The 139,973-nt window shown below is 40.6% G+C and overlaps 3 protein-coding genes across 4 annotated transcripts; all 3 read right to left on the bottom strand.

The window, feature by feature from the left end:
• Positions 1-19,530: 19,530 nt before the first annotated feature.
• Positions 19,531-58,395, bottom strand: slc6a2 (solute carrier family 6 member 2). Of its 2 annotated transcripts, none has more exons than XM_074610471.1 (15): positions 58,259-58,395; positions 52,811-53,202; positions 42,791-42,922; positions 41,114-41,351; positions 34,318-34,456; positions 33,781-33,915; positions 33,074-33,177; positions 30,245-30,369; positions 29,921-30,033; positions 27,669-27,797; positions 26,723-26,822; positions 25,536-25,636; positions 24,098-24,265; positions 22,448-22,519; positions 19,531-21,523 (listed from the first exon to the last, which is right to left on the bottom strand). In XM_074610471.1, exons 2-15 carry the CDS (start codon positions 53,085-53,087, stop codon positions 21,500-21,502), a joined length of 1,857 nt encoding a protein of 618 aa, XP_074466572.1. In that variant the 5' UTR covers positions 53,088-53,202; positions 58,259-58,395; the 3' UTR covers positions 19,531-21,499. The 2 variants fall into 2 exon arrangements, with proteins under 2 accessions (XP_074466572.1, XP_074466563.1); XM_074610462.1 differs by lacking the exon at positions 58,259-58,395 and adding an exon at positions 53,592-53,728.
• A 4,543-nt stretch (positions 58,396-62,938) lies between these two features.
• Positions 62,939-75,620, bottom strand: lpcat2 (lysophosphatidylcholine acyltransferase 2). Its single transcript, XM_074610451.1, has 14 exons — positions 75,306-75,620; positions 74,839-74,981; positions 71,667-71,884; positions 71,317-71,429; positions 70,535-70,595; positions 70,069-70,127; positions 69,632-69,666; positions 69,375-69,429; positions 68,917-68,999; positions 67,978-68,103; positions 67,688-67,841; positions 66,896-66,994; positions 65,452-65,593; positions 62,939-65,272 (listed from the first exon to the last, which is right to left on the bottom strand). The coding sequence occupies exons 1-14, from the start codon at positions 75,414-75,416 to the stop codon at positions 65,094-65,096; spliced, it is 1,578 nt and encodes a 525-aa protein (XP_074466552.1). The 5' UTR covers positions 75,417-75,620; the 3' UTR covers positions 62,939-65,093.
• A 935-nt stretch (positions 75,621-76,555) lies between these two features.
• On the bottom strand, positions 76,556-93,732 carry mmp2 (matrix metallopeptidase 2). The gene is made up of 13 exons (XM_074610439.1): positions 93,338-93,732; positions 92,888-93,114; positions 91,711-91,859; positions 90,679-90,807; positions 89,732-89,905; positions 88,853-89,026; positions 86,980-87,153; positions 86,592-86,747; positions 86,325-86,451; positions 82,000-82,136; positions 81,241-81,400; positions 80,851-80,960; positions 76,556-77,727 (listed from the first exon to the last, which is right to left on the bottom strand). The coding sequence occupies exons 1-13, from the start codon at positions 93,491-93,493 to the stop codon at positions 77,624-77,626; spliced, it is 1,977 nt and encodes a 658-aa protein (XP_074466540.1). The 5' UTR covers positions 93,494-93,732; the 3' UTR covers positions 76,556-77,623.
• Between the last annotated feature and the right edge of the window lie 46,241 nt (positions 93,733-139,973).

Raw genomic sequence — 139,973 nt, 5'->3', positions numbered from 1 at the left:
GACGGTCTCCAGCTGTTGAAGCTGTGTGGAAAGGCTCAGCAGTGAATTACGGTGACATCACTAACAGAGGGTAAAGTTTACTCTCCTCTCTCCGAGAATAGTAGCTACTCAAACCATAAAAGCAGCACATCAAAGAGTCTCTAGTAAGGCTGTTATTAGAGGTCCTGTTTAAAAGGCACTTTAAGATCTTGCTTCTGCTCCATTTGGATCGCAAAGGCTTTGTAGACTGTTAGTGTGTCGTGGGTGTTTTTCCACTTTGATTTAGAAACAACTATCCTCCATTGGAAGAAAAGAGACTGTGGAAAATAATCTGCAAAAAAGCTAAAGTGTAATTCAGTCTGAGGTGCTGGAGGTACAATCACAATCCTCTCTCCAGACAGATGTAAAAGAAGTGATTCCTTTCCCTGACTGACTTGGCAAAGTAATACACATGCGCTGTCATCAACCATATAAGGTTATTTCCTAGATTGACTAACTCATGCAGTGCTCTATACAAGTTGAGGTCAGTGAACAGCAGGCAGGCAGGCAGGCAGGGTCTGACGCTCTCTTTTCTTTCACCACGATTACTCAGCCGTGTGGAAAGACATGTGAGCAGGAGGGACAGGTCCCAGGAAACGTGAGGCCCAACAGGGTCAGCCTGTTTACAGAACAGGAAAAGACAGAGAATGAGGATCTGGTGATGGTACTGAGGTGAGAAAGTACTACAATAGGAGCTGCTCACATTTGTCCTGGGCTGGTCCTGGATTCCTCCTGAGCCTATATGCTCAAAGGTCACTTGAGGTCAGGCCATGTCTTTCACTCCACTTGGCTGTAGAAATGACCCTCTACATTTCTGAAAGACCAAAACAACATAATTAACTGAGGTTAAAGATGGCAGGCGTGTATGTGGGCAACTTGTTTCCCACTATTTAAAATACGCTCAAAAAAAGTTTCTATCAAATCTTTCTGCTTGTGAATACAACAAACTGCCATTGGCTTTTCCTGGCCCCGTGCACTTTCTTCTAATGTGTCAACGTGGCACTTGAACAGCTGTGATGCCACAAGATGAGGATTCATTTACCAGAATGAGGTGTTATCACTTGGTGTTACCAGTTGCAGTGCATAACTCTATGACTTGTGATTATGGATATTACCCACTAGATGGCAGCCTTAGAGTACCTCAAACACTCTGCAAATGCATTTGGTCTTTTCAGCCTCTAGATAACAATATAAGTGATCTCCCTCTAGGTGTCAGGCTTTTCACAATTTATACACATAGCAGATTTACATATATTCCAAAATAACCTCCTAATATTTAATTCGGCATTTATTAATAGTCAATCTCACAACAGATGTCAGAAAGAGGACATAGTCCTAAAAACACTTTTTCTCTTAAAGGCACCATATGAATAACATAATATTCACAAACAGAAATCAAGAGTCAATATACTTGTATGCTTCTTATCTGATTTGAAAACACAAGCCTGCTTTACTCCGGTGTTTAGGAACACGAGTGATGTAAACAAACCTTTATCAGTATCAGAAAATGTTAACATAGATTCAGCCATTTTCTGGCGTTAGTCCATGTATGTATTTCTAAAGAGGAGTTGGATTTAAGACAAATAGTCCAAACTAGCATATAGTGAAAGGCATGGTGAATGTCTTCTGCTTACAACACAAAAGTTATTCTTAGTATGTAGAGAAAGACTTATGTAATCTAATTTTTCTAATTGTGTTTGTGGAAAACTTTGCTGTAAAAGAATCACCTTTAAGTGTATTATTTCCCAGATTGGGGATATCACAGCCATCTTTTCCCACAGTCACCCTGTCTCGTTCCTGAAATGTCATGAGATAAAGAACAACTTTAAAGACCATTGTCTGAAAGAGGGGATTTCTCTCTGTTGTGAATGAATGGTATTTAGCTGCATGGCTAAATCTAATTGGTTGGGAAAGCTAAGCAGTCCTTGTCTTTCCACATTGATTAGGATTTTCTAATACTGTGCCTGAGGGGTCTTAAGTCGATCCAATTACCTTTGGCTGCCATCATTAGCTTGACGTGGCCCTGGGGGCCCTTCCACTTTGTCTCTAGCACTGAAGATCTGCGTCTGTGGACAATGAATGCCATGCAACCTGGCAGCAATGGTGACTGAAAGGTTGGCCGTGGTATTATATTGTCTCCAAAGCAGCTTTAGCAGGCTTTGCGGCTATAGACTGAGAGCAACTTCAGCTGGTTTCAGTCTGTGGGTCACACAAGGTGATAACAGTAACATCAGTATTACATACTGTAAAGAGATATTTAGTTTGCTAATGGGGAATAACTCACCTTTCAAATTATAGCTTTACAAACTGCCTTTAGACTTGACAAGGTATTATACACCCCTATTTAATATTGAGTTGCACTTTGTTTTGTTTAACTGTATTGCTTGTCTCCAGGCATAATCACCTAACCTATCACCTCTTGAATTTCCCTCGGGTTCAATAAAGTTACTATCTATCTATCTATTACATCTGCTGTATATCCTCTTTGTAAGTTTGATGGTTATAGGCCTTTAACCTGATTAGCTGAGGTCACGTGGGTGTGTTTCATAGTAAGAACATTTTCCACTAATGTAGCCTATATTATTTATCTCCTCAAAACTCATCCTCAAAATAGCAGTTACAGATGATTTCATTCATTTGTTGGGAAGGGGCAGTTGTAGAAGCAGTGTCTCATATATTCTGCATCATATTATTATCATAGTACAGCTTTACCTCAAGGTAGAGAGGTGTGTTTCTTAAGTAGAAGACTGGTTGCTTTAGGCAGATTTCACGTTCGATCCAAGTTTTTTTAAATCTATTTATTTTACTCGGGACATATCCTTAAGACTAACTGGTCGTTCAAGGTATAAATGTAACCTAATTCATATTAAAGAAAATGTGTTTTCTCTGTGAGTATTCCTGGATAAAGACACAGATATTATTGGAAAGCTAATAAACAAGGTTATCCACAAATTCAATACTTTTGGTCCAAAATAAATAAATATGCAAATGAGGGGATTTTTTATCCTTAAATCTTAATTTGCAAAAAGTCACTAACATGTTTTAATGAGCTATGTTATAGAGTAGACACTTCTTTACATCTGAAGCTTTCATGTTGAGCGTGCTATCAGTTGAGCAACAGTAGAATTCTGAGTATATGAGGGGTAGGTCAGTCTGTGAACCTTTAATGATGCCTATGATGTTCTGAAAAGAAAATTTTCAAATTGAAAAGGGAGAGGTCAGAAAGTGATTGATTTGGTTTGCAGCTGATATATAAGGCTCTAGATTGTTTTCACCACTGTCCTCAAAAAAATGTCAACGTACCGAAGTCAGTGTAAACCGTCAAAAATCATAAAGGGTATCCTTTTACTTTGTTAATGTCATCTATAGTAGGCTATTTATTTGTGATAAAAACACACAATTCAAATGATTGTATTTTTATTTAAATATTTGCTTTGATTAAAAAAAAAAATCTTGGCATTAGTCGTTTTAATTATGTATTACAAAACTGTTTATAGCTATAGCTTAGTGTTAGGAAGTTAAACAGGTCATAATTCCCTCTCTAATATCTATTATATGTTGCTGTGAAAACATCTCCTTCAAACTGTAGGCTATTTATTCAAGTTTCTCGCCTGGCTTGAACAGCATCATAATGTAAATCAACATAAACTGTTGGCTTTTGTTATTTAGCCAAACAGCCTGTGCTGCCCATCAGCATGCTTTGTTTTGTTTTAGTAACTTATTACATACCTGAAGAACCACATGTGCAGCTCCAGGCCAGTGAATGAGGTGGGAGACGGGACTGCTTGGGAAAACCATACAAATTTAGCAACATCATTCAAAAGAAAAGAAACCAGGAGAGTTTGCTTCTAAGTTTATGTTTTCTTTGTTTTTTGTCATGTATTCTTAGTTTCCTGTTTTATTTTGTTACTCACCTCTCCTCTCCAGATCACTTCACTTCCTGCCTTTGTATGTTTTCCCGCCTGTTTTGATTGTCTGCCCCGCCCTGATTAGTTCCACCTGTCCCTCATTAGTCCTGCAGTCACCTCCTGCTCACCTGGTCTCACTTCCCCAATCAGTCTCTCACTATTTATACCAGCCCAGTTCCTTTGTTTTTGTTCGACATGTAGTGTTCTGTTGCCTGTTTTCCTGTCACCTGTTTGCCTGTAACACGCCTGTCTCCTCTGTCTGTTTTAAATCCAATCTCTGTTCAAGTATTCCCTGTGACAGCCAGTGAAATTGCAGTACTACTTAGCTAGCAGCAACTGGAGGTGGATGTCTGGATTTCTGGAACTGTACAAAATGATTGACTGAGAAGAAACTGATGGTACTCACGGTCTCTGAAACTGGACGTACACCCCAGTGGACTCTGTGGTGGGAGAACTCAAGTCCACTGGGAAATGATATGGTTATTGAAGATTTTGCCACCATGAAGGACCGTGGTCTTCTCCCAGTTAGTGACCAACTTTTCTCTGCTCACTCTTTCTCTTCACTGAAAAAAAATGGCCGCCGTGCCTGCAAAGAGTATAGAAGCAATGAGGTGAAACTCCAGTGCTTTTTTGACAACAGCCGATAGATGACACTGTGGTTGTGCTGCCGCCATTTTGGACTGAAATCGTCAATGACTCCATGGCCATGGATGCATTAAAGAGACGTCTGTAAATCCGATATATCCGGTTCTGCAAGCTTCCTGCTAGCTGTATGCAGCTGTAATAATGGATATATTGGTTGTAATTCATCGCTTTTACTATCTTATAATACACCTATGGACTGTATGCTGTGAGACTGTACCATGGTGGATGTAATAACGTCTCTGTTCCCAAACAATCGGCTATCGGCCAGTAGCTAGTAGTGCTAGTAGCATGATATAAACAGAATTTAATGTAGTTGTAGGCTATTTACTAACACGCAGGGCAAAAGCACATGAGACAACCTCTCATACATCCATGGTCTGTGGTCTATTGAACATCTATTTTGGAGGTCTTTGACATGAAAACGTTTGAGGAAAATCTGTTTGCTGGATTTTTCTAACTTCCATTTATGTCCATCGCTCACTTCATGCTCCTCTGGGAAGCTGCCGGGCAAAAAAGTTTAATAAATGAATAAGTAAATAGTTATAATAGTATGCATATTTATAACATTTTAATTGTTCAACAAGGCACAATACGGCACTTTGTACTGTAGGCGGAAGTTTTACTGACTTTCAGTCCAAAACGGAGGAAGTGTAGCTCTGCTAATGGGCGCTGATGTTGCAATGGAACAAACAATTGACTTTCACTTCTTAGCAATATACGTTATTTGGTGCCTATGGAAGACATTTTGACATGTCAATGTTGGAAAAACCACAGCTTTAAATAATGAAATGAATAATGGCTGAATTCCATTTGGCTGCTTTGGTCTTAGGGTCCCATATTGCGTATATTGACTCACTGTCACACTGTCCTTGCTTGCTGAGGCACTTGAGTGGAACGGCGCCAATCATTAATATTATTTGTAACACGTGTGATTTTCCTGCTATGACAACTCAAAACGTTTGCTGTGCAAAAGGCCCACTGTTGATGTGGTCATATTAATTGCAATTAGCAAAATGCAATGTATCGTCTTTGACTGGACGTAGCTGTGGGCACTGTGTTGTCCACCCACTTACCCTCAGCACCATGGACAGGGCCTGCTGGAGCTTTGAACTCATTTATTAGTTGCCAAGTCATTCTTTTGACTGTACGTGATTTGCGATTGTTTGTACACTATGCAGAGGTCTGGTGGCCACTTTTTGGAATGTCTAGTTTTGTTATCATCCTAGTTTTGGTTTTAACACATTTGTTTAAGTTGTGACACATTTGTTTAAGTTGTGACACATTTGTTATTAATTTTCCATAAATAACGCAATTGCTAAATACTGCATGAATTCTATATCTCTATCTATGCATCACTATATTGGAGGGGTGAGTAAGTCATGTATTTGATACATGCATTTATACATTTAAATGTGATTCATTATAGTGAACTCAAGCCATAGCCAAAATTTGTCCCAAAGGTTTTTGCAGTCTTATATTCCACCATTATCATCTACTTTATATTCATGTAAATCTATTTGCAAGATCTATAAGATGTTTGCCATCTTTTCTGTTGTTGAAAACATAAATCTTTTGTCTTGTGTTTGATTGAAAAATGTGTTTTGTGTGTATGACAGTACTGGGAAAGACTTCAGACGTCAAACTGCTTTTCCCAGTCCGCCCTGCATCGGGATGAAGATGCACTACTACAAAGAGAAGAAGCGTTGAAGCTTTGTTTTATTTTTGATGGATTTTCTTTGGCTGGCATTGATTATTGTAGGGTTTTAACGTGTGACTAATCATTACTAAACACTTGGCCACCTCGCCACCCCAGCAGCAAGTGGTGTCTCAGAGGACCATAGACACAATACCTTTATTTACTCACTGCTGGAATTATTCAGTGAAAGATTCAATGTCCACTCTGTAAATGCAATATACACTAAGGCTGCTAAAACCACTTCACAGATCAATCAAAACCAAATTGTAAGACTGCACGTCATGTGTTTGTTTTCTTTCACAGTATGTCCTGCAGACTGGGGACTTGGGACCAGATGTGAAGGTGGAATGATTTGGCTAGGCTTAAGACACCAATGTTTTCTTGGTATTGTAACTTATTCAATCTGGCAAACTGACTACAACAACAGTTTTTCAGATCTTCGCCACAACAAAGTGCACATTATACTCTTTCCAAACACCTACAGCTCCACGTGACTAGAAGAAAGTTGTAGTTGGGTGATTCTGGTCAAGCCGGAATTACAATATAACAGGGCTGAACAATTATGGCCACAATTATTTTGATCAATATTGAGATCACGATTATTTATCACGATTAATCAGAGATTTTAGGGACAAAATATTTTTATTGCAATTTCACATTTAAATTAACAGAGCGCTGCTTTCACTTCCATGTTGTGCTACATTTCAACCGTCAAAAACTTCATATATTACCGTTTTAATTTATTTTCATCTATAGTGGTTATTTGCATAAAAACACGCAATTCAAATTATTATGAAATACATTATTGTATTTTTATTTAAATATTTGCTTTGATTTAAAAATGTTGGCATTAGTAGTTCTAATTATATATTAGAAGCTGTTTAGTGCTAGTGTTAGGAAGTTAAACAGGTCATATTTCGCTCTATAATATCTATTTTATATTGCTATGAAAACATATCGTTCAAATAACAGGATTTATTCAAGTTTCTCACCAAAAACTAAATTTTACTAGAATACATCATGATAGTGTTATAATTTACCATCGCCCTGAACTCATTTGTACTGAGTAGAGCTTAAACGCAGCATAATGTAAGTGTTGGATTAAGTTAGTTGTTCCAAATGTTTTTAAGGTTGTGCCTCCACAGCTTATTTTGGACTTGCAGTTGTGACAAATTACAGCTTTATGTTTTCTTCACTCACACTGAAGTACTTCCACACCGACGACATGTTGTGTGGGTGGGTGAGTGAGTGTGTGTGACGCTACTGATTGTGCCACTGTGTGTGCCTACATAAAACCATCATGTAGCGGCTGCACATGTGTGTGTGTGTGTGTGTGTGTGTGACCAAAAAATCTGAAATATGAGACTGCTGAATACCATCCGGCTTTGATCGGCTGCTGATTGACGGTGCATCTCTAACTGTTAGTTTAGGAAGCAGTCAATTTATGCAGCAGAGTTTTCTATGAGCGCAGCACGCATTTCAAGTGTCAATATCGCAGTCGATCATGTTCATTTAATTGTGGGAAGCCAAAATCGTGATCGCGATTAATATTTGATTAATTGTGCATTGTGCAGCCCTATAAAATTGAAGTCAGTGGGCTTTAACATAAAAGCATCTCAATCTCAAATCATACGTAACTCAGATTCTTACGTGGTTTGTGATCCATACGCACCATGTACCCCTCAGTGATACTCTATCACCAGTGTTACCACGTTGTAGTTGTTGCAGTTGGAATTGTTTTTGTCTATAATCACATGGATTAGATTTAAAAGTAGGTCAGTCTTTTAGGTCTTGAACAAATTGTGCTATTATAACCATTTTTTTGGCTGAATATATTTTTCAACGCCATGCAATCCTTTATTGGCATTTTGGGAGGCTTTGGCACGTCTGATCAACTAAATTTTTTACAAAGTCCAGCCTTGCACAAAGTCCAACAATTTCATTTTAGACATCTGACATGGCAAACACTGGGATTTAATGCCATATTTGTCTCAATAAATGTAATAGATGTCAAAATATTCATGTGGTCATAGAAAAAGGTTTGTCAACTTGCAGACTTTGATTTCAATGACCAATATGTAATATATTTACTGTAATAAATCATAAAATGACCATGGTGTGTCATCAGAGATCAAGGAAACATGTTAAATTGAAATACTGGCTTCTCCGACAACAATGCTACAGCCAGTATATTGTCCTTTGAAATTTCCATTCCGGTCCGGGACGTCTGTTTTTCTTTTTGATCTGTGTGATCCCGTCCACCGCCCATTTCAACACCCGATTGCCACATATGAAACAAATTGGCATACAGCCTTCTGCAGCCTTGGAAGTAAACAGACGAACTGGATGAGCAGAGATAACATTATATTCTACCCAACCTGTAAAGCCTCGGCACATCTCTCTGTGGTCCGTGTGCAACTGGGTTATCAAGGCAGCGAGTATTTGAGCCACACAGCCGTTGAAGTGATTCCGACTACTGCTGGCCAGAGGCTCGTATGGTCATGTCTAGAAGGTAACCCTCAAATTGCATAAATGTGCGTTAACTGCTATCAGTCACACCAGAGGAGTGCACGGCCACGGCTCAAATGTTACGCATTTTTAACGCTACATGTCAGTGCTAAATATTGTTCCTTTTAATCAGAAAATGAATTTTCTAATTATATCAGAAACTGTAGTCTTCAGCAGGCGGATATCAGTACAACATTGATCAGATGTGATCAAGACTTAACATGACTTGACAGATGAACCCAGTGTAGGTGGAGTAGGTGGAGTGAAAAGGGCATTTTCCACTTTATTATGAACCATCCTGTCTAAAACCTGATTTACATCCTCCAGGTGTTCTGTAATTCCCTCTGTATGTCACTAAATTCCTCTTTAACTTATTGAACCTCACCTCAGCTCTTACACCAGATGGCCTGGCGGAGACTATACATTTGTCTGATAAGAAAACAGCTCAGATAACATAGCCCTATGTCTCTTCTCACACACACTTAATGCACATGGTGTGTCTTATCACAGAGATATGGTGGCAGAGCAGGATAACTCAATGATGTGGAATACACGGCATATGTAATCACATAAAATCTGTTCCGAAAGTACAATCGTATTAATAATAAATGTGCTTATTACCGTTTTTTGTTTGTTTTTTATTTTGTTATCTATAATGGGGGTTATTATTCCACTACTTTACATGATAAATTACATGCTTTATTAAGAAAGTGTCATTCAAAATCTGCTACAACAACTTTCTTTCTTCTTTTGTGAGTCACACATGCACACGCCCACCCACACACACACACACAATCCTCAGGAAATCTACTGCTTGATGGACATGATAACATCAGGACCATACTCATCTGTGACAGATTGCAGACTAGGAACAGGCTCAAACAGGATTACAAATGAGAGCAAGAGAAACAGAGAGGAGGAGGAAGGTAAAAACAGAGAAAATTAGAGTGCGGAAGGGAGATGAAGAAAGCTGAGAGGAAGCCAAGGACCAGACATCACAAGAGGTAGAGACAATAATCCAGGGTTAGTTGAAAACAAACATTCTCCTTTCACTCACCACAGGACATGTTTGTGTTTTCCCTATCCTGCTCTGCTTTATCTTTGTAGATAGCCATTGCACATCATCTACCCTCTGTACTTTTCAGCATTGCGTAACGATAAACAAAAACATTGGCCAACAATATGTAAACACATAACTTCTCCAGCAGTGGGTAGGTTCAACATGTGTTCTTTAGAAACTACAGCGACTAACTGGGCTTGACCTCAGTCTTGTTTGCCTGCAAATTGACAAGTGATGTTGACTAGCTGCCGGAATTCATTGAACATGTTGGAGCTGACCTATAGACTGCATATAAAAAGTTGATGTAGTCACCATGACGTCACCCAGACGTCTTGGTTTTTAGCTGGATGCCATCTTGTTTTTTTGCAACCAGAAGTGACACAAGAGGTTGGAGCCAAGTACAACCGCCCACTGAATAAGACATTTTTAGGTGACCAAAATGTTACAATTAACTTTCATGAACTGAAAACACACTGTGAAAGGGTTAAACTTGTAAGACTGTAACACAGACAACTCCCAAACTGGACAACGCGGTGGTAGCGACCTGTCAATCACAAGGTAGCCACGCCCTAAAGCATACCCTGCTTTATGGTCTATTTGACTCTAAATGGGACCATAGTTTACTAAATTAACATCATGCTACTTTACTGAGGTAGTAAATCAAGTGAGAAGTAGGGTCATTTACTTCTATACAATCTGACCTCTTTTTGCAACCAGAGGAGTCGCCCCCTGCTGGCCGTTAGAAAGAATGCAAGTTTAAGGCACTTCCGCATTTGCTTCACTTTTCAGAACTGGAGATTGCCCACTAAGCTGACCATAATTGACTTGGGAAGTCATTAATCATAGGAACAGGTAACATATGCAGTAGTAAGCAAATGTATTCATATAGGCCTCAATATATGGAGTTCATTGGTCCATTATACTGTACATGTTTATTCCGGTGTTGGTATGTCCAATCACCAATAAGAAGGCAGGAACCCATACAGTATGTGAAGAGTTTAGTACCATTATTTATTTTACAGAAATTTATGGGTAAAGTTTTCCTTTTCTGAGAGTATTTCTAACAGACACTACCTGTGGTCCATCAGAACTAAGCTTGTTTAGACTAATTTAAGAAATTTCTATCTCAGTTTACAAAACACTGCAGATTATTCATGACTATGGAAAAAACAAAAATGAACTATAAAAGGAAAGTCTAATGTCCTGCTAGTTGGAAATCCTTTCCTTAAATAGCATTTTTCGGAACACTCCCCATGGAAATGGATAGAAAGTGTACCACAAATTTAAGCCGCAGGCATACAGTGACTTGGGACTTCTACATCAGCTACATCCATCATCCGCTTATCTGTCATTCACTTCCCTCTCTTTCCAGCACATCCCCCTAGGAACAAACTCTAATGCTTTGTTCTGGTTCAACTTACTGAGATGTTACGAAACCGTTCACCGCTCCATTAGAAGTAGCCTCGCCCACCACGAGAGATCATCAACATTTTGTTTTCCAAAAAGATGCATTGAACTATTTTTGGGCACTAGAAGGCAATTGCTTAAACTTAAAACAAATACAGTCAGCTACCATATATCGGCTGATCAAGTAGATATTGCCAACACTTACACATCCAGCTGGCATAGAACAACGTGCTTCAACAACATCCATTAGAGGTGTTTTTGGCCACCTGGCAAATATAAATCCATTTGGTACACCAACATTGGTCTTTAGTTTGCTAGATGCTTGATTTTTTACGCAAACCACTGCTGTTTGGTGCTGGGCAGGTACCATAGACTCAGCTTGTCTGAGCTGGAATTGACCTTCAGTTTTGATAAGGGTGGTGAGAGTCAAACATACATTCTGTGTGGGCACGACAACCAAAACAATGATCAAAAAATGACTAAAAAACTAAATAAATGACCAAAAAATAACTAAAAACTGCACAGAGTATAATAAGTACTATAATTTACACTTTTATTGACAAATAAGTACAGCCGGGCAGATGACAAAGTGTGAGAAAGTTTTTACGGGGTAAAAAGTGTATTTTTTTCTTTCTTTCTTTCTTTATTTGTTCAATTGTTACCCTAATTCAGAAAATGAGGAAGGGCGCCCACTGGCATTTAAAAAAATATATTATTATTAATATTTTTTAGAGGGCGACCAGTGCCCCCAAGAAGGTGCCGCCCTAGGCGACCGCCTATATGTCATATGTCTTAAGCCGGCCCAGACTCTCATGAAAATAACAAAACCAACAATTAAAGTCAAATCCCCAGAGTTCTGGCTTCTCTCTCTCTTTCTGTAGATGCTCAATGGCTTTATTGATGGGAAAATTTCACACCGTGACTTGAAATATCAGTTGAAATGTGATGTTGTTACATTGCTTGAGGCTGCATAGTGAAACCTGCATATTAGCAGAGCAAGAGCAGCAGCTTCAGTCCTCCGTCAAAGGATGGGAGAGTACCGCTGTGTATATCGCACATGTTTTGGCAGTGCTCGGAGTCCAATACACAATCACTAATAACACATGTAAAATGGAGGAAAATAGACTTGAAGCATAACACATGATGTAGTTATTCAGGTAAATCGTGAGTAAAATGCGAGCCTGTGTAAATGGCGGCATTGTGTCAGACTTTACTCATTTTTAGAGGACCTCACTTGGCTTCCTTACTATTTCCTTCTCATCCCAAGCCATCGCTTTAATGAACACTCAGTTCATCACTTAGTTTCAGGGTTAATTTAACAGGCCCTTCTAAAAGAACAACTGGGCCCAGTCTGGCACATCATCTAGTATAAATAGGCCAGAACGTCCACTGATTATCTCTGGTGTGAAAGTTTAATAAGACCCACCAAATTTAAACCATATTACACTAACTCTAAATAAAGAAGGAATTATTGTTCGGCACAAATACATGCACGCACACGCACACACACACATACACACCCAGATGCTTAAATTAATACACATGTGTACTCCTGGTTCAAAAACTTTAAAAGTAAATACACATACATAAATAAATAGTCCATACATGCACAGGAAGTATTGTAGCCGCTTTGAGGAGGGAGACCTGAGACAAAATAATATAAAGCATTTTATTTTTTCATGAAATTGGAAAAAAGTCACTGCGTTTTATTTTTAAATATGCTTCCACTCTGCACTTTGTCGTACAAGTCTCATTGGATCTGGTTCTGATTTGATTGATTTTCATTCCTATGGCAGATCTAGAACTACAGAGCTGTTCCTGATGATTCAGAGATAAGCATGGGCATGAACTGAAACGTATGGTCAACATAACTCAATCTCACTGATCTGTTCTTGTTTTTATTTAATTTTTTAATAATTGAATGAACACAAATGTGCTCAGTATCAATGGTAAACAATTTGTTCAGACTGAGATATCCATCATGCTTACAAGTGCAGACCGCACATAGAACCACAGACGTCTTATCCTCGCTGTAAATTGCCAAATCAACTTGATATTACCCCTGGAAATGTAATTAATAAGGCTGTCAATCGATTAAAATATTTAATCGCGATAAAATCGCATGATTGCCCATAGTTAATGGCAATGATCACAAATTAATCACACATTTTCTTATCTGTTCAAAATTGACCTTAAAGCGAGATTTTTCTAGTATTTAACACTCTTATCAACATGGGAGTGGGCAAATATACTTTCTTTATGCAAATGTATGTATATATTTATTATTGGAAATCAATTAACACAAAACAATGACAAATATTGTCCAGAAACCTTCACAGGTACTGCATTTAGCATAAAAAATATGCTCAAATCATAACATGGCAAATTCAAGCCCAACAGCTGTCAGTGTGCTTACTTGACTATGACTTGCCCCAAACTGCATGTGATTATCATAAAGTGGGCATGTCTGTAAAGGGGCGACTCGTGGGTACCCATAGAATCCATTTTCATTCACATATCTTGAGGTCAGAGGTCAAGGGACCCCTTTGAAAATGGCCATACCAGTTTTTCCTTGCCAAAATTTTGTCTAAGTGTGGAGTGTTATTTATCCTCCTTTGCGACAGGCTAGTATGACATGGTTGGAACCAGTGGATTCCTTAGATTTTGTAGTTTCATATGATGCCAGTATCTTCTAGCTTTAAAACTGAGCCGGCTACAACCTCCAAAAGACCCGTCGGATTTTTAAGAGGTTAATTAAAAATTGGTGCGTTAATGCATTAAAGAAATTAGTGGCATTAAATTGAATTTGCGTTAATGTGTTATCACATTTAGCTTTGACAGCCCCAGTAATTAAATACATAAATATTGGAAAAATATCTAGATTGTGATAATGAATGGACAGACTCACTGTCTGTGTGTGCAGACTGGTATTTCAACATGTGAAATTAATGGGGAATTTGTAGAGTGCCTCTGTCTATTTTTAAACATCAACCTCTCAGTAACCCTGTCAGATAAGATTTTTGTGGTCTGCAAAGGAAGTATGTGCATGTGTGTGTACAAAGTATGTGTGTGTGCACCAGTGGTCTTGCAAAAGTATGCACACATGCGTGTAATGTTCTTACACATGCTATGGACCTTTCACACATAAATTCGGCAGCTTTAAGAGTAAGATTTTAATATAAAGTGTCACAGTGAGGCAAAAAAACAAAACGTATTGACTGTGGAAAGACCCGAATCATAAATAATAAACATTTAGAGTTTTTCATTTTGTGTTTTCCGGGACATGAACTCATTAAAGCTTCAGTGTCCAGGTTAAATTCATGACCTGAGGTCAGATATGTTTTGCAGGAGTTCTGAGAAGCTGTGTTCATATGTAACCATATCTTATGTGGGAATCAAAATTGGACGTTTATTAGATTTATGTCTGTTTTCGCTTAGGAAACAGGAAACAGGCTTTGCTATTGTGGACAAATAAGGATGGGATTAAACCATTTACAGTTCTCTGATTCTCGTGAAGATTATTTGGACTTAGTCCAGGTTCTCTGTGGTATTCACAGTTTCAGGGGTGACCCAAGAAGTAAACAGGAAATGCATCATCCACAGAGTGTGCCCATGGGAGAAGGAGTTTCCTGCCTGTAGAGAATGCTGGTGCCCACGCTGCTCTGTGGTTGTCCAAGTTACCCATGTGGTTACAAACTGCCAAGCCTTCAGAGACTCCATTTGGAAAAGGAGTTGTGACCAATAAATCCCTCACCCCTTAACTGTAGGAAACATTAGAAGTGCTACATAGAAGAAAACAGCAGCAAAATCAAATAAATGCAATGATTAAATTTGGCATTCAGAAATGGAAAATACCTTTTGGGGCATGCCATTCATCAAAATAGCCACATGCTAATTAAAGTACCAGCAAATATTTTGTTAAACCTCAAGCATTGAAAGATTGTTGTTGTCACAATTGGACATCGTGGTGGAAAAGCTCATCGCTCATTGAGTTTTCTTCACATTTCGAAGAACAACATATTTACCACTCTAGTCAACAACGAATCGGCAATGATGTATAAATCTCAAGCTCTATACATCACAGATGTGCAAACAAAGAAGATCAAAGAAGATCGCATTGCAGTACTGTATAAACAGTAGACAGACCTCAGCGGGCACTTCAGATAGTTTCCACGAACAACTAATCCTTACAAATTAGAGTAGATCTGAAATCTGACTCACTGCTGAATCTGTACTCATAACAATTGCATTTTGTAACAACTTTGTAAGCCTACAGTAAATCAGTCTTCCTTTTAACATTTTCCACAGAGGTTCTTATACCTAACCTTTCCACAACATCACCTTCACCGATCTCCTTGTGTCAGGGTCCTCTCCATGAAGTGCCCCTACCAACCACAGAGGGATTTTACTTCTCAGACACAGGGATTATTCTCTGGCAATTGGATTATGAGTATAGAACAAGTCCTCAGTCTAAAGAGGCGCATTAAAAAATGGCTCTCCTTTGCCCCAATCACATTAGCGCTGCACAGAGCTGCCAATTAAGAACCAGTTTGTTGTGGCCAGGCTTGACTTTTATTGGCTAAAACAAATTCAATGAAAGTTTGTGGTTTTGACCTTTTTGCTGCACTGAGGTAGAATGGAGGCATTGAGAAGCAGGGCTGAGATGAAATAAGATGGAAAAGGCAGACAATTCAAACCCTACTTCAAAACAACAGATCAAAGGCAGAAAGACTTAGATCAATTATCAGATAGTGTTCATTATCAAACTAGGTGGGTCTAAATGAGAAAACAACATTTCACTGGGTCATTTCCATCCATCACACCAGTAAGTTTCTAGTCCAGGGGTTCCTGGAGACACGCAATGCTGTGTTTTCTACCTTTTATTAACCCTGACCTGCTCCACTGTGCTGAAATGACAGATGCATTCAAGGCCCGGCAAAGTAATCAAACAAGCACAGCCTTGTTATTTTTTACACATCCTGCTAAAAATGTTGCAGCAGAGCCAATGTGAACATTGTTACACTGTAGAGCCCAGTATGTCATGTAACAAAAGACCTTAACTAAATAAGCAATAAATGGTTGGTGTAATTGTGTTTCAGAAGTAAGCTGTTCCTGAATCTTCACTATACTTCACTATATTGTAAATTGAAAACGGTAAACTACAGAACTTTGGATTCATTTATTGATTTTAAAGAGTCCTGAAATTTTAGTTTCACTTCTCACTTTGCTGCTGGGCTGTTTAAGGCCCTGTCCAGACCTGGTATCAACATGCGTCCTGAGTATGAACGCACTCAAGACGCAATCAGGAAGCATTGAGATCCGATCGCTCAGACCACATTCAGAGGTGGTCTGGCCTGCATATGGCAACATTCTTTTAGCAGTGTGTACCCAAATGTGTCCTGGGCCACATTAAAGATCACCTCCTCAACTGATGTACCGCTGGGATCAGCGGAGACTCACTGCGCTCAACATGCGAATAGACAGACGCTAGCGCTTGTCTGCCTCGCAGCATGGAAACGGCCTCTGTGCTCTACTGTGTTCTGTCGGTACAACAGTATTTTATCAAAATATATCTTATCTATAGGCTACATATCTACAGACTATCAGACTCGACACAGGAAGTGCATTATTAGCCTACCATACTGTCGGATCATGGAATATTACACCACAACGCCTGCTGTATTGGCCATGTGTTTACTATGTGTTTATTTGCATATAGAGCGGGGAAGTGAGATCCGATCATAAGTGGTCACTCAAGACGCATGTGGAGACGCATTCTAATGCCAGGTGTGAACAGATGTACTTAGAGTTGTCCACTTGTGATCCGATCACTGAAGACGTATGCCAGATCTGAACAGGGCCAAAGTGTACTCCAGGGTGTGTCGGTACTTGGTGACTTCACTTTTGGGCTTGGTTACTGGTGCAACAGAGCCCATTTCTAATCACAAGTTGAAACAGACTTGAAACTTTCAAACCGAGACCAGTGAAGAACTAACAACTCTTTTGTAGTTGTAAGTATTATCACTCTTTAGTACTTGCGTTTGTATCACTCTTTAGTACTTGTGTTTGTAGTGTTGTAGCCTCCCGAAAATTGCCCTGGGCTTGCTTTTTCTGATTACATAACTGAAAAAAACACATATTTTTGGGGACTCTCTCCAGCTGTTAGCGTTTGCTACATGTAATCCACAATCCATTTAGCATTTGTTACAGTCTGCAGTCACTAACAGCCCACCTGCTGTTGTGCTCAGGTCAGTTTGCGCTGGTTTTTTCCCCCCTTTTTGAACTTATCTCTTTCTTTTTCTGTCTTGGCCATTGGTTTCGCCAATATTAGTCTTAAGTCTCCTTAGAGCTTTGCCAAAAACAAAGTTGTTGTTTTTTTTGGCCCAGCCTGCCTTCTGCTTCTGTTTGTGCCTTGACATGATATTGCAAACTGCTTTAACAGATAAAAAGGTTTCACTTGACTCTAATGTCATCATTAATGACTTGCATGACTAGATGCACATTACAGATATCCAAAATTCGATTCATCCATTCATCCATCGCTTATCAGGTCATAAGTCATGGCAGCAGGTTAAGCAAGGTAGGCTTTCTTCTCCCAGCCTTATCCTCCAGGTCCTCTTGGTGGATCCCAAGATGATCCCAGGCCAGATGGGATATGAAATTCATCCTTATTAGAAGACAAAAAAATGTCAACCACCATCCTATCTGTGGTATACGGGCACTGTCCCCAAAGTCAATGTGACATCGAAGAGCAAAAGGCGTGTTGCCCGAGACAGCCAAAACATTCAGCATCTCACGATGAACCTCATCCACCCCTGTGGCATTGTCACTATGGTGACTACCACCATCCATTCATTATCTATTCCTGTTTATCCTTTGCAGGTTTGCATGGAGCCTATCGGACAACCATTTACACCTATAGGCAATATAGAGTTATCCAGAGTCAGAGTCTCTGGTTCAAACCCAAGAGCTTCTTGCTGTGAAGCGACAATGCTAACCTCTCAGCGTATCTGCAACGGTTCGTATGATATCTTCCGAAAAGTTATTTCTCATTTTTTGTACGTTTTCCTATGAATGTTCAGCAACGTGTCAATTTCCGCTTGTTTCACGCATATAGTCTTTTCAAAATAAACTTCCATCCTCACAGGAAACAACTTGGTTAGGTTTAGGGAACAAAACTACTTAGGCTTTGGAAAAAGGATAAAATAACTCCAGAAGTGGCGTAGCTTAAGTACGGAAGTTGTGTGACAATAAATCAATGTTGACTTCTGGTTTTATACAGGATTAAAACAGCGGTCTCCTGAGTGAAAGTCCAGTGTTCTTTGACCCATAAATCCACCCTTACCTCCTCCCTATGTGGCGTTTGTCGCTTTATACTCCCTGGTTCACGATTACGTGGATTACATACGAATTGATTTTGTGGGATATATACAAATTACAGTGGATTACTTTTCGTAGGTATAATATACAGACGGTGTATGAGAACAGCCTGAACCACTGCGCCACCATGCCAGCACTCAGCTGGGTGAAGTTAGAGAGAACTGAACTTGACTGACTGAGATGGGACCTTAGACTTCTCAGCCCTACCTTATGTACAGTTGATGGAGTGCTTGTTGGGTGGTGAAATGGTTAGAGTGGCATCTACAAAAGAATTCCATTGGCTTAAAATAGTTCTGGGTAATCTCTGGCTTTTCCCCTAAGTTTTGTTGGGTAAGATCCAGGTTATTCACGACTCTGCACAGAGGCCAAAGCCAGGTCATGTCCCCCAATAACTTGGTACAAATGCTCTGACTTCAGACAGCTTAAAAGCTTCCTGGTCAATGTACAGTATGTGCCAACAATATCTCTGAAATAATTTCTTGACGTAGTATTACATTAAAACATTTTGTGTGTCCCAGTTGCCCCTACTTATGCTTGCAAGTGAACTTTTTGATTAGTTTTCTCTCCGGATAAGTGTTGTCAAAACAGACGTGTGTTGCATATCATTACTAGAATAATGTACAGTATCTGCAGTATTGCTTTTTGGAAATCGTTTCTTCAAGAGTAATTGATGTGTGTGGAAACCTGGCTCATGAACAATAGTAGCTTAGCCAGCAAAGGCTCAACGAATGGACAATGAAGTGACATTGAGTGGTACAGCAGGCTAACAAAGGGAGAGTGAGTGGAAAGGCACAGTCAGCCACTATGGGAAGCCCTCAGTCAGCAGTAAAACCAAACAGAGTTGGACAAGAGAGACCCATACCTGAAAGTAACTGATGCTAAATCAGAGCACATGGTCTTCAAGTGTGTGTAGATGAAATTCTTTATTATCATAGTGTGAACACTTCAGACTTCTTCATAGATAGTTGTCACTCACTCACGTTCAACAGGACATTGGTATTGTACACAGTATTTTTGTAAACATAGTCCAGGAAAGCCATGGTTTTTTTTTATTCACATTCCCATGTGAAAAAGTAGCCCAGGGTTACACTGAAGAACATTTTTTTCTAAATAGTTCATTTTAGCTATACATCAAACAACATGTTATGACTGTGGACATTTACGCTTAAAATACTTTACATTCACGTTTTGTTATAAACAATTTGATAAATACAAGATTATACATAACAAAAGAATATATTTATATATTTTTTTATATCTTCTTATATATTCCACATGTATTTGATTTTTTTCCTTTGTGGCTTCATTCCTTTCAGAAAGGCTCTGTTATGATTCATGGTTAAAACTCAATTTAATTCCAATAAATAAACTAGAAGGCAAAGGCCAATCCGTTCCAAAATTTAATGGGTTCTTTTTTGGCCCGTGCTACACCCTTTCACCAAGTTTCATGAAAATCAAGCAAGTAGTTTTTCTGTAATCCTGCTGACAAACAGACAAACAAACCAACAAACCGAACCGAAAACAAAACCTCCTTGGCGGAGGTAAAAAGAGAAACTGATTACGATAGTCAAAAACATTCCTAAAGGAACATATTGGCACTTCTATGGTGATGAAAATTTGGAACATCACAAGATATGTGTCAAATGAAAACATTAGTCATCATAGATTTAAGTTAATATACAGTGCAGTGAAAGAGGCATCTGGCAAATGTCATCCCTCCATGTACTTTACACTAACAGCATACCGTATGGTTGGCAACAAAATCCCATTACACACACACACACATTCTCTCTCTATGTCTCTTTGGAGGAAAAGCCACATATATTCCTCAGAAGAACTGAACAGACAACATTTTGTAAAGTAAAAGTCTCACAACAATATTACAAAACTATTTGCAACAGTTACGCCATTTGTTTTGCTGAATTTTTCACCTTCAGTAAGCAGCCAGGCACTGACCAGGTTCAGACTTAGTTTTTCTTTGAGATTAAGGCCTGGTTGGGAGTCTGGCCTTTCAAAGAATAAGAGGTGAACAAAGCCTGCCTCAGTTCTTTAAAGCTTTGGAGTGATGTATCCATTATTCCCTTTTCTGTAACAGAATGTGACATGAAAGCATTATATCAGGCCTAAAATCCTCATTAAGGAGGTTGACTTTGACGCACTGTTGACCACCAGCTGTTTGACTTGAGTGTCAAAGGACTGGGTCAAATCGAGAGATTGACATCCACAAACTGTGGCTTGATTTGGTGGGTTCCTGAGTCAACACAGTTTACTTCATTTCTTCTTGTACGGAGTGTAAGAAACATGGAGTGTCTCGCTTGATAAGGCACTGAAACAGATAAGCCATTATACCAACAGAACGGCAAGAACAGAGCCTTTTTTCCAATATCAATGTAATAATAAATAATCATATGTCTAAAAAAAAGTTTAAAAATTTCAATATTTGGGTCCCCTGTACAGTAATACACAGGATAATGGGATTGTTTTGGTTTTGATTTTAGTTTCTGTCCCTTCCAGGAGATAATAGTCACATCACAAACTATATAAAACCATAACTAAAGTTATGATTGATTAATGTAGTATATAAAAAACATAACAATGTCAAAGGGCAAATAACAGTACATTGCCCCCATGGGGTGCCCCTCCCTTATGAGTTGAAGCTGTTGAATGGTTTCAAGATGTTAACAGGCATTACTCTGAAATCAAAGTGCTTGACGCTACTGTTGACAACAAAGGCGTTGGGTGATAAATGTACGGGGAGAAGAGGCAGGTTGCTGAGAGAGGTTGGAGCCTGTTGCTCTCCTTGTCTGTCCGACCACTGGTGGCACACAGGAACTCCAAACACCAGATGTGAGGATGGATGAGGGAATTCTGGGTACATCAGATGGCCAACCAATGCTTGAGCTGAAAAACAAAAGAAAGTCTTGGGTCTGTTTTGCGACTCAATGTCCAATGTATTTTATTCCATTTTAAATGCATTGGTTGACATTTCTGTTCTTGCTTACTCACTGATGCCGGCATTTCTGCTTGCTAATAATGTCATTTACAGTAATCGTTATACCTCATTTGTTGTTTTTGTAAGCCACTCAATCCTACCAAGAAGTCCCGGCAGACGTGTACGTATACTTTTTGTCATATCTCACAAGTGCTTTATTCTATCATTCCAATTTCTCATGACTTTGTCAATCAATTTGTTTTCTAATGACTTCATATAACTGTTTACTTTAGTGCTTTTTAAAAAAATACCAATGTATTGGGATCCCCTAGTCAAAAGCACCCAATTCATCCTATGTAATTTTAATAGATTGAACTATTTATTGAGTTAATGTTTACCATGGATCCTAATTTAAAGTATCACACCCTATCAGGGGGGTAGGGGCACTCTGTCATTTTGAAGGAGACAGACACAGATGCAGCAGACACAAATTCCCTCATGTGCTCTGTCTATTTTTATTTTACAAAATATACAAATTAACTGTAACCTTCCCAAAATAATAAAAATGTCAATTTTTTCTTCAGATGACATTAATTACATTACTAATGAAGTGAGAAGAAATAAGTTAACAGTAGTTAATTCTTGGGTCTTCAGGGATCCCAGTCGGTAGTCCTTGTATGTTAAATGTGTTGGTAGGATGAGGGTTAAAGAGCCTACACCCCAAAGTCTCATCCATATTTTTTGCCTACTTTTCAAAATGTTAATTTTGATACATTAGCAATGGTCAGTGCACAAGTCAATTCACAAACAATTCAATGGGTTCAAATCCAGATTAATTGTAGCCATTTAGCCAGTTCAAATTAACACTGTTAATGAAAAGCATTTGCCCTTACTGTGAACTGCCGTATATTTCCCTCAGCCACCAAATGATGTTCATGTTCTGGAGTGATGCAATAGGCTATCCTCTGCAAGAAAAAGCAATTACAACACATCATTCTCAGCACTTCTAACAAAACAGGTGTATCCTCTTTGAGGCATACACAAACCACACTTGCCACACACATCTTCTACCCTCTGCATATTCTTGGAGGAGCCAAAGTGTCCATGTACTACTTGAGATTAAAGAAGGAATGCAATTGAATCTAACATCAGACATTAGTAACAGTCATAATGGAAGTTATCTCTGACAAAATATGCCAATTCTTTTTGGAACCTGTGAGGTACCCTTATCAAGAACTTCAGAGATGTTTATTCTGGTTATTATGAGGAGGAGAAAGCCAAAACTTGATACGCGGTGACAGGAGTTATCGGAAAGAACGTGTGTCCTGAGAACCTGCGAAGAATCTTAAACCCTGAGTACCAATGGGAAATGCCAATGGGATGTGATAATTGTTACAGAAGAGTGAAGCTGACACTGGTTGACTGCTGAGGGATGAAAATAGCTCTCCGGTGCTTTGATGATTGTTATCATAAACTCTCGATGCTTTGAAGCAATCATTTCATCCAACAGTGTTCTCACGGAGCCACCGTCATCAAGTTGAGAGCGGAAAGTTCATTACTAAATCAGATTATTTTCAAGTTTTGTTTCAAAGAAGAACATATGTATGCCCTTTAGTCACAATTGTACTGTTTATCAGTACACTGCGTGTGAGATCCCATCTTGTTTGAACTATATATGTCAGCAGAAACTGTTCTAAGTGCTAGTGTCTTTCAAAAGAGTTTTAACCATTTCCCCTCCTCTTCACTTCTTTGTCTTTCGGCTTCTCCCGTTAGGGGTTGTCACAGCGGATCATCTGAGATCTGATATTTTATGATCCGCACATTTGATTTGGCAAAGGTTTTACACCGGATGCCCTTCCTGATGCAACCCCCCTATTCACAGCTCACGGGGGGATACATGTTTTGGTGGTGGGAGGAAACCGGAGTAACCGGAGAAAAACCCACGCGAACACAGGGAAAACATGCAAGTCAGGGTATAACTATTTAATATCTACTAAACATGTCTAGTTTATAATATCTTTTTCACCCTGTGTGACAAACCTGTCTTATAAATAATAATAATAATAATAATGCATTTTATGTAATGTGTGTAGCCAATAGACAGAATCAGACTGACTTGCCAGTTTTAAAAGGTGTGTGTTTAAGAAGGGATTTGAAGGTTGAGAGAGTCAATATTGTGAATGTCTTGTGGTAGAGCGTTCCAACAGCTGAAGGCTCTTGACCCCATGGTAGTCAAGCAGGCAGATGGTATGGTGAGTTGGATAGCAGAAGAGGATGTGAGAGTATGGGAAGGTGTGTAGATATGAAGAAGTTCAGAAAGATACAAAGAGACTAGGTTGTGAAGGGCCTTAAAAGTGAGAAGCATAATCTTGAAATTATACAGTATTTAACAGGGAGCCAATGAAGTTGCTGAAGAACAGGAGTAATGTGGGAATGTGGGTAATGGGCAGCTGAATTATGGTCCAATAAAGTTTATGAAGACAATTGAGCGGAAGATCAGACAGGATAGAACTACAATAGTCAATACATACATACATACTGACCTGTTTGAATGTTCCTTTTACGCTCAAGAATTTATATATGGCATAGCCGGGGACAAACATCATGGAGGACATGGCCACGCCCCAGCCAACTACGTTGGCCCAGTGAGGGAAGACGTAGTCATCATACTTCAGGCCTGACGATGTCACAGTACTGGCTATTACAACAAACTGTGATAGAGAGAAGGGAAAACAGAGAAACAGACACATAAGGAGTGTTACATCTATGTATTAGTGCTGCTTGTAATGTTCGACATCTCTTCATTGATATAATTGCAGTGCACATCCATGGATGCTACAAGAAAAGGATTGGATGAGGTGGATTATAATTGGTGGGGTGTGGTGTTATATCATTATTTTCTCAATCCCATTACTCATCTCCGATGTTACTAGCACAATGGTGCATGATGCAAACGCTCACATAACAGAGAGGGCACATGTAATTGTTGCACTCCATTAAGTTGGCAATTTTCGTCACGGATTTGTACTCTTTTAGAGTACAAAAGCGTGTTTATTGGGGCAGTACCCTACATACCAAAATATATCTGTAAATTATTGTAATTATTACGTCCACCAAGGAGGTTATATTTTTGGTTCCATTTGTTGGTTTGTTTGTCGGCAGGATTATGGGAAAACTACTGGCCCGATTTTCATGAAACTTGGCGGAAGGGTGTAGCGTGGCCCGAGGAAGAACTCATACAATTTTGAAGAGGCCTTGGCGGAGGTCTACGATCTCCGAGTGCCCTTCTAGTTTATTTTTGCATTTGTCCCTTTTACTCACAATGTGGAATGACCAATTCTCCTGCATTGCAGTCCTTGTTACAACAAACTTCTTCTGTTGTCCAGGGGAGGGTGTAGACAGCGTTATGTATTAGAGGAAGTACATGATCGTCTACACCCTCGCCTGCACAGCAGTGGACATAGCCATGTGCTTCCTCTAATGCACATGGAGAAGAACTCGCCAGGAGGCGTACTGAGGTTCAAACTGTCCTCCATGATCCCACCTTCCCTCTGGGTATAAGCCAGAAGCCCCACTGTTGCACCCTGTGGTGAATGGTTAATGCTTTTTCCTGTGTACTTGTAAGTACTTTAGCTGTTGATGCTAATAGGGATTAAATTCTGATTCTATGTTACATCACTGTGGCACTGACACGCAAACATTGCATATTTACTGCATGCTGGATTGATTGATCCCTTCGTGCAGCCTTTGTGAATGACAGTTACTGGAAGAAATCAACCATTATACTACTTTTATTTTTGACCCTTAAAACAGCCTGCAGGCATTTGTGAATGACAGCCACTGGAAGACATATTGTTGATTCTTCAAACATTTTTAGTTGATTTATCTGTTGAATTTGGACTTTGGGTCAAGGATCAGATATTATCTCTGTTAAGGAAAACCAACCAATGGAAATACTTCAGTGTGTTTTATCCCTCTCACCAGCAGAAAGATCGGGCTCACAAATTTCCAACACAGCCTCCAGTAGAGACCTGGCTTGAAGCCCATCATTCGCTCGATATCTTCGCTGAAGCGGTCAACACCTGGAGCGAGGACGAAAAGTTACAGAGCAAAGGTTAATGTGGCGAGTCAAGATGCATCATTCAATCAGTGTAGGCTACAGCAGGTTCTTTGACAACAAAGGTGTAGGCTGTGTTACGTTCCCTCCTACTGTCCAGTGAGACTGCATACTTGGCGTAGACAGTTGTCTGACCTGGGCCTTCCGACCTTGAGCTGACATAACACATCACCCATATCCACATTTTGTATTTTGCACAATTTGAAATTATTTTTTCTTCATTTTTTTCTTTCTGTATTTTTACCTTCCCTTTTCTAACTAAGGGTTTACAGATGGTGACGAGATATACTAAGCTGGGTAGGTTAGATAGGCCTGCTGCTGAGTCTTTCCGCATGCAATCTCATGACTTTTGCGTTGTCTTTTATTTTTCTGCATAATTTTGTCTTGTGGTTGATCTTACTCATCCCTGTCCTGTAGGCCTACTGCATACTGTATGTGAAAGTACACAGAGATAAAGCAGACAGGCTCTAACATTGATCACAACTTGTTGATTGTTCCAGAAGAGTGACACTACAGCCCAGTCACACAACCTTTTGTGAAATAGTCACAAAATTGAATGTAATGATTTGTGTACATAGACACGAATTTAAATTTTTTTTGTGATGGTCAGCGTGAAATCAATTTGTATGTAATCCAAGTAATTGTGAACCGGTAAGTGTAGAAAGGTTAATGCACTGTAGGCAAGAGGTCGGGGTGGATGGTTGGGTCAAAAAACAGGATACCGGTGTTCGTGTTCCATGTGAAACCATAAACCAACGTTGATTTATTTGTCACGTAACTTACGTACATAAGTTTCTGCACTTCCGGATTTATTTTAACCCAAACTATGATCTTTTCCTAAAGCTAACTCAGTAGTTTTATTTTGAAAAGACTGGAGCATAAATTGAATGGTGCGTCACATGTTGCTGGACATTCGTAGGAAATACGTTGTTCAAAGTCGTGCTGAGTGAAAAAAGGGAAATTTGTGTATATGTATAGGAATCACATAGATTCAATTTCGTGACTATTTCACAAACTGCCGTGCGACTCTATCGGACACTGAGTTTCATACCATAAAACCATGACACTCCAATGGCCTCGATCAACACGGCAAACAGTATAGAAGTCCCAGCTGCATACTTGTCTAACAGGGTCAGCACGTAGATCCCACCCTACAGAAAGGGAAAAAAGCAGAGAAAGTTTAGTTAATAGCGCGTTGTATATAAATCTTAACCTTTGAAGAGAAGTGGACCCTTGTGTGCAATGAATAAGCAATGGCCTCTCAGAGTTAATAGTGTATGCTTGTTTTGCCATTTGAGGAGCCGTTGAAGAATTGATGTGTGAGCATAAGCAAGCCTCACATGTACAAAGAGGGGACTTTGTGTGCGTTAGATATTCTGTACAATACATCTTTGATTTGTATCCAGAGTGGTACAATTTGTATATTGTGCCACAGAACTCGCATGGAAAAACATCATTCACCACACAATAATTTCATTTATTTTGTTAAAGGGAGATGAACCATGTGAATCACCAACATAATACCTTTCTGTATTTTTGTAATCGCTAAGCATTTATCCTTGGTGCTGATGCCATGTGAATGAATAGGGACTATAGAGAAAATTAAACATTTGATTCCTGGATGCAGTTTTAATTAAATTGTAATTTGTCATCAGCATGTCATGCAATAGCGTTTTATCATGTCTTTGAAAGGGTTCAGTGATATTTTTCCGACAACATTACACCATGTGACTGGGCAGCGATCACATGCAGTTTAAAGCTCTCATTTACCAGGTTTTGACACAACGCCATCCCTACTGTGGTATACCACCAGATTGAAATATTTTTTGCTGTGAGAGAGACAATTATTTAGTGTAGGTTGTTGTACAGTATTTGCGCATGGCTGAAAAGAATACAAAGCTAGATTTTGAAAGACAAAGTGAAACATGACATCAGCAGACATTATGTTGAAAGTGGTACAAGTGTAAATGTATGGCACTTTGAAACCTGATACTGACATTAGTAATGCAGGCGAGGGCAACCAGAAAGGTTCCAAAGGCTGTGGCGAAGGTGAAGACCTTCCTGTTTCTCTTGAGGAACTTATAGTCGTCTGACAGGCCTGTGAGGACCGCCTCCATACCGCCCATCTGGTGGACACAAACAGAAAGACATGAGACTCAGAAATGTCTACACCTAAACCCAAGTGAGTGGTTTTGTTGGCTCAACCCAAATGTGGACGTTACCGTAGCTTTTTGCATGGCGTATAAATGACATTCGAAAAGCCTAAAAATGCATCCTCATGACACGCACAATGTCCACATAATGTCTTGCTATATTTACGCCTTCTCGTAAGAACGGGTTGCAGATTGGGATTGGTAAATGTAACTTTTTACAGTGGTAGCAATGTAGTTATCCATATCCACCAAAATTGAATTGTGTCATTTTGCATTTACAACATCATATGTCCATTAACAGGGTGGTAGGTATTGCCTTCTATTTTGACAGAGTTGAATATCAGGGCTGGAAATGTGTCTTTTGTCCTTCCTCAGCAGAACAATAAAGTAAAGGCATAAAAATAGAACACGATACAATAAAATACACATACCGAGTACATTACAGTAGTAACACTGACATGGTCTTCATCTGACCTACTTGATAAATGATTGAGAGGATAAGTTAATTACTTGTGGACATTTGCTGACCGATAAGAGGGAATTAAAGTATCATTTGTTTATTTAGTGCGTGAGTGAGTCACTGGTTAGATGTCTTGTTAAATTACAGCTGGCTTTTGAAATGTCAATGAAAGAAGTTTTTGTTGCCGCAGAGCGTTTAGTGACTTTAATGCAGCTGGCCGCACTGAAACATAATTTACTCTACATTACTTTACTCTTATTACTTAAAATCTACAACTTGACCACACCATCAGTCAGTTTTACACACCACAGATGTGCTCATTGGTATTTTAGATGGCTACTGCCAACGGTTCAATCTGTGTATTGAATAAAACTTATGGAGTCATAAAGTCAGCCTGGATTATTTATCATTTAACAGTACTTATTTGTTAAATTAACAGCGTATTTTAGTGAATCTGAGCTGTATTTATAAAGGTTGCCACCAGGGAAAGTATGAAAAAAGGGAAAAACAGAAAATCACTAAACATTTGTTTAGTCGACTTGAGTTAGAAGACATCCTACTGTGTCTCCTCCATGTCATACCAGACTAATTGTGCTATGGGGAAAACAAACGGCACAGTTTCTCAGATGAACTTGCGCACTGAGTAGTGCAGTGACCATTATGTTCCAATAAATGTCAGGTTTAATGTGCAACTCAGTGAAGAAAGCCTTCCAACGTGATCCTTGGATATCATTTCTATCCTAAAGGGGTCTCAGTGTACACTGTCTGCTCTGTTCTGTACCTGCACAGTAAAGAGAGCACTGTTTTTCTTAGCACTGGGTCAAACAAGGGGAAATCCATGGCTCGCTTAAGATGAAGAACTTTTTCCAAAGAAATGTTATCAGTGTCTGTATCTTTCGTACAGGCTGAAGCACTATGTAAACCTATTCAAGCACTATATGAATTAGGGACCCACCAATTTATCGGTATCGGACGATTTTCGTCTTGTTGACTGCAATCGGCCTATCAGCAAATAAGATGGCATTCACCGACGGCGTACGGTGTTGTATTGCATTTGTTGTTGTTAGCTGCTGATTCAATTACATTTATGTTCAACAAAATGTTTTTGTTGGGCTATGTAAGTACTTAAAAATAAATTCCTCTCATTGAGTATGTAGTATACACAGGCCTAAGGGGCTTAAGTAGTTATTTTTCATATGAACAAAGGTTATATTAAAGCTTGTTTCATAAATTTGTATTTCATTTGTGCTCATTGATGATATGAATGAAGTGCTGAATGACTTTAAGAGTGAAGACAGTTCAGTTATTTTTTTATAGTGAAGACGTCTGTTTCACTGGCACCAGAGGGGAAATAAATAACAACAAAATAAACAACAACAAAACATTGGTATCGGCCATCCGTTATCGTTCAAATTGATCTTTTAAGCATCAGTATCGGTGCATAATTTTGCAGTCGATGCATCCCTTGTGTGTATGCATGGATTTCATCAGTAATATTCACCACTCAACTTACGTCTTATTTATGTATTTGTCTTTTTATACATGTTCTACCCGCTAAGTTTTGAAACTGCTAAAAATATTTCTACTTCTGTTCTATAGAGTTCTATAGTTCTATAGAGTGATCATTGTGACTCACCGAGCTGTCAATGCCAAGAGTCAGCAACATGATGAAGAACACAATAGCCCAAAATGTTGAGCCAGGCAGTGTCGAAATAGCCTCAGGGTAGATGATGAACACCAATCCTGCCCCTGTACATACACACACAGAAACATGAATGCACACACAAAAAGTTATGACTTTCGTAAACGTTTGTGCAAATTTGCACGACCAAATATTGTATCACTTATTTCATATCAAGTGAGAAAAAAAGATACTAAGTAGACACAGAATCACAGCAGTATACAGTATTAAGCCAGTCAGTGATGGTGTAATGCAGGATTCTTGGACAGCAGCACTTACCCTCTGTTGCCACATCCTCTATATTCACCCCATGTTTGTAAGCCATGTATCCAAGCACAGAGAAGATGGCAAACCCTGAGAAGAAACTGGTGATGCAGTTCACAGTGCTGGTCAAGAGAGCATCCCTAGAGAGAGAAAACAACAAATTCAAAAGAAAGTTGAGTTTCAAACTGTCGAACCGTGAAGGTCCGCGTTACCAATCTTTTACATTTGTGTTGGCTAAGGAGTCACCAACTTTATTTTTTAACAGGGATTAACTGTCTCTTGTTAAAAGAAACATTAAGCCAGTGTCATTCTTTTTAACTGAACATGTAAAGTAAAAATGGGGCCATGTGTTACTTGATATCTTTCAAGTTTTCCATGGGTTGATCTACCAAACGCTGTGTTTTTTAGAGGGGATATTCAGGTTAATGAGAAGCTTTTGTTCTCTGCTCCTGTTGGTGGTTTGATCGGTAATTAGTGTGCTTTTCTGTGGCCACTAACCTGCGGTTGTCTGACAAACTGAATAAGGTCAACTTGACCACGGCCACCTCCTGGGCTGAGGGAGCAGGAATCTCTCAATGAAGCATTTTCTTCCCACTGATTTCCCCTCAGATTTGTCTAATTCTTTCTTGTACTGTGTGCAGGCTGTGATAGAACCTTTTTATTCAGTCCTACTCCTCAGTGTGGTTGCACACAAACACACAGGTGCTGCTTAACATCACAGAAGCCTGTGCCTCACTTAAACCAATCCACTGAATATGACAAAGGAATACATTAATTACAGACAAGTTATTGTTGAGGCAAAATAGTAAAGTAAGAAGGAATTTGTGTCCATATTACAACTGGAAGCTGTCCAGTTCAAGCACAAGGCTCTGGCAATGTTATTTTAACAAAAAATATTCAAATGAGCTTTCAATACTATTTCAAGATATTTTAATTGAAAGGTCCAGTGTGTAGGATCTGGTGGCATCTAGCAGTGAGGTTGCAGATTGAAACCAACTGAAGCCTCTCCCATGTGCCAAGCATGTAGAAGAACTTTGATGGCTGACGCGCAAATGTGAATGGCCCTTTCTAGAGCCACTTGTTGTAAAAGTAGCGTAGGTCATTTGGAGCAGAGTCAGTGCGTAGAGTGTGTGTGTATGAGGGAACTGAGTGGTGAAGCAAGAGAGAGAGAGAGAGCGGCGGCGACAAGAGCGAGTTACGTTATCGACTCTGGCCCAAGCCGTTCTGGGCTACTGTAGAAACATGGCGGTGCAACATGGCGGACTCTGTGGAGAGGACCCGCTCCCTATGTAGATATAAACGGCTCATTCTAAGGTATCGAAAACATGACTCTTATTTTCAGGTGATTATACACTAAAGAAATTATACTTCTTAATATTATATTCATTTATGCCAATAGATCCCCTTAATTATTACACACTGTTCCTTTAAGTATGATCTCCTGATTATTTAGATTTTTTTTTATATATATATATATATTAGTTTTTATTTTAGAAAACTCACTTTAGTAAAAAAAAAAAAAATCTCAAGTAAAATATTGTAGCGATAAACCAGACGGGCATTTCAAATTTTGAGTCTGTCAGGACACTTTTTAAAAGCAGGCATTTAACAGAATTAATTACATGGCTTTGTTGAATACTCACATCACAGTGTTCTACGGTCTGTTATTTCTTTATAGCAGACCGTTGCTATGTATAACAGACCATTTCTATGGGCGCAGTTCTGATGTCGGACGCTGGCGGATCATTTTTTGTGTCAAGTAGCCGCGTAATAAGAGGGATAATGTACAGCCAGCGGGTCATTGTTGTCCGCTCCACGTCAGGGTGCCTCATCGCCCTGTTGGAGTTTAATTCACAACAATGACCGGCTCGCTGTACATTATCCCTCACCTAGTAGACATAACAAACAAAGAATGGCAGCAGTTCTGTATCCTCATCTTGTACTCTTGATTGCTCTGGGGGTTTTCTACCAGTCAAGAAAGAAAAACTTTTAAACCTAATACATATTTTGCCTTGGTTTCCTGGGGTTATGTTTTTCTTAAACAGGTACTTGTGATGGAGGACACACTGCTCACTCACTGCACTATACCATGTGCAGATTTCCTCCTCCTCATCTGTGTGGGTATTCAAACAAAAGTCTGTGTTCAGTGTTTGTTTTTCTAACAGCACCAGCTCTTCCGGGCTGCTGCTGCTGCCTTTCACCTAGTTCGGATTTGCTCATTTGCTGCATAATGCGAATCCCACCTGCCAGCAGACACGCACATCTCTAAATGGGACATGAAAGGGGAGGAAGGCAGGAGGCCTCATTTGGGGTTGAAGACGATGGAGGAAATGAGAGCGGATAGGAGAGGAGGGGTCCATCATACTTTTAACTTTCAGTACAGCACAGAAGCCTCTGTAATGACACTTTGCATTATATTTCACCTTTTAATATTTTAGATATCCGTACTGCAGCAGTAAGGTCATGTCAGCATTAACAATTTGTGTGTAGTATATACCCAAACATGATAGGTTAAACTGCTGTCCTGCCTAAAGCGTCTGCCTCCAACAGCATCACTGCAACCTATTAATATGGAAAAAGATTAACCAAGCTCACAACCTAATACCTGCTTTTTCCTGAAGAAGAGCAGCACTATGACAAACCAAACAGCCGTTGGCTATTAACTGGCAACCTCTCCTGGCCTGTACTTTATCTGTCCCGTTAACACCCAGCCATCCGGGTCAGCTGAACAGATTAGCATCACCTCTGCTGCTTCACGATCCGGTTACATGCTGGAAAAGCCTGGCATGTTGCTGTGGGCTTGTTTGGACTATCAAAAATCACAAATGAAGTGCAAGCTCTTACCTGTAGCAGTTGTTGTCAAATTTGTTATAACTGGCAAAAGCAATGAGCACCCCGAATCCTGCTCCCAGTGAGTAGAATATCTGGGTGGCGGCATCAATCCACACCTGTGGCAAAAATAAATGACAAACAAGAAAGCTTTTGAATTCCTAAAAACAGATGCTTCCAGGCTAAAAGACCGCACAGAGAGGGAGTGACTCGAATGTAATTGCTGATTGAAGTTCAACATTTACATTTGAGTCAGCCGTTGTCCGTGCGGTTGCCATATTTCCATTACTCTGAACAAGCTGTGTGGATTTCATTGGAAAACACATGGCTCGTGACACAAATGTTATGCAAAACAACTGAACTCTTAGCAAACTCTCACACATCAGCTCGGCTAGTGGAAGATTGTATCTGTGCATATGGTAGAGTGCATTCATTCATATACACACATGCCTCAGTATGGGAGGCTTCAGTTGAAATGTAGTATTTAACCCTCAGAGTTTGAGATACTCCACCCAATGAATTACAGTAACCAAGAAAGAAGGCTCTCTAAATCCACATACACTCTGACGTGTGAGTCAAATATAAATGGATCTGAAAGTCCCACGGGTTAAAGGGATATTTCGGTTGTTTTGAAGTGGCGTCAGTGTAGTCAGTGTATTACCGATTCAAAATCTTTCCCAACACCCGTGGATGGGTTGTTACCAACAAGCACTGTCTCTTACCTCTAGATTGTTGAGCCGCTTGAAGTCGATGTGAAGGTAGGCCCTGATGCCGTCCATGGACCCTGGTAGAGTTATGCCTCGGATCAGCAAAACAAAAAGGACCACGTAGGGCATGGTAGCTGTGATGTACACCACCTGAATACACACACGAACAGATGTAAGGGAAGAAGAAACATTCATCATGTAGTTACTTTTTTCATTGAATCATTCTACCAATAAACAGCCACAGAATGTGTTTGCTGCAGTTTGTAGCATGAATGCAAGTAACTGCAGTATATTATATAGCATGCAATGTTAATGGGAGAATGCTCTCCAGTCCTCACAATGTTTATCACTGCCTTTTAACTTTTTTGACCCAGTACAAACAGTTTACATTGAGCTGCTTTACAAGATGTCTGGGAAATGTCTCTGTCACAGAAAGCAGAAAGCAGATACTATAGTTGCCATAACATGATTTGGGTTCTATTTTTTTTTTTTGTTGATCAAAAGAAGTTAACTTTCAGAAAGCAAAGAAAGCTTGGTGGTCCAGGCCTGTACCTTCCCTGAGGACTTGACACCTTTCCACAGGCTGAAGTAGAGGATGAAGACCACCACGACCAGACACAAGGTCAGCTCCCAGCGAGGCAGGCCCAGGTCATTGATACCTCTACTTTGATGGAGATGCAGCACACCCCGTCTGCAGAAAAATTGCACATTCTTTAATTCTCATATACTGTATATGGTCATAGGTGAGAAATCAATAATCGTTTTTTGTTATTAATTGATGTCAAGATTTGTCTCATGATTCACAGTACTGCTCGGCACATATAATTGAATAACATTGTTCTGCGGTATGGTATGTTATTTCTTTCAGCTACATCTTAAATTATAGATGTTTTTGTCGAACAGGCCCACCCAGGTTAGCAGCTGGGAGAGTCCAAACAAAGCAGCCCACACTGTAGGTGTCAGAGGTGACGATGGGAGATGAAGTATGGGACAGAGGCTCTCCGGCCAATGATGAAATAGGGTGACGTGGATTGGATGGTTGAAGGTAGAGTGCTGTAATGCATGTCCTAAGTATTCAGTTAAATGACTTACAACATACAAATTACATTTTTTTCAACACTTATGTAGATTTAATGTATTTTAGCTGAAAAAATTGTGTCTCTTACATCCCTATCTAAATATTGTTTCCAGCTGCAAGCTCATACATTTAATGTCTCCTCAGATTAGTGGAAAGGAAGCACACAACTTCAGATTATAATAGTGGAGTATATAAAAGGGTTAAAGTTGTAAGACAAATGCGGAAAACACCCAGAAAACGACATGCTAGCGATCTGTCAGTCACAAGGTAGCCACGTCCTAAAGCATACCCTTCATTATGGTCTATTTTAATCTAAATGGAACCATAATTTACTAAGTGAACATCATGCTGTATTGAAGAAGACTTGAAACTATAGCGATTAAGACCATAAACTCATGTTTACAATGTTTACTGAGGTAATAAATCAAGTGAGAAGTAGGGTCATTTTATCATAGACTTCTATACACACAGACTTCTTTTTTGCAACCAGAGGAGTCGCCCCCTACTGGCTATTAGAAAGAATGCAAGTTTAAGACACGCATTGGCTTCACTTTTCAGAACCGGACGGAGGTTGCCCACTGTTATTGTTACTGAAATATGCTTATTTGCTGTCTTTCAGAGATTGAGATGAGATTTATATCAATCTCACATCTGTGCATAAGATATATCGCAGGAGTCAGGATGTGCTTAGCTTAGCTTAGCTTAGCATAAAAACTGGAAGCAGGGGGCTTTGCTTCGTCCAAAGTGAAAGTCGAAACCCCCTACCCCCACACCTTTACACAATTTGTGTAACTTTCTGAAACCAGCAATCCAACATTCACAACCACTTCACAGAGTGATTGGCTAGATGTGACGATGAGAATGATGACGATTTGAACCTCTCTCAAGCTCTATTTTGTTCAAGCTTTACACAACCATTTCTAGCACTTTTTGTGTGTAAAATCAAGTGCAACACTATGAATGATTTTCCAAAGTGTGCATCGTTATTCCCATATTTTAAAGATTCACTGCCCCCTGTATGACGGCCGGGTTTTCATGCTGCCTCCAAGTTTAACTTTTCATAAAAAGCAATAAAAACGTTGCCTTCCAATATGGCCGTATGGCATGGTTTACAAACTTGTTCTTTTCTGGCATACCCCTGCCTTAACTGTTGGCAGTCTCACTGTGCGGTCAGCAGCTTCTGGTTTCCATTTCAAAGTGGTATCACAGTTTATAAAATAAAACAAATACCGGGTAAAGCTGTTCCACTGAATTAAAAATGCTTTGGAAAATGGCACTATAAAAAACTCTGGTCACAATGCCTCAGCAGATTCAAACATCTGTCCGTCGTGATGAGTTCTCATTATGGGCAATCAAGAGACCAACAACAAAGACCAGTGGCGGACTCAGACTGTCTGAGGGGCAGAGACTGTGGACAGCCATGTCTTCATCATAGTCGGTCACCTGCACCTTCTAATAGAGAACAGGAATATCAAGCTGCAGCACACCAGTTATGGCAAACACACAGTGTCCCTTAAAACCAATATCCTGCTGTAAAAAAATTCAAAGCACCTTTGTTCCCTTCACATTTGACCTAAATTTTCCTCAAGGAAAAATTCAATCAAGTCGGCATGTGATGTTATGGGTTGATGAACAACGGAACTGGATTTGGATCTGATAATCAGGTTGCTTACACAACGGCCCAAAACAAAACCACCTCAGGGACACGCACACTGAAGTATGTTCAGACATTCAATCCGAAGGGACCAAAGGATCTGTGAAACTCCTCAGCATTTACTTATCTTTGGCTGATAGTAAATTCAAAGCTATAAAGGTCTTTGGGGATGCAGATAGCGATGTGAAGACATCAGTTTATTTGGGGAGGGAAATTTAGAGTCTATGCTCTGACCTGGAGGCCTTGTGTTGGTGTTATGTTGTAATGCCTCAAGGCCTCCTTGTACATCTGATAGTATTGCTAGTGCACTGCCAGTAAATGCGCACTATAACATCAATCCAGGTCCCTTTGGCCCAGTTACTCTAAACACATTTAATCTTATCATCACTCAGCGAGCTGGTTATGTTGCTATCCTAACACTCAACGTTGCCATTAGTTGGTCTCTGTATACTTTAGGCTGGCACACTATTGCATGCAGCCTGGTCTTAATGGTGGCTACAGAATGAGAAATAGGGCATGCAAAAAATACATAAATAAAAGGGACTGCAGACCTGAGTCTTAAAACGCAGCTGAGGAGTTCTATCTCATTTCAATCGGATTTATTTAATTAATTACAAATGTACTCTACTTGTTGTTTTAAATGTAATCCTTCCAACAAATGTGTTAAATTGCATGTGAGATTGAAGTGAAAGCAATCTCCTCAAGTGTCTATGTAATTAGATCTTTTTTGTTTTAAATGAGGGCTATTTATCAAGTCTAGTTATCCTTGACAGGAAATCACGTGTGGTTGCTGCAGGCTAGATGAAAAGAGAGAGGAAAAGGGTGCGTGCTAATGAAATGAGTTGGTGTTGTCACTGTTGTTATTTTTAAAATAGTTTTTTATATATCCGAAAACTTAACATGTTGTAACTGAGTCTGACATATGTTACTCGATTGATTACACCTGGCAGCAGGGAACCTTAAACAGAAAGCCCAGTATTTGTCAAACAATGTAATGCTTTACTTTTCATTGTAGGATAAAAGTATCCATGAACAACACACTCAAAAATAAAAAAATGCATGTCCACTTTGTATACACTTTTCCTGTGCAAACAACTTAAAGCCCAGTTAATATGTATTATGGAATTGAGACTTCCTAGCCTGAATTTTGACTTTTGCAACTGACCTTAAAGGATAACGTTTGTATTTTTCAACCTGGACCCTATTTTCCTATGTTTTTGTGTGACTAAGTGACTAATGACTACGTTTTTTTTAACTTTCGCTTTCCGTTTGTCATTTGTCATGTGACTTGTTGTTGGAAGGCAACAGTGGAAACTTGAGTGAGAGTGGAGAGAGGAGTGCCACGACAGTATTGTCAGAATTTGTTGCGCTGGAGAACAGAAAGTGTAGCTTAGTGTTATCTAAAAGATTCTCAATGTCATGGTTGAATATTTAGATGATTTTGACAATGTGGAGGCAATGCAACATTCCACAATAAGGCTTCTCAGAGTGAGACACACAATAATCAACAGACTGGACCAAGCGAAAGGAAAGGAAACATATTTAATTTCTCTGTAGGGTCCTTTCCATAATGTTGTCAGACACTTATAGTAACAATCTGAGCCTGTCAGTTGCAAAAACAAACACTTTTAGTGGCGTAAACTGTCGGTGCCAGGTTGCCCCAAATGATTACATTACAGCTCGTTTAGCGGCTGCTGGCATCAGCGTTCTCCCTCAATACTGGACTGATTTCAAGTGTTGTCCCCATTAGTCACTTAGACACAAAAACATGGGAAACCTATTTGCTCCAATTCTACCCACTGCAGCTTTAACTGCCAGGTTATGCTCAAAAAGAACTAGTTTGTATGACGTGTTGTCTGACTATGTCGGAAGGCAAAAGTGTATATAGCTGTTCTGAGCTGCCACATTTGAAGGCGGGGCGAGATGTGATCATCATTTAAAGATCGGATAACAGCCAGACTAACACACAGTCTCTCCTGGAAGACGTTCATAGTGTTGCACTAGAATGTACATATCCCAAGTCGCAGAAATTGTTGTGTAAAGAATAATAATAGTTTAAACAGGCTAATTTTCTTGGAGAGGACATATCAGATTGATGATTTCGGAAAGTTACAGATATTATCGGCTGCAACCTTCCCGTTGGAAAGGTGTGGAGGGTGGGGGTTTCCAAAGCTGTTCGACCACCCGAAAACCACTTCTGATGAAACATATTGGGCGGCTTAAGAGAGCCCATCCCTACTACTTCATGATTTGTATGCCTTTAAGCAATGAGACGACATTGCTTTATTCGGTACAGCTCATAGACATGATGCCGTGATTTGGGAATTACACTTCTGGAGGTTTCTTTGATCTCTTGAGGCTGCACATGTTATAAAATTAATCACAGAGGAATGCCCGTACTCTGGTTTCCAAATCAGTTTTTTGGCAGAAGCCATGTTTTCGGCTGTCTTCACATTTTCCCTTCCTCTCCACATCTTCCAAACAAGCCCTGTCACATGATGTCACACCAGCTTGTTCTTCTCAGCTACAATGATTTTGATTGTATTTGTTTTTCAGTGATACACATAGCAGCACGGTGTAAACTTAAACTCAATTTGATTACTTTAGGGAATAAAATGGAGCTGTTCATATGGTTTGGTGATGATGTAGCCTCTTTTTTAAATACTTAGTGAGTGTCCCATGTTTATGAGGTTTGGGGTGATAATATCACCGTGGTATGGCACCATGGCAAACACAAGCCCAACAGGCAACAACAACTGTCAGTCTGTCAGTGTGCTAACTTGACTATGACTTGACCAAAACTGCACTTGATTATCATAAAGTGGGCATGTCTGTAAAGGGGAGACTCCCTTCAGCCTCCAAGTGGCCAAACAATCCACTAACACAGGTTTAAGTTTAAGGATACCTGGGTCGCCAAGTAGTCTCATCTTACTCTCATGCAATGTTCCTGCACAATGCAGTGTCAGCAAACAATAAAATTCAATCATGAATAACGTGCTGTGAATCTTAGGCAATAAATCAGCTAAAATATGATCTTAATATACTGTATTAAGCTAGTGAGCCTAAACTCTACACCAGCTCTGTTGTAAACTAAACACACCAGAATGTTCCATTTTAAATTTGTTTGTTTTACTTTTTGGAATTTTTCTGCAAACTATCCACTCACGATAGCTGAGGACAGTAGGCTGAAGAGGATTTGTGGATGTAGAAGAGTGTAAGGGGTGAAGCAAGAGGCTGTTGACTCAGTTGGCCTCATGCTCTCATGCTGTGCCTTGGCATTGCTCCTGTGCTCAAAGCTAGCTGGAAGCAGGAGGATTATTGTCCCCTACAGCGTCTAACCCCATGAAAGATCTGTCTTGAAGTACCTTATTGTTGTCAGTCTGTCTGTGCACATCTGCGGATTTTTTTCCTATGAGTGAAGTGTAATCGTCCACCTGGGACATATAGTCTGCTTTTATGATGATTTTATGCACCATGTCTACTCTTTGAATGATATTGCATCACTTTTTTGAAAGTCTGTATAATTCACAAGGCTGGAGCTTTGACGCGGGTGCTGACCTCCTCATGTTAAGTTAAAGTGTATTTGAAAAACATCAAGTTTGAGAGTTCCTGGAAGGTTCAACGATTTCCAGGGATACTGATTGAATAAACATACGGTACTAGACGGTGCAGGTCCCAGCCGAATGGGAGGAGGGGAGCTTTAAGAAGCTCAGTTATTTGGCGGGATGCACGCTCAATGCATTCTGTGCGTCATGCTTAGCACGTGTCCCTTGTACTGTCCAAGTCACTTCACAGACTTCCTCTGGGCTGCACAGTCAGTCTTCACAGAAGCTGGGGAAGAACTGTCTGTCTTTGAAGTATAAACAGATGGAGCTTTTTTCATGCACTTCAAAGAGTGCATTTGAACTTTTTGTATACTCCTTTTTTATAGTGCAAACATTTATGTCAGGTTAATTTTAGTGTCCCCCGCTCATGTTTAAGTGACTGTTCAGCCTCTTTGTGTGGCTACTAGTGCACTTGTGTCATAGAAAGTATTATTCAGACAACGCTCCCAAAACATGAAATCATCCTTACACTTCCACGTGACACTGTTTGTTGTTGGGTGGACTGTATTCAACCTATGACTCAGCAAAAACTGTATCAGTATTAAAGCTAGGGTTGGTATTGTTCTTCAAAAACACGTTTTGTTATATTTATTGAAATTCTCACTACATCCCAACAGCAATCAATAAATCAAATTCTCTGCTTTCTCGTTAGATTTAGGGTCTTTTGGAGCTAGTGCTGCTTGCTACTTTCCAGCTACTTGGAAATAAGTTGACAACACTACGCTCGGTTTTTCGGTTGGATCATTTTGTCAGTGTGACTGTGGGTTACTTGATCTGTGTGTGTGTTTTGTTGTTATTGATTTGGCAACATGGCTTGTAAGGAAATTGAATAGGGTCTGACGCTTGAATAGCTGTGATGTACAGGATATTATGTTCCTGTTCAAACTTGAAAAAGTCAGGTTACCAAAGAGTGTTTCTATTACATTTCTTTCGACAGTTGCATAAAATGTAAATCATGTCATGGCCTACACATGGTGCACCTCTGCAAACTGAATTTCAGAAACCACTCACTCATAGTACTCTGCTGCCGGGGTGATCTTGTACTTGGCGTAAGATGTTCCATTGCCGAGGATGGATGCGTTGAGGGCTTTGGGGTCGGTGCAGTTCTCACTGTTCCAGATGTTGCCGCATTTGAGCCATGGCAGCTCATTGGTCATGGAGGAGTACAGGTAGAAGAGGGACCAGGCAATGATGACATTGTAGTAGAAGCCAACATACAGGGCTATGATGATCACAGTGTAGCCCACACCTGAGGAACACAGTGTTATTAGTGAGGAAGAACAAAATGATGGTTTACACTCATACTGTGCTCAGTGCCGTTGCAGCCCAGCGCAAATTCACTTAAAGGGGACATATCATGCTCTTTTCCAGGTTCATACTTGTATTTTGGGTTTCTACTAGAACATGTTTACATGCTCATAACACCAAACATCATAGGAATATGTGCATTACAGAAATTACCAAAAATAAGCAGCTAATCATGGATGGCAGGTACAGATTGCAAGGTTGATATTTACCACATCAACAGACGCCGCATCTCTAAGACAACTCCCACCGTTAGCTGTGTTGTATAGATAAAAAGTCGCCTATAATAAATATTCTATAGTATAGTTTTGTTGATAAACTGATAATCTGAGGTCCTCACAAGAAATATTTTCAGTCCCCTTCACCATCTTATCACCACCATGAGGTTTTCACACACATCCACTGGGTGCGAATGCTTACTTTCCATCATTTTGCACTTTTTATTTTAGTAAATTCTGGGGTTAGTTGTTTTGTCTCCACTGGAATGTGAAATCCTTACTCGAAAACAAGAGAAGCCATAAATCCATCACCCGCTCATTCTCGACAGGAAAAAAACAAAGACCTCCTCCGAGCTGTAGCCAACAAAAGCAGTGACCGGTGCTGATTCAATAGTGCAGACTGACGTGCTTATCTGACATTATTTGAAACATGCTGCTTCAAATAATAAGAAAAGACCACAATGTAAGACGAGGTCAGGCTTTGTGGTTTTCCAGATCCAGGTTCTTAGATCTGCTTTTCTCGCTGATCTACGCAAATGCTAATTAGGAACCGCTTTTTGCAGGTTTTGCTTTATAGTGAAGTCCATATCACATATAAAAAAATCATATTGGTAATGCCCAGTTGCTATAATAAAGTCTATACAAGTTTCACATAAATCCATGTTAGTCAGTATTTTATAATGTGCTCAAAGCCTTCTCTATAACAATAATACAGCATAGATAATGTTTGATTTGAGCTTTTTGGTTGTGTCTCTGATTAATTTAATTGAGTGACTTGTAATTACATTGACCCCAGTTACTGTGTTCCTCAGTATGCCACGGTCACCAGCCTGGTTTGCATTTGCTTCGCTCGACATTTGAAAAGAAACAACATAGACAGGGGTATAAGGTTGGAAGTACAAGCCGAGACAAATCAAACGATGCAGAGAGGTGAAACAGAGAAATAGGCGATGTGACAGAGAGATTAGTCACAAGTGACACTTCTGAACCTATGAGGGTTAAAGGACAAGAACAAAGGGATGAAATGAAAGGGCAAGACACCGAAGAGAAGCAAGAAAAAGAGCATGACTGAGCTATAAGTAGGACAGTTTAAGAGGTTAGAGAGAGGCTGAAGTGAATAGATATGCAGGTTCATGTGTGTGTGCGTGTTTGTGTCAAAGCTCACCTTTAAAGACGGGGCAAATTTTCCAAACTGTAGCTGCCCCTTCCCTGTTGTACTGGCCCAAGGCAAGCTCCATGTAGAACAATGGCATCCCCGCAATGACCAAGAAAAGAATGTACGGGATCAAAAAGGCACCTGGAAAGAGAAATAATCACATTTCATGCTTTACATTTTAAAGTCTTTTTAATCCCCTGCTAGCGTGACTTATATTTTGTCTACAGTAAAAATATATTCAATATGCTAAAATGTGGAAATAAATGCTAAACAAAACAAAAAACCAAAGGAAGAAAAAGAAAAAAAGTGGTGGTTTTGGGGTCTCGAAATTGTTGGAAAAAAACAACACACCATATCACGCAAGCAGGAAGGCTCCCAGCAATTTTCATGCTGGGCCTCAGTAGCACATCCACCGACGAGGAAATGACCTCCCGTAATTGAATTGTTCTTGACATTGTCCATCGCAAATGACACATTATCTACCGTAATGAATACATTTTGCTTAGGGCCAATATGATTGACAGGCCGGTGGTGGAGTTGACCCTTCGGGGCACTGAGCACAACAAGTTTATTTTTTTTTTTGGCCATGTGAGTGGACACGCAGGCAAACAAGAGGGACAGTGCACACGTTCTAGTGAGCACTCTGTTGATGAGTGTTGAGGGTGAAACAACGCTGTGTTTAAAACAAGCCTTTGTTGATTCAGCTGCACACACTGTACTTTTTGTTTTTGCTCTCACTACAGTGCAGCTGTTCAGGAGTTTTGAAAACAGTGAAAGTTAATCTTCAGACATACTGACCTGAGCTCAGACACTTGTTTTTGAATTTTAAATTAGACCAGATAAACCAAACCAAACAAATAAACCTCACAGTATATATTTATACCGGATAAAGCAGATATTCATATCATTTGCAAATAGATGCTAAAACATTTCATAAATTATCTGACGATATGAAATGCTCCGGGTCGGCTTTACACGTTTACGTAGTCTACTGTAGGGCTGTCACGATATCACTACATAATAATTGTAGCCAAAAATTACCATAATATTGATAGAAGATTTGAAAAAAAAGTAATGCTATCAGTCAAATTCATCTATAACTTTATTTATTGTTCGTTTTTTTCTCTTTTTTTGGTGAAATAATTACACTCAAAATACAAGTGTAGGGAGGTGGAGAGAGAGTCTGTAACCATAGCTGTATAAAATTATTTAAGAGGTGCTTGATTATTTGCACAAAATGATCATGTGTATTATTAACATGATATCAATATTTAATTTTTGAATATCACAGTTATCAATACGTACAGGTATACCGCGTCACCCCTACATGTACATGCTTTTATTGTGTAAGATAAAACACGTTCTCATGGACTATTAATGGATTTAACAAACTGAAGTGGCTCAACATTAAAGCAATTTTAAAATCCATCCATCCATTAACTGTAACCGATCATCCTTTATAGGGTCATGCAGGGGCTGGAGCCCATCCCAGCTTACATTGGGTGATTTTTGAATAACAGTGTAATTAGTTTACTAAGACAGTGTTTGTCCTATTTTTTATTTATTTATTTAACATTTGAAAGGAAAACCAAAACACTGAAGATAAAAAAACTGTTTAAAACAACCTGTTGTTAGTGATTCAACTACACACACTGAGTAACCAGGAGTCAGCCAGTTTACACTTTTTCTACGTGCATGCCTTGATGAAATGAGGTATTTCCTTCATCATGTCTTCATCAAGCCTCAATAAATGCACTTCCCATTAATGCAAATACACCTGGGACAACTAAAAAGTAAATTAAAGGAGATTAAAGGAACTTGAATTAGAACAACAACATAGCAAACTAACTGAAATCTAATCTAAAATAACTTGGTGGCAGTATCTCTTAGTACTAATGTCTAATTTTTTTTCAACACATCTGCTGTGTCAATGGCACTTCAACACATTCGGTGTCATTTCTGTAACCTTTTAACCTTTAGTATGACAACGGAGCTGGCCCACCCTTTTTGTGTGTTGAGTGCATTAACCAATCACCGTTGAGCTGAAATCAAATGTTTCAATTTGCAACCGTCAAACTGCTCTTTTCGCTGTTGGCTGCCATGGAAGATGGACGTGTCACTAGCAGTGTGAGGGGACGAACACCCTGGAATTAGAAAGACTACACATCCAAAATTTGCGTAAGTGACGTCTCTCTCGCTGAAGCTACAATGCTTGTGTGTTTCGTACTGGGACTTACTCACACGAGCAACTGGTTTTGCTCGTTCTTTCGCATCCCAGCTGACAAAAAGACCAGAAGTCACTGGATGAAAGACATCAGGTAAGATAACATTTCATTTGTGCGTAGAACATAGCTAGAGATGTAGAGATGTAGTTCACTGAGTGGTTTCACGCAAAACGAAATGATGCTACGACAAACTGTGACTTTTTAACTATGTCTCTAACGTCAGATGGCTAATGTTAATGAAGCTAAGTTGAGCATAAACCTACATAGAACTACTATTGGCTGTTCATATTTGACTTTAACAGGGACTAGAACACGTTGCATGGGGGGTATTTAATCACATTTGACTTTGATAACAGTCTCTTCTAAACTAATTATAAAGCACTAGTTTGCGACATGCTGCTGCTGAATTGAACTTGACTTATTTCTATATTTCTGTTTTCTGATTTTAGGTAGTACCATTACTTCCCTCTACAGTGCATCCCAGGATCCTGCACAGAGCATACAGCCACAAGTAGCCTGCATTGGTCATCTAAGGGGAGCATCACAGCGGTACGTCATCGTGGCCAAGTCTGACAAATCGCCATTCCCTTGGACAAAGGCCTGGCATGTCCTGTGGACAAGCTGTTCAAGCTTTACTGGGCATGCAACTTGGCTTACCCAGCCCCGCTCAGCTCTGTGTTCTCGTTCTTCGAGTACACATTATACGATCTACCTGTGTCAACAAACAGGAGAGCAAAGGTGTTGCACCTCATTTCAAAAGTCAAGTCTATTAATTAGATCACACCAAAATGTTCACTTGCCCAAAATGTCCATCACAATGCACACTGATAAAGAAACTCATTTGGCATCTTTGGGAAATACATGCATTGTCGGAGGGATTGGAGTTCACACTTACTTGACTTGTTGTTTTCCTCCAGTCTGTGAAATCATGCAGATGCCATTAGGAGCGAACGAGTGAGGAACGAATCAGGAACGACTTGACAATTGATGAATTGTTAATGAGTACTTCTCTAATAATTCCAAATGGAGAACTATATAGTAGATAATGATGAGTTACATAGAGAACAGACTGGGAGATCCTAATTAATCACCAAGTAATGACTAGTTCACGAATATGTGACTTGATCATACTGACCACTTTCATGAGTCGTTCCTGATTAACTCTGAATCAGCTGCTGAACTGCACAAAACTAGTAATGACTCATTAATTACTGATTACTTAAACATTAGTTACTGTTTTTGTTACCCCCCCTGAGTAAAGTTAGACATAATACAGAATAGTTATTGAGGAGTCCCTCATTGCTTCATTATTATCTTTACAATTAATTCCTCAAAAAGGATTCTTAACAGGTGTTTTAATTCATCATACTCAGACAACATATACAGTAATATTCACATCCATGAATATTATGAAGTTCAACGACATTCCAGCGAAACAGCACATAGGTCGCTTTAGTCCCAAAACTGTTGACTTCATAAAGTTGGCGGTATACAGTTCGTTGGTTAGCCAGCCTTACTCTAATTGTTTGCCACACAGGCTATGTTCACTTCACTCATCAGTTCTTGTTGGACACAAAAAGTTAGTTGAGTTTAAATATTGATCGAATAATTTCAATGTGTCCATCTGATGGCCCCAAGCCACAATTAATAAGTTAATGCTGGAGGCATCGGAGACAGAAACTGTCAAAAAAACGCCGCGTGTTCTGAGCAAAGACATGCGCTCTGCTGTCTCTGCTGGGAGTGGGTGGATACTGTCAGTTACAGTAGGTGACCACAAATGTGCCTGTTCAAAATTACTCAAAAACCCTCCGTGCATTAAAATTAAAACATGACGTGAACACAACATAGCCAATTTCTCTGCGAGATAATTAAAAACTGAAGTGTGGGGAAACCAAAGCTAAGTAGTTTGTGAGGGTTTTTAAGTCATTTTAAACAGGCACATTTGACGTAACCCACGGACACGATACTGACTGACAGAACCCACCCACTCCCAGCACCAGAGAGCATGTGCCACTCTAGGTTCAGATGGCGCACTGATCGATGCTTAAAATGCAACAAACTTTTTAATTGTAGCTTGGGGCCATCAGATGTACACGCTGAAATTATCTAATCATTATTTAACCTCAACACTAACTTTTTGTGTCCAACAAGAACTGGTGAGTGAAGTGAACATAGCCTATGTGGCATTTCTACTAACTGCAAACATGCTAAGGCTAACCAACATACTATATAGATCTAACCTGATGAAGTCAACAGTTTTGGGACTAAAGCGACCTATGACGTTCAACTTCATAATATTCATGGCTGTGAATATTACTGTATATGTTGAATATGATGAATAAATAATCCTGCTGCCTCTGATTTTTTTTTGAAGAATTAATTGTAAAGATAATGATGAAGTAATGAGCAACTCCTAAATAACTATACTGTATTATGTCTCACTTTACTTGGACAAAAACAGTAACTCATGTTTAAGTAATCAGTAATTAATGAGTCATTTCTAGTTTTGTGCAGCTCAGCAGCTGATTCAGAGTTAATCAGGAACGACTCATGAAAGTGGTCAGTATGATCAAGTCACATATATTCGTGAACTAATCATTACTTAATGATTAATTAGGATCTCCCAGTCTTTTCTCTATGTAACTCATCATTATCTACTATATAGTTCTCCTTTAGGAATTATTAGAGAAGTACTCATTAACGATTCATCAATTATCAAGTCGTTCCTGACTCGTTCCTCGCTCGTTTGGCCCTAATGGCACCTGCAAGATTTCACAGACTGGAGAAAAACAACCAGTCCGAGCTGATCTGGAGTCTGGTGTCCAGCTGCCGTCTATGAGAGCCACGAGTCAATCTCTCGCGAACTCCAACTAAACGGTCAAACTAGGCAGCGCTGATCAAATATGAATCAATATTCTGTTACTGTAATGCCCATCTCAAATGTTTTCAGAATCATCTTGTAGTGTAGGGGAGAGTGGGGTAAAATGAGCCAGTGGGTAAGTTGACCCACCCCCTGTATCTTGGCAACTGTGATTATGTTTTGTCATGTGACCATAAATTCAGGAAGTACCCATCATTTCTATCTTGCTGTGATGGAGTTAAGCACATGGGAGAAGTAGTAAGTACTTTTTTACACCAAAAACAGTTTTTTCCCAGTCAAAGTACATTTTCTGCATGTCAGGAATAATGAATGTTAGGTCAAAGCAAATTTATCCAGGTCTAAAAAAATCTATTATACATGTTGGTGATTTACTAAGATATAACACCATGTTAATCCCTTCGCTAAAGATTAGCCTGAATTGCTAAACTGGGCCATTTTTTCCAAAATGGTAGCTATGGGGCAAAGTGAGCCAAAGGCTATGGGGTAAATTGAGCCACTGGCTCACTAATATTCTACTATTATTCCGAGCCACTGGCTCAACTTACCCCACCATAAATTAACCAAATTAATTCTCTGATGTATAAAATGGTATTACTGTTGAGTGTTACACAACTTGGTTTGATTTTTTTATGTGTTAACCTTTATAGAAGAGGGAGATAAAGGAAGTTAAAACAGTTGGTTATAGTGGAACAGTAGAGGCAAAGAGGGTCCTCACAGAGGAGGTAGAGAAGGAGCTTGCAGACCATATCAAGAAGCTGGCTGAACAGTTCCACGGCCTTACTCCAAAGAAATGCTGTGAACTGGCATTGGAATTGGCAGAAAGAACAACCTTCCTGTCCCCAACAACTGGAAAGAGGAGGGTTTAGCAGGTAGGCCTAGGTCAAACCAAAGACCAAGACGAAAATCACAGCGTACAGCAGTTCTGAGGAGAGTGATGTTCCCATCCCATTTGATGACACTTCTGAGCATGAGAGTTCTAATGATGAGAGAAGTGAATCAGACATCTCAGATCTGTCAGTTGGTGACTTTGTCATAGTAAACTTTGTATCCAAAGGCAGAAGCTACCATTACATTGGCTTGGTTGAGAGCCTGGAGGGCAACGAAGTGAGTGCAAGATTTCTCAGAAGAATCCGGGGAAACACTTGACGTGAGAAGCCCACCTTTGTATTCAAGGAAAAGGATGAGGCATCTTTTCCACTGAGTGATGTGCTGAAGGAGCTACCTCAACCTCAAAAGGCTGGAGGAACTGCAAGGAGGGAGCAACAGTTCATATTTCACTGCAACCTTGACGACTGGAATATTGTCGAATATTGAATGATATTTTGATTGTTCAATGGTCTTGAAACTCACAGGTGGTTTGTTCTCACAAGTTCATAACTGTGAAACTGTTTGTTAACACACTTATGCTGAGGTTTAAACTTAAAAACTCAGATGTTCAGTTTACCCCACGATGGCTCAACTTACCCACTGACTCGGATCAACTTACCCCTTACCTGGGGCAAGTTGAGCCACAGGAGCACTTTTTTTGGGAAGGTCATTTTTTCCAGACAGCTTTGTGATGGATGCATGCTGATCATTTCATTTGATAGGAGAGATCCTGAATTTAAGGTTCAAGTTTTCATTCTGCTTCTGTCTCATTTGTCCTAACCTCGAGGACAGCATAAGTAAAAATTGGCTCATCTTACCCCACTCTCCCCTACTGTTTAGCTGTTTTTCTTGAATTTCCCTCGGGATCAATAAAGTTACTATCTATCTATCTATCTATCTATCTAAAATGAGAAAGTTTGTGACCCAGCAGCCATGTTGAGATCTCTTGAGGAAATACCAAGCATCGCTCACATGGCCGGAGCACAGCCAATAGGAATGCTCTCTCTCTGAAATGACCTGTGATTGGTCAAAGTCTCCCGTCACAGACTAGATTTTTTAAAGTCTGAAAACAGAGCCATGAGGAGGTGCAGAAGTCTAGTTTTCTCTCAGAACACTTCAATTACAATATGCTGAAAGGTTATTATGGAATTTTTACCAAATGATGCCAACAAATTGATTGGGAGTTACTCATTAACTAATGGTTCACTAGCAATTAGTTCCTCATTCGTTCCCCAGTAACTACTCACATTTTTGTGTCCCTTATTGTGAAGTGTTACCGCTTAGGGTCGTCGTCAGACCGTTAGAGTCTGAGACTTTTATAGAATGTCCATTTTATCCTTGTGGCTTTTATTTTGGCAAATTTACTTTTACTGCTGGGTCACGTCTGCCTTTCTTCATTGATTCAATTCAAAATGGAAAATTAAAATAAGTAATTAGCAAAAAACTAAATTGGACCGTTTTTTTAATTTGTCTCCACGATTTTCTTTTTTTGATTCTGACAAAAAAAAAAGAAAAGCAGCTGTTTTTTTGTTTTTAGTTTAAAACAAAAACGTTTTTCATCTTCATCCTTTGACAGGAAAACGCATTATACTTTAGTCCCCTGACCCTTCAGGACACCAGAGTCCTTGAAAACTCTGGTATAGAAGTAGAAGTTAATGGACAAACTCAAAAGCTGTGTCGAACTCTTTCAATTTTGACAGCAGATAATTTGGCAATGCATACACTGTGCAGTTAGGTGGAACGCTTTTCTGCACACAAATTTTGCCAGTTTTGTCTGATAACCACGAGTCTCACCTTTACTGACATGCCCACTTTATAATAATCACATGCAGTTTTGGGGCAAGTCATAGTCAAGTCAGCACACTGACACACTGATAGCTGTTGTTGCCTGTTGGGCTGCAGTTTGCCATGTTATGATTTGAGCATATTTTGTATGCTAAATGCAGTACCTGTGAGGGTTTCTGGACAATATTTATCATTGTTTTGTGTTGCATTGATTTCCAATAATAAATATATACATACATTTGCCCACTCCCATGTTGATAAGAGTATTAAATACTTGACAAATCTCCCTTTAAGGTACATTTTGAACAGATACAAATATTTGCAATTAATTTATGATTAATCGCGATGAACTATGGACAATCATGCGATTAATCGTGATTAAATATTTTAATCGATTGACAGCCCAACTTCATTTATGACGAAAAGCGTTTCACCTTGGAGCAACTTAATAACAGAATTGCGGGTTTTGATTGTGGTTACATGAAAAACAAACCAAGTGTCATTATCAATTTGAGATCTGAGACCAGTTTTGGCATCTGTTCATTTTGTTAAGAGAATTCTGCAGCTTTATTTTTGCACCTGTTTTCTGTGTTGGGCTTACTGTGTTTCTTAAGCAGCTCTTCATAGATCATCATACGAAGATTACAAGAAGTTGTTTGGCCAAAATCTAATTCTGAAGGACCATTTTATGGTACACTATCCAAGAATGCTTTGTTTGTTTGTTTGGACCTCTTTCACATTTGTGATGTATGAGATTTGAGGCCAAGCATAATCCAATGAAGAGGCAAGTGCATGTGGTATGCAATTTCAGAAATGTTGCCAAAACTCTTGCTTATAAACATCAGGTTCAACAAATTTCAAGCTTGGGGACCCGTTTTGTAAAAAAATGCAATGTTGGCAATGCCCATCCTGTGAACATTGGTTCTTTCAAAAAAAGTTGTTATTATACTGGAGGGACTTAAATCAGCCCTTCACACAGATTTGACAATGAGTAGCATCATATAGTTACACATTCGCTGACTGTAAATGGCCAGAAATACAGGATTGGATCTCTGGTGAGATAAATAATGTTATACCCCAGGGCGAGACATTCCTCTTTCTTATTAGAGTACTTGAAGTCCTGTACTTTGATGAGCATTTTTTATGCATATGTTGTGCAACAAACTAAAGACTTTGAAATTATGAATTTCGATGATGTTGCAGATGTTAGACCTCTTGACATTATGTCAGATTTTAGCACTGACAAGCTCTATCTCAGTCCGATAAGATAAGGTATACGACTTTGTAGGTGTGGTTCGCCTGATTGTTTGATGTCATGTTCAGTAATTGCATTTAAAAACATGACTTTTTTTTTACTTGTTTTATATACTGTATTACAAATGAATGTACAAGCATTACTGCCAAGCAGGTGAATTATAGAGTGATATTGTGGTTTTAGCTGACGTGTGTCGCCTCACTGTTTTGAGCGATGCTCGTTCATGTCTATGTAGAGCGAGCAAGTGCAAGCTCTACGTTGACTTCCATTAATTTCAAGGCCGCAGGTGTCGCTGTTAACAAGCAATTCTGAAAGTTACAAATAGTCCCTTTAAAAAGTGTGCTTTTTAAAAAAAGAAAGTTGAATATTTACAATGAAAACTAAATAAATGGCTAGTGAATGTAATCTGTCTTTGTCATTATTGAAAGAAAACTTTACAGTCACCTGGTACTTCCATTAAACATAAGTGGCACAAAGTAACACTTTTTATGTGTTTATCTGGATTACACATGATTGTGTCAACCCTGTAACACAGCAAATGTGTTACAATTGCTTACACATTTGCTATTTTGAAATCAGTCATTTTTAACACATTTCTTCTTAGAGATTTGCATTTTTGAAAGATTTGAAAGTAAAAAAAATAGAGACGCATTGGCCCTAAAATGAAGGAAGACACAGAACATCAATGAAAAAAAATAATTTTGACTAACTTTTATACCTGGCCGACCCAGTCACGCCTTATTTACTTTATAACTGTGTGTGTTTTACCTGTTATATGTTTTATCTGCCTCGTTTAGTCTCGTCAAGTATTTGTTTTAAAGCACGGACCAGAAGTGGCAACTGTGAATCTCGTTGTATTTAATACAATGACAATAAAGCTTTCTATTCTATTCTATTCTATTCTATTATTGTATTCTTTATTCTAACAAGGATTTACCTGAACCTAACTTTTGTGACCTCTCTTTTTAAATCTTTAAGCATCTGTGCACTCGATCAGAAATACATGCTTTACTCACCTCCTCCGTTTTTGTAGCACAAGTAAGGAAATCTCCAAACATTGGCCAGGTCCACCGCGAAGCCAATAACCGACAGGAGAAAGTCCATTTTCTTGCCCCAAGTTTCTCGCTCTTCCTCGGTGAGTCCTGGAGGAGAGGGAATGATGGAAGAGCTGGCGTACTGGACGCCATTCTGGTCCTTCACCAGTATCAGTTCTACCTCTTTTTTTTCCACATTGCACTGTTTCAGCGGGGCCACCGACGAGAGCTTGTGTTCTGGCAGGACCTGGATATTCATCTTCTCTGCGGTGCTTTTACGGAAGCCCCACTGAGGACCTGATGGTCTGAGTTGGCGACAATCCCAAGCGAGTGTTCTCCGCCGAAACTACAGCTGCCACCTCCGCGTACATGGGCTGCAAAGAGGAGGGAAGACAAACAAAAAGAGAGTTTTGGAGAGGTTTGTGCGTAAAAGTTGGAGTACAGCGAGAAACAGGCTACAGGTTAGGAGTGCCAGGGAGTTGGAGAGGTGACATGATTTCCTCCCATAGCAGCCAGACCTAATGTCTGTGTGCAGCATTAAGATAAAACATTGCATCTGTGGTCTGATGCCCAGCAGTAGCAGGTACTTCAGAGCCAACTCCTCCCAGCGTCACTGAGCGTGTAAAGCGTAGTGTGCGCCTTTTTAACAGTCAACTCAATTAAAAAAAGAAAAAAAAAACTTCTTTCATAATATAATAAAGATAAACATAAATGGTTATTTAAATATAGCACCGTTACTAAAGCAATTTCTGCAGCTCCGTACTTGGTAAAGCTAGGGACACCTCTCCATGACCCGAAGCTGCTGTTGTCCAGACTGGTCTGAGGACTGAAGTCTGCCCATTCTGAAGGAACTATAAGACTCGCCTTCTCCAGCGGACAAGATATCAAATGCGAGCTTTTAAACCGGTTTGCTCTCTCCCCTCCACGTGATATTTTATAATTGAACACTCCATGTTTGATGTGGGCTTGGCATGATCGCTTTTTTTTTTTTGTCTGAGTTCCCATAAACTTGCACATCATGCTGCTGAGTTGTCAGTGCAACAATCAGTGTTTTTTAAAGATGAATCCACGTAGAGGGGAAAATAACAATTCATTGATGTTCTGTGTCTTCTCTCATTTTAGGGGTCAGGTGCCAATGCGTCTGTCGTTTTTTACTTTCAAATCTTTCAAAAATGCATGTGTTAAAAATGACAGAACACGTATTGATTTCAACATAGCAAATGTGTTTAAACAATTGTAACACATTTGCTGTGTTACAGGGCTTGACACAATCATGTGAAATCCAGATAAACATATAAAAGTGTTACTTTGTGCCACTTATGTTTAATGGAAATACCAGGTGACTGTAATGTTGTCTTTCAATAAGTACAAAGACAGAATACATTCATTAGCCATTTATTTAAGATTTCATTGTTAATATTCAACTTTTTTTTCTTTTTTTTTAAAAGTACACTTTTTAACTATCCAGGCATTACATTTATTTGTTATACAATATATAAAACAAGTAAAAAAAGTAATGTTTTAACAGGCCTCTATGACTGCTTACCTTTTCCATAAATAAAATATTCAGTTTAGAAAACCAAGATGTGAACTTTTATGTGTCAGGGCCATGTCAGGAGCAGAATAAAAAATACTAGATCATGTCTTTGCTTTACAGGTTGGTGGTAGGATTTAACATTTTTTTTTCAGGAGACATAAGATCACTTCACCTTCAGCTTCCTTCCTCCTTGAATATCCCATGCACCAAAACTTTTTTAATGTTTTAATTTGGACTTTATCTGTTCCTTCTCTGTACTAAACAGATTGAATTACAGTTTTCTAAGAAGCCATGAAAGCTTTGTGTTCCATGTGTAATTCAATTCTACAGCAGCTTTAGCCAGGGGCAATGATTTTTATTAGATATGGTTGATCAGTTCATCCCATTAAAGTCAATGAATGTCCTGTTTGCTCTCCAGTGCTTGTTTTATAAAACCCTAATAGGGCTGGTTTTGGACGTTTTGTTTGTGAAGATTGAATAACTGCAGTGATGGTAAAGCAAAGGACCAGGTAACAAGGAAGGATAATGTGTTATTACTCTTGTTTTCTCATGAATTAGTTCTATTCTTTTGTACTTTGTTTCATATTGTCAGGTAGCCAAGAATGGCCAAATGTGTTGTGTTAAAATGATAGTGTTTGATGGGGAGTGTATTTCTAGGGTGATGTTGTACATTCAACAATGTCAAGGCACAAATAATACAGTAGCATAGTTTGTTGGAAACTGTCTCCCAGAAGTGACTCACAGATGTAAAGCAGGTGTATACTGAGAATAGACGGTAACAAGTAGGAACTGAGCCTGTGATCGTGCTGCACCCGTAGAGGTGTACAGGACTGCTAAAGGCAAAATGATATCATCCCTTACCTGTTACCTTGATAATCCCGGATTTCAGCTTCTGGCTGCGTATTGAGACCTCCCTTCTCTTTCTTAAGGTTCAGGCTCTCTCATGTTAACCCGAGGATGAGAAGCTAATGAAACAAGACGCACTTCCTCTCAGCAGCAGTCACAGTACAACCCTCTGGATTTAACCTGTGCATTTGGTTAGGGTCACCGCAACCAATCGCTTCTCCTGTCTGTCCCTTTGCCTCTGCGCTTACTTGTGCAAACATGCACTGCTACTTCTTTACATTACCTAATAAACCCCCAATCCACACACACACACACACACCATCACAACCTTTCACCCACCTTTTCTGAGTATTTAGATGACCGCGCAGTTTCAGTTTGTACTAACTCTGCCATTAGTGTCAGCCCTAGATCATAAAAATCACCTTAAAGGGATAGTTTGGGTGTTTTGAAGTGGGGTTGTATGAGGTACATATCCATAGTAGGTGTATTACTTACAGTAGATGACTGTCAGCATGCCCCCAGTTTGGAGAAGCAGAAAGGACGGGAGCAAAGCAATATACTGCTGTGGACGGAGCCGGCAGCATAATGTATTTTAGCCGCCTAAACTAACACTTTAGTTAGCCGCCTAGACTTTCCCCCAGGAGACTGCTGTTTGTGTGCAGTGTGAAACATAGTCATTTTAAGCCAAACCATTTATTACTAAAACTAACCAAGTAGTTTTGTTGTGTTTTTGTTTTGTTTCAATTTACAACATTAATCACATGTTTAAATCTGTTTAAAATTTTAAATATGTCGAAACGTAACTGAGAATGCAGTTTAGTTGTATGGGAACGTCATTTTGTAGGAGACAGGGTTGAAAAGAGAAGCTCACCTAAAAAAACTGATATACATTTAAGTGTACGCTATATTTACAATGTTTTCCGACGCAAAACTGAACTGAAAGTGGAATTTATCTATACTGTTTTTGTCAACAAAGTCTGCTTGATTTGAAGAGAACATAGATAAGTTTCATTTACAGCTCAGTTCCCCATCGAAAGGGGCTGTCTGACGGCAAGATAAAGCGGTGAAAATATTCTAAATATAGAGTACACTGAAATAGATATTGATCTTTTTAGGTGAGCCTTTCTTTTAAGTGGCTAACATACATCCACAGCAGTATATTGCTTTGCTCCCGTGCCGGTACTCCAAGCTGGGGGCGTGCCGACAGTCATCTACTGTAGGTTATACACCTACTATGTATAAGCACTTAATACCACACCACTTGAAAACATCCGGATTATCCCTTTAACTCCGTACTACATAAGAATGACCTCAGATGTTTTATGACACAGGTAACTGAGACTTTCCAGATAGGCCTTTTTCCCAGAAAACATTTTGTCACCGCAGGAAAAGAACAGGTGTAATAATGAAATTAATTAATTGGTCACTTTAACTGGGACTCCATCATTAGTGCTATTAGTAACACCTGTACTGTTCCTACTATGACAAGTCAAAATGTCTGCTGTGAAAAAGGCCGTTTGTGCTGCGTGAGCCATGATTCTAAAATATTCTTAACAAAACAAAAAGTGCATTTCTTGTTTAGTCATTGCATAGACTTTTAGTGCCAGGTCATTACCACATGGTAATCAGGTCGTGGTATTAGCGTTGAGTGGGGTTTGTTTTGTTTTGCACCTCACTAAAACTCTCTGGTTTAAATCTCTTCAGGCCTCACAAAAGGGAAAAAGAGTGTCATTAGGCTTCCCTTTCTCTGGGCTTTACTAGCATCTGCAACGACTTAAGCACCTCAGCAATGTTAAGTCTTATTACCTTCGTGCTGTATACATTCAGCGAGAAGAAATAGCAGTGTGAGTCAGATGTCCAGTCACAGGGCGCAACATTTCTCCCGGGCAAACAGGACATCTGGGAAATGCCCCCTCTTAGACATTTTTTTTACGTTTTTTTCACGCTGAATGACATATTTCTAAGAAACTTATGAGCACATCTCTGGTAAACACAACATTTAAAGTGGTGGTTTTGTGTGATTCTTTGTGGAGAAACTCAATTTTACAGATCTGTCGCTTAAATCAACGACTCAATTAGTCGGCAAAATCGGATGAATGTTAGTCAACTGACAATTTCTTTGGTCAAGGACAGTCCTAGGGAAATGTGGTGTATATTTGCCAATCAGATGAGTGTTAGTCAACTGACAATTTCTTTGGTCAAGGACAGTCCTAGGGAAATGTGGTGTATATTTGCCAACAAAAGGTGCAGCAAGCCAGCAAAGTAAGTTTCTTAGCAGAACCTCATCTCGTGCCTCAGCCAACACCTACACCCCAAAATAAATCTGGGAGAATGTGGTTCCATTGTCCTCAACATGCTTAACATAATAACCAGTCTCCTTCATCTATATATCAAAGAGTTTTATCTTTCAGTTGGTCACACCCCTTCAATCTCCAAGTGACTGGTGAGTGAAGAACACAATAGGGGGGCACTCACAAGTTGAGTTTGAATGGTGGGTAGTAATTATGGGGCACAAAAAGGGAGGCTTGACAGCAGGAGGATTGGCATTATTGCTGTTTAAGCTGTGAGAGGTCTTGAAACGAGCTGTGATGGATTGGCAAGTCGCACAGTAAGATTCACACTAAACTTACATCTCCCATAAGACGCACATTTTTAATTTCCATAATGACATTTCTAATGTTCTCTTATGTAATTGTTGCGTGCGGCATATTGTTGCATTGTCATAAACGCTGTAACACATCATACTTTCTGTCACTTGGCTCCGAGAGAAAAAAAGAGAAACACTTGTAACAGTGATTGAACGTGTTTTTTCTCCGTCTCACAGAGTGTCGAGGGATGAGTTTGTTTGGAACATATAAACACTCCCACACCTTATTTGGCAAGTCTCACTGACAAGTAAAAGACAAATGTCTTTTCCGCAACCTTGCGCTGACCCATCCTTGAATATTACACAGGAAAAGTTGCTGCCCGTAATTCCCAAAAAACATCTGGAGAGGAATCAAACGCAGAGATGTGAAACATCCAAAACATTGAGCGAGAAAACAAACCTGGTTCTGCAGATACCGGCGTTGGACCGCCAATGCTTCACGCGGCTCTCCAAACCTTGCCCTCATTGGGACCTTCACTGTTTCTATAAACTATCACACAGGAAATGAGGAACAATCACTTTCCTGCAGAGAATAACAGGAGAGAGAAAGTCAACAAGGTGTCATCTGGTGTGATAAGGAAACGTAACAATGAGGTTTAGAGGAACTCCCTGATGAGACAGCGTGCCAGGCTCAAGACTGCAGGAGTTGAAGGTGGTGCTAGATGTGTGTTTGTAAGTGCATGACTCGCATTCAAAAATGTGTAGATATCCACACCATGCCAGCGTCTATAGAAGCTAACACCCATCAATGAACTATTTGCACTGAGTAAAAACCATCTTTACAAAGGCATGTCAAGCTGCCAAGCATTGTTCAAATTCAGAGAATTCTATTGTAAATTAACTGGACATCCCAAAGTGCATGTGTCATGCTGAATTAAAGACAGAGGTGTATAAAATGATGTACAAGACATCTAGAATATTTTCATTGGATGATTGATACAGCCATGAAAAACAAGGCATCTTGGGTTTGAATATTTTACTCAATGTAAGCATCAGATGTGTACACATTACCTATCAACGGCATTGTTCCAGTCATGTGTGAGGAATAGGAGAGAATACCTCTAACTATACTTGACATTTCTGTGCCTTATCCAACGTTTACGGTATTTGAGCTCACTCAGTAGTAGCAACTAACCTCTGACCTGCAGTTGGTGCACACTGTGCTGAATGTTTGAAGCTATACATCCACGTTTGTCATGCAGAACAAAGGAGGGGTCACAGAAGTGTGTATAAACACCCAGGTATCCTGTTGTTATAAGCAGGAAGGTCTATTCTATAGCAGCATAAAGCCAAACATAATTTCTTCCTCTTACGTAACCCTCCTAAAATATCCTCGCACTAACGAGGCCCGACAGCTTTTCACATTTTTTTTTTAAATTGTCTGTTGAACTATCGCACTGCCAATGAATCAGTCTGTTGTGTTGTAGTCATGCAGGTGCAACTTGCATCTTTGGTGAAGTCTGTATATTCTGTATTTATTAGGGCTGTCAATTGATTAAAATATTTAATCATGATTAATCGCATGTTTGTCCATAGTTAATCGCATATTAATCACACATTTTAATCTGTTCAAAATGTACCTTAAAGGAAGATTTGTCAAGTATTTAATACTCTTATCAACATGGGAGTTGGCAAATATGCTGCTTTATGCAAATGTATGTATATATTTATTATTGGAAATCAATTAACAACACAAAACAGTGACAAATATTGTCCAGAAACCCTCACAGGTACTGCATTTAGCATAAAAAATAAGCTCAAATCATGACATGGCAAATTCATGCCTAACAGGCAACAACAGCTGTCAGTGTGTCAGTGTGCTGACTTGACTATGACTTGCCCCAAAACTGCATGTGATTATTATAAAGTGGGCATGTCAGTAAAGGTGAGACTCGTAGTTATCAGACAAAACTGGCAAAATTTGTGTGCAGAAAAGCGTTCCACCTAACTGCACAGTGTATGCATTGCCAAATTATCTGCTGTCAAAATTGAAAGAGTTCGACACAGCTTTTGAGTTTGTCCATTAACTTCTACTTCTATACCAGAGTTTTCAAGGACTCTGGTGACTTGCCCCAAACTGCATGTGATTATCATAAAGTGGGCATGTCTGTAAAGAGGAGACTCGTGGGTACCCATAGAACCCATTTTCATTCACATATCTTGAGGTCAGAGGTCAAGGGACCCCTTTGAAAATGGCCATGACAGTTTTTCCTCACCAAAATTTAGCATAAGTTTGGAGCATTATTTAACCTTCGCAACAAGCTAGTATGACATGGTTGGTACCAATGGATTCCTTAGGTTTTCTAGTTTTCAGATGATAAGATAGTTTCATGATTCCGACATATCAGTATTTTCACTAGCTTTAAAACTGAGCACGCTACAACCTAAAAATTGCGTTATGCGTTAAAGAAACTAGTGGATTAACATTGACAGTCCTAGTATATATAGAGATGTAAAAAATGTGTTCATACTTCAGTGGATGGGAGTATTACTTTAATTTAGAATGTATTTAACTTGTTAGAATACACACAGTATTTACCGTCTATAAGTCCAACCCATCAACACTATACAATAGGTAAAATACCCTCAAGTTTTTTGAAATTCATAGCTGACTGGGTCTGAACTTGCAGAACTCATCCTCATTTGGCCTGAGAAAGCCGGGCTACCTGGTTCAATCGAGGCACACAGTAGTGTCACATCTGTTAAACAGTGGGGCCTGTCGATTCTGACCTTTCCATCCAGCCTGGCACAGTGAGTCCCCCATCCGTATGAGGCCTGTGTCCGGCTTGTGTCCACAAACAGAGGCCGCTCACTCACTCGGGTCCTGAGGAGACCAAATCGCATTACCAACACATATCTCCCACAATCTACTGCGACAGGATCACCCCCCAGGCGGGGCTGAAATGGATACAGCAATATACAACAGCCATGCAGGGGAAAGAGGGAGGATGGAGGGGTGTGGGGCCAAAGAGGAGAGCGGTAGCTGCGGTGGGTAGGGAAGGAGCCGCACTGTTGCAAGCGCGGCAACAATGTCACTTAATTGATTCCATGCCATCTCATCAATTTTGATTAAAATGAAATGAGCCTCTGTTCGTTTGAAAAGGTTAAAACAAATTGAAGGTGGAAATCACAGCTGGTAATCACAGTTTGTCTAACAGCGGGCTTTTAATGAAGCGACCCGCTCTCCATCATTCATTTCAGCCTTCTCTGTGCATATGGAGCAAGACTGTGCTTTTGTGTGTGTGTGTGTGTGTGTGTGTGTGTGTGTGTGAGCACATTGACGTTCGTTGTATTTAGAACAGCATATATTAGGTTTGTATTAGCATCATGGCCTCCTTACAGATGAAATTCTGTCCTGACAGCACATGAGCTGGAATTTGCAGTTGTGCCAAAATGGATTCATGGTCTCAAGAAAAAGTAAAAAAGTAATGCTTTGACCAATAAACAAATGGATTTACATTTCCAGTCCCTGTATATCCATTCAGTATTTATTTCTTTGCACTATTCGTATTGTTTACAACTTACAGAACACTTGACTTGTATATAGACAATATATCGTTTTTTATAAAATATTTATATATATACTTATTTTATCACCACTTGTGTACAGTCCTGTCTATTCCTTACCGTTATTTGTCCAGCTTTGTTGTCCTTGTCCCTAGCTGGGGGGTTTTCTATTTCTGTGTTTAAGAACGTTTAGAGACTTCCATAGTCAAATTTCGTGTATGTATGTACTTGGCAAATAAATCAGATTCTGATAACTCATTTGTTAAAAAAGGAAGGGACTATCTGAGGAAAATATTTATTTTTTGTACTCTTATTTACATATGATTTACACAAATTCTCTGCTTGATAAATCATATTGACATATAGACAAGCACATATGTTAGAGGTGACTTCAACACAACGATTTCCACAAAAGTGGACCGATCAAACATCACAAAACAGTTGACAATTCATAACTTGACTTTTGTCTCCTGGCGACTTAAAAACTCCTACCAAACAAGAACATACATAGGCCTACTACTCACCCCATCACATCTCTTTCTCACGAATCAATTACTTCCTCACTAGCAACTCACCATAGACGTCATTCTCTGCTCAGTAGACTTATCTGACAGCTCATTTACCAAAGACTCCAACATAACCATCCCCACAACAGACTGGGAAAATTTGGCGTTTTTAACTTTGGTCTGGAGTGGCAGATGAATAATAAAAACAATCCAGGCATTGCCATCGATGACATCAAAGTTTACAGGGTGCTAAAAGGACATTCACAGCTTTTAGATACGTTGATATAAAACAGAGACAGACACCACCGCACATGTGTTTTGGAAATGTGAGCCACTAGAACAATATTGGGGGGGGGAAGTGGCCTTCAAACAGGAACAGGAAAAAAGTGCATATGGTATATAGAAACTGTCACATAAAGAATCCTTCATAATGTGTCTTTATCAACACATATTGTTCTCCAAGTCTCCCATACACATTCTATAGTGTTTGTTTATGTTCCATTAACACACAAATTCTGCATCTGTTCATCATTCAGTCTTCTTCCCACTTCAAAATGAAAACAGGTGGGTCACAGAAAGGCCAAATGAAGAAATGCAATGCATACAAATTGAGCAATTATAGCACATATGTTACAGTAACACAATTGGTAAAATAAAATGATACATTTCTTGAAATCTTTATGTTCAAGATCAAAGATTCACTTTCATTTTCTGCTGGCATTAAGGTACAAAGGTGATAATAGAACTCATTCATATCCTGCTTTATCTTCAGTTTCAGTGCCTCATGGTTAAATGCAACATGTGCACATAATATATGCCGCACCATGAATCTATTTATTTTAATTATTTTAAAGAACAGGCCAAAATGATGACAAACTCAAAGTGGTACTCACAAGCAGAAGAACAACAAACACACACATAATGGAATTTATGTAGGTAACTACTGGCACCTGGTGGTGGTTTAGAGAACCAGAGGTCTATCCACAGCCTCATTAAGCCTCATTATAGACAGTCTACAGAAGTCATTACAAGTTCCCTCGGTGGTGAATATAAAAACACGGGCAAAATAACAATTGTATTCTTGTTTTATTTTAAAAAGCAAACTTTGCAGTGTTAACAAAAAAAAAAAAAAAAAATCCCATAATTGCAATGCACCTTGCTAAATAAATAACAGTGCCGCTAGTTAATCTGAAAGCATACCCCGCTGGGATGTGCTGTTGTGAAGAAGCACTGTTGCCTTTTTGCTCACAAATTGCCCTATTTTCAGTGGTTGGTTTGCTTTAGTAAACTCAAAGCTGCATAGACGTGCTGCTGTCTCAGCAACAACGGTCTTCAGTAGAAATGCAAATAGATACACATGCAAAGCAAACCTCTGGCTAATTATACAGCCGTCTTACAAGGTTTGTGTCCCTGAGCACTGGAAAAAAGTGTAATGCACAGCATGTATGGTCTTCGTAGACATAGCTTTAATACACAACATCTGTGGGTTGCCAGATTGGAAAGATCTTGATAAAGCTTACTGTACATTAATTATACTGCAACACAGAAGCACGAAGACTCTTTGCTTATATTTAAAAAGGTGTTGGTTTGGCAATTTCTTTACTCATTTACAGAGGACCACAAAAACAAAGGAGAAAATACACAAAGCTACATTCATCTAATAAGTCCAAGCGAGTGTAAGCTCAGGCTACAGAGGATGATGTGTCCAAGTCAAAAACATGGTGAGGCAGTTTAAGTACATCATAAAACATTACGTCACTAACATTAGAACTCTAAAGATTGCAGGGCTTATAAAGCTAAAGGTGCTAAATTCCAAATTCAGAGCATATCCAGCCGCTTCCCAGAGCGTCAACGCACGAGGCATCCTTTAGCACCTGTAAACACAGCGGGCTTTCCATTAACTATAACGTAAACCCATCCGCGGCAACATTAAAAACTCAGAGAAAATGCTGTGGTGGCGTAGTTTAAAGAACGAAAGACGAAAGACACCGGGTGGGCAGGAGGGGAGGTGGATAGGACCAACAAACACAAGGCTTCCATCCAGTTGACCGCTGTCCGTGTCCCGTGCGTTACGTTTCACTTTCACGTTACAATCAGCTGTTCATTCGTGTGCCGTGTTCACAACGTCAAGTCACATTTTCACTTTACAAACATAGACATTTTTAAGCCCAACCATGTTGTTTTTTCCTAAACCTAACTAAGTGGTTTTGTTGCTTAAACCTTTTCTTTTAAAAGATTATTTTTTGGGGCTTTTTTTCCTTTATTTGATAGTGACAGTCATGAAAGGGGGAGAGAGAGAGAGGGGTTATGACATGCAGCAAAGGGCCACGGGTCAGATTCAAACACCGGGCCGCTGCGGTAAGGACACAACCTTGGGACATGGGGCACCCAGTCTACCAGGTGAGCTACCAGGGCGCCCCTTGTTGCCTAAACCGAAGCAAGTGTTGTTGTTTAATTCACAAGGTTAAGCACGTGTTTATTGCGACCTAAAAGTGACGCCGAGGGATCTGACAAAAAAACGTCAGTATGTGACGAGTTGGGATGAGAACGTGTTGGCATATCTATGATTGAGAGATTGCCTCCACATGGCTCTCAACATGGGGACGGCTGAGCCGGCAGCGAGCAGCTAACGGTGCAAACAGTGCAAAACCTGGGGGAAACCGGAGGTGATACGCTTCCGTGAAAACACCCCTGGTTCGGGACTGCGTTATCAGCAGTAACCGCTAGCCAGTGGGGCACACACACTGAGACTCGCATGCACTAAAATGCACACGCAGCCTGCTATACCGGTGCTCTGAATTTAAAATTTAGCACCTTTAAAACACCGAGTGCCCACGTGACTTTTCTGACATATTTTCATCCTATAACTAGCTTTTAAATTTTTTTTTTTATGATAAACACATAACCAAAACACACGCACACACAAAACTTTAGGGATAAAATAGTCTGCAATACGACATTTCTTGTGCAGTGACTCAGGGAAGTGGTTCTTTGAAATCTCTATAAGGCACTAAAAATTGAAAATAGAAGCACTCTAAAATCCATCTATAAAAAGGCAAGCACATGACTTTTAATGTGGCTCCGTTGTGGCAAATGACTTGAATCTGTTAAAAGTCATAGGGGCAGATGACACTCTCACTTTTTCCCTCTCAGCGCAGTGGATACAGTGTTCTGTCTCTCAGTGCAGTCAAGGAGTAGGAGTTCACGGCCATCCTCTCAGTCTCAGTCATCTTTTTTGTCAGAGGTGCTGTCCTCCTGTTTTACCACTGAACAGGCCTGGCCGGATAATTCCAGGTCACCTGGACACGCCTCCTGCATTGCTTGGTATCTCTGAAGCTCCAGGTAGGTGGTGAAGAGCTTGGCGTACTCCGGGTGGCTCGTGGCAAAGTCTTGAAATTCAGCTGAAGAATCACAGGAACGGAGAAAAGCATTAGGATACAGTGGAGCTCAGGATAAGGGAAGCAAAAAATAATAATGCGAAAATATTGTATATGTTTATTCCCATTTCATAATATCCTGTTGGAAATGCAAAAGGAGGTTAGAAGAGCAAGATGTAGCTTGGCGTTGGAAGTGTACTCACGGAAGGTGATGAAACCAGAGCCGTCAGCATCAATCTCCTTGAAGAGCTTGGCCATGTTCAGATTGGACACACCCAGAGCGGAGCGCAGCAGAGCAGTAAACTCCTCTCGGGTGATTTTCTCATCCTTATCTGTATCGAACAGCTGCGTGACAGAGGAAAGAAACAGAGAAAAATGTGTCTGCATGTTCAGGAATAATAATAGTTATTTAAGGTGTGAAAACAGGCAGGCAGGTTAGAAAAAACTTCAAATTGTTGAAATCAATTTTGGCTAAATTAGTCGGACGAAAATATAGTTTCACTTCATATTACATAAACACCAGAACTGTTTGTCCAAAACCACATTTGATATTATGGCCAGCGAAATGGCTCCATGCTCTCCACAACAGACAGACTTTGTTAACTTGACATTATCCAAGCCTCCCTGAATGCTGCCTCTGTTCTTCCTACGGTGCCGTCTGCTGTGCTCTAATGTCAACTAAAGCCAGGGCTGGATGATTTAGCGCTTTTTTTTTGCATTCTGCTTATTTTATTGTAATTTCAATATTTACTTTTTATATTTAGTATAAATAATAAACATCATATAATCTGTAGATATACACATAATTTGTCACAGGTTCTAGGTACATCTCAGATATATATCAGAAATATCTGCCTGACATAGCACTGCAACCATAGACTGTATATACAGTAAGTGGACGTAGTCACACATTGGTTTGTGGACTACGCTTTGAAGCCTCCAGAAGTACAACATTTTTAGGTGACCAAAATGTTAAAATTAATTTTCATGAAGTGAAAACACTGTGAAAGGGTTAAAATTCTAAGACGTAAACACGGACAACTCCCAGACCGGACAACGCCGTGGTAGCAACCTGTCAATCACAAGGTAGCCACGCCCTAAAGCATACCCTGCTTTATCGTCTATTTGACTCTAAATGGGACCATAATTTGTTGGTTGTGTATTTTTGAGTTCAACAATAATGTTATTGATAACTAACTATTAATTCAGGGTCCTGGCCGGAAATATTCAATATCTTATTTCAGTAGTGTCAAATTTCCACAGTAGCAGCAACAGGTATTCAAGGTGTTTACGTTACCGACGTACGTTGGAAGTGATGTCTGCAGGGTGTTCTGCATGGAGGAATTTTGTTGAGGGATGTTCCCTTAACTGACATTCCCTGAACAGGGAGTAGGGAGTAAAGTTTATGTACACTGTGGATCGGAATGCAGGTATGTCTGATAACAAGCCTTGAAGAATTTAGGCTGTTTTCACATGCAAAAGAAGCCCTAGGGAGTACTAGCTTGGGTGGCCTTGGGTGACCTGATAAAGAGGGATACTACCATACACATTTCTGTGTATCTTTATTCAGCGTACATTAAGATAGAGCACTGCTGATTCTTCAGGCCCTAGTAGGAGCACAGCAATGTCACAATATTACTGTGGTACCTGGAAAGCCATTCGAAGCACATCCTCAGTGTTAGCTGGTCGACACAGGATGGTCACGCCGATGACGTACTCTCTGAAGTCTATGGTGCCATCTCCGTTCTAGACAGGGTCAAAGAGACGGCAAAATACTTGAGTCGGTAAATGCACAGATTATTATAATGGATGCTACTTTGCCCTCTATGGTCTAAAAATACAGACTGGCAATGTCTGACATCATCAGTTTTGAATGTTAAAGGGAGTGTTGGAAAAATAAAGGGTGATATATAATATCATAAGTGATTTCTATAAATTGCAATTCTCTATTACTGGAAAATTCTGAGGCACAGATTTTCTGAGGAAAAAGGATCCTCATTGAACTGGATGTTAGAGGCTGTTTTTATACTTCCCATTCAGACCTGTGGTAGACATAGCTACCAGTGAAGGAGGCCACACTACGTTGATCATAGTCTCCTCTGCTAGGCTGTATAAATCCTGAACCCACACCTCCCAATTGTACTATCATCGGTACACGTGATATGCGGTGATGTAATGTGTACGGAATTCTGTAAATTGAATATTAAGATAGTTGCACATTATGTTGTCAACCATTATATTTATGGTGCAGGTGATTCATGCAGGAGGTGTCGGGGCCAATTTGACTATACTAAGACTTATTCCAGACTTATGCAAGTCTTAGCTGTGCGTCAACTATAGGAAATTCAGCATTTAAGTGTCATTCATAATGGTACTGTTTGATGGTTCAAGTTGCTCTGGTTAGATAAAAACTAAATATTTGATATACACGTCTCTCACCCTGTCAAACAGTGCAAACAGCTCTTCGAGGGCTGGGTTGACAGGCAGCTTCAGGAAACTGGCAAACTCCTCGATGGTGATTCGTCCTCCTTTACAAGAGATGGCCATGGCTGCGAAGCCCTCCAGCTCCTTCTTCATGTTGTCCCACTTCAGACTGAGGGAGCGCGGCACAAGGAGGAGGTTGTGGTTGATGTCATACTTTGCATAACGTTAAACTTTGGAGCCATACATGTCATTGTTAATGTTCCTGTCTGGCGATCCCTAGTGTACTTTAAGTGAGGTGTTCTTACTTCAGTTTACGGCTAATTTTGGTGAATTCCACCAGACCGGCCTCCATGGGCAGCGTTAGCTCACCGGCTGAGATCATCAGACGGCAATCTTCATATGTGTGGTCTGTCACTGGAACTCCCAAAGCCCTGAAAGCAGACAGTTTGCACGTACAGTGATCGGCTCAAATGCTTGTGATGCTTGTAAAGAGCTGGATGCTGCAGGCCAGGAAAATATGCAATGGTTAGACAGATCAGAGGAATGCAGTAACCAAACTCATCGTACAATAATGTAATTCTAATGCTCAAATTCATAACGGTTTTATAATATAATTTTTTTTTAAAAATGGTTTTAAAATATTAATCTGCTCTTTTTGGGCAAACATTTCCAGAAGAGTTAAAAGTTCAGACGAAGGTTATGATATGTGTAAATAATACTTGTAAGCATAACTAGTAATAATAATGGTCCAAAATGATGGAAAATTGCATAGTTTTAAGTCAAAAATCTTTAAATTTTCTTGGGGGAGGACCACCAAACCCAATATCTCCTACTACCTTTTATTCACTGTTGAAATTCAGAATGTCTCTGTTCTCTATTTTTTTAAGATTATTTGTTAGGGCTTTTATTGGCTTTATTAGAGCAGCCGGAGAGTGACAGGAAAGGGGAAAGAAAGGGGATGACACGCAGCAAAGGGCTACAGGCTGTAATCGAACTCGGGCCGCTGCTAAGGACTACAAATAATTGGTTGAATAGAAATCGTGGCCATCATATTTAACAGCATACTCTTCTTAACCACTTATTTATTTTCTCTTCAACTTACATGTACTCCATATGTGTTTAACATTGCATTTATTACTTTTATAAGCATATATACTTAAGCTTTTCTGTTGCACTTTGCTGTACTGTCTCTGTGCTTGAGCAATACACGGTGGAATGTGCGTTTCAGACCAATCAACACTTACTGGGCCATAGTGTCTCGCACTCTGCTAGCAAACAGATGAGAGCTCTTCTTCTCCTCCTCTGTGGGGATATGTGTCGGCAGGAACTGAAAAACAGGAGAAAACAGATGAAAAAGGTCACAGGGAGGGTCGAGCAGAAAGTAAACTTGTAAAGCTTTGCATGAAAACCAAATCCCTGAATGCAGAAAACGCATCTCGGGCTTAATCTAATGACTATATTTAAGCAAATTAAGGTTACACACTTAGCTTTCTTTAGTTTAATTTAATAGCAGAGTGTGGCACTGATACAACCGGTAAAACTAAAAGTAAAGCTAAAGTTACACTTTGGAGAAAAATCATGAATAACAATAAAATATGACATAAAATGCGTATTTTACAATTTCTTATAGCTAAACAACAAAGGCAGTTTGTAGTATCTTTGCCATTATATTAGGAAGCACATAATGGGGAATGGCTGCTACCTCTATCTCTACTGTGGTGTACAGCTGGCACAGAGTCAGAAGCAGCAGCGTCCTCCTGCACAAAACACAAGCAGGACAGTCAGTTACATATTTATTTCAGAGTAGCAACAGTTGTTGCAAAACAAGGCAATAATTTTCCCGTTACTGTGTGTTATGATCGCGTTTATTGTCTAAGAAAAAGTAGCAGCAGACACACTACCTTCAGCAAACATGCATACTATAAGTAAAACATGAGAAACTGCAGAAAGCATACTTACGAGCTGAAACCCTGCCAAGTCCAAGACACCGTGTCCTGGAGGAACAAATACAGGGAATGCTTAAACCTTCATAAAAACATTAAGACAGGGATAAAATGGTATACAGCCAAGCTTCTAGTGCTGCTATCAGTCTCTCAATGGGACTGATTGCATGAAAGTTGGACAGTTCAGCCGAATTCATAAAAAATGAAATGGCAAATAACATGAGAGGATGTCAACAATGTCCCCTCAAAGATGTGCAGATTTACTGATAAAAACCCATGTACCTTTGCTTGAATGGATACGTTATTATTAGTATTGTACGTGTGTGTACTGCACCCCAACAGGATGCATTTCATCTTTGGCTCTGCCTCTATATAATTATCTTCTATGAATCTGGCTCTCAAGATGTGAGGCAACATATATTAACGCTGTGTTACACAATAACAGTCGCTCACCAGTTTGTTGGGATATCTCATAATCACAGGTTGCACAGGGACCCCTGGGATAAAAGCACCTAGAGGTGGAGGTGTAACACAGTGTTAAAGTATCATGGAGACTTCTTACTATGAATGAATGAGTTAAAGTTGAATTGTTGCGTCATGTATGACTAAACAAAGCTCACATTCCAATTCTCCCACCTCACTCAAACCTAGTTTTGTGGTTATCCATTAACAACAAGTCAATGTACAAAGCACATCATATAATGAATGCATGGAGCAGCGTAGTGTCGACTGTTCTCTGTTGTGCAGCCTTTACTCTCGGTGGATTAGATTTAGTGAAAATGATAGATGTGCTATAAGCAACAGAAGGAACTGTTAGTAAAAAGTTGTTTGTGATTTTTTTATTTTGTCTGTTATAATTTTCCTCGTAACAGAAACAGAAACTTTACATTTACTGTACAATTTACGTTTCATGTCTTACCTTGTTTGAACGTGATGAGACATGACCGATTACTACACGTTCCCTCTGGAAATATCAGGACCTGAGGAACAAAGCTTCATTAGTAAATGTTAAAATCACAAGTTTTATCAAGTATGCAATGTTATGCTATTGCTCCCTTACAACATGCAAAGTATGCTAGTTTTGAGTCAACATTGTATGCGCTTCACTAATTCTCTGATAGCGTTAAAAAACAGAAGTATAATTCTCTGGGGTAATCGAAAACTGACAAAGGAAACTGAAACATCCTGAGTTACGGCTCTTGGGTTTTCTAAGATTACATCACTTTTCTCTGCAGCTATAACCAATGCTAATACTAATGATAAACCTTTCAGGGAAGGTGTCAATAAATACAAAAAATAATAATGATTCTTAAATTACCAACATTCTGATCAGTCAGGATTAAATTAATAAATTAAATATTAATAGCCATTTACAGACTGTGTGGGCTAAAACACCAAAGATTCCTAATTCTTCTTTACAATAATTTACTTCATGTTTAAAATCAGGCAGGAAAACTCATAAAAATATGCTTTTACAGACAAAACGTTTTTGTCCCCGCGAGATGGCTACTTTTTCCCACTGGCTGGCTACTCCAGATACTTGTGGGATTTCCAATTTAGCACAGGTCTTCGTCACATGGGTATATTTTTTTTTAACTTTGGGGAAGCTCTCTCTTTTTTCAACATACACGTTTTTGCAGCCCTGAGGAGTTGGGGATTTTTTTGCCTGGGGATGGGTTTTTTTTTTGTGTTGAGACAGACCTGTGGCCAGTGGCCTCCTGACTTGGCTCGGCTTTCAATCTCCTGGATTGTATTCTTCCTGGAGTCTGGGTCTTTCCTGGACACCAGCACTGGCTGAAGACAGCGCACAAACCCTGCAGAGAGGGCAAAAAAAACACACACGCATTAACACACACTTAGAAGAGGAAAACACTCATTCTCATATTTTTCACTGATTAATTAATGCCTGAGCCTTGGGTTAATTGCATGGCTTTATTAACATTAAATAAGACAGGGCCATTTCATTAGATGGTCACTTACTGATGCTATCACTGTTACATGACAGTTTATGAAGCAAATCAAATCAGCAAAGCAATTGATAGGTATCTCACTGCCAAAGATGGGTGTAGCCAGGTTCTCGACCCGGGAGACGGTGGAGGGCAGGCCCGCGACGATGCACACGATCCCGTCAAAGAAGGTGGAGTGGGGGGCCACGGCCAGGATGGGGGCCTCGCTGCTGTCCACCTGCTTGCCCTTGACCACCACTCTGAAGCCCATGCAGAAGTAGTAAGCCCTCCCCAAGGCAGCCATCACTCTTCGACACATGAACCTGGAGATGGCCGGAACATTTTAGATTATTGAATTTTATGGAAAATTTGGTTAAATGGAAAAAATAAATGTGTAGCTCAAAATGCACGGGGATCAGCTGTGTTGAAATGTTTATCATTCTCACATCCGGGGCTATCATGTGAAAGGGGGCAAATGTCAGTGTTGGACTGAGCTAAAGTGTTGCAGTAACAGGAAGAGTTGCACCATTTTGTACTTTTCTTGCTAAATATTTTACCGTCACCAGTTACTTCCTCATAATCTGGAGGAAATGGCAGGAGGTCATAGTGTAGATTGAGACCTTGAGACAAAACTATGAATATTGATGTGGAACTTTTAAAACTTTTGTCCAGAGTATACAAACCTCTGACTATTTAAAGCCACATTAATCTTTCTGCTCAATTTGGCAGGAAGCTTAATGTGACCTAACGCAGTTTTGGGAGCAGAAAAGCTTCCCGCACAAACACAAAGCATCAACAACACCTTGACATACTAGCATCTGATCAGGTTATTATGGCTAGTAAGATATTTGCTTCGTCCGATATCACATGCTATGCACTGCATAATCCAATATGTGTGCTATCTTTCAACATACTTTTGTGTGACTAAACAGTAGTATGTATCTTTTGTTTGTGGTTTTTGTGGAGTTTTGTTTTGATTCAATGGAAACATCACTAACATCATTTATTGGAGCTTTAAGTTGTCAGTTTTAATTGCCAATTGTGAAATTTGACTATTTAGTAATCTTGTCCTTTCATTGCAAAACCTAAGCTTCAATGCTTTAACACCCCCTGAGAATATGTGAGCCTGTTAACAGCAAAGCAATAAGTAGGTGAGAAAGATAAGCTTCTCTCTTGTTTCCGTCACTTACACCATGTTTGGTCATAACCATTAAAATAGCTGTGGTCTAAGGTCAGAAGGGTTTTCTTGTTCCCTGTTAGAACAGCACACTGTGTACACACAACAGCTACTATTTGCATAACTGAACAGTTGTAAAGGACGCGCCCTGTTTGGTACTCAGAGGTAAAGTACTACAATCCAACCACTAGAGATTTATTAATATGTTGATATATGAATTATGACACGCTTAGTACCTTAAACCTGCAGTAGGCAGAATGTTTTTTGCATCATTGGGCAAAAATGTCATAATAACCTTTCAGCATATTATAATTCAAGTGCTCTAGGAAAAAACTAGACTTCTGCACCTCCTCATGGCTCTGTTTTCAGGCTTTAAAAAGTCTAGCCTGTGACAGGAGACTTTAGCCAATCACAGGTCATTTCAGAGAGAGAGCGTTCCTATTGGCTGTTCATTCAACAGAGGCAGCTGTCAATCACACGCAAACTCTGATCAAACGGTCAAACTAGGCAGCGCTGATCAAAAATAAATCAATATTCTGTTACTGTAATGCCTATTTCTCGCCTCAAATGTTTTCAGAAACATCTTGTAGTGTAATGTTTAACTGTAAAATTAGAAAGTTTGCTCCGGCTGGTGGGCGGTGCTTGGTAATTCCTCAACTGATCTCAACATGGCTGCCGGGTCACAAACTTTCTCATTTTTGTGATTGACAGCTGCTCAGAGACGGCAAGCCTCCAGCTCAGCTCTGATTGGTTGTTTTCCTCCGGTCTGTGAAATCTTGCAGATGCCATTAGGAGCACCGGAGGACACAGAGGCACAAGATTTCTTTTTCAGATTACCTGTCTCATGCACTACTATCAGGATATAGTGACCGTTTTATAAAAAATACGTTATACATATTTGCTCCAATTCTACCTACTGCAGCTTTAAAACACGTTTTTACTGTATTCATACTGTGTGGATATACACTGTCCAATTGGATGACCAATTCATTAATATAAATAATTATATTATATGGTTTCTATGGTTTCCCCGCTCATATCACTGACTCCTTCCTTTCTGAGAACTGAGGGGAACTGAGCTTAAGTAGTGTTTGTGGTGCAGATATGATCTAGAGACAAACATGATTCGTCAGTAACACAAGCAGCTGCACATTCTTCAAGTCATGTCAGGACATATTATTTTGAGAATACGCTGCCGTCGCTGGGTTTTCCTGTCCAGTTTATGAAACCCAGGAAACACACTGCTTCTACTACTTCTTGCTTTAGTAAAAGGCACTATTTTAGTGCAGTGAAACTCAATATTTTCTTTTCAAATCTCAATGTATGCCTTGAACAAAAGCTATGCACGGAATAGGGTGGTGGCTCACACTTGCAAAAACAGAATAGTGTTAGTATTCAACTACCTCTTTGTGGGCTATATGGGGACAAGATGATGGTCACAGTGTTTGCATATGCAGTTGCCTTGCAAACACAAAATGTTTGCACAACGCTGCACTGGTAGAAGGACGTATAGAAACACCATAAGGTAACTGCATTAGGCCAAGTTCAATTTACTTAAAACCAAGTGAACTTTCACTGCACATCCTGTACGAGTACGTGACAAATACAACTCTTGAATCTTGAAAAATTTACTATTATGTGCATGTAAACAAAAGGCAGCTGCAGGGTGCGATCATTATTACGTTTTTAAGAAATTTGAGTTGTATAAGTGATTAAGTGAGTCTGATATGGCCGGCTGTGGCTCCGGGTCACATGTCGATGTGTCCTTGAGCAAGACACTTCTCCCGAAGGCATAGCCATCGGTGTGTGAATGAGTATTTAGATTAGATCCTGATGCGCAAAGTTGGCACCTTAGCAGCCTCTGCCATCAGTGTGTGAATGGGTGAATACTGACATGTAGTGTAAAAAGCGCTTTGAATGGTCGGAAGACTAGAAAAGCACTATATAAATGCAAGTCTATGATATCCAGTCTGCCAGTGCCATATGCCAGTATGGTGAGTCTGAAGGATGTGGTGATGCCTGTGAGGTGTGGGATGGCTCTGTGGGAAGCTGTGTTGCATTGGGATGGGGTGGTGGTGTGTGTTTGTATCCTATAGTTACCGTCTCCAGCCTGTCATTGGCTCCACGGCTCCTTTCAGAGGATGGTTGAGGGTTATTATGACGGCCACTGGCCATGTCACCATGAGAACCAGGGACAGAAAGATGGCACGGACAGGGACCAGGAAGATCCCCAGGAGGACACACTGCATGAATGGAGAGGGACACACACACATCATAAATTACAGGCCTATATATACACACCATATAAGGGGATCAGCCTGCCATTTTTTCAGACATTATGCACGAGTGTGGAAATCCACATCACTGGGCAGCTTTCTAGAAAAGCACACAACAACAAGGGCTCTCATTGTTTGGTGCTTTACAAGCCGATTGTCAAAGAGAAGATTACAGGCCTGCATGGTTGCACAGCCAGTGTGTGTGAGTGTATGTGTGTTGCCAATAGCGACGACTATACTCTACAAAAGCTTGCCTTTGCATGACCATTGATGCAAAACGCCCATACTCACTTTAAGGATAGTAGCTTTGGTTAGATTGGTGTCTTGAACGAACGGGTTGATGACCGCAGGCAGCAGCAGAGATTGTTGCCTCGGCAGGGCGAAGACTCGCTGCGGCGGCATTGCAGTCCGCGTCGGTGAGCGAAGGAAGGAAGACAACAGGCAAAATGTGTTTTTTTTTAAAGTCGAGGCTGTCGTTATGTTATCATTTCACTTCCTCACATACAACGGGGACCCTACGCTCTCTCATTTCTCCCACATATCAGACGATCATCACACGGAGCAGCGAGAGAGGAACCAGGCAGAGCAGCAGCGGCAGCGTCTGCAGGCTCCGCCTCCAACGTGCTCTGCAGGCTGCCTGCAGGGCTCCAGCAGTCACACCAACAACATCAGCCTGTCTGTGTTTATGTGAAGCCTGCAGGCGGATTTGCATGCTTCTCTACAATCCGTATGAATGTTTGCATGCTGCTATTATTCCAAAGGACGTATTTCTAATATTATATTCAGATGCATGCAAAAAAAAGCCAAAATGGTGCAATCAGTGACCATGCATGTCATGTGCTTTGTGCAAAATACTGATTAAGAAATGCAGATTTTTTTATCAATCTGTGCATAACTTAATGTCCAACAATACTATTTTATTGTTGCACACGTAGCGAATGAGCATCGATTTCAAGGTGGGAAAATGTGATGTATTACCATATTTTGTTTACAATATCTCATAAATGTCCACATGGTGGTGCAGTTTCATAAACAATTCTCATTTGGTGCTGCCCTTAAATAAAAAAAGAAAGCTCCTGGTGTCTCTAGCAGTTGTGGAAAGTATAAGTATGCATTATGTGGTATGTATGTATGTAAGCATGTATTATACAGCTATCCTAGTTAAGTTAGTTGATTTGCTTACACATTACATAGCATTAGACTTCTCTGTCTGTCTGTCTATCTATCTATCTATCTATCGATCTATACAGTGTGTGTGTGTGTATGTATGTATGTATGTATACACACACACACACAAGACCTATTCTACCTGCAGTAGTATTTTTTTTACATTGTACTGATAATTCTTATGTACTTTTACTTGGGTAATATTTTGAATGCAGGACTATACACTGTGGTATTGCTACTTCTACTCAGGTAAATGATCTGCAAACCTCTTCCACCACTGTTATTTGGTATTTGGTAACTGAATTCGCAAGCTTAATGGATAACTTCTTTTTGCAAGTATATAGAGTTGTTCCTCTGTTTATCACTGAACCACATTATATTGACCATCTTTATTGATGACAGTAACAAAGTGCACAAGCATTTAAAAAACAACACAAAACACAATGACTGTATTGTTAAAACCCAAGAGAGAAAAGAGAATATAAAAAAAAAAGATTATTAAACAATACTACTGCGGTACTCTTGTCATGATTCCATCATGCAGCAAACCAATACAGCCTGTAGAGGCAACCTGTGCCTTTAATCTTCCTGTACCCTTAGTGAAGGGAAATGCAACACGGAGCTCCAATGACAATAATTTGGTCTCCATATTGAGCAGTTCCCTTTTATAGTCCTATACAAAGTGCTAACCAAATGAAGAATAATGTGTGCCTGCGAATACTACTTTCTAACATCCAGAGGATACTAAGTAGTCAGACATAGTTACACAGAATATAAAATGTATATATACTGTATATATATAGGACTATATGCAAAAAAGCAATCTCTAAAGCACCATTTTCGGTCAAAAACTGTGCAAATTAATGTTGTCAAATGTATTGCACAACAATGAAAAAATTAATTAAAACTGATACATTTATAAAACTGCACTTAGTACACTGGACATAGAAGTAATTCCAAGCCAACATGAATTCCTCATATGGCGTAAAAACAGCCTTTCAGAAAAAAATTTGCAACGGCAAAATCTCACAGCACAGTAAAGCACCGCGTTCGATGCAGTGTTGACATACCTGATGTCTGAGTTTTTAAAAAAAAAATAAAAAAAAATATAAAACAATAAAACGGGGGTACATATTGAAATAAATCTGCATCAGCATAACAAATAAAATGTCAACATCACACAGTAATATAGCAAAAATATCCAGTTGCCTATGTTGAGCCTGTGTAGAAGGTCCCGAGGTGCCCGTCTACACAGCTGGAGGCTGGTTATACAGGCTGGAAGGGACGTGTCTCTCACAGAAGCGGGTAGATTTGCCAGGATAACAAACTTACAACAGTGTGCACTGCGGCGACCTCAAGTTGTGTGCGATACTATGACAATGTCCTTGCGAGGCCAGATGTCATTACAGGAATTAGCCAGTTGCGAGACGATTTGGAAATGTTCAACAACCGAGCCAGTCCTTTGTGATTTCACCCAACTTGACGATCTTCAAGCTGCTGTCTTCCAGTTTGAAATAGTGGTTGCCTTTGAAGAAGTAACTGTAATCTGTCAAAGACAAGCACAATGCACACTTCATTATTTGCTGAAATAGCTTGTGTAAAACAAGGGGAAAACTATAACCACAAAATAATCAAACTTTAATAAAAGCATACAGAGAAACAATATAATCAGTTTCAATCAAAGTGACAAGGATTAAAACATCAAATCAGTTTCTGCTGAAGCCAATTTTAAAGCGAGGGTAGGCAGAATATTTTTGGCATCATTAGGCAAAAATTCCATAATAACCCTTAAGCATATTGTAATTCAAGTGTTCTGAGAGAAAACCAGACTTCTGCACCTCCTCATAGCTCTGTTTTCAGGCTTTAAAAAATCTAGCCCGTGACAGGAGACTGGCCAATCACAGGTCATTTCAGAGAGAGAGCGTTCCTATTGGCTGTTCATTCAACAGAGGCAGCTGTCAATCACTCGCAAACTCTGATCAAACGGTCAAACTAGGCAGCGCTGATCAAATATGAATCAATATTCTGTTACTGTAGCAACCGGGTCACAAACGTTCTCATTTTACAGCTAAACAGTACACTACACGATGTTTCTGAAAACATTTAAGGTGAGAAATAGTCATTACAGTAACAGAATATTGATTCATATTTGATCAGCGCTGTCTAGTTTGACCGTTTGATCGGAGGTTGCGAGTGATTGACAGCTACTCAGAGACGGCAGGCTCCAGCTTGGCTCTGATTGGTTGTTTTCCTCTGATCTGTGAAATCTTGCAGATGCCATACGGAGCACCGAAGGACACCAGAGGACACAGGCACAGATTTTTTTTTCAGATTACCTGTCTCATGCACTACTGTCAGGATATAGTTACCGTTTTATCATATTTGCTCCAATTCTACCTACTGCTGCTTTAAACCTCTCTCTCTCTCTGAATCATGCTAATCAGGAAGCTTACTGTACAGAGGCGCCTCTGTAGAGGGGCACAGACTTTCTTTATATAAATATGTCTGTCCACTGTGTGGGGAAAGGGGGCTACGAGATGCTTACAGTAATGCGTGTATGTTAGGAGAGCAGTAATGGAAAAATCCATGGTCGCTTGCCATAAACAAAAATCTGCATACCACCTCTAACCTCAAGGACACATGAAAATTCATTACCATGTATTTCTTGCACTCTAGCTGCAATGCCCTAAAGCTAACATAACCCATCATGAGGTATTTACTCACAGCATGAGACACATAAAGCAACTGCTCTCCCTCTGACTGTCTTCTATCAACATCAGGCCGCAGATGACTCCCTAACTTCAGAACTACTCCCTTTGGCCCCGTTTTACTTCCTCTCTTTTCACTCAGTTCCTCGAAACTGTTCATTTCTGGCTAGATGGCGTCATTGCTTACCGGGTTGTGGTATATGAGGGGTTTTATTGGCAGAGGCACAGTGCCAGACTCGCTGATAGAGCTGACTGGATTTACCTGCAATCTAACCAGAAGGAATGCCAGCCTGAACACTGTAAACTAGCACACAGAGTACCAGCTCTAATCCAGATATAATCGAAGCACCACAACCACCACAAAAATCCTTTTTCCCTTAGGTCAAGACTTAAACAAAGTTGTAGGCTGAGGCTGCCTTTTGCTATTTTGTCTCTATTCTTGGATTTACGACTAATAGAGTGATCCTTCACAATTTTTCTGTAGCCCTTCCGAGAGTTATTGGTACATTAGTGTAGCATTTATTTAATGGTGTTAAGGATTAGTTTATGTTTGTAGTATTCATATTGTCACAAAATTATGTTGTTAATTTTTAGCCATGGTCTAGGGATGGTAAAGTCTGTCCATCGGTCGGTGCACCATATGGTCCAGACTGAATTGTCTCACTAGTTCTAACTATTGGATCATGAAATGTTGCACAAACATTCATGGTCCCCAGAGGATTAAGAATAATGACTTTGATCATCCACTGACTTTTCCTCTAGCACCACCATGAGGTTGACATTTTAGTTTTTTAGTGAAATGCCTCTACAGCTATTGGATGTGTTGCCAAGAAATTTGGCACAGATATGCATGGTTCATGAAGGATGAATCCTGATGACTTCCGTTATCCTCTGACTTTTCATCTAATGCCACCACGTGGTTGACATTTGTGGTTCTGAGTGAAATGTCTCAACCACTATCAGATGGTTTGCCTTGAAATTTTGTACAGACATTCATTTCCTCATTTTGATGAACTGTAATAACTTTGGTGCTCCTCTGACATTTATTCTAGCGTCCTTAAAGGCACAGTGTGAAGGATTTGGCAGCATTTAGTGTTGTGGTTGCAGATTGCGACCAACTGAATACCCCTTCGCTCACTCCTCCCTCTCCAAGACTGTGGTAATGTGAATCGCAGAGTGCAAAACCGTGGTAACATTGTTAGCCTCGCTCAGAGGCCATCCTTACCATAATAACACTACTTTAGGAGCAACGGAAGTCAGACGTTGACTGGCGGTACCACGGTTTTGCGGCTCACATTACCACAGTTTCACAAGCGTGTCAGAGAACTACGGTGGCATTCAGGTAACATAAAAATGTGAAAGGCTCTCGCTAGAGCCAGTGTTTGGTTTGTCCATTCTAGAAACATGGCAGAGCAACATGGCGGACTCCGTGAAGAGGACCCGCTCCCTATGTAGATATGAAGGGCTCATTTTAAGCTAACGAAAAGACAATGATTCTTAGTTTCAGGTGATAATAAACATTAATATACACTAATGAAAACATAGTTATGAATATTGTATTCCATTTCAGATAATAGATCCCCCAAAATGCTACACACTGTTCCTTTAATGAGGTCAAAATTTTTATTTGTATTTGTCCAAAATTGCAAAACTAATTCCCATCATCCAGGTGCAAATTAGCAAATGATAGCATGCCATGGGTGTAGACTCTTAGTTTTGTTATAATGTAATGACTTGGCTTGAAACCAGTGCTGCTAGGAAGATATAATTGAAAATCTGATTGAAACTTAGATTAGAAACATAGATTAAGTATTGTATAATTTGTAGCAAAGGACGACGCTGCAAAACCTCCATTATGGTCCTTTTAACTGGTGCTGCCAGCTTCTGTTCAAATGGTCCTTCATCAAATCATACGGAGCCTATAAATTTACAAATTATGAGAAAAGAAATATTTTTTTTACCAATGCCATTAAGACTGAAGGAAGAGTCTAAGTCATCTGGGATGCCATTCCAGGAATCAGCAATAAGTTTGGGGAAGCCAGGGTCCATTGCCTTCCTCTCTTCATCGTATCTGTACACAAAATAAAAGTGCATTTAGACAGTATAATCCTTTAACGTGTGCTTTACAATTCCCTCACACACCAGTGAGTTTTCCATAAAACAGTTAGTCATCAACACTATTCCCATGTTGTGCAAGGACTAACAGAGCGGTTGTGGTTTACAGTGCAGCTTAGGTCACGCCAAACACTAACTAGATCCAGACGTAGCCCAGTATTGCAACAAGAGGTGAGGACACCAACAGCACAAGCTACAGTATGTCAGACAAGGCTTTTTAGGCTGCTCCTGCTCACCTCCAGAATTTGTCCCCAGCAAACAGATAAGTCTTCCTGTTCTTCCTAAAGTTGAAGGCAGCGTCGATTTGTTGCAGGTCAGTGGGGAGGTCAAGGCTGGTGAGCCTCTTAGGATAGCCTCTCTCCAGCGCATCTGCTTTGTAGACCCATATCTCGTTGCCTGAGAGGGAAGAGTTAGTGAAGATAAAATAACACTGAAGATGTATGTTTTATTGATGATTGGTAATTATTTTAACAGAGAACGGTCTGATTAAGGTATTATCCCATATTCCTACAAATCTATTAGCCAAATATATTACATCGTCAGTATGAGATCATCGGTTAACCATTCGGGGGAGTAAGTCTCCCCTATAACCAAACCAGTCCTGCTGTTAATGTCTTCGAAGCTGATGGATGTATTATATAACTTTCATCAGTATTCAGGAAGGTTGTCATATTAGTAAAATGCAAAGAACGTATCATAAACCACTAATAACTATGGTGGAACATCTTAAGTGTCCCAAGAGTGCACACCGCACACAAGAGTGCTCAGCCAACATTCCTGCTTCTCCTAATGTTTCACTTCGTAGAAACGACGCAGTTAAGGGAATCCAAATGGTAAAAGAGTGAAGACACCTCTTCATTACTCATGGAAGTCTGTTTCTCTTATCACCATAGAGGGAGGATGCATATGAACAGGGTGAACAGTTCATGTAATATGACATTGGATATTCAGAAAGGTCTAAATTTCTCCACCATTTCCTGTTTTCTCCAACATACCTGCAAAGAACACTGTTTTTTCCTCCGCTGGGTTTTCATAGGCGGCGTCTATCTTGCCAGGCAGGTCTGGCCAGTAGGTGGCCACCAGCATAGGGCCGTTGGGCTTGCTTCTGAAGTTGACTGACCTGAACAGGAACCTGGCAGAAAGAGAGTGAGTGGGTGAGCGGTCGTACGGTAGATGAGCTGGGGATGAAATGAGAGTGGGAGTGAAAGAAGGGCAGAGGGGGAAGTGTGTGTGTGTGTGTGTGTGTGTGTGTGTGTGTGTGTGTGTGTGTGTGTGTGTGTGTGTGTGTGTGTGTGTGTAAGAGAAGGTTTTAGTGCAAGTGCTTCACTGGCCGAGCCAGCCACAATGGCCTGATTCATGAGCATCTGGTTCTCGTTAGGACTAAGGCTGCAGAAGCCAGCGGAACAAGACCTATCTTGCCCGGATTTCCAATACACAGCTGCACAACAACAGCAGCTTCCCAAACTCTTTTCCACTGACCTATTTTTTAAAAAGAAAAAGGTCTGCCAGTTTGCAAAAATGAGTTGCAATAATGATACAATGGAAATGAGGATGAAACGTCACTGACACACAGACATATCTACAGTTTTGTAGCCTATACATTTGTCAGGAGGAAAGAGGAGACATATTTCAATCTGAACTAACATCAGTAAATTGCATTATTTGTGTTCTTGTGGATCAATTTGTCAAGTTCATGCGGTGTACCAACAATATCCAGAGGGCTTTCCTGTCTTTTCTTCCTGTCTCTATTTAATTAGAAACAAAAAAAATAAATAAAGGATCTGCCTGGTGGCTGGTTAAGAGGACAGACTAACAGGATATAGCTGTATAGCATATATAGAGCTGCACTTTACATTTACTGCAAGAGAAAACCATTGCTGAGACTTCAAACCTTCGAGTAGATCATCCTGCATTTCTTGTTATCAAAGTACTGTTATAATGTAACCCTGACAGAAATATCAGCAGCCATGATGTTCATTGAATTGATTTTGTATTTTTGTATATTTAAGTTTTAAATTTGTAAAGTTTAAGTAAAGTAAAGTATGTGATGTCTCGTAAAATGGTCTAAAACATGCAAACACACTGTACTAAGCTAAAAGTCCCATGACAAATCTAATATGTATGTCTGTAGAAAGGCCAACTGGCAGTTAAAGGGCTATTCTCAGTACTTTCTTTTCTTTTTTTTTCATGCTATATTTTATGATACTATTTATGGTCAGCATTTCTTCTGCAATAGCCATTCAATACATTTACATTCAGTAATATTTAGTAATCTTTAATGGTAGTGGCGGCCATTCCCGCGCTGGATTCATTCCAACCCAGTATGAGAGATTCACATGAAAAGTCATGTTGTGTGTAATGCAGTGCAATTTCATCTCATTGATAACAACCTCACCCTTCACACTTCGCTGTCTTTACATTGTCCGAGCTGTAATAAGTTACTGCTAATGCAAACGGATCATTTCCTACTGCCGCTGCTTCACATTAAAACTGTTCAACTGGCGAAACATGGGTCTTTTATTGTGAAGCAGCCACAAGAAATGCAATATGTTTGTCACATTGATTAGTACTGACTCCAATCAGTCACAGTTTCTGCATTTTTTCTTTTTGTCAGGGGATGATTTTTAATTTTTGCACGGGAGTAATGAGCAAGAAGCAGCAGAAACAGTGAGCTGGTAAATGAACAGCTGCAGGTGACAGGCTGCACACCCCCAACTCTTCAGCAAGTTAACTAACTTTACAGTATTGTGCCCTGCTGTTGTGTGGAACAACGTGTGCAATATGAAATCAGATTGCGCTAGTAATTATTTTTTGATTGACTTCTTTATCAAGTTTGATTTACTGCACTATAAACAGAAACACTAGTTGCTCTTCTGTTGTATTTCTGACAAAGCAACTGCTCAAAGAGTGTTAATCCACACTTGCTGTTACCACGGTAACCACTGGTGTCACCACACCAGAACTGAAATCTTCAGAATTAAAACTTAAAATATATACTGCACTTTGCAAACAGCTTCATGCTAGGATACAAGCACATGAGCATGACTTATTAAGACAGTCAGTAGGCCGGCCCAACTGTTTCTATGAGACACACTTTATAATTGCCTTGTCCTTAATCCTCCAGACAGACACCGTTTTATGCTGAGCTCAGGGAGTGCTATAAGTATTACTCAGTGCATCGTGTCAAGATTTGTCCTACATCATAAATGTGCTGAGCTAGAAGAAAAAGAGGGATCCTACTTTTACAATAGCAGAGTCAAATGAGCCCCAGAACCCAGAGGGCAATGCTTTTTCTCTGAAGCTATATTGTATAAAGCTTGTAGAGCTCTACAGCTTAGAAACCAGACATGGCCTCATCAAGTCTCTGTGAAGGTCAGAACAACGGGGCTGTACTGAAACTTTACTAATCTTTCAGACTTTAGAAAGATGTATTGTACTTTACATTCCTTGAGATTACTCTGTCCTTTATTTCTCCCCTTCATATCAGCCTTATGCATCTTCACATAGCAGCTGAAATCCAGATATCAAATCAAGACTTGCTTGAAAATATCAAACAAAGCCTTGTATGGTTACACAGAAGAGCCATCAAACACGTTGAGCTGCTGAACATGGCTGAACCTGGAGTAAAATGGCCTTTCGTTGTCAAGAAAGTCTTAAATAAGTCAACTAAATGAAATATATCTGTATGTAACTTCGTAATCCTTGACATAATTCAGCTACTGAACATGGCAGACCAATGTGGTTTTCCTCACCGTCTGAAAATGATTGCTCTGGATTACGATAGTTTATATATCTGTTGAAATTGGCACCAGTTGCAAATACCCAAAGAGTGGTGTAGTCGCTTGACTCAAGCAGAACACAATAGTGCGTTACAATTAATGTCCATAGGACTGCAATGCCAAATTATGTCTGTGCTGCTCTGGCTATCACTGCAAATGTGTGGAAGGGAGTCACGGCGAGGTGTAAAGTACTTCTGTATTAAAGCAGGATTTGTGAGCAGGATTGTGGCTTGTTTCTCCTAGATTCTAACTAAAGGTCCTGAGAGAGGAAAACCAGGCGAACTGAAAGGCTACACTCTTTGGTACGGAGGTATGCTGGCCTGTTTGCTTTGGACACGTTTATGGCCATGACAGGTATACAGCTCTGTTAACCTTAAAAGTGCAAGGAGTCGATGTTCAAGCACAGCTAGGAACATTAACACATCATAACTAAGAAGGACGCCATTTGTGTTTTCTATCCGTTCCTTTTCTACCACATTATTGCTTTTGTTCTGAGTGACTCTCAGGAGAATTTCTCTGTAACAAACTTCAGCTGTCCTACGGGAAAACACACTGACTCACAAAGATTGTTAATAAAAACCACAGCGCTTCATGAAACTCCTCTTCTGCACAGGGTCAGCCAGTAGACACAGTAAGCTCAAAAGACTTTGCATTCACTGGCGCCAGCGGAGAGGGAGGACTGTAGACTGTGTTTATGATGACTGATGACTATTTTGGATGTCACTGCATGAGCAGAGGAATAGTTTGTTTTCCTCTCTTACTAATTGTCACATCTCAAGACAAGCATCTAAACCAAAATCTTTAAGTGGCACAAGATTGCAATAAGAGAAACAATAATTAACAAGAAACCTCATGTCAAACTGCTCATTGTTCGTGGGGAAATTATTATGAAATCCAACTTGTGTAGGCTGCCTTATTTCACTTGCACAAGTCATAAATCCAGAAGTAGGCTACTGGGTTTTGTTTGTCGTTCTTCCCGTAGATCATAGAGAGGAAATTCAACCAGACTTTGGCAGTGCTTGCAAGTTTCAAGAGAGTCAAACATAAACTTCCAATTGCATTTATGAATCAGAGCGCTAATGAAAACATTGCAGCTAGAATATTCAAACTAGAATTACTGCCTCGCAGTTGTATGCCTCTGCCATCCAGTCAAGTTGCAGTTTACATCCTTGTCCGTCCAAAATATCAACACTACATAATTTAAACCTATTAGATATTTGTAAGAAATTGTCATAATTAGCGAGTTATGGCCAAAAATGTGTTTTGTGAGGTCACAGTGACCTTCACCTTTGACCACCAAATTATAATCAGTTCATCCTTGAGTCCGAGTTGACGTTTGTGCTAAATTTGAAGAAATGCCCTCCAGGCGTTCATGAGATACAGTGTTACGTTCATGTTAATGGGACGTACAGACGGACAACCCGAACACATGGCCATGGCTGTCGCCGGCGTGGACATTTAGTCTTTATGTAGCATACGCACACTTGCTGAAGTCCAGTTCAGGTCAAACAATATGTGGACTTCTTGTTTGATTTGATTACCTGTCCTTGAAGAAGAAGGTCTCTCCTCTGATCTGCGCTATAGCATCAAACACAACTGGTTCTTTACAGATGTCCATTGGAGTGACTGGACCCTGGGTTGGAGGCACAGGCTGGCCTGTCTGCACACCTGTTTACAAGAGATTTACCAGAATATGTCATCTTTGAGGGAGTGATCACACACACATTAATCTTCCCTAGCTTCTAATAAGAAAAATACACTTGATTCATGTCCAGGAAAAACTAGCTACACATGACATTTCATCTCACCGTAGAGCTCCTGGATTCCTGTGATGTCATCATTAGAAAGTCTGAAGTCTTTTGTGAATGTGTAAATGGGGGCCATCAATGCTCCGGGGTCCTGGGAGTGCTCTAAGCCGAGGGCATGACCAAACTCATGGGCGGCCACCAGGAACAAACTGTAGCCTGGAAACACACAGCACAATGAAGAAGGGCTGTCAGTTCTTAGCTACAGTCTACCAGGCGTGGTACTTCATAGAGCATGATGGTGGGACACATAAATAAGACATAATGTTTCTTGGGAGTGCCAAATGACAATTTAGACTGACAAACTAAACCTTTACCTTTATGTTCCTGTTCATTGTGAATGTGCCACTAATACATTTACTAATGCATACACAAGAAATACTATTCATACCTTGGTCTGGACAGAAGCCCCATTTGCGGTCGTCGTCATAGCTCTTGGTGGAAGCGCACCACATCTTGCCATCGCTGCGCCCAGATGAGGTACAGGCCTCGTAGGTGTCACCCAGGAAGGTGAAGGGGAAGACACAGGGGCTTCCCTCTGCGTTTCCTCCGACTGTCGACATGGCTGCGGGGAGCAACAAAAGTGCATTGTAAAAAGTGAAATATGTAGTGAACTTCATGTGCCAAAATGTTTCTTCAGAACAGTTTGTATTGTATTGTGAAGTGAGCGCAGATGATATTGAAAGCAGCATCATGAAAGCACTGGCACAACACACATGACATCAATAACTAATCCACTGGGCACAAAACCAAAAAGCACCCGTCCAAATTGATTTTCTTTCAAAGAGAGATCACTTTCAATCTGGCAAGGCTGGTTTAGTGCTGTTTTTGAACAAAAATATAAAATCATTTCTTATTCAGCACAAGCTCTTATTCGCACCTACTTTCCTAATCAATTAGAACCAGATGAAAGCTCCAGTGGTCTGTCTCCCTCCCTACTACACTACCTCAACTCGAAAACCAGTCCCACTGACAGAATGGAAAATAAGCCCTGCCACTGCACATTAAAATACTTTCACAGCTATTCAGCAGACCGCGAGCAAGACCGAAAACCCAGCTGGAGCATTCCTGTAGACCAACACACGGCAGGGCACCATAGACTGCACATCAAAATATACACATCCAGTAAAACGCATTGTATGCATCTAAGCAAGCGTGTAACCCTTAACTAATATTGCAAAATTGTGTGTATATCCAAGTTGGAAACTTCCCATGGTGTGCCATGTGGTGAGTTAGCTAGCTAGCAAGTTAACTCATGGAGAAAGCTACCTTGGAAATTCGAACTGACAATGTGGGCTGTGTGCAAACTTAGGGTTTAAAGTGAACAACAAAAAAAAAAATGTTTTATAATAAAGAACGAATGGAAATGGATTCATTGAAACTCCTCAATTAGCATGCTTAGTTCACTTTTAACCAGTGGGCAACTCTGGGGTCTGAAAAGTGAAGCCCATATGGAAGTGCCTTAAACCTGCATTCTTTCTAATAGCCAGCAGGGGGCAACTCCTCTGGTTGCAAAAAGAAGTCCGATTGAATAGAAGTCTTTGAGAAAATGACCCTACGTCTCACTTGATCTCTCACAGTAAACATTGTAAACCTGAGTCCTTAGTTTTAAGTCTTCTTCAGTACAGCATGATGTTCATTTAGTAAATTATGGTCCCATTTAGATTAAAATATACGATAAAGCACGGCGCTCTCACAGCATTGTCCAGTCTGGAAGTTGTCAGTGTTTTAGTCTCAGAACTTTAACCCTTTCACAGTGTGTTTTGAGTTCATGAAAGTTAATTATAATATTTTTGGTTGCCTAAAAATGTCTTAATCAGCGTTCGGTTGTATTTAGCTCCACCCTCTCGTGTCACTTCTGGTTGCAAATAACCAAGATGGCGAAAGCCAAAAACCAAGATATGAACGGCCAAAATGCCGACCTCAAGGCTTCCAACCGTAGTCCACAAACCAATGGGTGACGTCACGATGACTATGTCCACTTCCTATATATAGTTCACTATTAAAAGGTGGAAATTTTCTTTTGAAATTGTGCAAAAATCCCCAAATTCCCAAGCTCAACTTCTCTTGGAAAGTTTCTGGAAAATGTATTGACCCTTTGCAACCCTAAACAGGACGCATAAACAGAGGACAATGTATACACTTGTATGAACACATTTGAGTACACAACAACACATAGGGACAACACATTTTTACTTGAAGCACTAAGTAGTAGGTACTCTATTATGTGATCAGCATAACATGAAGTAGATGACACCACCTACCAGTTTCAGGGCAGAACCCGAAGCTTGTGTCCGCGTCGTAGTCCTCAGTGGTGGCACACCAGCGGTAACCGTCATCCCTGCCTTGAGTGGTGCATTCGTCATACTTCTCTCCCAAAAAGGTGAAGGGGAATTTACATGGAGCGCCCTCTGCGTTTCCACCGATGGTGAATAGTACTGTAAAACAAATACAATGACGTTTTTTTCAATGCTTACAAACAATAAGCTCCAATTCCTACATGATCATTGCAAGCAACTAAGACCCTTTGACCCCTGAGTGATGATGTAAGACAAAGTTGTTCAGAGGAGGAGAAATCTGAATAAAGAAAAAAGTTGGAATGGAACTTTTTTAACATCAAAACAAAAGCTAAACATAACAGACGGCTCCAGTACAAACAAGCCTCACTTGTGTTCTCATATAAAACAACTTAGTACATGTGTACGTTGGCACTTACTTGTAATGGGCATGTAATCATGTTAGTACCATGGACAGCAACATAACACAGATAAGCAAAATGTTTAACAAAGCCCTGTGTTTCTAAAGTGGGGCACTGACTTGGAAAAGAAATATTCCATAATCCAATCCGAACTAAAAACAACACTTTCCTGGCATACTGTTCAACCTACTTTCTGTCTGTCCAAAATCAGCAGAACAGCTTGGAATACAGCTAAAAAAATTATATGAAGCACTACTTTGCCAGTATAGAAGACACTGCTTCAATTCCAGTTCAGATGCAAGTAGGGCATGACCAATGCCGCTGAGGTCAAGTGGAGCCACAAAATTACAAATCTATACAGAGGCTACAGCGAAATGTGTTAGGAGACGCCACAATGCCATATTGTTATATAAATAAAGAAAAGAGAACCACAGGACAGACTTACATTCATGGGGGCAGAAGCCATATTTGCCGTCGTCATCAAAGTTGTAAGTGGTGGAGCACCACAGGAAGCCGTCGTCACGGCCCTGAGGTGTACAGGTGTTGTACTCGGTGCCCATGAACGAGAAGGGGAATTTACAGAACTCCCCATCAGCATTGCCATACTTCACCTTCACAACTGTGGAACAGATTAAGGATGACATTGACACTTGTCCTCATTGTAAATATATATTTTCTTTTACTACAATTTTTTTTTTAATTATATTACTGTCATCCATTTCCCCAAACCAATGTTAAGGTGACACGATGTTTGATAGACTGCCTATCTAAAGCAAGCAAACTGCAATATTGTTCTGAAGTAAATAGAAGCAAATGGTAAGGAGCTCAGAAGTATGATGCACATGAATTGTAGTAAATGGGATAAAAACTTGCAAAGGCACTGATATAATAAAAAAAAACTGTTCATTCTAAGTGTTTTGAGATTTCTTTGTGCCATGAGACAGGGAAAATAGGTTTATAGATTACCTCTGCACAAATGATGAATTCAGACAAGACGATTCTGAATAATGGGAAATACATGAAACTATCTGGGTCAATGCGTGCAAATTCAAATGCCTGCTGCAACAGAGATTTTTTTTCTTCTTCTATTCAGCTTCCAGATGGCTGAGGTTTGTCATATCCAGTGCCAGAAAGTTCAGACAAAGTTAAGAAAATCAAAACAAAGTAGTCGAATGTCAAATGTATTATCATTGTCATTTTTTTGTGTAGTACCTATACTTTGTTTTGAATAAAAGACTGGATATGGATATGCAAAGTCCAGCTATTTGGCACCTATATTTGCATCTTTAGACATCTTGACACAAATTATATACCATTACTGCACAAATCACAAACAGTTGTAGTGGAGCTTTTGCAATATGCTTTTTTTCATAAGCAGTGTTTCCCCATTACCTTGGCCATCTCCCAGCGTCCACTGCTCATCATCATCAAAGTGGGAGTCTCCCCCAATCCCTGGCCCTGGAGCAAAGGCGTGAGCCAAGAGGCCATCTTTGCCGTCGAAGGGGTAACCATCTCCGTGCTCTGTCGATGAAATCATTCAATATTAACACTTCAAGACAAATATCAGAAGTCATTTTCTTCTTTTTAACACATGGTACAGTTGTGCAGCTATTGGTTAGCCAGTAAGTGCCAAGAGAAATAAGTTTGAAGAGGAAATACTAAAAATAACAGTCGGGAAAAACAATTTCTGACAGGATGTGACATTTGTGTGTGTTTTAAAACATCAAATTATTCATAAGTTTCACAGTATCACATCTCCTGAAGTGGCTGGTTTTACTAGAATTATCGGATTCTTTCTTGACAGGGTCAGCTATGGCTAGACGGAATGATGTTATGACTCTGTGTGCATAAATATCAGATGGTTGTTTTAGTTGGAATCACTGGCATGACCAGTGAGAAGAAGTGTTCCTAAAACATAGATTGGCGGTGCGCGCCGCAGAGTCGCTGTAATAACATGTCAACAAGGCAGTGAACTTCTGTTTGACTGTTTCCTAACTTGGGTTATGACCTAACAAGGCTGTATTTATTCTCTTGGAAATGGATCACGTAATCATAACTTAGTTATTAAAGTGCTTAAATCTTTGATTTTTAACCTGCAGTACCATTCCTGTCCCCCATTAAGGCAAGCAAATATGTGTTACTGTTTCCCATATCACAAGACAAGAGATTAGAATTAAGAGAAATATGTGACAGTTGCAGTCAGCAGGGGTTTTTTAGGTCACCTGGGGACATTTTACTATAAATTAAAACACATTTTTGATGGAAGTTGAGTTGCAAAGACACAATACGAAGTCTCATAGATACTGACTGTACTGCCAAACAATATAGAGATAACCTGACGATAATTCAACTGACTATAGTTATCTCTTAAGTACAGTATTTTATAATTACAGTGTCTATATACTGTCTATATACATGGCATACCGTTGCGGCCAAAATTAATCATGATGTCAGCCTCTCCGTCCATGAGGCGTTCGAATGTGAGTGGGGTGACGTCACTCCATACTTTGAAGGCTCTGAAGAAAGCATCATTTATGACCTCCTCGTCCAGGTCGGGACTGTGTCCAAGGATTCTATACGGAGTTAACAGAGAGTCAGTTTCATTCTAAAACCAGACAAACAAGGAAAATGAAGGAAAAAAATCACCATAAGAACAAAAGGAGTGTAATCAGGATAGTGACGGTGAATCTGTCATGTTTTGGAAAAGCGTGTAGAAATATCACAAGATCTATTTTCTCAAACTTCAGATCCTGGAAAAGCAGCTGAACAGCGCCAACAACAGTCTATGAATCATCTGGTTGAAAAATGGTTCCTGAAACGAACCCCGTTGTTATATGCCCTGTCTACACAGTCCTTTCTTTAAAAAAAAAAAAACAGTCTAAGATCTCTTAGTCGCTGTTGTCTTTGGCTCGCAGTCTTCCTTACAAACACACAGGCAGACGAGCTGGAATGATCGGGGCACACAAAACCGCTGATATAAATAAACCCATTCCACATTGTTGTAAACCTCAAACAGAACGAAAACAAGAGACCTGAAACATACTGTGTAGGAATGCTGGTGTAAGCAAGACATAAGATGCAACGTGTGGATGGGGGTGGGTAGGACTGGAGGTTGAGGGGAGGACTGGAGGTTGAGGGGAGGGTGGGAGGGGGAGGACTGGAGGGTGGGAGGGGGGGGTCAGGCGGGGCCAAGCTGTGGTCCATCTCTCAAAGAAAACACACTCTGGCTTTGTATTAGTACTTCAGTGCACTCGAACACTGCTTTGGGAATTACATTCAGACTGTGGTAGTTAATGGAGCGACTAACACACATTCCCAGTAGTATTTCTCAATACTTACGGTTGGATTTATGAGAAGCAGTTGGGCGGGGTCAAGTTATTTTACCTTTCTGTGATTGGCAAACATCATATATGATGTCCTGATGTGAGACATGCGATGCATCTAAAATAACTTTAGTTTTAGGCCCAGTAGTAATGGGCCACACTGCTTAAAAATTCCATGATGTCATTATTTGAGTCAGGCCCATTATAAAACACCCCCTTTGCAGGATTAATCCAATGCTTGTCCAGTTAATTGTGCAGGTAAAGTTAATCCCTCTGACCTGTAGGTGATGTCTTTCTTCTGCCACATGGGTTTCCTGTGGAAGAAGTTGTAATTGGCCACATCTGGCACGCCACAGCGGGGCTTTTTCATGATATCCACAGTTTTGGAATCAATCTCTCCGGTTTCTTGCAGGGAGAAGAACTTTTGCATTTTCTTCAGGGTGTCCTTGAGCACCATGAGGTTACATCTGTCTTGTGGGCATCCATAGAACTTATTCAGGTAGTGCTTGAGGGAGAAAAACAGACACAGAAATGATTGAACTCTTCTAGTTTTAAGTATTTGTATATGAAATGACTGCAATAAATAAATAAATAAATAAATAAATAAATAAATGAACAGCATACAAACTATTCCCCAACAGTTCAGTTCTTCTACTTCAGGAGTAAACACTGCTACTTCACAGCTGACTGACCCACTTAGACAATAGTTTTAGGAAAAACAAACTTACCAGAGCAACTTCTTTGTCTGTTCTGGGAGCAGTATCGTCTCCAGGAAACCTGATAATAGGCGAAGGGGCAGCGTATGTTGCTTGAAAGGCGATGAAGTTAACCAAAAACACTTTGAGAACAAGCCGACGACAACTTAATATCGTCGGAAGACCCATTTTTTCTAGTTTAACTATATCTTAGGTGTGGTAAAAGCTGTTCGCTCTGGGTTGCACTCCTCCAGCTTGTGTTGCTTCTGCTCTTCTGCAGGATTTTTTTTTTTCTCCTTAACGGGACATCCTGCACCTCAGCTCTCTGGGCTCTGGGCTCTAGCAACTTTCTCAGTTCTGCTTGCTCATGCACTTTTTCCCCCGACAAGCTTTCTGCGCAGTCTCCAGGTTGAGAAATAGGAGCAGATGGGAACAACACAGGGATGGTTTCACGATTACTCATGTGTTTGACTCCTCGCCTTGTTTTTACAAACCTGGAATGACTAAAAGGGTTTATAGGTGGCCTACAATGTCCAGAAATGACAGCTGATTGGGTCATTTTATTGCAATTACCTATTAACATCTACCCCCAGGGCTGGCTCTAGGCTTTTTGGTGCCCTAGGTGGGTTCAACCCCCCCAGAACCCTCACCACCCTGTAAACTGCAACACACATCAGACAATGATTTTAAGACAAAAAATAGATTTTTATTTTCATTAATAACTCTATTTATTATAATATAAATAAACAATTGGTCCCTGATATTGATGGCTTAAAGTACATCTTTATTGACAAATAAGTGAGGCCAGGCAGATGAAAAAGTGTGAAAAAGAGAATTACAGGGGTGAAAAGTGTACTTCTTTTATTTGTTCATTTGTTACCTCAATGCATAAAATGAGGAAGGGTGCCCACTGGCATTTTTTTTTTTTTTTCTTTTTATAATATAAATAGACAATTTGCCCCTGATATTGTCGGCTTAAAAGTGTAGTCAGTTTCATTACATTTTACACTTTTATTAACAAATAAGTGTGGCCGGGCAGATGAAACGTGTGAGAAAGAGAGTTACAGGAGTACAAATTGTCTTTCTTTCTTTTTTTTTTTTCTTTCAGAGTTGCTGCAATAACATGTCAACAAGGCAGTTTAACTTGGGTTATGACCTAACATGGCTGTGTTTATCTTCTTGGGAGTAGGAGGAATCATAACTTAGGTATTAGTGTGCTTAAATGTTTAAATTTGAACCCACAATATCCTTCCTGTCCCCCATTAAGGCAAGCAAGTATGTAAGGGTTTTTTGAGGTCACATGGGGTCATTTAGTATAAAATAAATCTATTTTTTTTATTTTTACGATTACACTTTTATTAACAAATAACGGGCAGATGAAAAAGTGTGAGAAAGAAAGTTACGGGGGTGAAAATAATATTTCGTTTTTTTCTTTCTTTCTTTATTTGTTTGTTCATTTGCTACCTCAATGAAGAAAATGACAAAGGGCGTCAATAATAATAATGTTTTTTTAAACATATTATTTATTTATTTATTTATTTATCTTTTTATTTACTTATTTATTTATTTATTTTTAGAGGGCGACCAGTGACCCCCAGAAAGTGGCGCCCAAGGTGATCGCCTATATGGCCTATGCCTTAAATTGGCCCCGTATACCCCTTACATAACGGGCTGTAAATGTAGACTAAATGTGCCATCACGCTGATCAGTTCAACATCCCATACATGCATCATTATCATACAGACCGCCTGATTTCTAGAACTAGCATTTAGGCTGTTTATGTTATTTCAGTTGGTCAGGTTAGTTAGTCAAAATCATTTAATATCAACATCCAACTGGTTACATTACAAGTGGGTTATGGGATTATGTGCAGGTGGAAGGGTGTCAGTTATGTCCCACCTGGCATCAAGAATTAACAGTTTCTGCCTATTTTAATGTGTTACTGTACTATGTGCATTTTGATGAAAGGGCATTTTTATTCTTATAATAATAATAATAATAACAGACATGGTTGCAAAATGTGTTGTCTTGTGCAAACTGATGGATTCCGAAAATAAAATGCTTCTGGTTTCTTGAAAATGCCTGCACACACCACTGTTTGCACATGACTTTATAATAGCTAGCTGGAAGTGAGTGTTGCCTGTGTCCGGCACATCTATGTATTTCAATGTCCCTGCTGTACTCATTAGTACTACAGATGCTTTAATGCTTTTTCCACATCGGGAAAACCTCTTCTCCCCCAGCAGTTATAGAATATTATCCTACAATCATAATAACATTTAAGTAACTTTACTGAGGGACATGTAGGTGAAGAAAGTAAGAACCTTTCTACACCATTCTATCATTGTGACATCACTAAGTAGGTTATGTTACTTTGCCAGTAGAGAAACAGACACCCAGCTCTTGTAGACAAGCCAAACGTTATTTAAAGCGCTATATTGACATCTGGTGGCAAGATGTGAAAGCTCACCTCAGTATAAGGTTGAAAGGGCTCAGTCAACCATTTATAACTAAAACCACAAACATGGTAACACTGATTTAGGCTTATCTTTTTCTCATTTTTATTTTTTTTCCACCATCATTTATAGCATATCCAATTTTGAAATAAATAGATAAGATTGGTCATCTAAGAAATTACTATTCACATACACTAAAATGGTGCAGACTGTGAGTAATTCCCACCTTAATGTATTAAACTGGAGAGAGCTAGGTTGGTAGTGTGGTTGAAAAACATTTTTGTTATATTTGTTGAACTTCTCTTTACATTACAGCTATCAATAAATCAAATGCTTTGACAAAAATAAATAAAAAAGAATCACTTAGGCCTTTCTGTGGCTGCCTACCTGGCTGTGCTGTCTACTACCTGCCTGCCTACCTGCGCGTCTTCCACAAGCTGCTGGCTTGACATCTGTGAGTACTAACAACAGTCCTGTTCGTTGTTTACGTTCATTATATGTTTATGTTCATAATGATATGTTTGGGGGAGTGGCTTTAGAGGCCTGAGCAGACAGACTGTCGGTGTTGTTCTGACTTTCTTGCTAGATTTGGTGACTTTTGGAGCTGGTGCTGATGGCTACTTTCATTGGAAGTTAGTTGGCAACACTGAACTCTGGTTTTTCAGTTGTTGTATTTAAATCTAGTGTAGGCTATGCTTGCTAGTTTCCCAACATTATTGACCCCTTAACCTCTGCCCATAAGCTTGGGAAATGAAAGGCCAGACTGTAGCTAGACCAGAAAGAGGAAACATGAGTGTTGTGACATAAATATTTGCAGATAAAATATTTACAGTTACCAAAATTATTACAGTGTACTGGAAAAATTGGATTTAATAATAATAATAATAAAAATTATTAATAATAATAAAATAAATAATTTATGTCATTTAATGACTTCCAGTTTCATTACCAGAATGCAGTGAGCATATTTTCTCATTAGCACTTAAAACTCAGCCTACCTGTTATTATATATTTTTTTCATGTATTTATACATTTATTCCATGATCTGTAGTGTTATATATATATATATATATATATATATATATATATATATATATATATATATTATAACCAACCCAACCCAACCAACCCTCTTTATTAAACAAAAGAACATAATTCACATTCAGTGTAACAATAACAAAAGAGCCAGGGGTGTCGCTGTTGAAGCATTTTAATTAGAATTTATTGAATAATGGATTTTTTTTTCAAAGAAGAGAGAAAAATATTTTATAAATGATACTGAGATTTGGTAATGGTTTATTTCAGCCAATTTCTCATTTTAATATTTTGGTCTCCCTTTTGCCTCTCAAAAGAGGAGGAGCAACCTCCTCTGCCTCTATGGATCAGCCTAAACTGGTATGTTAGTATGTTGTCGATGCTGTGACACATGTGAATATGCTCTCTTGAGAACTAAATGTAGGTGCTGTTACAACCAGTAACCAGTTTATTTATTTATTTATTTTTTCATTTGTATAATTTTAATCTATTTTTTATTGCTTTTTCCTCTGTACCTACCTAACTCTGGGGAGGTCATTATCATGTGTTGCATGGAGCCATATTGCAGATCAGTGACTCATCACAGTCTGGATGTTCCATGAAATAAGTTCCTAAATCATTGCCAGAAATTCAGATCACAATAGTGACTCACACACACAGAAACTGTACAGAATAGGTTGCTTGAGGTTGCAGCAGAGAGCCATGAGTATATGTCACTGCCCTCTGGTGGCTGACATACACCTAGCATCTCTCTCTGTTCTGACTGAGGCCCTTGGAGCCAGTCTTCTTCACTGACTTGTAGTCTACGGTATAGATTAAGGATTTACTCTAACTCTCTTTGACATCTCTTTGTTTCCGCTCTCATACTGGATCACTCTGAACAGTGTATGAGAGCAGACTCTTTAATAGGCTAGAGAAAGCTGAAGGACGTTTTCTTTTTTTTTGCAAAGAGATCTGACAGATGGATAGCTCACAAACAGGATTTTGTGGTATATCTAGCGAAGCAATTTCCCCTTCCCTTTAGCCAGAGTACAGTTAATTTTTCATAGCCGGGGCTGCTGTTGGTGGTTGCAGAGTGAATTTAACATCCATTTTCCTACAATATCCAGGGCCTGTCACTTTGGAGCAGGAGCTTTATTTCATGCACTGATACATGCTGCCATCTCCTCTAACTGACACACTCTCACAGTGATCTCTGGCAGAGCCAGGGAAACAGAATGGCTACCTATTAAATGTACATGGGCCTGCCTCTCCAAATAGAAAACGCTGAGATGTGAGAAGTTGAGCCACAGCTACAGTAATTGAATGCCTCTGTGCATATGAATGCAATTTTGCGGGCGAAAGTGGCATAAAGAGATTGTGATGATAAGGTTTGATTTGCATGTAAATTGTTTTCTTTTTTTTTTTGCCTTCGTTGAATGCTTAAGCTCCGTCTAGATTGAAGCACCACACAATGTGTGTGCGTGTTTTGATGAAACACTGTTGGCTTTTAAAAAAAAAAAAATGTGTCTTGTTGCTGTTGATTGCAAGAGCATCTCTTCCATTTGTATTTGTTTGTTGCTGCGATGGCTGATTTAAACATAATCATGGTTGTATGCAATGCTTTAGCTGATTTGTAGTTCAACGTTTACGCCGCTACATATAAATCACACACGTCACCTTCATTATGGACAATTTCTTGTTAGTTTGAATGACTTTCAGGGATTTCTACATGTAATACACATTCTACTTAAAGGTGCAGTGTGTAGGATTTTGCATCTAGTGTTGTGGTTGCAGATTGCAACCAACTGAATACCCCTCCGCTCACTCCTCCCTTTCCAAGACTGCGGTAACGTGAGCCGCTGAGTGCAAAACTGCGGTAACGCCGTTTGACTCGCTTAGAGGCCATCCTTACCATAATAACTCTACTTTAGGAGCAAAGGAAGTCAGACGGCGGCTGGCGGTACCACGGTTTTGCACTCTGCAGCTCACGTTGCCGCAGTTTCACAAGTGTGTCGGAACTACGGTGGCCTTCAGGTAATGTAAAAACATGAAAGACTCTCTCTAGAGCCAGTGTTTGGCTGTGCTTCATGGCGGAGCAACATGGTGGACTCCGTGATGAGGACCTACTCCCTATGTAGATATGAAGGGTTCATTCTACGCTAACAAAAACACAACAACTCTTAGTTTCAGGTGATTATACACTGATGAAAACATTGTTATATTCCATTTCCGCTGATGGATCCCCCGAAATGTTCCTCTCCATTCCTTTAAAGATGCTGCAATTTGCTTGCTTTGGTCCGACACCACACAAACTCATGTCATTAATTATGAGGATGAGTGGCTTCCTCCGGCATGCCAGCATGGCCTCCTCTTGCGACTGGGAGTGGGACATTCTGGACATGAAGAGGCCAGGCGTATCATGGCTCTCCAGCTGGCTCTGGATCTTCAGGCCCACTGATTGACCCCAGTCCAGCTGAACAGACCGTAGCCCTGGATGTCACCCTCTTCCCTCACCCCGGGCCCACTGGCTCCCTGCAAGGACCCAGACAGATTCTCTGATGGGTCATCAAACCAAACTGCCTGTATGGTTGGCTAGCACCAAGGTCATGAATGACAAATATCACAGTCCCACTGCTCTCCTCTCACTCCGACTCCGAGTGCTTGAGAGGATGGAGTGTGTAGTGCTGGCTTGAATACATAGTTAGCCTGGGTGTGTAGTTAACACTGACACTGAGTGGTTTAGAATCAGCCTATTGGCATTGTTTGTTTTATGTGCTTTGCAGGAGTAATTAAGCAATGGTTGCTGAGTAAATGAATGCAGCAACAGCCCTGTCAATAAATCTGTTTCAAGATAACTTAATTTGGCTAAGCACTGTGTTACAGAATGCGGTGACACATATTATATCACCCGGTTTGAAACATTCTGATGATGAATTATTGAACATAAATCCATTATCTTGAACATATTTTATTTATGAACGCACTGAGACACTGGAGGACTTTAACACTGCAGGGTAATTATTGTTCCGCGTTGTGTCACCACTCTTCTCTCAGATGCAACTGCCAGAGCAAACTGCGATGAATCAAAGAATCGCAAGGTTTTGATTGACATTGTGCGTGTGTGCACAAGGCCCAAAGCGACATTAGCCCAATTGCTTTATTTAATGCTTTCTCCCACATTCTGTTTCTCTTTTAGCGCGCCTTGTAAACACTGATGCAATAATGCATTCCATTATACAGAGGAGAGGAGACGAGTGTCTCTCGTGGCTCCTCTCCATCTCAATAATAGGTCAACAGCTGTATTTAAAAAATTAATCACATTCTTGGCAGTTGCAAAGGTTAGCCGCGACGCTCCGAGATGCAATATTGGAAGGCTCAGATCAGCAGCGAATCTCGACGGAGATGAGGAAGAGTTGCCTTTGATGAGTACAGCATGTAAATGATTTGTGTGTGTTTATAGGACACGGGGCTGGCCCTGCCTCACTCCAAGACGGCGGTGTCGGCACCACTCTGTGGCAGAGGCTGGCAACAGCAGATGGAAATGAGCATGAGAGGGGAGGGCTGACCCCGCTACAGCACTTCACAGTTTGTACTCTCTTTTTCCTCTCCCAGTCTAGCTCTGTTTTCACTTTTCCGTTTTTGAGTCTTAATTTCTTAATTCTGGGACCTCTTTTCTTAATTTTGCTGCCTTTTTTCTTGTATGTAGACTAGTCCACTTATATTTAAAGCAGCAGTGGATAGAATTGGAGCAATTCAATTATTTTGATAATCGATTATCGACTTAGATAATGAATCATTTTTTAAGAAACAATAGTAAAAAGTCTCTGATTCCAGCTTCTTGAATGTGAATCTTTTCTGGTCTCTTTACTCCTCTATGACAGTAAACTGAATGTCTTTGAGTTGTGGACAAAACAAGACATTTGAGGACGTCATCTTGGGCTCTGAGAAACATTGATCGACATTTTTTCACCATTTTCGGATATTTTATAGACCAAACTACTAATCGATTAATCTGGAAAATAATCAACAGCTTAATCGACAATGAAAATAATCGTTAGTTGCAGCCCTAAATGTGAGCTCTGACTTTTTGTTATCACAGCTCAGGACAGCTAAACAGCTTGTTTGTTAATGCTAAGTTTCCTGATGGAGACACTATTGGCCTGTCAGTGTGATCTTAAGAAATTGATGCCGTTCTCACATCAAAAACATATTACTCTCAAAGACCATCTCGAGGTACGAGGACACGCAGATGAATTATGAATGTCCATCTTGGATTGCTTTTAGTAATTCTGAAATATTCACAGTGGTAATTTGGGAGTGGGGCGGCTCTTGCTTGTTGTGTGCAGGCTGACACTCGGGGATGAATTCTTCAATGGTGATCTGGTTTTGCCATCACAGTAAATGGATAGCCTTGATAAGTCAGGGACATTGCTACCTGGATTGTTAAAATGAAACACTACATGATGCAAGTGAGTGAAAGGAGTGTTGAAATGCTGCCGTCTGTCTGGTGCTCCTGACAGTTCAGAGAGCTGTGCCGCAGATGAGCTATTATGTTGTTTGCACATGTCGGGAAGCTTCTGTCTGTCTACTAGTCACTTTTAGCATTATGAATTAATAAACCCTACAATAATTATTAGTTCACCCCGATGTTCACCCATCCTTATCTGGAAAGAGTTTGGCTCATAATCTGAGGGTCCCACCTCAGCCAGAGTTCATACATTAACACCAGCTTTTTTATGCTAATGCTGATGTTTCTACCTTGGAGTGTAATTAGGAACGAGAAAACAATCAGAAGATAAATAATTGTCTATTAAAAAGAAAATGAGAATAGTGTTGAGAGCCTTCGGGAAATCAGATTCACTATCGTTTCCTTTCACTCGTTAAAAGAAGAAGACGACCAGGCCTGGCAACTCCTTCCTGTCTCCCTCAGCTTTAAAGCTGCCTATAGCCTCCTTTTTACATAATTTCATTGTCATGCAATGTCCTTACTTGGAAAACCTAGGTCATCATTTCATTTTAGTAAACACTAGGGCTGTCAAAGTTAACGCAATAATAACATGTTAACGCAAATGCGATATAACACCACTAATTTCTTTAATGCATTAACACAACTTGCAATTTTTAGATGGTAGTGGGCTCAATTTTAAAGCTAGAGTGAAAATACTGGTATCATATGAAACTGGAAAACCTAAGGAATCCATTGGTACCATCCATGTCATACTAACTCGCGAAGGAGGCTATATAACACTCCAAGCTTATGCTAAATTTTGGCAAGGAAAAACTGTCATGGCCATTTTCAAAGAGGTCCCTTGACCTCTGACCTCAAGATATGTGAATGAAAATAGGTTCTATGGGTACCCATGAGTCTCTCCTTTACAGACATGCCCACTTTATGATAATCACATGCAGTTTTGGGCAATTAATAGTCAAGTCAACACACTGACATGCTGACAGTTGTTGTTGCCTGTTGGGCTTGAGTTTGCCATGTTATGATTTGAGCATATTTGTTACGCTAAATGCAGTACCTGTGAGGGTTTTTTGGCAATAGTTGTCATTGTTTTATGTTGTTATACATATATTTACATAAATCAAGCATATTTGCCCACTCCTATGTTGATACTTGACAAATCTCCCTTTTAAGGTACATTTTGAACAGATGAAAAATGTGTGATTAATTGCAATTAACTATGGACAATCATGCGATTAATCGCGATTAAATATTTTAATTGGTTGACAGCCCTAATAAATACATAAAGTTTTGGGGAAGATGCTGCAGTCAGTCAGGTGAGGTCTCGAGCAACTTGTTCCTTCATTCAGGGAAAGTGTAATACACCCAGGTAAGCAGCTTTAATCTGATTTGAGCAGCAAACAGACTAACAGGATTTGATTAGATTTGATGCCTATCTTTTGGCATACCTGCGTTACGTAAAACAGCAAATTTCAACAGCTGGCCTTAATTTTTTTCTTCAAACATCAGTCCCATTTGAAGTGGCTCAAACAAATCCCCACAGTCACCTTACCTAACCTGCTTCCTGGAAGATAACGCAGTAATGCCTTTAAAGCTCAATAAGGCCATTCATTATTATGGTTTTGGGCCCACCGTCACAAATTCCAGACAAAAGTGAATTTCCTATTCCCTGTCAATAACAAGCTCGATGTCACCTCTGAAGGTGAGGGAGCATGATTCAATAAAGTTTTCTCTCTTTTTTCTCTTTGACCCCTGGTCACCTTGTTAGTAAGAGAGAGTTGAATTACCGACAGGCTTCCTAGAAACACACCAGACTGACTGTCTTTCATAAACCTCTGACAACAGATTTTCCACTGTTGAAAGATGCGTTTAAGGTTCATGCCCTTCTTAAAGGGACAATAGATACAAATGTTACTTCCACATAGCAAACAATAACCATAACATATTTGCAAGGGTTGATTCCATACAACTAAAATTGGGTTTGTTTCACTGCTTCACACTTTTAGGATTAGTAACGGTTTATCTAACCATGAGTCCAGAGTCTAGACCAGTGATTCTCAAAGTGGGGTCCGTGGCACTCTGTCTGGGGGTCCAAGAAATAAATTACTATAAATTATAAAACTGTGCTGTATCATTAAAAAGTGCATATCTACAGATGGGGACCATTTGTGCGAATAAAACAATCATATTGTGTCCATTGCTCCCATCCATGTAAGCTTTAGGCCAATAGAAACTCCGATATAATTGTATCACACATAAATAAGTCCATTATTTTTAAGTGGAAGCACTTGCTGAGAGACAGCTTTAGACTGGTAAGTTTAAATGTCTGTATTTATTAGGACTACTGTACTGTTCATTTTACAATCAATTACTTGAAAAGTGTGAATGCTATCAAGTTCAGTCCAAATGCAATTTGAATAAAACAACCTTCTGTTATAGTATATAAGTGGTATTAACATGATTCAAATTGAAATGTGTTTCTGTTTATCACTATAAAACAGGTCTGATGTATTTAGATTTAAAAGCTTTAGAATACAAACAGTTCCAATGGTATCTAAGAGTACAAATGGTAGTAAACTTTATGCTTAATCTGTGTTACGATTATGAAGGGGTCCTTGGAAAATGTTCTCCCTTGTAAGGGGTGCGTGAAAAGTTTGAGAACCCCTGGTCTAGACTATGCTGCATGAAAACAGCTTTGTTGTGTGATGCAGCGGCGGAGGTGTGCTGATGTATGAGCCAGTGTTCTCGCAGTGGAAGCCGTGACTCCTTCTATTGCCGCTACCTGTGATCTGAGTCTTGTAGGGTCCGTGTCTGCAGCCCATAAACCCCCTGTGTTCTAAGTACCGGATAGCATGCACGCCGCCGCCGTCCGTGTTTGCAGGATATTGAAAAAGACCTTTGTCAGGAAGCTGAGGCCCACTGGTCATTGGGGAGCGGCGATCATGCTGCTCCAAATTACCATATCACCTTTCTCTATTCATCCTAATAAACAACAAAGTCAGAATGTCTGATGGTTGACACTCATGTAACGGGCTCCTTTGCTTTAAAAGAAGTAGCATAAGAAGAATAATCTCCTTGTTTGATTTATTTATTGCCATATGAAATAATATAACACATGGCAGGCGGTAACATATCTTCCTGAGTGCATTGTTTGCAGAATTGAAATGTGACTAGAAATGAATCAATGCACAAGGTAGCGCTGTTGCTATTACCATGCAATCCAGATAGATGGCTTACATTTAATTTATATAATATTCCCCGTAGAATCATTTTTATTATTACGGTAGGAATATTTGGCCTATAAAGAAATTAACTTTGTCTCTTTGCTAAGTACACCAATGCATCAAGCCATTATCTCTGTGATAGATGAATCATATTTGATATTACGCAAGACAAATGTATTCATATTGCATATTTTTCTAATTTTTTTCCTGTCTGACCATCTGTGTGTGTTACGTCTTACCAAGATTAATCCGCTGATCCTATTGGGATGGAGGGCAGGTGTTTTTTTTCTTTTTTTTCTCCCTAACACACAGTAGTAAGCAAGAGCTGATATCAAAGCCTAATCCACCACATTATATTTTAGATCTTTGTAATGTATCAGGGACAGTGATTTCCACAACCGGGCCATATCGAGACCTGATTTGTTCTATATTATCCAGAAAAGTCATAATGTAAAGCATCGTGAATATCACTGACATATGAAATATTACTTTGTGTCCTTGGATCAGTGTGCTAAATCATTTAAGAAGAATAACCCTTGGCTGGATTAGAGGCAGGAGGGTGAACCAGGGGGAGAGACAAAGGGCAAAGGTTACCCTCCGACATGGCCACTGTTGACCCAAATTCCATCTATCCTCAGCTACAAAGGTCCGATGATTATTTTTCCAGGAAATTGCAGCATTTGATCTCACCTACACCTCCTTTCTTTACTTAAGTGGCTCTGGGTTAGGTGTGATTGAAGTCAGACGATGATTTACAGAGACAACACTCAACCCGGCACGCTGTTCGGCCCTGTTACAGCCACTGTCTTACATGTGCCCTCCTAAATTCACTTATGTAGAACACATTGTGTTTCCCAAGGCGTTAGACGGGACGAGTGGATGCACAGACAGATTGCAAACTAGTGTTAATGATCGACCTGTCAGGCAGAATCTGTATTACTTAATCTCCCGGTCCTGCTGTACACGATCAAAGCAATGCAAATGCAATGGGGTATTGATTTCTACAGCATCCCCTTGCACTTATTCCTTCTTTTTACTGCTACCCACAGCTGCACCCACATCTCTAACACCAGAACTATTGTCATTTAGACAACGTGGAACAACAAAAGCTGGTCATTTCTATGTTTTAGTTGACGTTGAAATATGTTTTTGCATGATGTTTAGCAAAGATTCAAGTGATGATATCTTATTTGATATTTTTCTGTAAGTACAGTCAACTAATGGTTTTGCAAAGACGGTGGCGCGCATAGACGCAGCGGCTTGGCGCTCTCTTTTCTGCACCTAGTTATTCCTTTGTACAAATGTATTAGTGTATTTAGAGCTGTATTTATTTTTTTACTTGTGTATATAGAGCCATTACAACTGCAACGTGCAATATCTGATTTGCGATATCTGATGTGCAAAATCTTATGGTTTTTATAGGTCAAGCAAATACACATTTTTCTATTTATAATATATCTTTCTTTTTTCTTTATTTGTACTGTTTAATAGATGTGTATGCAGGATTGCTGACAGTATTACAAATATTAAGTATTTAAAGGAACAGTGTGTAACATTTAGGGGAATTTATTGGCAGAAATGGATAGTATGTTGAGTATAATCACCTGACAATATGAATCGTTGTATTTTTGTTAACTTAGAATGAGCCGTTTATATCTACATATGGAGCAGGTCCTCTTCATGGAGCCTGCCGCCAGGTTTCTACAGTAGCCCAGAACGTCCAAACCAAACACTGGCTCTAGGGCATACGAGACATACATAGCTTGGCATACGGGAGAATTTTTAGTTGGTTGCAATCCGTAACCTCATCGCTAGATGCTGCAAGATCCTACTCACTGCACCTTTAAATCTGTGTATCTCATTGCGGATATGAAACTTGTCAATTGAAGATCAAGGGATTAAAGAGGATACAGAGCTGAAACAGATGGTTTGCTATAATGTGGCCTAAATGTTAATCCTGTCAACCTTTCACAAAGCCAGCTGTGATTGATACATTATGACATATTGTAAAAGTTATATTCCGTGTGATGTTGATTGTCACCTCTGTGCTCTCTAAAACCCTGTCCTCACAAATGATAGGCTGTACCCCCAAGAATACATTATAGAGAGTGAACTGTAATTGACGCTGTTTTGATCAAGAAGTCTGTCCAAATCTGGTTAAAACCCTTGTTACTGCTCGTGAAGAATGTGACTGGACAGCAGTGAAACCCATTTAAAGTCCCATTCTTGAAATGTGAGCAGCCACAGTGAACTCTCTGTCACAATGAAACACGGTGATTAAGACAGCCAGTGGGAGATGAAAATGAATTCCCTCAGCTCCGAGGAGGTGTTGTATGGGATTGTCACAGGTCACCCTCCAGGCGTCTGGCGCCTTTTGCAAAGTAATTCATTCCAAGGCATTATCCCAATAATGATAGATTTCAAGCGTTATGAATTGGGATGTTTCCTCACACAAGACTTTAAATGATATTTAGGTAAAAGGTCTAAGGATCATTAGCCTTTTGTTAAATTCCTCACGTGCTGACTTGAGATTCTGTTTAATCTCCATAAGCAATTTGTGACATAGAAAGACAGATGTCTTGGTAGGCCTTTGTCTTATAAATTAACCACAACTAAAACTGTTATGTTATTTATTTTCTTTAAAAAAACAACGTTTTCTTTCTTTATCTTTAATCAGTTTATATGTCACTAATGAAATTAAAATGTATGCTGGACTCCTTCAACCTGCTATAACTTTTTTTGGCCACTGGGTGGCAGCAGAATCAAGCTGTGAACACATTGATATATTATTGATTACCACCTTTTAAGTTGATATGGCAAACAGTTGCTTATTTACACATCGAGCAGATATGGAGAAACACTAGGAACTGTTAGGAGTTGTGTTTCTGTCCAGTTGGCCAAAGTAAGTACAAATTTCATTACCTTTATCTTTGGTTTAGTTTCAACCAACACTTGAGGGGGAAAATATTTGTCTCTTTAGCTGCTGAATGCTCCACTACATTCACCAGCTACTCGCCTGCCGTTTGGTGCAGGACAGGTAATGTACAGTAGGTTTTTAGAGTATTTTCGGTGAAAACAACTGCCTGTGAGTTGAGTGATAATTCTCTGTGGTTTCGTTGGGGACTCCTCCAAAATTATTGATTATAGCTGCTTTGATTTGCTGCCCAAGGCTTTTAAAACTAATGTCAAAAGTGATATAATATGCTACAGTATGTGTAAATCCATGACAGTTTACTATAGCAACGTAAAAGCTTTCCATTGTCAGGCATTACTAAACCTTGAAAAAACATTATTTCATAGTAAATTTGTCAGACTCAATCTTTCCCTCAGCACATTTTTACTGATACAGAAGTTACCAATGAATGGCTTGGACATTTTTTTTAAGGTGGCAAAGTCTTCATGTAAGTAAAAGTAGGGAGCAAAAATCGATCGAGTGTTCCACCTTTTTTATCACACTTGGATTGAGTTATCCACTTTTTATCATTTGTCAAGTTTTCATTATCGCTTTGATGATGCATTACTTCCACATAATAAATGGAATTTGATTTTCTGTTGGACCCCTTATGTCACCTGTTTATATAGTATGCAGTATGCCTGGAATAAAATCCCCTTTTATGCCAGTGATCTTCCTTTTATATCAGATTCTGCTAGCAGAGTATTTTGTGAAATACAGTAATGTGCTGTGTGTTGGGGAAATAAGAATGCAGAATACTATAGGATGATTTATTGTCTTCTATTTGCAAATTAAACTACTTATCAAAACTACCTTTTATTTAGTTTGCTGCAGATTGAATCGATTCAGTAAAATATGATCAAAAATAAACGGTAAAGAATGTTGCAGACTAAAAGCACATATTATGTTACATTGCTGTTTATTGGTCCCGTATGATTGTAGGCCTTTTCAGCAACACTGTCTGCTCAACTCACACCCAAATAGTGGCTGTGCTTGTGTGTGGATGGCACCCTTCAGTTTTCTAATTGATGACTACTGGGTGCTGTCGGACGGAAGCAGTCTGCTGGCAAACACACGGGAGGAAACCACTGCCAAGACAGCTTATCTATCAGATTGCTCTTTGAACTTCAGGCTTATGAGCTGCTGACAAACTCAGACTCTGCATGGCGGCGTGCTGCAGTGCCCCTTGCCTTCCTTCCTCTACTCAATCCCTGAGACCTTGTGGAATCTACAAAGTCAACATTAGAGCCTGAAGAAGGGAAATATCCTGCTGTTTTTCCCTCACAAATGTGTGCAATCTTTGGCGCGCTGTGATTCCGACTTAACTCTAAATGGAAACAGTGTTGTTTCTTTTCTTTCACGCCACCACCTAGCAGCAGAACAGCGTGTCAGACCACTTTCCTCTGGATAATTTCAGACATGAGAGGCCCGCTTCAGCCCTCTCTGGCCCCCCTTTGCCCGCACGGCCTGGCCTTCATTAGGCCGACTTATTGGTTGCACATGGCCAAAGTGGACTGTGCGTGTTATCCTCACGCAAAAGGTGCTGAGGAAATTGCTGAGTCTTCTGTCATAAGACAAGTCCTGAAGGCGATTTCCTTGGCTTGCTTTGCACGCGTGGCCTGGCGTCAGCCCGGTGGCAAGGGGAATAATGAGGCTTAGAGTGAGCGGGGCCTTAAACCTGGCAGGCCCTCACGCTGCACAGAAAACTGATATCTAGAGTGGGCCGGACACGGAGCCCTGAGGGATCTCTGATGCCGTCCTTTGGGAGATTAGCTCCACTACCCTTCGCCTTGTATGCTTCCTTTCTTAATTCACTAAACTAATAGTGTAGTCACACACATCAGGGAGAGAAAAAGGATTAAATAATCACAGAAAGTGGCTTCTGTTAAGATTGGATGGAGCGGGGTAATTCATATGATTGATAATGTGTACAAAAAAAGAGATTACAGGCCTGGTGATGGATATTAGCATAGGCTAGGCCCTTATACAGTCCATCTGATATGTTTATTACACCTTGGATGCCATGGATGCGAGTCAACCAGGAGTCCACATCTCCGATGTGAAAAGTGAAAAGTTTGACGGCATATTTAGCAGTTTTGTGAACTATTTTGTTAAAAGACGAATGAACCACTATAGCCATATGCACTCTATGTTACACAGCTAGCGTGCTACCAATATTAGCTAAATATGCCATCATACTTTTCACTCCGAAAAGAATGTAACCTTATAAATGTGACTCGTCTAGACTGGACGGCAAAAAACAGAGAGTAACTCATAGATATAAAAACACTGTTTTATATCCATGTAGTAACTTGTCTCCCATATCTGCAGTGGTGTTTCTATCCATCTGTAAAGAGATGTATTTCCTAACGTTGAACACTGGTCGGCATAATCCCTAGGCTATAGCCTATTGATTTACCAGCTCATTCGCACGAAAAGGCATATAAATGCTACGATAATGTGCAAGGCGTTTAGTGGGCAATAAGTACGTCTTTCTTGATTTCCACGTATCATTTGTACGCCATGTATTCTGTACTGACTGCAATGTAAACGCATCTGCATAAAAATGCTACGGTAAGAGTTAGTGTCGTAGTATAAAAAGCGAGAAAGGCCACTTATGATGGGCAGGTGGGGAGGTGGATGCACTCAACGGATGGGCCCAACAAACACTGTACTTTTAACCAAGAGACCCGTGTTGGAGACCATTGTTGACCGGTGTTTTGTTTAGTAAGTTACGTTATTGGCGTTTGTGACGTGTTTTCAGTAGTTGTGTTACATTGTTTCTGTACGTATTTTACTTAGTTTATGTATTTATTTTAAGCCTAGCCATGACGTTTGCCCTTACCCTAACAAAGTGTTTTTCTCACCTGAACCTAACTAAGTGGTTTTCTTGCCTAAACCTAACTGCGGATGTTTGGGTAGCGAAAAGGCTAAAATGTGTTTTCATGACACATGGAATGTCCGTGTAATGTTGTGGTATTTTTACGCCTTCCTGTGAGACCGGGTTGGATTTACAGACAAGAAACAAAAACAAAACTGTGTGGAAACGAGGCATTTGCAGCATTTTGGTTTTCATCTTGTAATGACACATAAAAGTTAAAAAAAGATATGAGTCAAAAGGTGAGTTTATATATAAGAAAATGTGACATATGCATCCTTTCTAAAGAAATGCATTGGTGTGATGAACACAACAAGGCACAGATTTAAGGGGACATGCACACACGTAGGCATACTATGTCATTACGTGTGTTTATATGTCTCGCTATGTGTGTGCTCTTGTGCCCTGGGTGAAGATGAAAAGTTTTTTGGACTTGTAACCCCTCTTCCCCTGCCGGTAATCACCCCGAAGCCCTGTAATCCCTGGCGCATGCAGATGCCGCCGGGGGAATATTACTGTTCATAATATTAATCTGCTCTCAAATTCCTTTCTGTTACCAAGATGAGGGGCCTCGTGCACCATGTTCTTATGGGTATTAAGTGTGCTACAAGAGATTCATCGAGAGGTAGATTCTGACTCGTCGGGGATCAAGCCCAGCCCGAGGTCGTATCGCTGCTTTAAGGAACACCCGCGAGCACGCAAAACCCATCTCCATATTCTCATAAACAGCCTGACATGAAAGACGCTGTGCCACAGCAGGGACTCAAAATCCACACCCAGCCCACATGAATCATGTCAGCCTGATCCAGAGGAGGGTTAAAGCCTCTTTAAGGTGCTCGGTCCCCGGCTGTGATACCTGACTTAGCAGCAGGTAAACCCCCGTGCCATAGGGCTGAGGAGAGCGCCATTGTCTCCATCAGCTGATCAAAGGCCCCTCCACCGCACACATCTGAAACCACAGGAACAGAAATGAATAGGAACCCGCCAGATGGATTGGAACCCTTTTCCCCATTCAGCTGCTGTTCATCATCCTGTACCTGGAATTTGGCATTGTAACATTTGTCGTACATAGCTTAGCGCCAGGGTGGATTTGTGGCTTTTCAAAGGGGCCTCAGCACAACAGTGTAATCACACTAAGCCTCCGGGAATTTATTATTAAAAAAAATGCAAGGCTAATGACCACAATTACTTTAATCATAGAGTAGCTGTCTTTGCGGTGTGGAGACACAGAGTATTTAGCTAATATGAGCTATTAAGCACTCTGATGACCCTTTTCCCAAATGACACATTTCTCAGCTTTGCTCATTTTTATGCTGATGATGTACAGCATCACTTGAGTGTATTTTTTTTTTTTTTTTTTTAAAGAAGAACCTCTCGAGTTCAAGAGTTGAGAAGCCAGTCTTGCAGATAAAAGCTTCGCCCTGTCCTTAACTGGCGCTCTGTATTTATTAGTTAATGTTTTTTTTTCCCCCCTCTCCTCCCTCATGACTTGTGCATGTACTTGCCTGAGATGTCTGAGCGGCTGTGGAATTGGATGCAGTCCACTGTGTCACCGGGAGTATTTATGCAATCAGGAAGCGAGCAGGCGGAGGTGCAGTGGTGCCAGTGGCGTGTGAAATCTGTCGGCTGGATTGACACTTGGATGACGGATACCTGTAAAATACATTCACGCCTCTGAGAGGGGAGGATTATTTGTCTAGTGTTACACAAAACACTCGGCGACACTACTGAGGGATTCCATCCTCCCTCTCCCCCCCAACGGTATGAGAAGAAACCCTGTGTGAAGTTAGGCTGAGGTAAAATGAAGAGAGAGGCCTCTCCGCTGCAACATTCAGATCATTTTGATGTCTGGGAGATGCACATTCAATTATAAAGGCAGCGCTGCATGTAAAAGCTGTTTGTTCAGTTCCCCGAGCAACAGCCAAACGGAGAACTTGTAATGGAAAGTCGTTCTCTTGAAACAGTGAGCATTTACATGCCAGGTGTTTGTGTTCTGCCTTCGCGGGAGATTGGATGGAAATCTACATTATTTCTACATTATGTGTCTCCGTGTCTGATCTTGTAGAGAGGAACAAAGAAAGATGGTGAAATCTGTAATGCGGCATATTGATCGGCGTTAGCCGGTGTCTCTGTATCGTTCTCCTGTAAGTGGTGTGGCGTGTTATGACCCTTAGCTTCCCCCTACAGGCGTATTAGTCACCATTAGCTGTACTAAGGTCACCTTGCAATGAGCCGACCGTCCCTGCGGAGGTGACACTGTCAGAGTGTCACTTGGCATATGTAGACTTGTATCTTAACCTTGACCAAAGAAAATGTGTTTTCCAGTAGTTAAAGATTTCCAATGGGGCCCAAGGCTATAAAGCCTCTGGGATTTTACTTTCCAACCCCCTCTGCTTATCCTGCTGCCCACCCTGTTAGCTATCAGTATAAATGCAGACCACCAGTCATGCATTAAGTGCATAATTATTCCATTTCCAAGATAAATCTGGTGTATAGTGTCATATCCATCATGGCTGTCACCTCCTACATGGAGAGTAGGGCACTAAATGAAAGCCTTTTTGCTCATATGCACTTCTATATAGTCATCAATTTTGAGCAGTCTATTCATTGTTTGGTTTGACAGACGTGAGCTAATAATGAATGATCAAGCAATGCCCCTCAAACAGGAACAGCCAGCATACACAGCAGGAAGAGGCAGACAGAGCTACAGTGGACAGGCAATCCTCTTCTGCATTATACCCCTTATTTTGTCAAGGTTGCTGTTCTGGCAATGGAGACGATGTCATGAAATTTGTAGCGATCAATATTTGTGAGTATGTCCGATCAAGAGGAGGACCAATGTACAAGTGTTAACAAAGGGCCTAGGCCATACCAACGCGGGTTTACAGCTTGTATACACTGGGATATGATGCGAAAACAGTGGTTCAGTCCTCAGATGGCGCCCAAAGAGGAGCTCTGATCCTTGTCCCCGCCTTGTTTCACAGTGAATAACATCGCTTGTCCACTCAGGACGGACATGGAAAAGAGATTTAGGCCTTGACCACGGGATGATGTTTATTTTTTTCCTTTTTATTACGTGTTATTCCGTTTAACATGGGCTTAGGCATGTTACTGCTGATATAAAGCTGAAGTAAGGCTTCTGGGCTGATTGGAAGTAAAGCAGGTTATGTTGTGTACATAATGAGAATATTTGGGCAATATTGGGGTTATTTTGAAAGGCTTAGTTGAGGACAGCAATCCAAAAAAACATTGCTTTCACACAAGGTTTCACTGGAGACTTTGGTTTGAAGACATGCTACAATGTGTTATAAATTGAATATAAAAAAAAAAGTATGTAGGTATCACAAACTGTAGTTTTTTTTTCTAATTAAATTGGAAAACATTTTACCTGCTATGATTAAAAGACAGCTGAATACATCACCATGTGGCCGTATGTTATTTAGTATCTGATATGACAAATCTGGCACTCTTTGTCGGCTGATATTGGTCTTTCACAAAAGATGCATTAGAAATGTATCCAGCATTGTTGAGGGGATGTATGCGCCATGTATTATGCGTATTAGTTACCCTACGGAATCTCACAATATATAGTCCAAAAGCAGCTTTAGGCTCCCCAAACTGCAATGCGTAGATATGTCACTGTGTTACATGCTTGGCTGCCCCCGTTGCATTTACAGTAATTGATTCTTTTCAATGATTTTAAAATGCAGAGGCCCCTGCTGGCATTGCATGTTTAAAAGGAGTGCAGGCATGTCACGCATGGCTTACTTCCGCAGATACGCTGCTTTCTTGTAATTCAATCCGGCCTTTCTGCACCTCACCAAGGTGATTAACTCCCTGGCACACAAGTGCTGCTGGACTTCCTCCCCTGGATTATGTTCATTGACTATCACTTTCTCCGTGTAATCTCATGCATAATGGCACACATTCACATACTCTCATTCTTTATCTGATTTGACTTAAAGATGTGGATGTTATTGATTTCTGATTTTTTTTTTTCCTTTTTCTTTTTTTTGTGGTTAGCTGACAGCGTATAGGAAAGACGCAGTAACTTCATATTTTGTCAAAATTGACTTAAGACGTGAATTTTTTCTTTTGAAATGTTTACTTTATAAAAAAATATTTCTGCCAAATATCATATCTTCGATAACAGAAAAATGTGCAAAACAAAACTAGCTATAAAACCAAGCCAATACTCGGTAACTGCACTGTGTAGTTACTGAATTCTGACCTTGTATTTGCAGCTCAGGCTGCTGTAACCAGGCTGTGTGTCATTTACACACCATGGAGTTAACGTTGTGAAACGGCTTTTTTCTGCGGGTCGCAGTTAGGTTCAGGCAACAAAACCACTTAGTTAGGTTTAGGAAAAACATCAAGGTTGGGCTTAAAATAAGTACATAAACCAAGTACAATACGTAGGCTACGCAAACAACATAACATATGTACGGAAAACACGTCACAAACGTCACTAACTTCAAAATAAGTCAACAACACGGGACGCGAACACCGTGGGTGATAGTCCTGTGTTTGTGTGACCCTTCGACCTCCTCTTTTGCCCAGCATAATAGTCTTCTTTTTATATTACGTCACTTGCTCTTCTTCACTTGCTCTGAGCATCGCTAGTTATTCTACGTCACTAACTCTGAGCTTAGCATATACACACGGATGTGTTTATATTGCAGTCAGTACAGTCTAAATGGTGCAAAATGACACACCAAAAGCACGAACGGTGTTGTGATAACATGAAATTGGCGTGTTATTCATACGCCATTTGGTGAGACCACGCTTGAGAAACAGCCCATAGCAGGTAAAGTAAGAGAGTTATATAAAGTGCTCGCTAGCTGGTGACATGAAAGACACTAGCTACGGCTAGCCTTAAAAATATAAAAAAAATATGATACTAAATTTAGTTACTGATTTTTGTTTTCAATGAATTTTGATGAACTGACATCTTGGTAATTCACTGAGAACTAACTAAATGAGGCAGTAGTTCAATCTAATAATGACGGAGGTCAAAATCTATAGCTAAAATCCATACTTAAGGTAACCAGCTTAGCAGAATAGCAGTAACTGTTGTCACAGCTTTTAACTTCCATGGATTCATGTAATTTAAGCTACCTATAAATGACACATTTAAAAGTATTAAATTGTAAATTGGTTTAGTTACCTATATTGATTTCAATACAGACGTTTTCCAATTTTTGTGCTGTCAAAAGGACCTCACCCACATCATACTGTATTTTAAAAAGCAGCCTATGATTTTTTGATAAACACATTGTAGACCAACCAGTGAAATAATGCACACACAATGCAGGGAAAAAAAGGACGCATCAAATGCGCTACAGCTCTGCTGTACACAGCCTTTATCTGTATTGCGCTGGTAAACAACAGAGAAGTTATTTTAGAAATGAAGCAATTAAGCAGATCCAAAATGAACACAACCCCCTTGTAAACCAGCACATGGCGATGTCATTTGCATGCCTTTGAATAACTAATCTCTGAGGGGAGTTCCTTCAGATGGAATTCTCAATGCCATGCGCTCTTTGTTTTAAACACAGCAAACAAACAAACAAAAGCGTCCTGGGTCCAGAGTTACTTCAGCTGCCCCCCCCCCCCCCCCACTCCCCACTCCCCATCCAGCCTCTCTCTCTCTGCTGTCAGATGACCTACAGCTGACTGACAGTGACTGCAAAGGCCATCACTCACCACCAGCAGGTAAAAAAGATGGGGGGTATCCGCTTATTAGATAAACAGAAAAGGAATCTTAAGTTGAGTGTAGAGCTTTTTTTTTGGTCTTAATTAGAATCACCATTCATCATGGTCACAGCCTTTCTATTCATCCAGCTGATTGGGGACATGACAAATGAATGTGGGAATAAACGGAGTGTCAGGCTGGGAGGGAGATGGATGTTCTCTCAGCAGGGAGGAGCGGGACAAGTACAGTTAGCGCTGGCAAGTGGCCAGAGCTTCTGGGCTCCATGTCTCTCCACACGTCACCACACATCACCCCAGGGGCCACAAGCAGGAGCACTTTCCCTCTTCTGGACCCCCTGTCACCCTTCCCTTCCCTATTTATTAGTAAATTAACAACATGTCACACTGGTACACATTCAACCCCCCTCCACCACCTGCCCCAAATATCCACCTCCATGACCTGAAGTATCTGGATGCCAATCACAGAAAATTTTTTGCAGGCAGCTTTGCTTTTTTTTAAAATTCTCTTTACAACTTCCATGGTGCGATGTAGAACGAATGTACGACGAATGTTAAGAGTTGTACTAGTTGTTGTCAGGATGTAATTATAAAACAGAAACACTGAACATTAGCCCTAGCCCAAATAGATTAAAAGACAGTTTAGCACAATGCTGTGTTTTATTCTGCACCACTGTGCTCTTGGCAGGAGCTGGAGGGCCACTCTGCCCATTGATGTGTAAAGCGGAGCGAGCGGTGCAAAGAGTTCAGACTGAATTAGACACCATTAGAAAGTGTTTGACTGACATACTGTAAGCCCCTTCTCCTTCAGACATTATTAGCAAACTCACTTTGATCCTATTATATACAGCAGACAATTGTTATTCTGGAAATGAAGAAAAAATAATAGTGTTATAAAGATTAATGCACCCCTGCACCTCATTCTTCCATCCGCCCACTTTTGCGTAGACCTCGGCTCTCATATAAATTTGAATTGGTTTTTCAATTATTAGAGTGCCTCAGCTCTCTCTCTGGCTAAACAAAGAATTTCCATCGGATCCCATTGAGATGAAGTTAGATTATGCATTACCGCAATATCCAATTTAATAACTCAGATTTTCCTTTATTGTTTTTTTTTTTCCTGTTTGCATTGTATTCCTTTAAACGACTTAACCAGGCGGGTTGGCAGGCTGGCGTGCAGACAGGAGTTCGCCAGCTTCGCCTGACAAAGACGTACACAGGGCTCGCGTCAATGACTGAGAGCGTGAATAAATACAGGCCCTCTTCAGTGAGGATGACAAAAAAGTTGAATTCATGGTTCAGCTGACTTAGTGGAGCAGAATGAATGTGATTAAATTAATTACAGAGTCAATCAATATCCGTTTGAACTCAAATAGCTTCAGAAATAACACTGATCATTGTCAGTTTGTCAGTTTAGCTTCCACTAATCATATTTTAATCACATTTCATCTTAGAGCTTATTGTTCTATCACTCTTATTGCCTTTAATGTACAGTTTAAAACACCGCTAGTTCATCTACAGTATATGCATATGCACTGCACGTGTGTATATACTTGTTTCTTTAAATGACAAGCGACCAATCTTTCCACAAGATGATCTCACAGCTCCACTTTTCTCAAAGCGAGCACGTCAACGGTGTCATTTCAAATTTGAAGAATTATAGTGATTGAGCTGCATAAACAACCTGCAGAGGAAGTCAGATTCGCTGTCACATCCAGACGCTTCAGTTCGAAAAACAAAGAGAGTGGAAAAGGGGATTGTGATCGCAGCTCCGTGGCATATTGGAACAAAAGCCCCACCTGAATGATTTATCTTTTTCCCCCTCCTCTTTGAAGCAGAGAAATGCTGTCTCCCCAACTGCCTCTGTTTGAGCTGCGCTGGCGGAGTACCTGGGGAGGGCAGCGCCACGCAAGACAGTGGGGCTGTGAAGCTCTTGTCCCCATATTTAGTCTATGCAGAGAGACAGTGCATACAAAAGTGGAAAGGGAGTACAGCGGTTCTGGCCTGAGGCGATCTTGTGTAGGGCTCTCTGAGCTTGAACAAAGTGCGTGAGACATTTTCGAAACACAGATGCATTTTGTTACAGAAGAAAAGAATAGATGAGAGGTAATGGCAACTCATGAAAATTAAAAACAGGAAAGGCTCTGATGCATACCATGTTTCAGCAAGATCCCCGGGTGATTACATGCTATTGAAATATCCAACACGATGCTCACTACAGCTTGCCAGTATTAAAGCCGAGAGGCAGTGTTAAATAAGGCCATTTGATACAAATCTGTCACTTGACACCCCCTCTGGTACCTTACAATGCATGATGTCAGCGAAGAGCTCTTGAACTCTTAGGTGCCACCCCTGTAAGCTTATGCAGGTCTGAAGTTTATTTATTTATTTATGCATTTTCTTTTTTTTTTAAATCTGATTTCCCTTATTTATACCAGAGATATTCTGCAGACATCTGTTATGTTATTAATTTCACATAAATCTTAAGCTCCTCTATGCTTGAAATAAGGCTTCATTCAAGCTGAATTAATGAAACATGATTGTAAGTCCCACACGTGGAGGAGGCTGTCATACAATATTGAGTTGCTTATAATCACTGTGTAATCTCACTGTCTGCCAGGGGAGGGCGGCGCGAAAAGCCCCCCGTAAAACAATGTTTTGAGGAGATCAGAAGCCTTCGCCTGTATATCTGGCGGGATAAAAAGGCAGCGAGGGAGGAAAAGTGACTCATTGGTCGTCAGCAGAGGAAAAACTGCAGATTTATGCTGTGTACCCAACCGCTGTGATACGTGCTAATTGTCGAGATCAGAGTGCTGCGTGTTTGCTTGAACTTTAGGTAATTGTGCGTGTTAGTGCCTGCCTGGCGGTGCACAGAGAGACACTCTGCAGGCCTCATATGTGAAACAGAGTTGAGGACGCCCACCGCCATGACTGACAGCATCGCTAGCTCTCAAGCTGGCATGTGAAAGACCCGTGGGTGCCGCAAACGGGACTCACCATGAGAGAAAACGGTGGTAGGTCCTTGCTCGCATGAATAATAACATGTAGAAGCAAAAACAGAAAGGTGTGTGTGTGTGTGTACACATCTTCATCAGTCAGCTTTAACAGTGTTATTTGGCCTGCGCTGTGTTTTATCTGGCGAGCACACACTGCTGGGCCTGAATGCCTGGCGCTGAAGGTCTCAGGTGTTTTGATGTGTTTAATGTCAGCGCCGTGGACAGCAGCAGCCACAGCACTTCATCAGACAGACAGCCCCTGTTGCCAGGGGTCACCAGTCACGGCGCACGCAGGATGGCTGGGCTCACACTAGGCCGTTCTTGTCACACCGTGTAGCGCTTGTCACACCTCCACTGCAGTGTCATTGCGTTACTTGGCAAAGCTTGTTACGCACTGTGCCCTGCGACGGACGAGTCTCCAAAATAGAGTCGTTTTGTAGATCGTTTGCGGCGCCAAAACGGCACATGGCGTTCAAATCTGCGTTAATGCCCAGTGACGTACAATGAACTCCATCACCTACATCGTACCGGGCTTTATCTGCCATCTCCATCCACCACTGCTGCTCCAACCGCAGCCTAATTATTTTTTATGCAAAGAGGAGTGAAGTGACACAAAAACACAGTTGAAATTGGGATAGACCTCATCATTGTTTGGCTGCGCCCACGACTTAATTAGAATTCGCAAGGAGCCCGGCTCCTTTGTTCCCTCTCTGTATTGCAGCATTGTTCATCAGAAGTGAGCAGGAGTACAAATAATCGAGTGCAAACACTTCCTCCGGTGAAGCTAGCCCTTTCTCTAGAGGTTTACCCTACTTTACTTTTCAAACTGACAGAAATGGGTTGTCTCAAATCTGCCACGGCATCACTTCATTAAAGAAGTAGCCTGCTTTAAAACAAACAAACAATACACCCACCCACCCACCCAACCCGATCCCACAACCACCCCCCCGTAGAGCAGGCACATGCACACTTGCCACCCAACCCAACCCATCCAAAATGTGTCACATCCCCAGCAATCTGTAATTTTTGGACTCGAGGGGTTAATTGCCTGCCATGGCATCAAAGGAGAGTTTTGATGTGCTTTTTGAGGGCTGTCTTTAGCCAAGTTGGGGAGTAGAAGGGAGAGAGGAGTGAGAAAAGGGGGAGGGATGTGGTGAGAGCAGACGGAGAGGAGGGCACATGAGATTTCACTCGCGGCGTAGCAGCGCAGGCGTCTCCTCAGGTAATCCTGCCTCTCAAAGGCATTATTGAATTTTCTTGTTTTTCTTCTTCTCTTTGTCAAGGCAGGGAGGAGAGGAGTGTGTGCAGAGGGAGAGTGTGGGGAGGGGGGGTTAAACAGAGTGAGCCTGACTTCTGAAGGGTCTGCAGCGGGTGCTTGATTCTCATTCACCTCTGCAGATCCACGTCAAAACACAGCCAGACCTTTTAAGGCGCCCGGCTTTGAAGTGAGAGGAGAGCCTCAAATCCAAGCTCTCCGCCACATATGCCCAGTCTGAAAAATTAGCAGCCATGTGTGCGTCTCCCTGCCCCCTTTGAAGTTCCACGGACAGCTCCTCTCTCCATGTTCTAACAGAGAAATCAGAAGGTATGCAGCCAGACTCCCAGATTACGGATAGTGATCGCGCTGTATCGGTAGCGAATGCAGGCAAAGTGCCTCGTCTCTGGCTTTTCTTCAGTCAGACCATGAAAAACCTCTACCTTGTTAACACTGTTTACCTAACTCCTCAGAAAAGCTCGACAGAGTCGAAACAACTAGTAAAACTGTCGGTTGCGACAAAACCCCTCTGTGATCTGCCTGACGTGGATCTAAGGAGGTTGCGTGTGAATCAAACCAGCAGCTGCACTCATCAAAGACGTTAACCAGTTTTCTTTTCTCTATACCTGACAGCCAGATCTTTGTTGTTTATGAGCAGCAAATAAGAATTAGTTAGGACTAACCCTCCTGATATAAGGTTACTTCAAATTGAATCAAATGTGCAACACAAGGGCAGCATTAAAGGACAGAGCATTCGCCCTGAGGCACACTAGTGGAAAAAAAAGAGCAAGGGTATAAAGAGACTGGAGAAAGCTCCTGTAAGCTGTTGGCAAAAGGTGTGCACAAAAATCAGAGAAAAGTCCCGATAACAATGTCTAGACATTGCTTCATCACTTTTGGCTACTTTATTAAAGCAATAATGAAAATAATTTGCATTCTCTTGACACAATGCAGCCCTCCTCTAGTTGCAGGGACCTTGGGAGACTCGTCAAGAGCCGAGTATTAACCACACAATGTGCCGGAGCTGCTTATCCCATTGTAATCTGACCTGATTGGAAGGGTTTGATTAAAAGCGAAGGGGGCCACACGCCTCCTAATCCCCGCTGAGCAACGCTCCATGACCCCGGCTAACCTCCTCAAATGCCATACGGCCCCCCTCCTGTCAAGACGGCTCAATGCACAGCACCAGACGGTGGAGTGTGCTGTGCAGGAGTTTAGGGCCTCTAATCCCCAAGCTTGTCTTGTCCCTTTCTCCTTCTTATCCTCATCAATGAGACTTTCTCTCCTCACAAGAAGATTTGGGAGATGACTGCTATTTTGGTGCTGGCAAGTGGAATAGCCCCGAGGGGCTGTGTAAACATTGTGGCTTAGCGCTAACCGTCATAAGAGAGGCTTCGACGAGACTAGTCTCCGCACTTCTGAGGCAGGCAAATCCGCATCTTGTTATGAGGGAATTGGCTGTGCTAAAGCCTTGCTTAGTGACACATCTTGTTGTCAGAGGGTTTGTCTAAACAGGTATCACAGCTGTAAGCTGTCGTATCACTGGGCATCATCTGCATCCTCTGAACTTACTGTCATCGCGTCATCCACCCGGTTCACGAGGAAGCGCCAGTATCAGGGGTTTCGGCGAGAAACATCATTTTAGCATCAGTAACACAGGAATAACATCTGGGTGTGAGCGCACCTGTGTGTGTTCAAACAGGCAAACGTGCATTTAGGCAAACCCCCATCCTCAAGAGCATCTTTAAGGCGCCTCGTTTGCAGCGGGTGTCGGAAGTCATCTCTAAAGCCCCTCAACTCCCTTCCGTTTGGTGTCTGACTACAATGAAAGAAATTGTCAGGTAGAGATGTGTGTGAGTGTGGGAGAGATGAGGGGAAGGGATCAGCTTGCTGTCAGTGTCAAGTCTCAGATGGTTTCCTGTTAGCGAGCTGAGAAAAAGTGTATGTTTGCATGTCAGTATATACCTGGTATGTGCGTGTGTTCATACATGTGTTTGGAGGTAGTATAGCGGTGCTGGTTCTCAGTGGGGTGGCCCGCCGCGTGGCTCTGATCAGATCCAGTGAGGAGGCTGTTGCGAAGCGGCTGGCTGCTGCTGGGTGGGTCTGGTTTAGGTGTCAGAAAGAGACGGGAAGAAAGATTAATGGCCTCTCTGAAGTGAAGGCCCTCCTCCAGTTACCCCGGCCCTGCCTATCAAAGGAGGGGTCCGCGAACTGACCGGGAATCGCCTGGGACAGGTAGGGTGATATTTTAAAGGGCTCTCCGCTGATTGGTTTGGCGTGTCCTGTGGAGGGGTCACTGAGTGATGGAGTGGCGAGGAGACAGCGAACTGCCTTCGGTTGGCCTCTTCGAACAGCTCCCTCATTCATAGCTCCGTCTCTAGCAAGTCTCAGGAGGCAAGCCGCAGATGAAAAGGTCCTAATAGGTTGTCAGTGGATCTCAACACTAAGCAGCTCTCCTTATCTAATGAGGATATGAACAGTTTGAATAGAACCAAACTCCAGTTCTTGTTCTGCTACTTTTTTCTGAAAAGAGCCTTGCTGAACAATTTGTGAAAAGCGGAAACATGTTGACACACAAGACGTGACAGCGCTGATGTCTTCACGACATTCAGTACAGGCTTATATTCTTTAATCCGAGAATAGATTTTATACGTCTAATAATTGTGTGAATGCTGATTCAGCAGCATTGCTACTTTCTGTTTATTGGCGTATAGTTTTAAAGGTTCATTCCGCCCAAGTACTACTTTCTGTGGGAGTACCAAATACTACTTTCTGTCCAACGACATAGTTTTAAAGGTTTGTTCTGCCCAAATATTACTTTCTGTCCATTGATTTATAGTTTTAAAGGACCATTCTGCCTATATACCACTTTCTGTCTAACAACTTATCATTTTAAATCTTTGTTCCACCAAATACTACTTTCTGTCCAATGACTTATTGTTTTAAAGGTTTATTCCGCCCAAATACTTTCTGTTTATCGACTTATAGTTTTGTAGGTTTATTCCACCCAAATACTACTTTCTGTTTAAAGAGCAATGCTTTGCAATTCATTTCAGCATTCAATGTCAGCATTTGCATGTATTTTCAGTAGGAAATGCATTTTCTACTTATCTCTAATTGTCTTTTAACTACCGTACCATGTTAGGGCAGATCAAGACCAAGAGAGAAATAGAAAAGAAGTATTTTTGCCTGTGTTTTTGCTGTGACACTTCAGGTATTATGCAGACTTTTAGCACCAAAGATTGTTGTGAAGACACAATAAGGGGATTTTAAATTCCAGTCAAAACATAAAATGTTCAATAATTATTTTTTTAGTTTTATGTTTGATTCTTGAGTACTTTAAGGGTGTAGTAATGCAGATCTTTACTTTGATTAAAACATTTTTTTTAATCTGCTCAAATGCATTTGTTTGCAAGCTAAGAACACATTTTCTTCTATATCAGTCTCAATAGATTGCTCATTTGCAGGCAGGTAGAAACATTCAGGTTTCCTAAACTTGGGAGTGCTTTTTAAGCAAATGAATGAAATAATAAATAATGCAATTTAAGACTAAATTAATATGTTATTATGTGCCTGCCCATACCTCTGGGGTCTATAAGGAGGCTGAAAAACTGTACGCGTTGCCAAATTTGTGAAACACTTCTTATGAATTGCATATTCAGTGTGTTTTAGTTAGATTTAATTAGGAAAAGCAAGTGAGAGGGTTTTGTTTTTATCAGTAGTGACGGCAGGCAGAGACACAGGCCTTTGGCGGGAATATGTAAGAGTCTCCTGTATTGTCGACGCTCAGAAGCTGCACTCATCTCACCTTACACGTTCACACTGGATCAACCACTGAGTCTTTTGTGCTCTTCAATTCAAGCACTATTAGCCAGTCCCCACCGAGGATATTCCGTGTTATGTCAGAACAGGCTATGTTCCTCTCCCTGATGGGCTCAGACACTTTTCTTTTTACTTCTTCTTTTTGGCTGTCGTCACCATAGTTATAGACCTTTATTGCATAAACATGTTGACAAATGGTCCTTTGTAAACTTTGTTGCTGGCGACATTTATTCAGCAACAAAGCAGTTACTTGAGCTGGCTCCCTGGGCTTGCTTTCCATTCAGGCTAGTGATCAGTTGTCTGCACGCCAGTGGCCCCTGGGCTGCTAGCCCACCCATGACGGGGGGCTCCATGAAGGAACTTATTTATAATTGCAACTGAGGAAAGGTTTCCTAAAAGCATTTCTCGCCTTAATGAAGTTTACTGGCACCGGTAGGCTGGTATGTAGCCAAAAGGTTTTAGTATTCTTTAGTAACGTGTTAATATGATTTGTCTTGGCAACAAGCAAAAAAGTGAAATTGGCACAGAAGGTAGCCATGAGCTGGAATCCCAATGCCAAATTTGTCATCCGTGTTTTTACTTTGAGGTGGGGTTGGAGGAAAAAAAATGTAATTAAGGCCATTGTTGCAGATCTCTGTGGGGGAGCATTTGCTTTGGCTAAGCCTTATAATTATGAATGATATCCTCTTTGGCCTGCTTTACTTTCTGTCCCTGCTGCAAAAATTGGATTTGTTCCACACACCCCTGCAAGCAGCAAGATAATCTTTGACCTCAATTGTCGTCACCTGCATTCGCTGCTCAGAGCGATGCTTTTCCCATTCATTTAGCCCATTCACTTAAAAGCCTGCCATCTAATAAGTGACCGTGCTAACGCGATGATCACAAAAAATGACCGCCCTGCCTGCAGAGAAGCTGAGTGATCCCATCAGCGTCGGGTTACCTGGTCGCCCCCCTGCTCACTGTACCTGTTGAGAAAGACATTTGTGCAGCGGTATGCTAAAGGCAGGAGGGTGGGATGACCCGTGAGGGTTTGGTTGACGGTGTGAAGGCTCCTCCAGGCCTGAGTGCTCTCTCTCTCACTGGGTGTCTCGCCTGACCTGGCCAGCAAGGCCCAGCACAGACCGGGCTTTCATTCCACGCAGCCCTGCAGCTTCAGCTCCTAATAAAGCTACCATTTGATCCCCTTGAATTTCTAAATCGTTCTCCTTTTGATTCCCTCTTAACTCGGCCTGCGTTTTTCCACTTTGTTGTGAATGGAGGGTCAGGTTTCCGCTCTCAGTGATGGAGTGTTTGGTGAACTGTGCATAGCTGTGTGTATGTGTTTAGTAGCCTGTCGACAAGAGTTATGGTTCATTGATGAGATCATTTAAAGCAAGTTATTGCTGTGAAAATGACTCATATTCTTAGTCGTGAATTTCAATATCAAATATTATTTTATATTATTCTTTCAGGTTGGACATTTACCTGACCCATGACTTTATAAATCTCCTGTTATTTGATGAGTGCCTTGTTAGGGCTGTGTGTTTGTATAAGAGAGATAGAAAAATAGTGGCAATGGTAAAATAATTGATGGGTAACCCGGTCCTCACAATCAGATAATGTAAGCAGCCCTGGTAAACAAGTAGAAAAAAGCCAATGGGATTTTCCATTGGAATTGGATTATTGCAGAAGATAAGCTCTGTGACACACACATTTATGTTACTTACACGTTCTGTAAAATAATCTCCACAAATGAACACCACTTTTATGATTTTTTAAGTATGAATGCAATCGCCAGAAATAAAAAGCTAACGTTATGCTATATACAAACTACACCACGGTCACATGACCACAGCTTGTGTTAACCACAGACCTTATTTCAGACATAAAACCCATTCAAAAAACCCATTGACTTCCAGACGAGAGAACCAAAAGTGTTAAAATGCTAACTCATTTGTGGGTTTTATGACTCATTCCTGCACCACTCTATAGAAATACCAAGGTTCATGGTTATACAGTATTATCTTTAAGATTTTAAATTCAACAATATTCCTGTATGTTTGAGTAGGCTGTGTTCTGCATTACTTTTGCATGCAATCAGAAAGATTATAAAGTAAAACCTTGTACAAATGAGCTGCAGAGTGACGATCATTATCATTACTCCAGAGGAGCAACAACACAAAGCAACAACAACATGTAATTTACGTGTCGTACATACAAGTAGGTGCAATAAATAAGTAATAGCTAACACGTACGGCTTGCTTGAAATTTACAGTAGGGTGAGCAGCGAAATGATCTGAATAGACCTGTGGACTTCAGAGGCCCAGGAAATTATAGGTTTGTTTTAAAAGGCTGATTATCCTCTGGTGTAATGAGCAAAGTACACCCATAAATTTGCTCGGCTGCCCCAAGGCAGGGCCCAGTGTGTCAGGACTGCATGGTGTTTTCTCTTTAACACCCCTCTTTAACTGCCGAGGATGGTGTTTAAGGAAATTACAGCCCAGGTAGCAGGCACTCCCACCAGGCTTTGTTAATTGAATGCCCTTTTCATCGCTGTTGTCCAACGGGTTCCCACTGTGAGCTTTGTTTTTATAATTATGGCTTTGAATACACAAATTAAAACACAATTATTGTATGAGCTGTCTGTAATCAGACAGGCTGAAGTAAATTGAGTCTGACCCGAGTCTCATCGTCTGCTTTGAAATACAGCTTTTACCCTCAGGTGAAAGACGCAGGGTTCTTCACTGGAAGTTAAACTGTTAGACGCTTTCATTCATACAGTCGGCGGTTAAATGACTCAGCGCTTCAGAAGTGGCTCAATATGTCTTTGTTACGAATGGTGAATATTTAAGTATCTCTCAGTAATGTGTGAATCATATAAGGGTGTTTAGGGGTGTTTAGATGACTAACATGTTTGACTTTAATGTTTTTATCTACTTAATTACTGGCTTTCGTCCTGTTGTACTATATTGTATTGTGTCAGATCATGTTGTATCAAGACTGTCCTCCCAAGAAGAATGACGGTATCAGTCGTTTCAGGAATTGCCCCAAAAACAAGATATATTTGCACCGAGGTAAAGCCCTGACAAAGCCCTTTAGAAAAGGAGGAAGCAAGGGAACAATGTTATCGAGTCAAACGTGGTTATTATTGTAACCATGACGACGAAGCTCCCCTAACTTTAACCAAGTAGCAATTTCAACCCAAACCATGGTCTTTCCCTAAACTTAACCAAGTTGTTTTTGTGCCTAAACCTAACTAAACCTTAACCATCACATTGTCACATATTAAACACGTTTATTTTTCAAACAATGATTTGTAACACTTTTGGAAGGCAAGACAAATAACGTCCTGCTGAAAGGAGGCGTCAGATCAGAAAACGCTTCTATATGTTGCTCTAGGGTGCATCGACAAGCGATGTATTTTGTCGTTTGATTTCGAGGACTGTTGTATAGTATCATGTTTTATCACGTTGTATTGTGTTGTGTTGTATCACATCATATTGTGTTGTATCATTATAGTATTGTATCGTATCATGTTGCATCATATCGTGTTTTATCGTATTTTATAAAACGGATAGATCAAATCAAGCAATCTGATTGGTTCATAGCCGTGATATAATAACTACATACCACTGCTATGACGTCTAATTCCTTTGCACTTTCAGTTTCACTCCACGTCTGAGAAAAAAACGTAAGACTTGCTTAGTGACAGGGTCACAGGCGATCTCTTCCACCAACATGGGTCAGATACAACGTAACAAAATTATCAAACTAAAATCAGCTATAAATCAATGGTTAACTACTATGGAGGAGTGGATTGAGCAGTGCCCGTCTCCAGTAAAAAACACCACCTGCTTAATGACATGCAGTGCTACATCAAGAGGAGGTTCAACAATGTTGCCCAGAATATGGAAGAAAAGTACACTAACCACTGATTCCGGTCTTGACACGAGAGATATTATGGCCGTAAGTGGCAACAAGTGAAAGCAAAACCTCTCTCCAGACCTATTTGCAACCGAAACTTGGCGACCGGAGAAAGTGGAGCAACATCCTCACCACACCATGCCAAGCAACACATCTCCGCCTAACAAAAAAAGACAAGCCTGGTACAAGCAGTTATCAAATTCATCATATTGACGCTGGACAGTTTTTCAGTGGTTGCACAATAAATGGCAACATACAATTAATATAAATAAATAGCCAAATGTTGAAATCAATAAAACGCTAGCCTGTGATGAAAAAATAAATATGGTAGCTGCTAGTGTACGTTCCATAGCAACCGTTGTTCCATAGCAACCGCCTCGGTACGTGCAGGCAGCCAGCCCAGGAGGGCCTCAGCTTCACGTCAGGCCAAACTGCTCCCCTTAGGAGCTGTGATATAATCACAACATACCACAGCCTGTTGTGAGCTATTGCTTAAATATTGTGTAACACCGTATTGTATCATGTTGCGTCATATACGTATACAATATCTTGCATTGTATTGTGTTGTATTGGATCATGTTGTATCATATCATGTTGTGTTGTATCATGTTGCACCCTATCATATCTTATGGTATCATGTTGTTTTGTCTCACATTGTATACATCAGAGAGGGGAATTAAGCGTGGATGATGGGGTTTAATTTGCAGCAATCATGAGTACACAATTTGAACAGAATGAAAAACACAGTTTAACATCCACCATAAGTAAGCATAAGGAAATTTAGATCAAGTTCAAATGTGCCAGTTCCATCAAACACTTTAGGCACATAGATTCCTAATGCTTATAATGTATGTCAGTTTTCTGGTGTTTGAAAATGTTTAGGAGTAAAATTAATGGCCTCCCTCTGGAATTTCTGTATGATCCTTTTCTCTTTTGCGTTCGATCCGCAGCTTTCACATTGCAGTCCAAATGTGAAGGGGGCATTAACTCGGGCCCCGCTCGCTCAGATCACAGAGAAAGTATTTCCTGACATGTGTTGATGCCCTGGCCTGTACCCGTGCCCGGCTCTGTGTGTGTGCCCGTGGCACTCAGCAGAACAGGGGGAAATGAAAGAGCTCTTATGCTGGTGCCAGTCACAGATGCCCAGCACCGCCACCCGCCCACGTCACCGCCTGCTCTGTCTGCATTCCCCTCTGACACCGTCCGGACGGGGCCCTGCGCAGACCTGCAGGTGGCCCCATTAGCAGGGAAAGTATGTCAGTGGAGCTGCCCAGGGAGTGTGAATGGAGCAGGCTGTTCCTGAATTCTGGCTCCTCAGGAGCGAAACAGATAGGAAGTAGGGCTGAACAGTTAATTGCAAAAGCATGGAAATACTGACTGCTGCTTAATTATTTTAGCTACACGGTAGTCCAGGTTGTGTTATATTTGATGTGTTTTATGCTATTTAATCTGAGCATTTTGTATTTTGAGGCATAGAAAAAGGAAAACACAAGGCGAGCTTTCCACACACAAATCAAAATTGGTATCATAATTGCAGCACTGAGAAAATACTGTATATTGCAATACAGGTTTTTAGTCATACACAGTGGTCCTAGGTGTGAGGAAGGGGAGAGTGGGGCCTGTGGGAATGGGGCTTACTGTGCGTGTGCCTAGTACAGCGCAGCATCCAGACTCCAACCCTAGCCAGTTCCAGGCCCAGCCTCACAGCTATCTGTTCCACAAGCTGAGATCAAAGTGCCGGTGCTGGCAAATCCGCCCGGGCTCCGGCACAGCCTCGCTCCAGCAGCTGCTGAGCAGGAACAGCCCCAGCATGCTTCGTCGAGGTTTGGGGAAAAGGAGCTGAAAGATTCATGGGCTGGATGTGTCATTAACTCGCTGCATGATTGATGTCCCACATGACAAATAATGTCACAACTCAAAAAGGAGACAAGAAAAAGGCAAATATTTTCAAAAGCATCATTTCGTGTTCGTTTTCACTCTGCCAAAGACAGACTGCAAGAGAGCTTGATTCCTGTCTCTCTTTTTTGCAACTCCTTCCACTCTTGTGTTTTCGAGCTCTCCCAGGCTTGTTTGGCGCATGGGAAGAGAGAGAACGATGAAATCATTGATAAGACTTTTGGCTCTCTGGGTGGCCTGGCAGCTACTGTAGCCTCACGCTGTCTTTCTGCCACTCACACAAATATATGAAAAATAATTTACTTGTTTTTTTTAGCAATTTTTAACGTGCCCTTGTTCTATTCAGCGTGGACTGCAGCCTCTGCAGCATGCAAAACAATAGAGGCAAGAAAACACCATGGAGAAGTCTCCAGTCCAGCACACAATGACAGATAAACAAAGTTAAATTTATAGCACAGACAAATCCGGCGACCACTTTGTTTCTTCCGCCATCTACCAGATTAAGTAAAAGTAAAATTGAAGGCTTTTACGAGGACACAGCTGCCGTCACTACGAGCAACCACGATGCATTCAGCTGAGAGTCAGTTAACACGGTTAGCAGACACTTTGCACGTGTTCTGTTTGTGATGCCGACCGAATGTTTACTTTGTGGTGATAAGGTTGCCCAAGTTAGAGCAACTAACATTATATTTCACAATAATGCTTAGTTTATTGAGTTCATTTATTCTGTGGGACTTCCGCAGCTCCTAGACAGTGCCCACTATTATTGTAAGCTAACGTTAGGTAAGCAGTGTTAGCTGGTTCACCGGGGCCACCTCGAAATTCAGAGCTCTAGGGTTACATACACATAGCCCCATAAACCGCAAAACACATCACAATGGTTTTAAGACAAAAATTGAGATTTAAAATAAGTAAATAACTGTCTTTATTATTATATAAATAAACAAATGGTCCCTGATATTGATGGTTTGAAAGTACACCTTTATTAACAAATAAGTGCGGCTGGGCAGATGAAAAAGTGTGAAAAAGAGAAATACAGGGGTGAAAAGTGTACTTCTTTTATTTGTTCATTTGTTACCTCAATGCAAAAAATGAGGAAGGGTGCCCACCAGCATTTTTCTTTTCTTTTTTTCTTTTTTAGAGGGCGACCAGCACCCCCCAAAAGGTGGCGCCCTAGACGGCATTGTGCTCCACCATGTTAGGCTAACCTCATGTTCTTCCTGAGCTCCTAAATATCGTTGTCAAAAGTAACATTACATCGAAAGTAAAGGTGAAAGTAGAAAATTGTACACTTTCTAGGACAGTTTGCATTCAAATGTAAGTTGTAATACTATTAAATGATTCTGGAATAAACACCAAAACCTTTTGAAATGAAATGGTAGGCACAGTTTTTGACTATCAGTAACTTCAGTCTAAAAGCATCTAATCACCTTTCAAAAAGCCAAATTGGTCAAAAACAGTGTGTGTGACATGTCATGCTGATGGCTGGTACATTCTGTCCAGTTGATCTAATTTATTTCCCTTTTCAATAAAGGGCCTCCTGAGGCAGCGTGGTGCACAGAGACAGACATGTGAGCCTTTGGCCGTCTGTGAGTGTCTGCTCATTAATTAGGCCAGGGAATTCCACCGGCCCTCGTTCTGAGGGGGAGCAAAGGTACCAGATGGACTCTGGGAGGGGTGTTAAGATAGGGAAAACAAAATGGACAGAGAAGGGGAGAGATACACACCCACACACAAACAATTACAACATTGTGAAAATTGTCATGAAAGATCAGCCAACCACAACCTACACCCCCCCTGCCGCCCTACACCAATCCTGTAGCATCCTGACGATATGACCTAATAAGAATTAGAATTAAATGCTGTAAAATGTTATCAAACCACTATCAAACTGAATTTGTGTTCTCCTCTGGAAAAGAGGCTCATAATCTGCCACAAAGCCAGCTAGGCTGTGTTTGACCCATAAATACCCTGTTTGCATTTTGCCAGAGTAAATCCTCCACCCTCTCCTCGTAAATGCCAAGTCAAAGGAGCTTAAGAAAAGATAGAGCAATGAATTTGTCGCTCATGAATACAGTTAATGTTGTTTTTTCACGTTTCATATGTTACTTGATTTGATTTTCTGTTATTGTTATTTCAGCTCTTAATCTTCTGGGATTGGAAGTCGATCTTTGCCAGGCCGATAGACAATGAAATTACCACCGGTCTTGGCACTTCAAGCAAACATGAAGATGTTTACTATTTCGCTAAATGAGATTTTGAGCGCAATTGTTGTTTTTGACAACCTATCAATCTGCCACGAGCAACAGAATTCACAATGTAAGGATAATATTTTGAAATAACAGCACCCCTGTCAGTGATTGGCCGAATCTTAATCCAGAATCTGGCGAGTCCTTCTGCGCTTGTTTTGCTCACCCTAATTTTCTCCCCCATTTCCCATTGTATTTCAAAATTGTGAAAAATGTTGAGGAAAAGAGGGAGATACAGTTCAATAATTTTCATTGTGTATATTCAAATTTCCCATTTCCATTTTGGTATAAAAGGAAAGTGATAAAGAGGGACAGATTGATCAGTTGATGAATTATGAACAGGAGGGGAAATGTGCAGGTGTTGAAAGATTCAGATAAAAAAAATGGAGAAACTGAGGATGACAGAGTGAGAGTGAATGGGCCGAGAGATTGAGAGAGTCAGGGAGAAAAAAGATAAGAGTCAGTGAGAGCACGGAGGAGGGTTGTGATAGATAGATAAAGAGGGAGAGCGAGCGAGGGAAAGAGCTTCTTGATTGCCGGTCTCGGGCAGTTTGACTGGTCGGTGACAGCATGCTCCTGCTCCGACCATACGGCCTGTCTCCTTAGCTAACAGCCCAGCTGCACGGGGAATGTCCCCGGGCCTGACATTTTGACACGGGCGCCACGTTGACAAATAGCTGGAGTTTTCACCTCCTGCTACACTGTCTGCTTCCTGCTAAACCAGCCCTTCGCTGACTGTATGAAGTGAGGGGGGCGGGGGGGCTGACAGATCTGCTGTCAGGCAGGGGGGCTGCTGATCGAGGTCTCTGTGGGTGGCAGACTCCTACAAAGAGGGAGGGGCGGTGGCGGGGTGGTGGGGTGGTGGCGCTGGCCATTGACAGAACACTTGAGCCAGTTTTTGGGGCTCCTTGCACACTGGTGACTGCAGTTATCTCGCACCTTGTCCCGCTCCAACACCTCCCAACCTCATCCCCGGTATACTCCCAGCTGAGAGGGCTTGTCAGTTTGGTGTTGGCGAGGCTTCGGCGTAATCACAGCACAGCGTGGGGTTATAGAGTGTGCGCCCAGCTCTCAGGTGTGAGAGGTGTGGTCGTGAGATGGAGGTTTGCTTGTGAAAGTGTCTGTCTGTGTGCACCAGTGTGGAACAATCCATATTTTTTTTTACTGTAATTATTGACACAGTGTGAATAGAGCTGCTGCAGAGATGATGTATTTTTGTAGGCCAACCAGGAAGCTAGCATTGCAAAGGTTCCCTCGACAAAAAGCCAATGGGATTTTTCCATTGGGTTTTGGATTATTGCAGAAAATAAGGTCTGTGGCAAACATACATTTATGATACTTACACGTTTTGTTCAGCAAGATAATCTCCACAAATGAACACCACTTTTATGATTTTTGAAGCGTTAATGCAATCGCCAGAAGTAAAAAGCTAACGTTAGGCTATAAACAAACTACACCACCGTCGCATGAGCGTGCATATGCACAACAAGGCTGTAAAGGCGGACAAGTCTTGTAGTCTCATTTAGCCACTTGATAGCAACCGCCTTTTTTAAAACACATAAAGGCTTCAAAATTCACAAGTGGGGTATTCACTGACGTATTTTATATTGAAGAACAAAACGTTAAAGTCTCTTAAGCTTGTCTTAACCACAGACCTTATTCCAGGCACCTAACAAAAAACCTATTGACTTCGGTACAATGGAACCGGAAGTGCTAAAATGCTAACTCATTTCCTCGTTTTAGGACTCATCCCTGCACCACTCTCTGTCTTTGCTTAAAATTGCCCCACCCTTGAGAAAGGAATGCTTCACTGAACCAAACTATTATTTTCATAGTCTAAACATCATTCACTCCCAGTTATGTCAGTTCGGTTTACTTTTGTTTCCACAACATGTACCCATCCCTCCTCGACAAAAGATAGGAAATGAATGCATTAAATGTGTACCTCCTTTTTGCCTGAGGTGTCTACATGTTCCTGATTGTGCATTGTGCTCTACGGAGAGCTCTGAACGTCTTTCACACAGTCTTGAATGGGAGACACACAGGTGTGCGTGCACGCTTCTGCCTATCTGTGAGCGAGTGTCTGTACGAGTTGGCCGGTTGGTGGAGAGTGTGTTGTGCCTCGGTACCGGTGGGGCTTTAAGTGCAGGCGGTAGGCTGTTATTATGGGGCTGTATTGATTAATCCCCTCGTCTGTATAACCTCCAGCTCACTTTGAGGTGTCCCCAGTGTGCCGGAGCTCTCAGCAGAGCACACGCTGTGATTAATGCCCATCTCCTGAGTCTACCCGCTACAGAGCACCGTGTCAGGCCAGATTTGTCAGCTCACAACTATAGATTAGTCTGCGTCTTCTCCTCAACTTTGGAGCCACCGGTGCCCCGTAGTGTGAATCTGTCCCCTCTCTCCCCTCTCTCACTCGGGCGTCCCTCGGGTGAGAAGATGGCAGATGCATTAAACAATTCACTTAATAGATAAGCTACAATATGCTTGACTTTCTTTTCTCATACCCTCCCCATTTTTTCCCCCACGTCCTTCCTCCATCTCTCCCCTCGTATCTCCCGCCGCTGAAATGGAATTGGATCAAAGAAGGGAAGAAGGGGGTTGGGGATGGAGGGGAGGGGTCCTCATTGGGTTTTGTTGAAATATTTATAGGTCAGGGTTGACTGGTTAAATTGAATATCTATGCTGATCTCACTTGCCTGTTTAACTTGCGCCTAGGCAAATATGTTTCCTAGGTGATAACCTTTTATGTACCAGTCTGACTTCATTGAAATGCATAGAGATAAAAATGTGTCACACTTCACAGCCAAGCCGTGGCAGCCACTGATGCTCGATTATTCAAATGATAATTGACCCCCACCTGTAGCTTGCTTATATTCAGTAGTCAATCACTCCATCCGCTGTTAAGATATGGAGAAAATAGGTTCTGTCATTTACATTACAAACCACTGGTGAATGTCAAGTACCCCAGGCGAGCCATTTGTGCGGAGAAGAATGGGAAAAATATATGGCCAATTATGATTTCCAATCTTTTTAATAATTTAAATGCTGTTGATGTGTGAATTACTGGCGGCATAGCTCTCAGTCCTGCGCCCTGTTTATTTCCTAGCAGTATTATTTTCTCCCTAACAAATTACTTGATGTTAATCTTCATATATAATTTTCATTTGTCTGATATAATGGCTTCTAGTGGCTTGCTGTCAAAGGCTGATAAATTGACAAGCGGTATCATAGCACTAGAGTCAACAATGCAGAAATGTTTGTTGGCCAAGACAGGCGCTTTTTTTTCCCTACCATACGGCACTCATGGTAATGAATGAATGCATATTCATGTATGCTCAAACACACACACATGTATGTGAACACATTCAATCATCTGATACTTTTGCAGTGCGAGCTTTGATCCTCATTGTGCAGAATATCATACCTGTTCAGGGTATTTCCTCCAAACCACCGATGGCTTGTCGGTTTCTCCTCGGCGTTGCTCTCGGCGTTACCGTGTGATCTTCGCAGGCGCGAGCAACGTGTCCTAATGTTGTCAGTTCCATCGAAGAAAACACACGATACGGGGTACAATTTGCATAAATTTCCAAACGGGAGGCGTGAAAGCATGCTCGGCAACTGTGCCTGTTTGTTTAAAGTCAGCCAAAGCTCTATAATTAGCAGTGTTTAATTATGGAAATGGCTGCCGAGGAGAATTTCAAACACACTTCTTCCCTGGATCATTAGTCACAGGGGCAAAAAAAAATGAAATGCTTTCAGCAATGAAGGGTTCATATTTCAAGCTTATAGCTGCTAAAAGGGTGTACTCAGAAAATCAATTTTATGAAAGTCCGTTCAGCACTAAAGGGAGTTCCATGCAACTAAGCAATTTTGAAATAATGTCGGTGGGGGCCTGATTCATGGACGGTAACGGGACTTTGCTCTCCTTGCCTGGGACATTATCCTCTAAGCCCAGGTCAGAGGTCAACCTCTGGTTTAAATCAACCTCTGTTTAGCATAACTCGATTCTTAAAGCGCTGCTAGCAAACCCCACGCTGAATAGATAAGTAGTCTTCAGCAGGCAGAGAGCACGCGGCGTACCAGATCAAAGCTCATGAAAGCCGTCTGAAGACTAAAGTGGGAGGGGAGAAAGTTCAGGTAGACTATGGGAGGAAACCTAACCTTGACCTCATGATGTGCTGTTTACCCTGCACCACAACAATGATGTCTTAACCTTGGCCACAACCTCACACGCTGACAGTAAACACACCACTTCTGCATGCCTCCCAGCACACAGGCGCCCTCCACGCTATAAATCCAGTCCCCGCCGCTTCTTTGATACCCCCCCACATTAAGCTGGGTGTCATTCCTCGGTATGAAGGATATGGACGACACATGTGCGGGGGACGCATGGGAACGCCAAGTCTCCACTTTAGAAACCACATCATCACCACGCGGCGCCCACGCACACTCTGTGGGAGGCCCCAGCGCTAATAGCTTGTTGTGGTGCCTTTTGGTGTGTGCGCTGTGCTCTCTCCGGTGGCGGTGGCGGTGGCTTACAGCAGCAGAGGGGACGTTTTTTGGTGGGTCGTTTTAAGCTGGGAGGTCACATATAAAAACAGCTACAGCTGCACTGGGACGGCTGGCCCACGCTCCTCACAGGGGATTCCCATTAGGCAGATTGATTGTTTCCTCTCCTCTCCTCCTTTGATTCATGTCTTCCATCTGAGCTCTAATGAGCCGTCGGCCGTATGGCACCACTCAGGGCATCTGTGCATCGGCCCCTGTACTGTACACGACTAATGGGAAGCACATACTGCACTGTAAATGCACACAGACACACACCTGGGATATGTATTGTCTATCAGCGCTGCTTTCAGGTAGGGTGAGTTGCATTCACCCACCTTGTCCCTTCACATTAAAAAAGTTTACCCAACTTATCTGAATATAAATCTACAGTCACCAACTTACTTCGCATCCCAGTACCTGCTGACCTCACAGAACAAAGCAGATCTCAGATGAGCGTAGATGTGCAGCGAGCACGTGCACACATGTTATTTATTCTGCCACAGGAGAGAGGGGACAGCTTTACAGCCCTCCGAGGCAACCGTTATTTACAGCCTCAGTCATCCATATATCCTCCGTCGTCCACTTTTATGGTACACACAAAATGATAATTATGATAACAATAATAACTACCCATATAAAATACCTTTACTGCACTTGGGAGTGTGAATGAGCTCTATTCTTTACTATGTTCCTCAGCGGAGAGTTAAAGCAAGCACCGGTTTCCCCTTTAAATGAAACTCAGCCCGCATCTGATATTGATTCACAGCTGCGTTTTTGGAACGTTTTATTCAGGATAATTTTCTACCTAGGGATTTTTTTGGGGTGTAAAGGCTCCGTAGCGAATCATTCAGCATGTTTGAAGATGCCGTATAATCGTTTTTTTGGGTTTTTTTTAAGCTAGAGTCCCTCTAGTTTCATAGTGCAACTGAAGGTAATGCTCTCTCGCTCTTTCTGTGGTGGTTTTGCACATCAACATGAGCTGGAAATGTGTATATTTCAATCTGCTTGCTTATCAAAACATTTCCTATGTGCTAAGAGGAACCATAAAATACCATTTGGCCTCCCTTCTGCTACGGTGGTGTGTCAAATATTTTAACTAGCCGCTCTAGACAGACATATCCATTCTTAAAATATGACGTAAAATAGCATTTCTCCCAAATTTCCCTTGATCCATAGGCCTCCAGGCGTCGTAGTATTGGTTTCAATGCAAGTTCGACACAATGAGAATAATTAAAGGTGCATGTGTGTGAGAGAGATGATATAAAGAGAGAGTGACGGAGACATAGTCATTGACTGGAAGAGATGAAGAGATAATGCTAGAGGGTAAACCAGTGTTTCAGCTTCGATGAACTGCAGATGAACTGGGTGAGTGGAGGCAGAGTCATAAACACATGCTGCTCTGTGTTATTGATTGGGGGGAGAATAAATGAATGTTTGCTAAACATATTAGATCAGAGAAGACACAGCTCCCACACACTGATCAGGGTGATCTGCAGGGTGGCCCGGGGTCTCGTCTGCTTGTGTTTGTTTAACTGTGTGTGTTCGTGAGCGCTGGTATGCACTTCTAAATGATTTGTGTGCATGTAGAGTGTGTGTGGTTTTGCACGTGCTGTGTGCAATTCTGTTGTAATGTTTGTGTCATTTGTCACGCATTGCATTTAACGATGCATCCAGGCCTGGCCCCCGGAGCCATCCGCAGTCTCGACTTGTCTGTGATCACACACACACACACACACATGCACACACACTATCACCTCACCTGATTTGAGCCAAAACACCTCAGGTTGCCTCCACACTCATTGTATGTGGGGAGAGCTGTCTCTAGAGGTCACTGCAGTTCCATGGGTGACAGATGCAGCCGAGGCCAGCAGCAACAACATCCTGTTTAGCACAGCTACTTAGACAATAAAGGCATGAGCTGGAGGGAAGAGGCTGAAAGAAACCAGAGAATATCACAGTGAGTTTCACACTGTCAAATAGCCACACGCAGACAGACATGCACCTATGAAACAAACCTTGCAACCTTGTCACCAGAAGCTGCAGATCCAAATCCGTATGGAGCTGCGTTGGGTGCTAATAGCAGTGATTTCACACTGACACTGAGCGCTCCATGGCTGCAGCTCACATGTCTGCTGCTAAATGAAATGCATCCAAGTCCTTGTGCTTCTGGTGTACTTTCACCAGTGGTGGAAAATAACTAAGTGCATCATCTCAAGTAATTTTGAGGTACTTGTACTTTACTTGAGTATTTCCATTTTATGCTACGTTACACTTCTACCCCACTACATTTGAGAGGCAAATATGGTATTTTTAGCTGCACTGCATTTATTTAAAATCTTTAATTTATTATTACAGTTTTAGATTATTGATACAAAAAATCAACAAATACATGAAAATATATTATTATAGAAGCTGTATAAAGTAGTTAAAATTAGGGATGCCCTGATATGACTTTTTCAGTCCCGATAGCGATAACTGGGTGCTTGGGCATCGGCCGATACCGAGTACCGATCCGATACCAGTGTTTAATTAATAAGCTGTATGTGGAAGTGACTGGGATCATTCTTCTATGTGTAAGGCAACGTCAGGCTTGGCTTAAACATTGCTTTCTTAACTTTGTTAAACAAATGTAACAAATAAATACATAGATATAAATTGTTATTTATTGTTAAAATAATAAATTGTACACCAGCAACTTGGTAAAAAATCTTCAAAATTGACAGGAATACAATTCAAGTGTAAAGCTTTTTAATGCAGCAACAAAATAGTCCAAATTATGGAATTAAAATTCCAGTATATTATGTACATAGTATCGGTGCATTCCAGGTTAAAATTAGCCCCACCTTTACCAACTTTAACATTAAAATGATGCATACATGAATGTATCAATAATTAGAATCCAAAAATATAATAAATCATATTCTGAAAGGGGTGATGATTCTACATAATAAGTATTTCTGTGCTTTTACAAAAGTAGAATTTTTAATTAATTACTTTTACTTGTAGCAGAGTATTTGTCGTATTGCTCTGTTTTTCACAGCTATTATTTAACACCATATTCAATGGCATTAACTACTGTACCATGGCATGCACCCAACTCTAACTAAAGTTATTAAATTTAGATTTTCAGATCTTAAAGTGCACTTTTGGGAAGGTTAGGCATACAAAAACACTGAGTGAAAAAAAGATGCCCCAGGATTTCCCAGCCACAGGCAGCTCACGAGAATGATCTTAAAAAACACAAAAGCAGCCTCATCCTTTCCTTAGTTTTGGTTATGCCTCTCAAACT

Source organism: Sebastes fasciatus, chromosome 2 (genome assembly GCF_043250625.1).
Source record: "Sebastes fasciatus isolate fSebFas1 chromosome 2, fSebFas1.pri, whole genome shotgun sequence".
Classification (NCBI taxonomy): Eukaryota; Metazoa; Chordata; class Actinopteri; order Perciformes; family Sebastidae; genus Sebastes; species Sebastes fasciatus.
Note: the sequence above shows the minus strand (reverse complement) of the source record. Positions and strands in the feature narration are given on the sequence as shown.

Excerpts from the sequence above, each read along its gene's own strand:
- slc6a2 (XM_074610471.1), bottom strand. The coding sequence starts at position 53,087 with ATGAATATCCAGGTCCTGCCAGAACACAAGCTCTCGTCGGTGGCCCCG. Across the intron at positions 30,370-33,073 it reads TTTGACAACAACTGCTACAG|GGATGCTCTCTTGACCAGCA; the intron begins GTAAGAGCTTGC and ends TTCTCTCTCTAG. Across the intron at positions 30,034-30,244 it reads AGAGGATGTGGCAACAGAGG|GGGCAGGATTGGTGTTCATC; the intron begins GTAAGTGCTGCT and ends GTGTATGTACAG.
- mmp2 (XM_074610439.1), bottom strand. The coding sequence starts at position 93,493 with ATGGGTCTTCCGACGATATTAAGTTGTCGTCGGCTTGTTCTCAAAGTG. Across the intron at positions 87,154-88,852 it reads CGGGTTCTGCCCTGAAACTG|CCATGTCGACAGTCGGAGGA; the intron begins GTAGGTGGTGTC and ends TGCTCCCCGCAG. Across the intron at positions 77,728-80,850 it reads CTTCAGTCTTAATGGCATTG|ATTACAGTTACTTCTTCAAA; the intron begins GTAAAAAAAATA and ends TGTCTTTGACAG.
- lpcat2 (XM_074610451.1), bottom strand. The coding sequence starts at position 75,416 with ATGCCGCCGCAGCGAGTCTTCGCCCTGCCGAGGCAACAATCTCTGCTG. Across the intron at positions 71,885-74,838 it reads CCAATGACAGGCTGGAGACG|GTTCATGTGTCGAAGAGTGA; the intron begins GTAACTATAGGA and ends GGCCATCTCCAG. Across the intron at positions 65,594-66,895 it reads TGCTTCGAATGGCTTTCCAG|CTGTTCGATACAGATAAGGA; the intron begins GTACCACAGTAA and ends TCTGTCACGCAG.